Source organism: Phodopus roborovskii, unplaced genomic scaffold, assembly GCF_943737965.1.
Source record: "Phodopus roborovskii unplaced genomic scaffold, PHOROB, whole genome shotgun sequence".
Taxonomy (NCBI): Eukaryota; Metazoa; Chordata; class Mammalia; order Rodentia; family Cricetidae; genus Phodopus; species Phodopus roborovskii.
The window spans coordinates 10,037,425-10,154,821 of record NW_026126598.1 but is presented as its reverse complement, the minus strand read 5'-3'; the positions used below and the strand labels follow the sequence as shown (position 1 = coordinate 10,154,821).

The 117,397-nt window shown below is 44.5% G+C and overlaps 3 protein-coding genes and 1 pseudogene across 3 annotated transcripts; 1 reads left to right on the top strand and 3 right to left on the bottom strand.

The window, feature by feature from the left end:
- The first annotated feature begins 19,541 nt into the window (after nt 1-19,541).
- Nucleotides 19,542-21,661, top strand: Fzd9 (frizzled class receptor 9). Its single transcript, XM_051205010.1, has one exon. The coding sequence runs from the start codon at nt 19,757-19,759 to the stop codon at nt 21,533-21,535; it is 1,779 nt and encodes a 592-aa protein (XP_051060967.1). The 5' UTR covers nt 19,542-19,756; the 3' UTR covers nt 21,536-21,661.
- A 3,528-nt stretch (nt 21,662-25,189) lies between these two features.
- On the bottom strand, nt 25,190-86,503 carry Baz1b (bromodomain adjacent to zinc finger domain 1B). The gene is made up of 19 exons (XM_051205025.1): nt 85,987-86,503; nt 76,323-76,439; nt 73,926-74,070; nt 67,383-67,584; nt 64,263-64,384; nt 61,751-61,948; nt 53,871-55,569; nt 49,768-49,906; nt 48,633-48,766; nt 44,262-44,367; nt 42,741-42,839; nt 41,374-41,551; nt 39,610-39,792; nt 34,749-34,896; nt 33,062-33,209; nt 30,923-31,038; nt 28,526-28,668; nt 27,371-27,474; nt 25,190-27,216 (listed from the first exon to the last, which is right to left on the bottom strand). Exons 1-19 carry the CDS (start codon nt 86,091-86,093, stop codon nt 26,859-26,861), a joined length of 4,446 nt encoding a protein of 1,481 aa, XP_051060982.1. The 5' UTR covers nt 86,094-86,503; the 3' UTR covers nt 25,190-26,858.
- Nucleotides 86,504-93,543: 7,040 nt separating this feature from the next.
- On the bottom strand, nt 93,544-111,996 carry Bcl7b (BAF chromatin remodeling complex subunit BCL7B). The gene is made up of 6 exons (XM_051204879.1): nt 111,784-111,996; nt 108,771-108,846; nt 98,179-98,275; nt 95,309-95,479; nt 94,778-94,857; nt 93,544-94,542 (listed from the first exon to the last, which is right to left on the bottom strand). The coding sequence occupies exons 1-6, from the start codon at nt 111,873-111,875 to the stop codon at nt 94,450-94,452; spliced, it is 609 nt and encodes a 202-aa protein (XP_051060836.1). The 5' UTR covers nt 111,876-111,996; the 3' UTR covers nt 93,544-94,449.
- On the bottom strand, nt 110,445-110,543 carry LOC127237058 (uncharacterized; annotated as a pseudogene).
- Nucleotides 111,997-117,397: the final 5,401 nt, after the last annotated feature.

Sequence of the window (117,397 nt, the reverse complement as noted above, 5' to 3'; positions counted from 1 at the left end):
GGTGCGTATTTCCGGTTCTTCAGCATATACCACCCATTGTCACCTTGCTGTCACACTTCCTTCAAGAGATAGGATCGAGGACAGTTTGGAAAAGTTCAGGCAAAAGTGGCAGACCATGTAGGCTGCCTGGCTCCCACTTCCCTCCATCAGACTCTGTGCTGTCCTTTGCCCCTCTCGGAGCAGGCCGGAGCCAGCCCAACTTACAAGTGTCTTAGCCAGGTTCCCCAAATGAGCCTTCCAGCCCTGTGGGGGGGGGGCACTCGTGTCTTGGGAGATGAGCGCAGTCAGCAAGCGGGTGCCACGGGAGGAATGGAAAGCTGGCCCCGACCGACCGTCAAAGCAGGCGTGATGGGGCTGAGTCTGGGGGGTGGTGGGTTGGCTAGGCCAACGCTGTCCCATGTTGCAGGCCCGCCTCAGCAGCCTGCCACAGGCTATTTTTACTCACACTAGGAAACAGTGTGATTTATGTGCGGCCTGGTCCCCTTCAAGGCCAGATTATAAATACACCAGCCCCACACTCTGGTTCACTTGAAGAGAAAGCCCAGTGCTTCCCACCTCAAATGCTCACCTCCATCCTTCAGGCTTTGGCTCATGAACAGTTGTTGGGGGTGGGGGTGGGGGCAACGAAACAGCTCTGCTCACAGAGGGGAGAGACACAGAGACAGGCTTTGGGTTAGGACAATGGAAAGGACCCAGGCGCCAGGCGGGAGGGAAACTTTGCCTTCTCTAAAATGAACAGCAGCAAGCCCCTCCCACAAATTATTTCAAGAGGTTTTTAGGCCCCAAATTGTCCTTACCCAGACCCTGTCCCTTCCTTCAGTCTGGTCTTAGAGGCCCTTCCATTTGCCAGCTGTGGGAACTCAGGCAGGACCTATTCATCCTGATCCTTGGGGCTGGCAAGACCGCTTAAAGGGTTAATACACTTGCCACCAAGCCTGATCACCTGAGTTCAATCCCCAGAGCCTTCATGGTAGAAGGGAGAGCCAATCCAGTCCTTCAAGTTGTCCTCTGACCTCCACACCGGTTTTGGCAAGTGTGTGCCTACACATACACAAAATAAAGATGTAACAACAACAACAACAAAACATTAAAACTTAAAATTTATCTTCTCTTGTTTCTTTCTGAAAATGGATGTTCAGATGCCTTCCAGGAGGGCTGGAGAGATGGCACTGCTGGTAAGGGCATTCAGATCCAAGTCTGAAGACCTGAGTTTGGTCACAGACCACCTACATGGTAGAAGGAGAGAACCGATTCCCCCAACGTTGTCCTCTGACCTCCACATGTGTAGGGGTGTGTACACACCCCTACACCCGTACACAAAATAAATGAATAAAATACTTTTTTGTTTTGTTTTGGGCCTGTCCTGGCACTCACTCTGTAGACAAGGCTGGCCTCGGCCTCACACTTGGCCTAAAATACTATTTTTTAAAAGGTATATTTCTTGTGGGTTGATATGCATGCCATTTAAGGAGGTCTGGATTGAACAAGGACAGGGCCAGTGACCATGGCTGACATCACTGGTTTCTTTTGATCCTCCATTCCTTAAGTGGAGACAGTCACCCTAACATCTCTCTACCTCCCTGCTTTCCCACCAGGAAGGCAGGCCTGGCTACAGGGTTTCTCTGTGGCTTTGGAAGCTGTCCTGGAATTAGCTCTTACAGACCAGGCTGGCCTTGAACATAGAAAGATCTGCCTGCCTATGCCTCCCGAGTGCTGGGATTAAAAGCATGCGCCACCACTGCCCGGCTTTTTTTTGGGGGGGGGTGGGGAATATTACTTTAACTAGGCAAAGATGTGTCACATTTGTTTATGCTGTGGAATATTAGTTGAACTGTGTAAAGATGTGTTGCATTTGTTTATGCTGCATTTCTTTAACAGCATAAGGATGTGTGTTTAACTATGTAAAGATGTGTTGCATCTGTTTCACCTTGCCTGCCTAAGGCACCTGATTGGTCTAATAAAGAGCTAAACAACCAATAGCTGGGCAGAGAAAGGAGAGGCAGGACTAGCAAGCAGAAAGGATAAGTAGGAGAGAATGAGGGACCTTCCTGGGAAAGAAGCTAGGCAGCTATTACCCAGTTAGACACATGAGAAGCAGTGAAAGTTTTAAGCTATAGAAGGAGAAAAAGTCAAAAGCCCTGAGGCAAGTGGGCAATGATGGTTGACACCTTTAATCCCAGCACTTGGGAGGCTGAAGCAGGAAGATCTCTGTGAGTTCTCGGCCATCCTGGTCTACAGAGTGAGTTCCAGGACAGCTGGAGCTATTACACAGAGAAACCCTGTCTTGAAAAACAAAACAAAAAGCCCCAAGGCAAAAGGCAGATAAAGAGAAACAGGTTAATTTAAGTTAAAATAACTAGCCAGAAATGAACCTAACCTAGGCCAAGCATTCATAACTGATAAGTCTCGTGCTTTGGGAGCCCGATGGTGGCCCAAAAGGGAAACTGTGGTATGAAGGCCCACTGGCAAGACAGCTCATTCTGTTCTGTATGCGGTTCAAAGGCGTAGATACTCAAATCTTGCTGATCATCAACTATTCTCAGGGCTGGAGCGAAGGTTCAGTCTGTAATATGTTTTCCTGTGCAAGCATGAGGATCCTAGTCCAGTCTCCAGAATCCATGTAAAAAGCTGGGTTGTGGGCACTGAGAAGATGGCTCAGTAAAAGCACATCTTTTATAAGAATGAGGACCCAAGTTCAAATCCCCTAACACTCATGTAAAAAGCTGGGCAAAACTGCATATGCCAGAGAGAGACAGATCCCAAGACCTCATTGGCCAGTCAGCCCAGCTGAAATAGTGAGCTTCTGGCTCAATGAGACACCCCAACCCTCGGATACCCCCCCCCCAGGCAATCAGACTGAGAATGATAGAGAAGACAATTGGCTGACACCTGACCTAGCCTCCACATGGGCACACCATGGACACCAGCACTGTACACTCACATGCATATAACATATGTACATGTGTACCTACCCGCTGTGGGTGGCTCCACCTTGGGCAGGTGGTCCTGGTTGCTACAAAAAAGCAGGTTTTGTGGGGGTGGGGGGTGGCACATGACTTAATCCCAGGACTTGGGAGGAAGAGGCAAGTGGATCTCTGAGTTCAAAGCCGGTCTGGTCTACAGAGTGAATTTCAGGACAGCCAGGGACACACGAAAACCCTGTCTGGAGAGGAGGAGCAGGCTGAAGGGCTGGAAAGATGGCTCAGCAGTTAAGAGCACTGGCTCAATAGTTGCCTGTAACTCCTGTCCTAGGGGATCGGATGCCCTCTTCTGAGCTCCACAGGGACCAGGTGCACACATGCTGAACAGACACATGCAAGGCAGAACATTCATGCACTTAAAGTGAATTAAGATACAAAATTACAAAAGAAAGCAAACAGGCTGAGCAAGCCATGGGGAACGAGCCTGTAAGCAGCACCTCTCAACGGGTCCTTCCTTGAATTCCTGCTTGGGTTTTCCCTATAAGCCAAAAAAAAAAAAAAAAAAAAAACAAAACAAAAAACCCAAAAACAAAAACAAACAAAACAAAACAAAAAAACCCTTTCCTTCCTAAATTGCTTATCTTTATCTCAGAAATAGAAAACAAGCTGAGATGTACCCCCAGCACCAATGAAGCTGAACATATAATTCTCAACACATACAGAAAGTCTTCAAACACTTCCTCCGGTCTCTATCTTTTCATCTACACACAGTTAGACCTCCCACCACAGGCATGGACCACTTCTGTGTTCAGAGCTCAGTACTAAGTAAGCACTTGCCAAATGCCAGCAGATAGAAGAAAGATGGGAGGACATTGAGGGGGTGAGGGTGAATGCAAAATGTTGGTGCAGAATAGCCTCTTTCTAAGTGTGTGCAGTGGCCGCAAGCAGGTGGTGGGTGGATAAAATGGGTAAACAATGGTGGATAATGGAAGGGCAATGAAGGCTGGCTAAGTAGGCAATGGAGTATGGAAGGATGATAGGCGACGGATGATGAATGGATGGTCCACAGAAGAATGAGGGATGGGTGATGGAGTATGGTGGATGATGTATTGATGATGTCTACAGAATGGGAGGATGATGAATGGATGATGGTCCATAGAAGAATAAGGGGTGGGTGATGTAGTATGGTGGATGATGTATTGATGATGGTCTACAGAAAGATGATAGAAGTGTGATGGATTATAGAAGGATGGTGGATGAAGGATGGACTATGGGAGGATGATAAATGGATGATGGACCACAGAAGGATGGTGGATGAAGGATGGGCTATGGGAGGATGATGAATGGATGATGGACCACAGAAGGATGGTGGATGAAGGATGGGCTATGGGAGGATGATGAATGGATGATGGACCACAGAAGGATGGTGGATGAAGGATGGGCTATGGGAGGATGATGAGTGGATGAAGATGGACCACAGAAGGATGGTGGATGAAGGATGGGCTATGGGAGGATGATGAGTGGATGAAGATGGACCACAGAAGGATGGTGGATGAAGGATGGACTATGGGAGGATGATGAGTGGATGAAGATGGACCACAGAAGGATGGTGGATGAAGGATGGGCTATGGGAGGATGATGAGTGGATGATGATGGACCACAGAAGGATGGTGGATGAAGGATGGGCTATGGGAGGATGATGAGTGGATGATGATGGATCACAGAAGGATGGTGGATGGATGAGTAATAGTGGATGTGTCATCTCCATGAGAGGAACATGTGGGGGTCTGGGAGTTAAAAAGAGGGAGAAGGACAAGTATGAGCAGTGCTTTTTCTGCTCTTGTACTCTCTCCGTCTTCCTCTCACACTCACAAGACCATGGCAGGCCAAGCTGAGACCTGGAAGGTGGAGACGACACGGGGCAGAAGTGAGGTGGGGTCACCTGAGTCCTAGAGGGAGCGGAGGGACTGCTCTTTACTCACTATTATTATTGTTGTGATTTTATCTGACACAGAGCCTCATGTGGTCCAGGCTGACCTCAAACTTCCTGTTAGACAAGAATGACCCTGAATTCTCAATCCTCCTGCCTCCATCTCTGAGCAGCTAGGATTATAGGTGTCTGTCATGCCCAGTTTATGTAGTGATGGGATTCAAACCCAGGGCTTTGTGCATGCTGGGCAAGCACTCTATCAACTGAGCTACAGCCCCAGCTCTCTCACTTTTTTTCTCTGTCTTTCTTTTGGTCAGAATCCTTCTGTGTAGCCCAGGCTGGCCTTGAACTGTCAACCTTCTTTTCTCAGTCTCTCAAAGGCTGGGTGACAGATACCTGCCCATGTGGGTTCTCCCTCCCATTTTGAACAAGAAAATCAAGCCCCACTTGGACGTTTCTTATGAAAAAGTGTAGGGTCTCCCACTCCCAAAGCCAGGGAGCCTGCTGAGTGCCTGCATTATGTAACCAACCAACCATTCTAAAGGCGGAAATGCCCCCATTTTGAAGCCATGGAAACCAAAGCCAGAGGACAGCAAGCAACTGATGAACGTCAGAGCTGGGGACCAGGTGTTGTGGCTCTCCAGGAAGTGGCGTCCCATGGGAGGAACCCGTGTCCAAAGCTGGATGGCAGTCATTTCCTTCCTGAAATCAACGCCAAGCAGGCACAACAACCCAGGGCTTGCCATGCACCCCAGATCCCCTTTCCAGAAAGCTTGTCAGCTGGTTTAGCCCCCTGCCCTAGCCCAGGCTTCCTCTTTGGGGGTACACCTGGAAGGAGGCAGGGTAGGGTGCCCAGGGCAAAGCACCCACACCTTCAAGATCTTGTCTTTCCTGAGGTAAAAAAAAAAAAAAAAAATCTCAGAGAGTAAGGGCCCAGCCCATGGGGTACCGGGGAAGGAAAACCCCAACACTCCCTTCTCCACCCCAGGCCCCAACTTCTCTGTATTTATTTATTTACCTTGGAAAAGGCCCCAAGGCCTAGGCAGGAAATGGGCCAATTCCAGCAGGCTGAGCTGGGGAACAAGGAGCCACATTGTGTTCCCTGACTGCGTTCCCCACCCTGGGCCAGCCACAGAATCCCTGGGACAGGAGGCAGCATGGGAGCCCAGGCAGGAAGGAGGCGTGGCCCCGAGCTGCCAGTGCTCAGAGCCAGCCCTGTGAACGGGCTTCTGTGTGGGGTGGGACGGAGGGCTGCAGCTTATGGTATCACTTGGGATGGACCAAGGCTGAGCAAGGGGCAAGGAAGGATGAAGGGATCCCTTCAAGGATCCCTCCAAGGCTAAGGGTGACCTGTGAGCCCAGGGTGGAGGGAAGAAGCCTCCAGAGGCAGCCAACAGGGCCCTTATCATACTTATCCTGGGCCCAGGGTACTGCCTAACCTTGCCCACCTCTCACCAATCTCTGGTAGTCCTATCCATCCACTTCAGGGGCCTGAGGCTGGACAATGCTGTGGTCAGAACTAGCTAGGGCCTTCGGGCCTGATGTCATGTGGAGAAGCTTGGAGAACAGTGACCTACTCCAACTCTAGATTCTGCTTCCCTAACAAGCCAGTGCTCGTGACCTATTCATCCATTCATCCATGCATGCATTCATTCATATAATCATTTGTTCACGTATGCACACATTTGTTAATTCATGCATTCATTCCTATTACACAGTCATTCATTTTTATGCATTTGTTCATATATTTATTTATAGTCATTCACTCATACATACATTCATTAATTCATAATTCATTCCTTCATTCATTCATTTGGACATGCATGTAATTCAGGTCTTCCTGTCCACTGGACCACAGTCACCTCTTCACTCTTGTCAAGCCATGCACCTCCGTTGACTGACAGCAACCTCGCTCACGCCTACTCTTTCTGTAGTCTGTGCTCTTTTATTTCGTATGTCTTTGGAGCGAGCTCAGGCTGTCCTCCAGCTTGCTATGTGGTCAAAGATGACATTGAAATTCTAATCCCCTTGCCTCTGTCTCTTGAGTTGTTGACATTACAGGCCTGAACCACCACCCTTGGTTTATGCGGCACTGAAGATGGAACCCAGGCTTCATGCGTGCCAGGCAAGCAAGCACCACCAACCAGGCTACGTCCCCAGCCTTAAACATGCCTCTGATAATGTCATCTTGACTTTTGTTTTTCATTTTGGCTTGGTTTTTTGTGTTTTTTTTGTTTTGTTTTTAGTGTTTTCTGTTTGTTTGTTTGGTTGGTTGGTTGGTTTTTTGTTTTTTTGAGACAGGGTTTCCTCTCTGTGTAGCCTTGGCTATCCTGGAACTGCTCTTTAGACCAGGCTGGCCTCAAACTCAGATCCACCTTCCTCTGCCTCCCAAGTGCTGAGATTAAAAACATGTGCAACTACTGCTCAGGTCTGATGTCATCTTTTTAAAATTTAATTGATTTTCTATTTTTATTTTATGTGCATTGATGTTTTGCCTGCGCATTTGTGTGTGAGGGCATCAGATCCCCTGGAACTGGAGTTACAAACAGCTGTGAGCTGCCATGTGGGAGCTGGGAATTGAACCCAGGTCCTCCAGGATAGCAGCCAGTGCTCTTAACCTCTGAGTCATCTCTCCAGCCCTGATAATGTCATCTTAACCTCAAAAGATCAACAAAAGGATAGGCAGTAGAGCGCCTTTAATCCCAGCATTCGAAGACAGAGGCAGGCAATCTGTGAGTTCGAGGCCAGCCTGGTCAACAAAGCTACACAGACAAACCCTGTCTGGAAAAACCAAAAAACCAAGCCAAAACAAACAACAACAACAAAATGGAAGCTTGTGAGTCAGAGGACCCAGGTTTGGTTCCCAGCATCACATGATGGTTCACAACCATCTGTAACTTCAGTTCTGTGGGATCCAATGCCCTCTTCTAACCTGAGGGTGACCAGACATTCATGGGCTATGCATACACACAGGCATGTGCTATGTATATACACACAGGAAGGTAAATACTCATACACATTGTAGTGGTTTGAAAGAAAAAATGGCTCCCAAAGGGATTGACACGACTAGAAGGTTTGGCTTCGTAGGAATAGCTGTGGCCTTGTCGGAGTGAGCTTTGAGGTCTCAGATACCCTGAAGCCACACCCAGTATCACAGTTCACTTCCTGTTGCCTGCACAAGATGTAGAATTCTCAGTTCCATCTCCAGCACCATGTCTGCCTGTACCCTGCTGTGTCCCACCATGATGATAATGGACCAAAGTTCTGAAAATGTAAGCCACCCCAATGAAATGTTTTTCCTTTATAAGAGTTGCCATGGTCATGGCGTCTCTTCACAGCAACAGAAACCCTAACTTATATACACACAAAATAAACCTAATTTTTTAAAGTTTCTATGTAGTGTCTACAACACTAGCCCCCAAGAATCCCTTCCTTCCATCTGGGCCTTCAAGCCCCAGTCTACAGGGAATTTAAGCTCGTTGGGGCTCTCAGGGACTGAGGATGGAGGAAGGAGTCTCTGCTCCTAACCCAGGGACCAGGGAGGACTAGCGATAGATGATTCTATCCAGCTGGAAGGACCTCAGGAATGGAACTGGGATCCAGGCCTTATGATGGCACATGCTTGTTCCTCATTGAAGCAGCCTGGACTCAAGGTCAGCCGGGCCTATAAAGTAAAGGCCAGTCTCAAAACACCAAACAAATAAATAAACTGTGCTCGGGGCCTAGCTCAGTTAGTAAAATACTTTCTGGTTTTCCCAAAGTCCTGAGTTTGAATCCCTTTCGCATAGAAACCGAGTGTGGTGGTGCATGCCTGTAGTCCCAGCATCCAGGAGATAGAGGCAGGAGGGTCAACAGTCCAAGTCATGCTTAGCTTCACAGTAAGGTCCAGCCTGGGCTGCGTGATACCCTGTCTTTAAAAAAAAAAAAAAACAGATGAGACATGGGTGCCAGTTAATGTACAGCGAGCACGTGGACCTGTGTGGGCCTGTGGGAACCAGAAACAGGAATGAAGTCAGAGCCATAGACCCATCTCTCAGGACCTTGGCACCAAGATGACACACTTCTAGTGATTTCCAAAATGCTTCTACTCGTTTTAAAATCAGAAGGAAAGCTCAGCAATGGTGGCACATGCCTTTAGCCCAGCACTCGGGAGGCAGAAGCAGGTGGATCTCTGTGAGTTCAATGCCAGCCTGGTCTACAAAGCAAGTTCCAGGACACTCTCCAAAGCTACACAGAGAAGCCCTGTCTTGAAAAAAAAAAAAAATCAGAAGGAAAAAATTATCATGTGAATTAATGCTTTGATCAAAAATGTTGTTGCATATTTTGTGTGTGTGTGTGTGTGTGTGTATGTGGGGGGACATGTATGTGTTGGGGTGTGTGTGTGTGCATGTGTGTCTGTGAGGTGGGGCGTGGGGTATATTTGTGTGTGAGTGTATGTGCATGTGTGTATGTGGTGTGTGTGTGTGTGTGTGTGTGTATGGGGGGTAGGTAGGTGGGTGTGTATGTGTGTGGGAGGTGGGAATGTGTGTGTGTGCGTGAGTATGGGGTGTGCGCGTGTGCATTAGCATGTATGTGCCTTTGGATGTGCGCTCGTGCCCTCAAACAAGCCCTGTGCGTGCTCGTGGAGGCAGAAGGAATACATGAAGTGTCTTTTTCTATTGTTCTTCAATTTTTCAAGGATTTGTTGATGTTTTGAAGATAACATTTATTCATTCGGGAGGGGTGTGGAGCATGCCACAGCACACACATGAAGTTGATTCTCTTTCCATCGTGTGGGTCCTAATGATTGTCTTCAAGTTGCAGTAAGCACCCTTATCTGCTAAGCTGTTTTGCCAGCCCATCTCCACCTTGCTTTGAGACTGAGGCTCACCATTGTGGCTAGGCTGCCTGGTTTTCAAACTCTTAGTATCTGATTGTCCCCACCCCGTGATGCTGGCTAGGGTTAGAGATATATGCAAACATGCCTCTCTTGTTGGTGCTGGAGATTTGAACTCAGGTAAATGCATTTACCCACTGATCATTTCCCCAGCCTCCAGAATACTTATCTTTTACCAATACAGTCTCTTTTCTATTTTTTTTTCCTGTTTACATTTCTCCTTATATTTTTCATTGTGGGAGGGGGAGACACATGCATGCCAGAGCATGTATTTGGAGGTCAGGGGACAGCTCTTTCTACCATGTGGGTCTCAGGCTTGGCAGCAAGTGCTTCTATCCACTTTTATCTCTTTTCATGCCCTTATGCTTATAGAGATCATTACACACGAGAAACCATTCTTAGTGCATTTCCTGCATCCCACCGTTCAGAGACTGAAGATGCAGGGTCCCATTGAGTTCAAGGCCAGCCGTAACTGCATACAGAGACCCTGTCTTAGAGAAACGAACACATTATCATCACTAATGCTCTTGCAACTGAGCTGTATTCCAGCTCTTGGGTTTTAAAAAAAGCTTTGTCTCATTATTTTAATTAGACATGTAGGGTGAGGGTAGGTGCACTGGAGGGGAGGCGACCTCAGATTTCAGAGGCGTTGGATTCCCCTGGTGTTAGAGCTGTAGACGGATGTGAGGGACCTGGCACGAGTGCTGGAACTGAACTCGGTTCTCTGCAGCGGGACCTCTGTGGAACCCCCAGACCTTCACGGGATCTAGACAAGTACTGAATGTGTCCCGCTAAGCTACATCACCAGCCCCAAACCCTTTTGTGAGGCAGGGTCTCACTATATTGCCCTAACTGGCCTGCAACTCACTATGAAGACCAGGCTGGCCTCCAACTCAGACATGGACCTGCTTCTGCCTCCCAGGTGCTTGGATTAAAAGCGTGTGCCACCGTGTCAGGCTGATCCCTTTTATTTATACTTTTGAGACGATGACTCTGAGGAAATTAAGGTCCCTCCTTGGACTCATTAATAAAATATTTTAAGGCAGACTCAAGAAAACCCCAGGGCTGGAGGGTTGATTCAATGGCTAAGAGCACTTGTTGCTCCTGTAGAGAACACCCACATAGGGGTTCGTGAACACCTGTACCTCCAGTGCCAGAGGATCCCACACTTTCTTCTGAGCCCAGGAGGCATCGGACACACAGATGGCACACAGACACACACATCCGTGATGGCAAAACACTCAGACACATAAATAAATCTGAAAGAAAGGGACAGCAAGGCAGGTGAGCTGCAGCCCTTGGCAGCTGTCTTGGACAAGGACATATTGTTTAACCAGCAAGGAGGTCAGCCACATGCTGGACAGGCAACTGCATGGCAGGAACGGAAGCGTTTGAGAGAGAATGAAAAGAAGCCCAGAGAGCCAGGAAAATACAGTTAGGATCTGGGGCCAGCATCCGAAAAAACAGGCAGACAAACTACGGGAGAAATACCCCTGTCTGTGAGTCATGGTAGCTCTGAGGGACTGTTAGGGGTAGGAATTCTGGGAAGAAAAAGTAAATAATCTCATTAAAGGAGTAGGTATTCCTCCTACCTCTTCAGTATGGCTTTGGGTGAAGCTACCATCCTGAGAAGTGGTCCCTTGGCCAGATGATTGCCGGTCCAGGTGGATCAACTCTTAAGGGGAGACAGTAGCGGGTCAGCATCCAGGACTAGGTTCTTCTCTTCCTCTAAATCAAGGGCACTACCAGAGATTCACCGAGTTGTGCCATCCGGTCTTGAATTCACTTTGTAACCCAGACAGGCTTTGAAGGTTCTATCTCAGTGGTTCTCAACCTGTGGGTCACAACCCCTTCCACAGGAGTCACCTAAGAGCATCAGAAAACACAGAATTTACATTATGATTCACAACAGGAGCAATATTACAGTTATGAAGTAGTAACGGAAATAATTTTATGGTGGGGGGGGGTCACCACAACATGAGGGACCGTATTAAAAGGTCTCAGCCTAGGAAGGTTTTGCCTCTGCCTCCTGAGTACCCTGTCTCTTGAGAAGCTCACATTCACCACTCGAGTGTATATCTTTGTCTTATAGCCAGCGTCCTCCCAATTCTTTACATGTTTGTCTCTGAATTCTTTCTTTGACAACAACGAGGCCCTGGACACACTGGACAAGGCCCGCCACACCTCAGGGCCCTCCCTACTCTCTCTCAGCAGGCCCTCATACTGCTCCCCAAACCATTACTCCCCATTACATCCTGCCCCTCCAGAATCCTCACACAATTTGCTAACGTCATCATGGCGGCCCCACACGGATGGCCACCTTCGTTTGTGTAAGCATTGCAGCTCAGAAGGAAAGGGATTATGGCAGTGGGGGTGGGGGGGCAAGGAATACTAAATGTTTCAGCTGAAAGTAATCTGGCACTTGGGAGCCAAAGAATACCACAGGTGACAGTAAACATAGCAGTTTACAACCCTGCTCCAGGGAAAGGCTTCCACCGCTGAGGTTCCGAGTGTAACAACTATGATCCCCTGGGGGAAGGTTCTGGTTCCAGCCAAAAGGCCTCACTCAAGAGGTTGGCAGAAAAGAACCCAGGAAAGCGCCAATGCTTGGCCAAGATAGAACTCAGCAGCAAGCTCAACAGTGTTTATATAGGTCTTCTTAGGGGCGGAGTTTTTTTCAGGATAGGGATTGGTCAGATTTCAGTCCATCCCTGAGCTCAGATTGGCTAGATCTCATGCTCAGGGATTGGTTGGTTTTCTGCTCAGGGTCAGGAGCAGATTTAGCTCTGGTTTCAGGGCTAAAATGTGTTCCTTTCACTGGTCCCTTTTAACCTTTTGGCTCTAATTTTGGGGCCAGAGCGTATTTCATTCACCAGCTCTAATTCCAGGGCCAAAGTGTGTTTCTTTGGCTGGCCCTTTTCCCCTACAGTTTGAGTATATACCCCCTATCCTGGAAATCCTTATGTAGACCAGGCTGGCCTCAAACTCACAGAGATACTCCTTGCCTCTGCCTACTGAACGCTGGGACTGAAGGCGTGCGCCACCGCGCCTGGCTCTTTTCCCCCCACATTTATTTATTGGGGCGGGGGAGAGGTTGCCACACATGCCTACATGCCTCAGCAGGTGAGAGGCAGTCAGAGGACAGCGACAACTTTACAGCATATGTTCTCTTCTACTACTACGTGGATTGAACTCAGGTCCTCAGCTTGGTGACAAGCCCCTTTACCCAGTGACACACACAGACACAGACACACACGTTTGCAAGCACTTACCCAATAAGCCATGACACACAAGTGCATGCAGGCACCACACTATTTTTTTTTTTTTTTTTTTTTTTTTTTTGGAGACAGGATGTTGCTACGCACTGTAGTTAGTCCTGAAATCATGCTAGTCCTCCTGCCTCAGCCTCAGGAGTGCTGGGATTACAGGTATATGCTGCCACATCCTGGTTATTTAAGTGCTATCTGCCTCCTATCACTGACACCTCCACAGTTCTCGGTGAATTTAATCACTAAATTTCCAACTTAGATCCAAACCGGAGCCGCCCTAATTGCTCAGACTAGATGGGAAAGTTCTCGGATGCGGCTTGGGATAGCAAAGTTCGTCCATCCTGGGGGTGAACTCCTGCAGCTAGCCAGTCAAAGTGAAGGACTCTTTGGTAAAGCCAGGAAGTCCAGCCAGGCCCTGGCAAATGTTACTGGGACAAGATGAGGCCCTGGCAAAGACTGGATGCCCCTCCCACCAGGCCGATTCCCACCCTGGGCCGTCTGCCACCCCAGAGGAGGGCTGGTGTCCTTCAGGGAGAGGCTTGCTAGTGGATTACAGGCCTAGGGCATTAGCCACAGCCTCAAAGAGCGTGGGCATCCCTAGTGCAGCTCTCTGCCTGGCTTTTTGAGGCCCCTCCGGGCTGGGAAGGGCTGTGGAAGTTGGCAGGGCCTCTTTCCTCCCAGCTAACTCAGCAGCTGAGGCTTTTTTTTTTTTTTTTTTTTTTTTTTTTTTTTTCCTTCACCCGCCTGGCCGCTGCTGAACTGGATAAATAAGCAGGAGAGTCCAACGTCAACGAAACAGGAGCTCGCTGAGGCCTCAGCTGCACAAAAGCCGCTTTGAGCAGACGCAGGCGGGAGGCGCCCGGGGCCGTCGGGGCTCCCCCAGCCCAGCCAGGCTGCACTTGGCCTGCGTGCTCACCCACGCCTTTTCCCAGCAGCGCCCCTGGCCTGCTCGCTGGGAATCCCGCCTGCCTGCCTCAGAGTCTGGTTCTTGCTCCTGGTGTTAGAAGGCACTCACCCCTTTATAAGGCTTCCCTTGGCTCTCTATTGCCTCGGAGGGGTCCTCTGCTTTACTCCACCAATACTTCCCTCCCTCCCTCCTTCCCTCGCTTCTCCTCTCCTTCCTCCTTCTTCTCTTCCTTCCTTCCTCCCCTCTTCTTTTCCTGCCTCCCTCCTAGTTTCTCTTCTTTTTGGTATTTTAAGACCTCAAATTCCCTGTGTAGCTGAGAATTACTTAAATTCATGATCCTCCTGCCTCAGCCTCTCAAGTGCTGGAATTAGTTGTGCACCCATGCTGTTCATGGGAGTTAAATAGAATGTGAATTAATTCTTAATAAATGATGGTTATATTTAAGCTCAATACACCCCATCTCTGATGTGTAACATTGATACGTTGGTTAGTTCTGGTTATTAACAATTTAATTTTGTAGTATGACATTTGCATTTTAGCTTCAAGACATTCATTATTTGGACCCAACATGGTAATGACTTCATAAGTATATTATATTCATATGCCGGAACTTAGTTACATACTTTTTTTTTTTTTTTTTTTTTTTTTTTTGAGACAGGGTTTTTCTGTGACAGTCCCGGCTGTCATGGAACTCACTCTGTAGACCAGCTGGTCTAACACTCACAGAGATCCACGTGCTTCTGCCTCCTGAGTACTGCGATTAAAGGCCCGTGCCACCACCACCTGGTCCAGCTATATTCTTAAAATGTGTGCACCGTGGGGCTGGAGAGAGGCTCAGTGGTTAAGTGCACATTCTGCTCCTCCACAGGACTGCAGTTGGGCTGCTCAAGACCACCTGTAACTCTGGCTTCAGGGTCATCTCATGCCCTCTTCTGGCCTTCAAGGGCACCTACACTCATGTGCACACACAGTGATACATAAATAAAAATAAATCCTAAGGCCAGACATGGTAGTACACACCTTTAATCCCAGCGCACAGGAGGCAGAGGCAGGCAGATCTCTGTGAGTTCAAGTCGAATTCCAGGACAACCAGGCTACACGAAGAAACCCTATCTTGAAAAAAGACAAAGAAAAAATGAGCAGGTGGCACCTTAAACTCCGGATGCTCTATCTTTCTGTTGTAGAAGACTTCAGCGGCAGGCTTATGAGACCATACCTGGCTTTGGATTATGGCCTCTTATTCACTTTGTAACCTAGCCTGGCTTTAAACTTGTGACAGTTCTTCTACCCCACACTCAGAAATGCTGTGATTACAAGTATGTGCCGCCTTGCCTGGCTTTTATTAGACTTTGAGATGGGGTCTCACTGTGTAGCCCTGGCTGTCCTGGAACCCACTCTGTAGACCAGGCTAGCTTCAGTTTAGATTGACCCACCTTCCTCTGCCTCTGAATGCTGGGATTGAAGGTGTGCCTCACCACAGTCAGCATGACCAGTTTTTAAGAACATGCTTCTTGGAGCTTCAGAGATGGCTCAGTGGCTAAGAAAAGACACTGCTCCTTTGTAGGATCTGAGTTCGCTTCCCAGCACCCAAGTGAAGCAGCTCACAGCCCTTACACACTGGCGCAAACACACATAATTAAAATGTTTAAGTCGTCTGCCGGGTGGTGGTGGTGCATGTCTGTAAACAGAAGTTTCTGTTCAGCCCTGTCCTGCAGCCGTTCAGTCCCAACTAAGCACACAGAGGCTCATATCAATTATAAACAGTTTGGCCTTATTGCTCAGGCTTATTACTAACACACTCTTACAGCTTTAATTAACCCATAATTCTTTTCTGTGTTTAGCCCCATGGTTTGGTACCTTTTCTCAGTGAGATATTCTTATCTTGCTTCCTCTGCATCTGGCTGGCAATTCACTCTTTGTCCTATTCCCAGAATTCTCTTTGTTCCTATACTTCCTGCCTGGATACTGGTCAAAAGCATTTTATTAAACCAATATGAGTGACAAATCTTTACAGTGTACAAGAGCATTATTCCACATCACTTACACACACAGAGACAGGCAGATCTCAGTGAGTTCGAGGCCAGCCTGGTCTACAGAGTGAGTTCCAGGACAGCCAGACTACACAGAGAAACCTTGTCTCAAAATATCATTAAAGAAAGGATTTTTTTTTTTAAAGAGTTTAAGATGGTTTCCTGGTGAATGTGCCTGCTGCCAAGCTGTTGACCTGAGTTCTATTCCCAAGAGTCACACAGTGGAGGAAAGAGCCATCTCCTGCAAGGTGCCCTTTGACCTGTATATGTGCATTGTGGCACACATGCTGTGGCAGGTATGCGCCCCCTCCCAATAATAAATAAAAACGTGGAACAAATTTTAAAAATACTTTTAGCATTTTTTTTTTTTTTTAGACAGTTTCACTATGTAGAGCAGGCTGGTCTCAAACTCACAGGAGTCCACTTCTTCTGCCTCCTAAATGCTGGGATTAAAGTTGTGTGCCATGTAACTCCACTAACATTTTTTCTTAAAGTGTGTGTGTGTTGGGAGGGGTGGTGTTTGTGTTCATCAAAGTAGCCATACATGTATATAGAGGTCATAGGTCAACATGGGTTTGAGTCATGACGTTGTTTGCTGCCATGTTCACCAGGCTAACCGGTCTGACAGTTTATGGGAATTCTCCTGGCTCCACCTTCCCATCTCCCTGCAGAAGGATTGGGATTACAAGGGCTGCCTGCCACACTGGAGATTTGAACTCAGGTCCTCGCACTTATACAGCTAGTGTTTCGCCCATCAAGCTGCCTCCCCCACCCTTTTGAAGCAGTTTTAATGGTCCCCTCTCATTCAGACATTCTTTTTTACACAATGGACATTTATAGGCGCCAACTCCAGGCCAGGTGCCAAAGCCTTGTGGGGCATGGCACAGTGCCTTCCTCCTGAAGCTCCCAGGTTTTATAGAGGACCGGCTTGGGAGCAGCTGGCTGTACTCTCCAGTGGGGTAGACTTATCCGGACAGAGGCTATACCAGAGCTAACATGGGGTCTGGCGGAGTGGGTATGGGCTTACCCTTGAAGGGAGGGTGATTGGTGGTTACACTGTAAGAAAGGCTGCTGGGAAGGTTGGAGGCAGGCAGTGGTGAGGGTGGGAATTTAGGACAGAAGGCTGTCCCTTCCCAGAGTGGGCCCCTGGCCAGGGCCCGTAGGAAGCCTGCCATCTTCAAGGGAGGTGGAGCTGGGGTCTCCCGGTGGGGGTGGGCATTGATGGTGACCTCCCTCCATCCCTGTCCTTCTCATCATCTCCCTTTCAGTGTATGCCTGAGGTATTGTTCCTCTTTTGTAAAGCGGGGGATCGGGTAACAAAGCCGGGTGGGTGGGCAGGCAGCCCGAGGGGCCTCTTCTCTCTCCAGACAGCATCTACACTGAGGGGTAGGCGGTTCAGCAATGTCCCATACTCACAGGCACACCTCTGACTTCCCAGGAGCTGGCTGTTGCCATAGTGACAGGCAGGCCTTGCCTCCCACTGGCCCCTGGAATACCCTCCCCACTAAGGCTGCCAGAGTTAGGGCCCCCAACTCTTTTGCATCCTGGAGTGGGAGGCAGGGACATACAAAATAGGGCTCCCAGGCCAGGCTCTGCCTCCTCGCTGGCTGTGAGGAAAAGGACAACTCCAGAAGAGAGCCCTAGTCATTCTGACAGGTGTTCAGGAGGCAGGGCTAAACCTTGCGATCAGAAATAAATGCACACTGACCCTGGTGCCTGGGGTGGATGTTGGTACTCTGCAAAAAGAGAAGGGAAAGATGGATAGAGGGCCCATGGGGTGGGTAAGGACACCGGAGGGGTGAAGATAGGCCCTGGGGTAGGGACTGGAGGGAGGAATGTGAAGGGAGGGAGGGTCTCTGAGGATGGCACACCCAGGGATCTTCCTGACTCCCCCTCCACAGCAGGATGATCACATGTGTGTCACACTGCCTGGTTTTGTGCGTAGGTGCTGGGGAGCCGAACTCAGGTGCTCATACTTGCCTGCAAAGTTCTTGACTGCTAAAGCCATCTCCCCAGGCCCACGTTTAGGGTCTTGCAGCAGTGCCTCTGGGGACTTCCAGGACTGAGTGTGGTGCACAAGGGCTGGCAGCATCTTCACAAAGCCCCTTCTCTTCAGTCCTTTCAGAAGTAGAGGGGCTGGGTACATGCCAGTGACAGCATATGCTCGTCTTTGTCCCTGCCAAGCTCCAGCTCAGCTCTCAGGGAGTTGAGAGACAGTGGGAAATGACTGTTCCATTTTCTCACTGTGGCCATCAGCATTGTCCCATCTCCTTCATGAATCCCAGCTCTAAATATAGCGGCCGGGTATTGGTCAAGCCGGAACACTTGGGCATCTGACTTTCCGTGAGTGTGTGTGTGTAATAGGGAGACAGGCAGACAGGCAACTTCAAGCAGGGAAACAGAGTGCCTGCCAGCCCTGATCCCTAGGAGGCATGTGAGTCTGAGTAAATACTTTCACCTTCAAACTTGTGCAGTGGCCACCGGCTTTCCTGGAGGACCATCATGAGGCTGAAAATACCACTATGCAATGCCTGGCTCGGGCAGAAAGTGGTGCATGCCTGTCATCTCAGCACTTGGGAGGTGGAAGCCTCCGGGTGAGAAGTTCAAGGTCAGCCTTTGATGCTAGCTTGGACTACACCAAAAAGTCTCAGAAAGAAACATACCAGGAATTGAGATAGACCAGGGGTTAAAAGCACTGGCTGCTCTTCCAGAGGACCTGGGTTTAATTCCCTGCACCCACATTCCAGTTCCAAAGCACTCTCCTGGCCTCACGAGGCACCAGGCACACACATGAGACACAGACATACACATAGGTAATAAATACACCTACACACATAAGTAAGAAAATTTAAAAATTAAAAACAAACCAAAACAACAGCAAAACAAACAAGAGGAGGGTCCAGAGATGGCTCAGCAAAAAGGTCACGATGACCTAAGATCAGTGGGCAGGTTTCATATGGTGGACGGAGAGAACTGAGTCCCTCAAACTGTTCTCATGAGCATGCACATTTGTGAGTGTGCAAACCTGTGCTTGCATGAGATACACACACACACGGTTGTGTATGTGTGTAATTAAATTTAATGAAAAGAAAACCAGACCACCAAAGCTTGGTCTGGGCAAGTGGATTAGTTGGTAGAATGCTCCTCTAGTATACACGAGGCTCTCCGGGTCATTAGCTCCCTAGAACAAATGGCATAAAACTCATGTGGTGGTAGCCCTTGGGAAGCAGGAGGATCAGGAGTTCAAGGTCAGCTTGAGGCCAGCCTGGGTTATATGAGACCTTGTCTCAAAAACAACACAATCAACAACAAGAAATATCCTGAAAAGGAAGAGGAGGTAGAAGAGGAGAAGAGCCTTGCTAGGGCTTGCCTGGGGCTTGGAGACCTTAATTCCCTTCCACCTAGGGAGAAAAGAACACACCTGACATAAGGAAGGTATGAATGGGTATGCCCGGGGACAGTTGAGACTGCTAAGGAATGGAAAGGAGATGTTGCCCACACATCTCCAGCGTGGCAGAGAGGCGCGGCACCTTTAAAGCGCGGCGAGGGCGGGCCCAGCGACACTGCCCCGCCCCTGGGCGTGTCTTCCCCATGACCACGCCCTCGGGCTTCGGAGCTGCGGCGGCCGGTAGCGGAGACCGCGCCGGCTCTGGCTGGAGTGGCGGCGGCAGCGGCAGCAGCGGCAGTTCTTCCAAAGGCGCCGCGCGCTCCGGGACACACGTGGGCGGTTGGGAGATGGCGCGCGGTTCGCGACGTGGCGCGCAGATCCCGGGACGCGGGATGGAGCGGCGCGAGTGAGCCCGGGCGGCCGCGCCGCGGGGCGATGGCCGTGCCACCGCTGCTCCGCGGGGTTCTGCTGCTGTGGCAGCTGCTGGCGACGGGCGGCGCGGCGCTGGAGATCGGCCGCTTCGATCCGGAGCGCGGCCGTGGTCCTGCACCGTGCCAAGCGGTGGAGATCCCCATGTGCCGGGGCATCGGCTACAACTTGACCCGCATGCCCAACCTACTGGGCCACACGTCCCAGGGCGAGGCGGCTGCGCAGCTGGCCGAGTTCGCGCCTCTCGTGCAGTACGGCTGCCACAGTCACCTGCGCTTTTTCCTCTGCTCGCTCTACGCCCCCATGTGCACCGACCAGGTCTCCACTCCCATTCCTGCCTGCCGGCCCATGTGCGAGCAGGCTCGCCTGCGCTGCGCCCCCATCATGGAGCAATTCAATTTCGGCTGGCCAGACTCTCTCGACTGCGCCCGGCTCCCCACGCGCAACGACCCGCACGCGCTCTGCATGGAGGCACCCGAGAACGCTACCACAGGCCCTACAGAAACCCACAAGGGCCTGGGCATGTTACCTGTGGCACCTCGGCCCGCGAGACCACCGGGAGATTCAGCTCCAGGTCCCGGCAGCGGTGGCACCTGTGACAACCCTGAGAAGTTCCAGTATGTGGAGAAGAGTCGCTCGTGCGCTCCGCGCTGCGGGCCAGGCGTCGAGGTGTTCTGGTCTCGCCGTGACAAGGACTTCGCGCTTGTCTGGATGGCTGTGTGGTCTGCGTTGTGTTTCTTTTCCACAGCCTTCACCGTCTTCACCTTTTTGCTGGAACCTCACCGATTCCAGTACCCCGAGCGCCCCATTATCTTCCTTTCCATGTGCTACAACGTCTACTCCTTGGCTTTCCTGATCCGAGCCGTGGCAGGTGCACAGAGTGTGGCCTGCGACCAGGAGGCAGGGGCTCTGTATGTGATCCAGGAGGGCCTGGAAAACACAGGCTGCACCCTGGTCTTCCTATTACTCTATTACTTTGGTATGGCCAGCTCACTTTGGTGGGTGGTTTTGACTCTCACCTGGTTCCTGGCTGCAGGCAAAAAATGGGGCCACGAGGCCATTGAGGCCCACGGCAGCTACTTCCACATGGCAGCGTGGGGCCTGCCAGCTCTCAAGACCATCGTGGTCCTGACACTGCGCAAGGTGGCTGGAGATGAGCTGACTGGGCTCTGCTATGTAGCCAATATGGACCCGGCAGCCCTCACTGGCTTTGTGTTGGTACCTCTCTCTTGCTACCTGGTACTCGGCACCAGTTTCCTCTTGACAGGTTTTGTGGCTCTCTTCCATATCCGCAAAATCATGAAGACGGGTGGCACCAACACGGAGAAGCTGGAGAAGTTGATGGTCAAGATCGGAGTCTTCTCTATCCTTTACACAGTACCGGCCACCTGCGTCATTGTCTGCTATGTTTACGAGCGCCTCAACATGGACTACTGGCGCCTTCGGGCCACCGAGCAACCATGTACTGCTGCCACTGTGCCTGGAGGCCGAAGAGACTGCTCGCTGCCAGGGGGCTCGGTGCCCACTGTGGCTGTCTTCATGCTCAAAATCTTCATGTCCTTGGTGGTAGGCATCACCAGTGGAGTCTGGGTATGGAGTTCCAAGACTTTCCAGACATGGCAGAGCCTGTGCTACCGAAAAATGGCAGCTGGCCGAGCCCGGGCCAAGGCCTGCCGGGCCCCAGGGGGCTATGGCCGTGGTACCCACTGCCACTACAAGGCCCCCACGGTGGTCTTGCACATGACTAAAACAGATCCCTCTCTGGAGAACCCCACACACCTCTAGAAACATAGGCTTGGCTATGGGCTATGTCTGCTCCTTCCTTGCCCTCCCCTCCCCCTTCAGAGACAGCTGAGTAACAGCTGCCCAGCTGTCAAGGTCAGGAAAGTGAGACACAGGGGCTAGGGACTAGGGTGGGAACCCAGTAAAGCTCATAGCCTTGTTCTTCCTCTCGCAGGGAGCGGGCCTAGTTGAGGCCCCAGAGGGTCCTAGGATAAGGAGGGGCAGAAAAGGGCAGGGTCCAGTGTGAAGTTTATTTAATGATGTAATTTATTGTGGCATTTCTCTGGAAGCTGTGACTGGAATAAACCCTCGTGTGGCACTGCTGTGTCCTATCTGGGCTGGAAGGAGGGAAGACAAGACAGAAGGGAGAGAAACTATATAAACAGAGGTGGAGGTGAGGGCCATGAGGTTCATCCCCCTGAACCGATTCCTGGCTCCCTGCGGAGAGGAGGGAGCCATGGGTATCTGCATTATAGGAGCACTAGACTGTGTGTGTGTGTGTGTGTGTGTGCACAAGCGCGTGTGCCCATGCTTGTGCATGTGTGTTTTCCTCTCACCTGTCTCAAGACTGAGACCCATGCCACTAAGTGTAACAAGGACACCTTCGCGAGTACCCAGGAATCCCTGGGTGTGACATGGCTATCTCTAGCCCTAGCAGCAGCATCCAGCGTGTCTGGGGAAACAGGTAAGCTGCCTTTTCAGACTTTGCTTTAGAAGATAAGGGGGTCAGGGCTGTGAAGATAGCTTGGCGGGTAAAGGTGCTTGCTGCCAAGGGTGAGGAACTCACATAGTGGAAGGGACCTCACACAAATGGATTTTAGACAACCACACGTGCACTGTGGCACAACTCCCTTCTAACACACAAATAAAGAAATGCAATGTCTTTTAAAAAGAAAGTGAGGGAGTTGGATTGTTTCCAAGTCATCCCCTCTACTACTGAGTCCAGAGGACGGCTATCCTCTTTATCCATGAAGATTGCTGGGAGCTAAGGATGTAGCTCAGTTGGTAGAGTGCTTGCCTAGCATGCATGAAGCTCTGGGCTCCATCTCCAGCATGCCTTAAAAGAGGCGTGGCTGAGCATGTTTGTAATCCAAATACTTGGGAGGTATAGGCAGTAGGATCAAGACTCAAGGGCATCCCCGAGCTACATGAGGCTCTATTTGGAAGAAAAAAATAAAAAAGGGAAGGGGCAGGCCAGATGGCTCAGCAGGTCAAGTTGCTTGCCACCAAGCCTAATCAGAGTTCAATTCCTTGAACCCCCTTGGTAGGATAGAACCAACTCCCACAAACCTCTGAACGCCCCCATAAATAGAAAATATTTTTCAAAGAATTGTTGTTTTGTAAGTTAGAAAGAAGCCTTAAAAAGAAAAAAAAACAGCATTAACATCAACAACTCTTCAATAACAGCAACAAAACAACAAAAACCAATCTGTGGTTGGAGGCTCAAGCCTCCTATTTTTGGGTGGATGGAAGGATGGGGCTCAACTGTGTATGCATCTTGGAGGTTAAGAAGCTACTGAGGTCAGTGAGAACTGTGTCTCTGGCTCCAGAACATGTGGAAAGTTTGGGTGCTGACAGTAGCTGTGAAAATAAAGGTCCACACTCAGGGGTGTGCATACCTGTGCTGGGCCAGGTGGCACATGTGTGCGGGAGGTTGGGAAAGCAGCATGTATACCTGTCTGCTAAGGAAGCTCAGGGACCTGCCCCATCCCTGTCCCGTGTGGTAGGTCTGCTCATCCCGGGGACCTCGGTCTAGGCTGTTGATGTCAACCAGTTCAATGTTTTCTGGTGTGTGTGTGTGTGTGTGTGTGTGTGTGTGTGTGAGAGAGAGAGAGAGAGAGAGAGAGAGAGAGAGAGAGAGAGGTTGTGATTTGACCTCAGGTCCTTACACTTGCACAGCATGTACCCAGTGAGCTATCTTCCCAGTCCCTAGACAAAGATCTTGATCACTGTGCTTGGATGTATTCTACACATAGGCAGCCACCCTCAAAGTTTTTTTGTTTAGTTTTTGAGAAGGTCTCTCTACACAGCTCTGGCTGTCCTGGAATTACGTAGTCTAGGCTGGCTGCCTGCCTCTGCTTCCTGCATGCTGGAACTAAGGCATGCATTACCACACCTGGCTAAGTAAAGTTTTAGAAATTGTTTTATTGAACCTCAGCCCTCCCTTCATGACTTTTTGTTATCTTGTTAGCTGAAGTGGGAGTAAGAAACACAAGACACCTCAATTACATGGGGTTATCTTTGGGAGTAGGAGATGTATGCAACTGAACCGTGATATAACTAGATATGGTTGCACACAATACTTTACTTTTGCTTTGCTGGGGATGAACCCAGGACTTGAAGCATGCTAGACAGGTGGTCTAGCATTGAGTCACACCCTCAGGCTTTCCTAGTAAATTCTTTATACTGTTTACTGCATGTATGTAAGGAGCATTCATTCATCCCATGTCTTTGAACTTGCCTTGTATCTCATGCAAGGGTTCTTACATAAGAGCTTTGACAGCCCACACTGGGAGTGGGAAGGTAGTGGTTATGCAGGAGTTGCTCATGGACCTGTAGCAGGAACTTGGCAGCTAGATACCTGGAAAGGGAAAGGCAGGGGGTTGCACTGAGGGAAGAGGGAAGCATTTAATGGACAACCGGTGTACCCCTCTGCTCTTGACAGTCTGTGGGTAAGGGAGGTTCGTACTTGGCCATCAGGGCAACAGAAACAAGACTATTGGCTTCTAGAGAAACCAGGAGGGAAGATGGGAAACATGGATGGGCAGTGAAGGGCACGTCTCAAGACTTCTCATTGGTCAGAATTTGGGAGGGGAAGCAGGCCATGCCAGCACAGGCTTCCCAGCCACAGAGTATGCTGGGAGCCCAGACTCTGGAGGCAGGGGAGGCACTGCCTGGAGTTTTAGACCCTGTTTTCCCTGTTCTATAGCAGGGGTATGTTTGGAGAGGGCCACAGCCTCTCACCGGGCTGGGGTGTTTGCTCCAGGTAGGTGCTATGCCATTGTCACTTTCTGAAACAAGGTCTACATTTCCTGGGCCAGCTTTGAACTTGTGATCTTTGCTCAGCCTCTGTACAGGCATGGCTTTCAGTAGCTACTTTAACATTCAGATGCCACTTCGGTGCCACTAACCATACCCTGTGGCAAAAAAGGACTTATAGAGGAAGGGTGGAGGATGCAGAACAGGGCCAGTATCATTGCTGGAGGACGGCATGGCTCCACACACATGTACCTGTGACATCCAGCTGAGGAGCAGCAGATGTGGGCTGGGAGCCACTGAGGAGTAAGGACACTGAGGGTGACTGAACTGGTGAGGTAGTGGTGGTGTCTGAGGCTGTTTTCTCCCTTGTGCTCACTGCAGGCCAGGCTGGTGGAAGTCAGTAACAGACCTTAGGCAGGCCTGTGTCTCTCTGATTCCCTTCCTGACAGCTTCCCTGGGGTAAGAGGCCAGCAAAACCTTCCAATTCCATAGGCAGACTACCACCGCCCAGCAACAAACTGCTCAAATCCACTGACTTTAAAAATCGAAGCACAACTAGAACAAGGAGCTGCAGGACAGAGTTGCAGCAGCCACGTGCATGCCAGCTCAGTGCACTGTTCCCAGGGCTGTGCTGCCCACCACTGCCCCAAGAGAAACAGAGGTCGTCAGAGCTGTCTCTTCTTTATAAACACAAGTACATAATGTTTATTTGAAATCCAATTTATTACAAGTCTACCCTTAACCCGGCCCTTCCTCCTTTAAGACAATTTAAAAAGCCACCATGCAGATGCCACTGCAGTGGAAATACCAGCTTTCTGCTAAAACCCAGTTAGAAGCAGGGAGGCAGTGGTGGCAGGGTTCACGGCGGCAAAGTTAGTGCTTACCCCAACCAAGCCTACAGAAGACAGGAGGGAACCCTCCTCAGCCACTGGACTGAGCTACATAGACGCCACAGCCAGGCCTTCCCTCAGCCTCCCGAGTGGTGAGTCTCCTTATGTGGTGAGCTTCCTTTCCTTCTTTTAAGTAAAGAGAGCTGAGGGACTCACATTTTACAAATTCAAAATCGATAGAAAAGAAAACCCTGTCTTGTACTTTTATCAAAATCTGTCATAAAAGGGAAAGCAGACTACAAACTTTTGCCTAAATACAACACGAGGCTAGACTGGCTGGGAAGGGCAGAGCTGGCCCTCCCCAGCTGCTCCTGTTGCTGACACCAACTACCATCCACTGAGGAGATTCGGAAGGAGCACTAGTCTGCAGGTGAGCCCTGGAGGAACAGGCGCACAGGAAAGTAGAGTACCACCAGGGCAGAGAGAGGGCTCCGTCCCCAGATCCCGCTGCCTGCTGGCCTCTCTGAGGAGTAAAGCAAACACATATCATAGAAACTGTACTATACATGTGCCAAAGCAAGATGACAAGTATTTTTTACAAGATGTTCTTTATACAATATCACTGCGGAAACAAGCAACTTTAGTAACTACAAAAGTCAATTTAAAAAATTAAACATTTTAACTTCTTCCTGCTCTTTTTCGGCTCCCTAGGGGCTTGTCTGGTTTGTGGGTGGGCTGGGCTCCAACACCCTTCTGGCCAGACCCATCAAAGCCAAGGTCATAGCATGATTGAAAGCAGGACTCCAGTCTCTATGGGAAGTGCCTTCGTTTGCTTGGTTTGTTATGAGGTGGTGAGCTGGGTGAGGGGTAAGGGCTGCCACAATGGGGAGGGTGCTTAGGAGCAGCTCCAGAAAATGTCCCTCTACTCTGCCATGATCAACTCAAAGCCCACACTGTCCCAAGATGCTGGTGAACACACAACTCTGTATGGCACTAGCTGATACTGTCACCTGAGAGGGAGGAGGAAGAGACAGTGTGGACATAAGAAATAGGACTGTATATAAATATAAATTCAAAAAGATCCACACCTCGACCAGCATGGCCAGATGATGCTCCTTCCTACTGTGGGGTACAGTACCCTCTCTGGAGACCAGGGGGCTTGGCACTGCTGTAAAGACGAGGCGGGCAGGAGGAGGAAGAGGAGGAGTAGGGCAGAGCTCACAGAAGCCATAACAAGGCTTCTCCCAGCTCTCAGAACTCAGGTGAGGAGGCCCACTTTGCTGCTAGCTTTTCTGGGCAGGGTTCACCAGGCCAGTATCATACTCCCCAAGAGCTTGGCTTTGCTTGAAAAAAGCCCTATGGGGAGTTGCAGAAAAAGCCCAAGCATGGCATGACAGGCATTTCTGGATGCTACAGTCACTTCCCCTTTAAGCCCTCCCAGCTTTTCTTGCCTCTCCCACACCCCTTGGTGTTCTCCTATTCCCCCTCCATGGCTGCCTCACTAGGGCCCTGCCTCTTTACTTCTTCTGTCTTCGTCCCCTGGACTGTCCAACAGACTCTGAATCACTGTCCCCTTCATCATCAGCGATTCTATCAGGAAACTTCCTGCGTTTCCTGCGGACATAGGGGTGGCCGGGGAGGTGTTTATGCAGCAGAGCCAGCAGACACTGCTCTGTCTTCCCCATACAGCTCAGAACATGGCTGCCACGGCAGTTGTAGAGCTCAGCATTGGTAAACACTTGTTTCATGTCGGTGAGGAACTCTTGCACAGATCGGTAGTCCCCACACGAACATTTATTCTGCATGGTCTGGAAGTCCATGGGGTGATCAATCACATCGTAGTAGTCCTCAGCCTCATCTCTGGTCACAGGCTCCCTGTAGAAAAACACCAAATGAGAAACATGCATAGGATGGAGGGCCACTAAAAACAAGGGCAACCAGCCCCAGGATGCTTACAGTCATGACTCAGTCAGAGATCAGCCAACCCAGAGGACAAGGGACTAGAGCAGCCTGAGTGGTGGGCACTCACCGGAAGGGCCAGCTGAAGCGGTACTTCACCAGTTTGTGGAGGATTTCTTCACACTTTTGTAGCTCCAGACTCTGCCTCCTCGAGCTCCGCTTGGTCTGAAGTACCTAGCACCAGAGGAAGCAGAGTGCCAGTCATTATAGGAAATACAGGGCAGACAGCACGGGGAAAGAAAAAACGAAAATCCCATCTGCTAAAACAAAAGGAAAAAGCGTTTCATCACTTCTTTGAGCATCAAAGTTGAGTGATAGTCAAGATGGGTGGTGCTCTCAAGTCAGGGATAGTGATCAAAGCAGCAGAGAGCAGGCAGCAGGTGCTCCGAACAGATAGAGGGTGGCTGGAGAGGGCCGCTGCAACTGGACACTAACCCCGTGAGAGATGGATCCAGGATTGTGGGTATAAACAATGACAGAGAACCAGGCAGCAGCTGACCCCAGCAGCCAGCTTTGTGTGGCAGGGTATGCTTAAGAAGAAAAGCAGGAGGTGTAGCTCCCTCCCCCAGCTTTTCCAGACTGTGAGAGGAGGTGGCTACGGAGATAAAGGGTGGGACACCCTTCTAGGCAGCCACAACCAGCTGGGATCCCCAGTAGTAGGAACCACACACAAGGCACTAGCAACTTTAAGGACTGTTCCTGTCCCTAATGGCTTCCTTTATGTCCTCGTGTCCTCAAGTCCAACTGATCTGTAATGACAAGGCAGTTCCTGAGAGTGTCCTTCTAGTCTTCAAGCTCAAGTGAAATCTAAGACTAAACTACAAAAATGGTATGGTTGTAACAGAGGGGTGGAGGCAATGTCCTAACAACTGTGGCTGCAGGCTAGCAGTTAGTGGATCAGGCATTGCTGGCATTCCCACAGACAGGCCCACCCCTCTGGGCCCACCAGAGACACATGCATACTATTTTAAAGTCCCTAACAAGCTGCAGGCTGTTGCTAACTGGGGGGTGGGGGGGGCGCTGTCTAAAGACTAGGCAGGATGCCGGGCATAGCTGCCCCTGGAGGGCCCACTTCATAGTCTGCCCAGAGGCCCATCCATCTGCTTTCTCAGCCCCCAACCCAGGGGGAGGGGAGCCTCCTTTCCACCTGTTGCCTTGTGAATTCCTCATGGTGGACCAGAGCAGACAGAATACAAAGACTAGAGGGAGGCTAAGCAATTCTTACCAGTTCATCAACTTCTGTGTCATCCACAGGTGGGGCCTTTGGCCGTGACCTCCTGGCAGAATGTGACTTCTTACCGGGTGGTCGGCCTGGCCTTGCTGCAGGGATGGTACTCTGCTTGCCTCGGATAGTCTTTCGAGGTCTCACTGAAATGAAACACGGGTTCAGAGCAGGGCAGAGAGTTGCACCGTGTGTGTATGCTGGGAGAGGGGCAAGACTACACAATCAAAGTAGGCAGTGATGTTCTGCAGTTGCAGAAGGCTAGGTCCCAGCATTCTCACCTGTCCCCATTTGGTTCAGTTACATTCAGACAAGGCCTTTGCAGGAGTCAACTGTCAAGTAACTCGGCATGAAAATGTTTCCTAACGTGGCAGCATAGCTCTCTTGCAGCTCAGACTTAGCTCAAGAAAATTTATGTATTTGTGTGTACAAGGGAATCTGCCCTTGCCTTTAATTTCCAGTTACCCTGTGCTCATGACCCAGTGTTTTCAGCAAAAATCTTACTCACACAAGGAGCCAGAGCATTATGCAAATTGAGATTTGCTTTCTCACACTATCAAGATGGTAGTTGAGACCATTTCCCCAAGCGTCCCGCCTGGCATCTCTATAGAGAATAAACATGAAGGCACTTAAGACTACTTGTGTCTCTGGTTGATGACAGGTGCTCAGGGGCAGGCAAACCAACATTCCTTGGGATGCCCTTGGGAGCATTCTCTGTGAGGATTAGCTTAAGGCTTCTCCTCCACTAAAACATTTTCCACGACATTTTCTTGCTAATACATGGGGTGGGGGGAGATGACATTTGGGTAGAGAATGTGTTTAGCCAGGCAGCCAGGTGGAGAACCAATGAATGATGCTTCTCATTCTATTTCTGGACCATGCTAACCCTTCAGTGGCTATTTTAAGGCTTCTTGTTCCAGACAAGGTTCATGAGGAAGGGGAAGAAGCCGACGCTCAGGTGCTAGGGCTTGAAATTATACCAACGAACCAACATTGGTGGCCTGGAAGGTTGAGGACATCAAGGGCTCTAAAATACCAAATACTTTCTAAATTCTTTTGGTAGGAATAGCCCTAGAACCCCAGAGAAAACAACTTCCTCCACGGAGTAGAGGGGGAAGCAATCACTAGTATGGAAATAACAGACTCAACACACTGCTGCATTTGGCTATCTTCAGACAATGTGCATCCATGCCATACGTCTCTTCATAACATAGAACAGCTGGCCCCAGCATACCTGAAGTCATACATAGTGAACCAACAGTTCTGTGTGGTAGCACATGCCTATAATTCCACCAATGGGGAGGCATTTCATGACATCTTTGGAAATATATCTTCAATCAGAGCATTTAGAAGGCAGAGGCAGGCAGATCTCTTTGAGTCTGAGGCAAACAAACCTGGCCTACACAGTAAGTTCCTGTCTCAAAAAAGAGACTGAGATGGGAAAGATCATTCAATAGCTATCAACTGTGAGGGAGGAAGGTAAGTTAGGACGGGCATGGAGGCCAGAGCAAACATGCACACTGAAGTACAAAATGGCCACACCAAACACCTGCTTCTCTCACACAGCATGCACAGTTCTTTAGACCACACTGCTCTTGAGACCTGTAGTCCATTTTCTACCAGCCTATTACACGGCTGCTGAAGGGCTGGCTAGAGCCACTGGCTTCATCAAGGACAATACCTACAGCCATGAGGAACAAGCACAAGAGGACGCGTCAATGCTGTGAGTATCACTGATGAGGTCTTTTTTGCTGATGACCATACCAGAGAGCAGACTGGGCCTCCCCAACATCCCTATGACTGAACCACAAAAAACTAGCCTTCTCTTTCCAAAGTAGCAAAGCACGAGCCTTGCATACTACAGGGAACATCCATCAGCATGTGATGTATGAAAGTAGCCCCGCACCCGAGACCACCAACCTTGTCACAAACATGCTTGAGAACCTCAGTTCCACTCAATCTTAGAACAAGTGCTTTGCCTTTGGTTGATGCTCTGGAGATCAACCCATCCTTTCCCTGACAGTTTACAGGAAGATTCTATTTTCAATTATATGTGTATGTGTGAGCTTACATGTGCATATACATATGTGCACATGAACAAAGGTGCCCAGATACCCTGGAATTGGAGCTATAGACAGTTGTGAGCTGCACAACATGGACACTGGGAACCCAACACTGGTCATCTGGAAGAACAGTATACTTACTCTTAACTGCTGAGCCACTGGTCCATCACATCTGTGCACCCCTCTCCCCTGAGGCTTTGAAAACCAATACAGATTCATGGCAGCCCAGTCACCCACAGCCACAAGAGAGACTGGCAATGCTGAATTTCTCTCGAAAGTCAGGCTACTCTGGTCAGGTTGAAAGACTAAGGGCAACTATGCCACAGAAGACACTTACGCCTCAAGCCAGCCACTTCATAATCCTCCTCCTCTTCCTCCTCCTCTTCCTCCTCCTCTTCATCACCACTCTCGTCACCTTCACTGTCCTCAGAGGTAGACTCTTCCGTGTAATTCCTGCGAGAAGGAAAGGCCAAGTAGAGACACAGTTCTATTTTATTCCTGAGCGGATTAAGAGGTCTGAAACTGCACAGGATCCCTGCAGCAGGTCCATTCAGGACAGGTGGGGCTGACAGCTGGGGGACCCTCTGAATGTGGCCAGTGGTTTCTGCTGTGCTTCGGCACTGAGCCTCCCCCTCTCAGCCTAAAAGGGTTTAGGGGACACCAATGGGTTGGGGGATCCAGAACAAATACAACCTCTTCTCTCCATAAACAGTCTAAGACACTACTGTCTCTCAAAATGCCTGATAAAGTAACATTCCAGAAACTAAAGCTGCCCCCGACTCCAGGATGAACTGAGAGGACTTAAAGCCCAGGCAGGTGTTTACTGCACCTTGACAGTTTTCTTCCAGGAGCTGGGACAGCTTGCAGATGATCACACAACAAAGCAACCAATCCCAACTAAGAATAGCTGATCCAAAGCACGTTTTTAGAGCAGCGAGTCTTGTGTCCCTACTCTTGGTGGGGGGGGGGGGGTGAGAAGGTGGAGGGGGGGGTGGACGGAGGGAGAGGGAGAACTAACCAGCAAGGCTGTTGAAGCATGGCTAAGATCAGCTCTGCCTTTTATAGGAAGGATAACCTAGTGGCTGTAAAAATGCCCTTTCACAACTTCAAATGTCAATGTAGAAAGCAACAGCAGCAACTGGGTAAACATCAGGTGCCTTCAAAGGTGCTGGTCTGGCCCAGAACAAAGCAGCACCTCTCCTTGCAGGGCACCACACTGCTTTGAGGACTGAAAGCTGGGCTGCTCAAGAGGAGCCGTCCATTCTAAGGGTATAAGGAATTCTCAAAGAAGCAAAGCAATTTCAGCTTGGCCACAGGCAGTTTACCCAGTGGACAGTGCTGTACAGAGGGTGTTAGATGCTGGGAAGCCCCAGGGACAGCAAGAACAATGCAGTCTGTAACAAGCATACAAACAGGAGAACAGGGCCTCAAAAATCTAATGAGTCAAGAGCCTCAAAAGTAAGGTTGAGGAGTCTGAACTTAGTTTTAGAACAGTTTTGTTTTCTGCATACCGTTCTGATCTCTACCAGTGAGAGGTCACAGACGGTAGGGAGGACAGGAGCTGAAAGTCACCTTAGAAGCCAAACTGAGAGATAGGTGGGAAGAACAGTAGGGAGCCATAGAGAATGATGTGCAAGAGACTGATTCAAAGATGGCTAAGTAACACTAGGCTGATAATATTTGGATAATTAATAAAGGGAGGGAAATTCATGTCCAAATAGATCCCAGGGAAAGGAAACTAACCATGTATTTGGAAAGCACTGATTTGCTGCAGATCATCAGCAGTGACTACCTGTAGAAGCAGCTATGATGTAAGCAAGGAGGAAACAGCAGGAGATGGTAAATGGCTGAGTAGATAAGAGCACTTGTTGCTCTTATAGGACCCATGCTCATTTCCCATCACCCACATGGTAGCCTACAACTATCACAACTCTAGTTTCAGGGGAGCCAATGCACTCTTCTGACCTCCACGGATAACAGACACACACATTATTTATTTACATACATGCAGGCAAAATACTCATATATAAAAAAGTAAAACTAAAATGCACGTGTGCACACACGCACACGCACACGCACACACACACACACACCACCCCAAACCAAAGTGAGATAACAACAGCTAAGCTCCTGCTTCTGTACCACAAATGACCAAGCTTTGTACCCTAATAAGCGTCAAGCTCCTTGGAAAAACTCAGTTTGAGTAACTGAAGCTATCTTACTATCAACTTACTTGATGGTCTCATATATTATGGAATGGCCTTGAACTTGCTTTGTAGCCCAAGATGACCCAGAATTCCTGATCCTCCTGTTTCCACTTTCCTAGTGTTTGGGATTACAGGCATGTGCCACCATGCTTGACTTATGTAGTAGCAGTAGGGATCAAAGCCAGGGCTTGTGCAAGTTAAATGAGCATTCTACCAAGTGAGCTATCTCCCCAGCGCTCTACTTATTTTTGAAAGAAAAAAATTCTCACCTGCCACGGGAATTTCGCCTGGCAGTAGGAGGCTGGCAAGCTGGACACTGCCACTCACCATCTGGTACTTCATAGAGGGCCGGCCTCAGACAAAACAGGTGGAAGGCTTTATTACACTCATCACACAGGATCAGCTTGTCGTCCTCACCTGCAAAGACAGAGGCCACATAGCACTATTGGCAGCACAACAAACACTGCAGCACACCGCTTCTCTCTTTTCTTTGTAAAGCTTTATTTTTATTTATGTCCATGTATGTCTGTAGGAGCGTAGGCCATGTGTGTTCGAGAGCCTGTGAAACCAGGACAGCACATTGGTTGGGCCCCTGAAGCTGGAGTCCCAATGACTCGCCTGAAGTCCCTGACTCCTCCTGAAAAGCAGCATTTGTGAGGGTTGAGCCATCTCTTCAGCTCCTTTTTCATTCTTTCAAGACAGGTTTCACTGTGTAGCCCACCCTGGCCTGGAAATTATAAAGGGCCTCCTGACTGGTTCCTAAATGATGGGATTACAGGTACACACCATCCAATTCAGCTGCCTCTTTGCTATGTGCACGCATGTGGAGCCTGGAGGCTGACGTTAGATATCTCATTTAACCTTATATACTGAGGCAGCTTTTTACTTGAATCCAGAACTGGACAGCAGTTCTGTGAAAACCCTTGTCTCTATCTCCCAAGAGCCAGGACAGGTGTGCACCATGCCCAATCAACATGTATATGGGTGCACCAATGAAACTATGGTCCTCAGGCTTACGTGCAAACTTTTTACCAACTGACTTAAGTTTCTGGCCTACTTTTTTTTTTTTTTTTTTTTTTTTTAATGCATTTGTTTTCTGACAATAGGGCAATTTGGGGAGAGTTCCTAACTTATCTCCTCAGAATTACCAATTACCAGCGCAGGATCAATTATTATTTTCTAAGAGGTAGCAGGGCTCTCAAGAGGCAGAAGCACATGGATATTTTTGAGTTCCAGGACAGCCGGAAGTATACAATAAAACTCTAACCCAAAATAAGTAAACAAATAAAATAAAACTGTTAAATTGCATGTGTGTGTGTTTTAACTAAAAGGTGGCAATAATTTAGCAATGGCTGGAGACTGTTTGGCATGGATCCTGAGTGATCTGGTTTCTTCACATTTGAAAGTATGCTATATAAACTTCATGATTAATTCCATTTGCCAACTTTCATCTTAGGTCAGTTTTACAACTGAGTTTATCTACATAGTGCTTCACTTTGGAACCTGAGCAGTAAGTTAGTTCATAAGGTAGCATTAGCCAAGGAGAGGAAGTAAGTCATGTGGACATAAAACATTTCCAAATGCTCTGCATTCAGGGCTAAAGGATGCAGTCTGTGTGCAATGTGCAAAGACTGCCCCCTGCTGGAAGAACCTACCTCACTTCACATGTGGCGAATTCGCAAGATATCTAAAAGACTATAAATTTAGATCAACTAATTTGCTCCTGTAGAAACTCTCAAGACTGAAACAGCAGCTGCTCCAGGAATAGACCGCAGATGCGAACACACGCTGACTCACCAGCAAGATTGTGAAGGGAAAATCTGCCCTACTACACTTCAAATGTGCATAAACAAGGAGGGGTGAAATTGTGCACCAAACATTACTTCGGAGGAAAGATTTTGAGAATGGAAAGGTTAGTCCCAAACACTCAGTTGAGCAACTCTCCTCAATATATACCTTTTTTTCGACAAACTTTGCATCTAGCGTTTTCTGCAGACATATCCCACTTGATACAAGCATCAAGCATCCCAAGTAGTACGTGCATTCTGGAAAAGGTCTGTGCTTCACGGATTGCTGTCTTCCATTTTTCCAAAGCAGAGGCAACCTAAGCAGCAAGTGAAACAGCCTACCATTACGACTATGACCTCAAAGCAATGAGCCAGCCCAACACTACAAAGTATTAAAAAAAAAAAAAAAACTTGGCAAAGATCACACCAATATTAAATATGGAGTGGGGATGAGAAGCAACAGGTCTCTTCCAGTGAAATCATGTAAGAATGCGATATCATTTAGGAGTAGGAATAAACACCAGCATATGCATCAATGTATGGCCTACAAAACTCTGAGATGGATCAGAAGGCACCTTACTTTGCTAGAAGTCCCCCACCTTGGAATGCTTACAGTGGGCCTCAGGTTAGGAAATGGATAGTATTTAGGAAGGAGCTTACATGTCAAATCATACCACCAACCAATTTCCATCACCACAAAGACAGCTATCCTGACTTGGAAGGGATGGAAGGCCACACAGTCTTTCACAAAACACCATTCAATATGGAAAACTTTGCCCACCATCACAGAACTGTTTCACGAAATATCTATGAGGTCCTCATATCAGAAAGACAAGCAAATTCGTGAACGAGTATATACTTTTTTGTTTTGTTTTTTTGAGATAGGATTTCTCTGTGTATAACACTGGCTTTCCTCAAAGTCATAGAAATTAGTCTGCCTCTGCCTTCTAATTGCTGGGATTAAAGGTGTGTACCACCACTGCCCAGCTGTGAGTTCACTTTTAAATATTACACAGTACCTCATAAATTTGCACAGTTTATTAGGTATTAATGAGCTTTTAGTGTTTAAATGGGGCTAGATATGGCAAGGTGGTTAAGAGCACTTGCTGCTCTTGCAGAGGACCTGGGTTTAGTTCATAGAACCACATGGTGGTTCACACCAACTTTTACCTCTAGTTCAGGGGATTTAACATCCTCTCTCACCTCTGTGGGCCCCAAAAACATATGTGGTACACACACATATATATATGCATGCAGGTAACCTACTCATGCATTAAAACAACAATAACAACAACAAACCAACATGTGTTTAAAGAGGGAAAATGCTAGCTACTCTGATTTGATCACTATCCACAAAACTATGTGCACATACTTATGATATTATACACTATAAATTTATACAACTAAAATAATAAAGAAAATTTAAGCCAGGTCTGGTATCTTGCAGGAGACATGGAGGTCCTTGTGCTCACAGATAAGCTTTTTTGCTTCAAAGGAAGGGATACGTATGTGTTACCCTCCTAGAAGGCTGAAAGCAGACATGCTTTCTAGTCTGGTGACACTGAATTATCTGTGTGGCTGGAGACCACACCAGACCCTTCCCTAGACCCTTATCCTAAGTTTGCCTCTCAGTCAATCTACAGAACCCAACTTTATGTAGTCACCTCCAGTCTCTACTTATTTTACTTTGTACTTTATTATACATATGGGATTGAGTTAATTATCACCAGAAAAATTTTGGTCAACTATTGTGCTTAAATATGCCTAAAATAAACACTGGCTACTTAGTTGTGAGGAACTGAACGATCTTCTTGCCTCCCTTGGAGCTTTACTCTACTGACTGTGGTGGCTGCAGAGATTCCCTCAGTGGCTCAGATCTGTAACTTTAGTGCTTAGGAGGCTGAGGCAGGAAGGTCACAAAGAGTTCAAAGTAAGCCTGAGCTGGAGGGAAACCTTGTCTCATACAAATAAAATTGAAATAGAAAAATAAAAATTAAAAGACAATAGGGTTATCAGAACATATGCAAGAAAAATGAGAGTCAAACAAAGCTGGGCACAGTGACATACACATCTGTTATATCCCAACACCTAATAGGCTGAGACAGAAGAATTATGAGTCGTCGCCCCCCCCCCCCCCCCCAACCTGGCCTGATTTTTCCGAGACAGGGTTTGTCAGTATTGCTTTGGAGCCTGTCCTGGAACTAGCTCTGTGGACCAGGATGGCCTTGAACTCAGAGATCCACCTGCCTCTGCCTCCTGGGTGCTGGGATTGAAGGCGTGTGGCACCACTACCCAGCCAGAAGAATTATAAGTTTTAAGCCAGCCTGGGCTATATGACAAGACCTAGTCTCAAAAGAGACTAAGGCAAGAAAGAATACACAATAACATCCAGAATTTTCTTAAAGTATACACCATCTTTCTCAATTTAGAAACAAAATAGGTATTAGATACCAGATTAGGACTGGATGGAGAGTTGGCTCAGAGTACTTGCCGCTCTTGAAGAGGACTCCAGTTCAGTCCCCAGCACCCACATCAGGTAGCTGACAATTGCCTAGAACTCTAGCTCCAGGGGAGCTGACGCCTTCTGGTTTCTGAGAGCACTGAATGCACATGGTACAAATACAGACAGGCAAGCATATACATATAAGTATAAGTGAAAAAGAACAAAATTGTTTAAAATTAAAAAAAAAAATACACACCCCAGATCATTTATTACTACAAAAATGACCCGAGAATCAATCTTGCAGAACTAAAGCAACTGTAGCACAGACGAGAGACTAACATAAACTCATATACCAGCCTCATACTAGCCAAGGAATCCCTTGCCCTTGCTAGGTGGAAACTTTTAAAGCAGAGGACAGTGGAAAAATTTGAGCTGTGGCTAGTGCAGAATATAGCAGAGCCACTCAGCAGGCAGCTTGATTTTCTAAGAAATTCTCCATTTCTACACTGCCTACACTCATAAAGGGACCTTATGGGACTTAATTACCTGTTGGTCCTCAGGGAAAAGAATATGCCACAGGAAAAATAAATAGCAAGGAAAGTTGAGGCTCTTTCCAAGAGTCTACCAATAAAAGCCTACACAAAGCTGGGTCAAAGAGCAACATGGCTCATGGGGTAAAGTTGATTGCCACCAAGCCCAACAATCAGAATTCTACCCCCAAGGCCTCCATGATCAAAGAACTGACTCCTGTAAGTTGTTCTCTGACTTCCATATAATAGCTGTGGCACACAAATGCACACAGAGACACACACAGAATAAAACAAAAAAGTTGAGTTAAAAACAAAACCCATGTAGCATTAACAAAACAGTGCCTCACAAATATGTACAATGAACTTGGAGTGTTTAAAGAGAGGGAATGCTAGCTGCTCTGATTTGATTACTATACACACTGTGCATAGACTGAATTATCACACTACTCCAAAATTTATACAACTAAAACAATAAAAAAAAAAAATTTAAGTCAGGTCTGGTGGCTCAGGTCTGTAACCTCAGCACTTGGGAGCCTGAGGCAGAAGCTATCTTAGAGATCTCCTAGGTTGTTTGGATGCTAAAAGCCATTAAAAGCAACTTGGAAGGATTGTTTCAGTTAAAATAATAATAATAATAATAATAATAATAATAATAATAATAATAATAATGATGATGATGATGATGATGATGATGATGACAGGCGGGAGGTATCACTGTGAAGTAAATCAGTCCCTTATCCCAAATGATCTTCCCTGAATCCTGTACAACCTGTAGCCTAAGAAAAATGAGAAACAATTGTTTACAAACTCTAGAGGTGTTTTTGAAAGAGCACTAGAATTTCTTGAACATTTTTGCTTGCAATTACATATGTACATATAAGAGGACTTGTTGGATTCTCTAGAACTGAAGTTAAAGAGAGGTGAAGCTGCCATGTGCTGGAAACAGAATCCAGATCCCCTGGAAGAACAGCCAATGCTCTTAACTGTCTTGCCAGCTCTGTAGGCCTGCGAGTAGATTTATTATTGAACTACCTGGCTGTGGTGATGCTTGCTTGTAATCTCACCACTTGGGAGCTGAGGCTATATAAGATCATGGATTTAAAAAGAAAGAAAAGAAGGGGAAAAAAATTAAATAAATAAAAGCAAAGACCAGGCATGACAGCACACACTTTTCATCACAGCACTTAGGAGGTGAGGCAGAGGCAGGTAGAATCTCTGTGAGTTTAAGGCCAGTCTTGTTTACATAAAGAGTTCTAGGTCTGCTGGGCAGTGGTGGCAAATGCCTTTAATCCCAGCATAGGAAGGTGTATCTCTTTGTAGACCAGGCCGGCCTTGTCTACAAAGCAGTTCCAGGGCAGTCAGAGCTGCTACACAGAGAAACCCTGCCTTAAAAAACAAAACAAAAACAACAAAAAACAAACAAACAAAAAGAGTTCTAGGCCAGCACTGTCTAAAACAAAAACAAAAGAAATCTAGATTTGCCCGTGACAGAGAGACAAATTTCATTTTTAGGTAACCTAAATAAACTTCAGAATCTATCTCTCCTGCCTTCTGCTGGGATGCTCTGACCACCTTGGCACCCTCACAAATCTGCTGAGGCACCACTCCTTCCCATTAGCACAGAAGACCCGGATGCATGATGGCTTGAATTCCTTTTTTTCCTGAGAACTAGGATTAAAGGAGGCCTTTGCCACCACACCACATGTCTTGAGAAGGCATGGAAGGGTCCTCTGTTTAGTAGAAACCCTATGTAAACTTCCATCTCTTCTGAGCTAATGATGAAATGACCACACAAGCAGTCCTCTCTGGTGGGCCGTGGAAAAGAACTGCGGCTTCACAGCTTACCATAATGCTAAGTGATGATGTGCCTGTCATAGGACATGTTCAGTGTACTTTCTACCTTACTATATTTTCATCATGCTGTGATTGGACCATAAATAGGTAACTCAAATAGTTTGTCCTACTACTGTAATTGCCTCCCTACTTACTTCTCATTTCTACACTCAAATAAGTCCCCTAAAGCAAGGATCCAAAGCTCAGATTCAATAACTTAATACCTTTGCTTCCTCAGCCATTTTTTTCTCTTCATCCACTTCCTCAGACTTTGTGGAGTCTTCACTTTGGACTTTCCTTTTCTTCTGTTTGGGAGCCATGAATCCTTGCAGAAATTTCTTTATGACACTGGCCTGAAGGGCAATGACGCATTCACCAAAGTCCTTCAGTTTCTCTAAGGATATGACCTACAGGAAAGTATTTAAAAATGAGCATGAGAGGAGGACAAAAAGAAAAGAAGTCTCTACTCCCTAACATGAATTACCTGCATGGCTTAGGTGAAGGAATATGCACCCAACAGTACCTGACTACCTCCACTTCCCCAGTGAGAAGATCCAGAACACTGAAATTCCATCCAAGGAATCCTTCCACTCAGCAATCATTACACACTACATTGAGAGCAAACTAGAGGGCTAAGGCATAAATGGTGTGCCTAGCATGTGTGAGTCTGTGGGTTTAAATATCAGTACCACAAAACTAAAGCCAGAAATAAAATACAGGCAAAGAAAGCAAAGACAGTTTTGAGAAGGCTCAAGCCTTCATTACTTTCTGGCTGAAGTCAGGCATTGAGCTTGACATTGTTCTATCTCCATCAACCTTTGTTTATTTTATGGATAAAGAGGCAGCCACTAAATCACTAAATCTGAAGCTGCAGAAATGGCTCAGCACTTAACAGTGTGTACTGTTCTTGCAGAAAACCGGATCCCAGAACCTATGTCAGGAGGTTCACAATCACCAGTTACTGCAGCTCCAGTGGGATCCAGCATCTCCAGGCTTCCAAGACAAGAACATATGTGCACAAGTGGTACAAATCTTTAATCCTAGCACTTGGGAGGCAGATCTCTTAAGCTGGAGGACAGGCTGGTCGACATACCAAGTTCCTGACCAGCCTACGCTACATAGTAACACATGGTCCCAAAAGAAAAGGATAAATTAAAACTAAAAAAAAATTTTTTTTTTTTGGATACAGGTCTCAATAAATAATCTTGGCTGGCTTAAAACTCACTGTTTGACCAAGCTAGCCTCCAAATCATAAAGATGTGCTTGCCTCTATCTCCCAAGTCCTGGGATTCCATGCTTAGCTTACATTTTTTTATATAAAGATTTATTTTTAATTATATATATGTTTCTCCTTGGAGTATGTGCACAAGAAAGCAATGCCCAAAGGAGCCAGAGGTATCTGGTCTGCTAGAGCTAACGGTATATGTGGCTGTGAACTGCCTGACATGGATGCTGGAAACTGAATGGTGGGTGCTCTACAAGAGCAGTATGTGCTCTTAATCACTGAGCTACTCGTTTGGCTCGCAAAATTGTATTCTTAACCACTGTGCACTACTATCTTATCAGGTACATAAGGCAAATGATAAAGAGTCAGGCACAGTAGTGTCCACTATTCTCAGCACTTGGGAAGAAGCAGAGTCAAGAGATTACTGTGTTTGAGGCCAGCGTGATCTTACATAATGAGTTCTTGCCAGGGCCACACAGTAAACCCTGTCTAAAGTGAAAGAGCAAGCAAGAAAGAACATTAACCCAATGTCAGCAAGAGAAAGAATTGGTTTTGATCCATTTCTCAGTAAATACTTAGCAAACAAAAGAGATGACCAAAAAATTTTATACATAAATTTTTGCTCCCACATATACTGTGCAAAACAAACCCAAACATAAACATGATCTAAGCTTTATTTTAGCAAGTAAGACAGCAGCTCTGAAAAGTCTCCAAGCTGAGCTTCTAGAGTAGCAGCTTTTATGGGTATTTCTTGCTCTCTTACCCGGGCTTCAAACTCTGACGTTCCCTCCATGTAACCAAGTCCTCCTTTCTGTAGCCTTGTTGCCACTTCAATAAGATCACTCCGCAGGAAGTTCAAGAGCTCCTGGTTGCCGTCACAAGATTTTAAACCCAAATTTGGCTTCCGAGCCAGATAAATGGAGTGAGTAATTTCTTGGTATCTACAGGAGTTGAGATGAGGAAAAACTTTTAGAGGTACTTCTGCATCCCCTGGCAGCTAATAACTGCCTCTCAGTTTCTGTGTTATCCTATACTGGCTGTTGATGCTTCACAGAAACAGAATCATAGGATATGAAGCCTTTCACGTTTGGCTTCCTTTGGTTATCACAATGTTTTAACACCCAGGTGGCAGCATAAGCTAGTGCTTTACTGTTTTTTTTTTAATGTTTATTGGTCTTTTGTCTGTATGTATTCTGTGCAATCGTTTCTCCAGCTTTTACCCCACTTTAAGTAAGTAATATGCTGTTTGGACAAGTCACGTTTTATCTGTCTGTTGATAACTGATAGACATTTATGGTACCTTTGATCTATCAAGAATATTCACAGATCAGTTTTGAATACTAATTTAGATAGGAATACATTTTTGCAATACTACTTAACTAAAATGGCTCACAGCTTGATGCAAGGCACACACTAGTCAAAGACCAATTACATTCCCCTGGATCATGTATGAACTAAATGTGTATTTTTACAAGTAAACACGATGTTCAAAAAGATTACAAGTTATATCAACATCAATATTACAGACTTATTTTTATAACTTCAATAGATATCAACAAAAAACTAGCTATGTGTACACAGCTCTAACCAAGAGCTCCTTGAGACCTACACCATCACATAGAGGTTAGATGCTTTCTTGGCTATATAATGAGTTCAAGGCCACTCTGGGCTTTACTTAAGACCCTGTTTCATGCAAGCTGAAGCTGAAGAAATGGTTCAGCAATTAACAACACTGGCTGCTCTTCCAGAGGACCCAAGTTTTGATTGCTAAACATCTACATGATGGCTAACAACCATCTGAAACTCCAATCCCAGGAGATTCCCCACCCCCACCCTCTTCTGGCTTTCTATGACACTGCACACAGGGTACATACATACATACATGCACACAAAACATTCATTCACTAGTCTCAGAAAAAAAAAAACTCGAAAGAGAAAACATGTAAACAAGCCCAAACCAAAAAACATCTTGCTACTGGACATCATGATATACACGTTCAGTTCCAGCACTAGGGAGGCAGGTATCTAGAGTTTGAGGCCAGTCTGGTCTACATAGGGAACCTATTTCAAAACCGCTCAGATATTGATATTTACACTGAGAAAATGTGAGCAACAAGAGGAATCCCTTACCTTTTCTCCAATCTCTCTTTAAGTTGACTTTCTCTTATTCCCTGAGGATGAAGGCAATTTAGCAACTCATCCAGTTCTTTCTGACTATCACATAGGAACCTGCAAAAGCAAAATAAACCTTACAAGTTGTAAAAGCAATTAAAATCAAAATGTACGAAGTCTCAAGCTGACAGTGAGTGAAAGATTGTTTTCAGTCTAAATCTACTATGAGAACACCTAATTTACTATTCCCATGGGCCTAATGTTAACTTTATTGTAGTTTATGGGAGGAGCCAAGGTCTCCAGCTCAATACAGACCTTTGTTTGTTTTTTTGTGAGATAAGGCTTCTCTTTGTAGCCCTGGGTGTCCTGGAATCTGCTCAGTAGACCAAGCTAGCCTCTAACTCAGAGATCCACCTGCCTCTGCCCTTGCATGCTGGGATTAAGGCGTGCATCACCACCACTAGGCTAAGAGACAGACTTTATAAAATCAACAAAACACCTGTCCATACAACTTAAAAGAAAAATTTAAACCTCAAATTAAAGCAGCTAAGATACATGATTGTACCAAACCTATTTTATATACTAAAAAGTAGTCTAAAGAATTATATATATACAGAGATAGCTATTTAAAAACTTTTTATGAGTAAAAATGTACTTAATGACTTATGTGTCTTAATTTTACTTTTACATGGTTTGCAAAGCATAATTACCAAATTCAAAATACTTCATATTTCTGACCTGAAACAGGAGCATGTGGCAATGTTACATAAGATATATTGCAGTTTGTCAGTGGCAGCACACGCCTTTAATCCCAGCACTTGGGAAGCAGAGGCAGGTGGATCTCTATGAGCTCGAGGCCAGCCTCATCTATAAGAGCTAGTTCCAGGACAGCTAAGGCTACATAGAGAAATCCTGTCTTGAAAAACCAAAGAGATGTATTGCACAGCAGACTTGGTGGTGCATGCTTATAATCCTAGCACTTGGGACTCCTGCTACCTCAGTAAAATCAGAGTAAGTTCAAAGTCAGCCTGGGTTAGAGTGAGTTCCAGGCTGGCTTGAGTTACAGTGTGAGACTCTGTGTCTCAAGAACCTGGCTCATAATATACAAAATTATATTATAAAAGGAACCTATAAGCTAAAATAAGCCTCTTCCTCCCCAAACTGTTTTAGGTCACGATGTTTAATCTCAGCAATAGAAACAAAACAAGAACAAGCAGAGAATCACATTCTAAACTTTGAGAAAAACAGCTGGTTACCAAAAGATAATAGCTGGCTATCACAACTGGATTTAAAACAGTGAGAATTTTTGATGTTTCTTATGAGACAGGTTGGCCAGGCTGGCCTTAAACTCCTGATCTTCCTGCTTCCATCTGAGTGCTGGGATTACAGGAATGTACCACCATTCATCACAGTTTATGAGCTACCTAACAGAAAGCTTTGATATACAAAAACCAAGCAACACAAATATCCTTAATGTCACTGTTTTAAACACTTTTGGAAAGGAATACAAATGAGCAAGTCAATGGGTCTTCCTGTTACCAAAGGTTCTGTCCTTGCTTGGGCACCGTGGTCTCCACAGCAGCTTCTAGTGCTGATCCATGATGTGCATTCACACTTGCATTTTTGCCTAAGTTTGCTTTCTTACCTAAGGAAAACACAAATATTAAGTTTAATACATTAAGATCCAACTCCACATTAAATAACCTAAGCAGAGGGGCTGGAGAGATAGCTCAGCAGCTAAGAGCACTGGCTACTATTCTTCCAGAGGACATGGATTCAATTCCAAGCACCCACATGGCACCTTACAGCTGTCTAACTCTTGTTTTAGGAGATCATACACCCTTACACAGACATATATGCAGGCAAAATACCAATATAAATAAATAAATAAATAAATAAATAAAGCACCTAAAAAACAAAACAAAATCTAAACAGACTCCATGCCCAACCCAACCCAATATACAGATGTTGTGTATCAATCACAGAACATGTTAATAATTACTAAACTGTTGAATTTTAATTAATAAAATTTAAGATCTAAAATATTCCTATTCCTAGATTCATGAGTATTCAAGTTATGTAAGATCATTATATAAGATGCAAAGAGTGAAAATGAAATTCTAAATCTCAAGAAAGTATCTGCCTGTTTAAAAAAAAAAAAAACAAATGTTTTAAAAATTAAGCATGGTCTCTAACTCTTTTGTTTTGTAGATATAGTGACACCCAGTTCCTACTGGAAACTGCATTCCCAAGTTTTGTTGTTTTTTTTTTTCTGGGACAGGCATTTCAGCACAGTAGTCTTGTACTTTCACAATGCTAGGCAGCCATGCCTCTGTCATGATAAACAGCTGGTACTCTACACTGCACGTAGCAGCTATGGAGCTATATTGCACATCTGGTAGGGTAGGTATATTATATACATTCTCAATACATAGTACATTAAAGTTTTAATGGGATCATCAGACACAACTGTCATAAGTCAAGAGCATCTATATTTATTTTCTACAGTTGAATAACTGCACAGTTTAAACCTTAAGCAAACTGATCTTTCAGGGCAGCGGGGCACATGCCTTTAAATTCCAGCACTCAAGAGAGTTCCAAGATAGCTTGAATTACATAGAGACTACATACATACACACACACACACACACACACACACATATATATGAATGAATGGATGGAAATGATTAAATAATTTGTATCAAAGCAAATAAAGAAATCACTCCTTTTGTAGGATGTGGTGGCTCAGCCTTTAATTCCAGCACTTGGAAGGCAGAAGCAGGGAGATCTCTATGAGCTCCAGGCCAGCAACTTCTAGCTTATATATTGAGACCCAGTCTCAAAAAAAAAAGTCATTAATTAAATTAAGATAAACTGAAAAATCCACTAGAGGCCAAAGATATGGCCGAGCAGGTAAAGGTGCCTGCCACCAGACCTGCAATCCTGAGTACAATTCCCAAGACCAACAAGGTAAAGAAAACCTACTCCTACAAGGTGTCCTTTTAGCTCTATATTAACTCACACATATAAATATAAATGTAATATAGAAAAAACCCACTAGAATGCTCTCCATAAGTTTTTGAAATACACTTGTATCAAACATCCCCACACTCTGTTGGAATCACTTCCAAATCTGAAGATTCTGACTTCATAGTCAACTGTTCTCTAGTTTGACTGCCTCACAGAGTTCCTCACATATTTGTAAAACGACACCAAAACCAGAAATTTCTACAAGGTGATAAAATCTACAATTAAAGTAATTTACAGGCCAGCAGTGGTGACACACACCTTTAATCCCAGCACTTGGGAGACAGAAGCAAGTGGATCTCTGTGAGTTCAAGGGCAGACTGGTCTACAGAGAGAGTTCCAGAACAGTCAGGGATACACAAAGAAACTCTGTCTTGAAAACCAAAAAATAAATAAAAATTTACCATGAAAAGGCCTTCATGTTTTTTAGCTGTATAAAGAAATTAGTTTTCTTATTAATAAGTCTGTGAGTATTAAGTTTCTATTAAGAGTGTCTCTAAAATCAAATGCTATTTTAAAATAAAAACAACTTCTTAGAGAAACACAACAGTTGAGAAGCAAGCTTCATTAGGTTATCATAATTCAATGGTTCTTAACCATGATGGGAGCTGCCTGCCAGACTACAAGTGCTGGGTTTGGAGACATTTATACATGGCTACTGACATCTTGTGGGCAGAAGTGGAGATGCTCCCAAACTTTCTATTAAAGCCCATAGGAAGTTTTCTAACTACAAAGAAATCACCTAACTCAAGCATCTTCTGATAAGAAAAAGTTTCTTTTCTTTTGAATACCTTTAACACATATGCACACTTAAGAAAGACTATATCTATCCAGAAGATTATAGTCACATTTATCAATATACCTCATAACCAGCATTCAGATGAAAAATATTATCAGTGACCCTCTTTAAAATTTATTTTACTTTATTTTATGAGCACTGGTGTAAAGGTTATCAGATTTGGAGTTGCAGACAGTTGGAAGAAGCCATGTGGGTGCTGGGAATTGAACCAGGGTCCTCTGGAAGAAGAGCCAGTGCTCTTAATCACTGAACCATCTGTCCAGCATAACGCTTCTAAATCATCTATTTACTTATTTATTAAAGACAGGGTTCCTCACAAGTGCCTGGGCCTCAGAGGATACCAGGCCTTGCATATATGGTGCACAAATACACACAGACATAAACAAATAAACAAACAAACACATGTCCACTTTGAAACCATGTATTTTTATTTCAAAAAGGGAATAAAAATCAGGCAAGGGGCTGGAAAGATGGCTCAGCCGTTAAGAGCTAGACTCACAACCAAAAATCAGACAAGACATTGCATGCCTACAACCCCAGAAAATTGAGAGGTAGAGGCAAGAGAACCAAGATTTCAAGGTTGTCCTAGACTACATTTAAAAAGTACAAAGGCGGGACTCTGGGGCCAGGAGCACTCATTGGCTACTTTTCTATAGGACCATGGTTTAATTTCCAGAACTGACAAGTCAGCTAACATATCTATAACTCTAGTTCCAGAGAATCTGATATCCTCTTCTGATTTCCACCAGAACTAAATGCACACAGTACCACCTTGTACATACATGCAAGCAAAACATACACACTCATAAAGTCTTTTGTTGTTGTTTTATATTTTTTAGAGACAGGATTTCCCTATGTGGCCCTGGCTGTCCTTGAACTTTATCTGTAGACCAGGCTGGCCTCAAACTCACAGATTCACCTGTCTCTGCCTCCCCAATGCTAGAATTTAAGGTATGGGTCACTACTACCTGGCATACTTATAAAATCTTTCTTAAAAGACTTCAAAACCTTCCTGATTATATGAATTCACAATCAGGTGGTGGTCTCCCACTGGGTGATTGTCCTGTTCACCTCCTAGGTTCAAGCTATACTTCTGTTTCAGTCTTCCAAGGAACTGTGTGTCTTTTGTTCCTCAGTCCTGGTCAACCTTCTGTGCCCACACACAAGATTTTGAGACAGGCTGTCACTATGAAGACCACCCTGGGCTCAAATTCACAACCCTCTTGCCTCAGGGTCCTAAGTGCTGAGATTACCTAAGCAGCCACTGACTTAAAATTAAATATTGCTTATTTCCTCTTTACTAGAACTATAGTGAAGTGACATTCAGAACTTGGTCTTTTTTGCTGTCAAATCCTCAGCAACCAAAATTTGCTTTGCACAATACATGTTTCAAAATTAATTTTACAAGCAGAAAATGAGGGTAAGTAACTGTTTCCTGAGCCTCCTACATCAATTCTAGGCTTGACACCTTTATAAACATTTCTTAGGTACAAAATCTGAACATTATGTCTGTAAAATCTATATCCACATGCATCAGCTCTTCTCTGATGGTTCTTTCCTGTCTACACACTGATCTTCAAGCTGAGTCAAAAGCTGGGATGGTAATAAAGAAAGCAAGCACCTGGGACAGGTGACAGAGTAAAGGCAGTCAGTCCTCAGTCTGGCATGATTGAGTTAAAACTATAGGCAGTCCCTACTTAAGACATCTCAGAGCCTGGGAGAAGGTACACATCTGCAATCCTGGTACTCAAGAGGCTGAGGCCAGAAGGCGGAACTATAGAGCAAGACACTGCTTCAAACAAAAAGGTTTCACTTTTACAAAAGAGGAAGGTCAAAATACATTCCACAGAAACAGTATTTCAAATTTAATCTTTTTCCAAGATAGCAACGTGCAGCACTGTTTCTTGAGCTTAGGAATAGCCCCAGCTCCCAGGAAGTCTAACACTCAAAGGAAAACCAGCACTCCAGTGCTTTGTGCTGCTCCACACTCCAGACTTACTCAATGCATTCTGCACATAAACACCTCCCACCTGTGACAGGCTGACACCATACTCAACACCAGCCTCTGAATCAGATATACTTACTGCGGGGACAGTAATCCTCGTCAGGTGAATTGTTGTGCTCTTTTCGGTGATGTTTGAACCGGTAATCAATGCTGTTATGTACCCAGCCCTTTTCAATGAATAACCCTGGGACTTCATTTGAGAAGAGCCAGTATCTACAAAGCACAAGCAGAACTTAATTAATAACATCCATGATAAGTGGTAAGACAGTGGGTAGGGAGAAGGTGAGTCACTTTACTGCTGGAGTAGTCGGCTAACAAGGAGGAGGAGCACCAATGACAGCTGACAGTGGCTTCTCACAATCTGACTCACAGAAGTTGTAAAGAAAGAAAGATAACAAAGATGCCTTGGCATCTGGAACTCATCTAATGCCTGTGCCATTTCTGTAACGTTTATTCCGTACCTTTAGATTTGACACAATGCATGAGTTTAAAATACTTTAAAAATGATTTATGTGTGTCAGCTGTTTTGCCTTCACCTATATGTGACTGGTGCCACACTGAGATCAGAGAGTGTCAGATCTCCTGGAACTAGAGTTACAAATGGCTGTGAACCAGGTAGTGGTGGCATACACCTTTAATCCCCAAAAATCTCCCTGAGTTCGAGGCCAGCCTGGTTTACAGTGTGAGTGCCAGGAGAGGTTCCAAAGATAGACAGAGAAACCCTGTCTCAAAAAAAAAAAAAAAAAACCAGAAAAAAGGCTGTGAGTCACAATGCGTGTACTGAGATCCAAACCCAGGTCCTCTACAAGAGCAATAAGTGATCTAAATCACTTAACTATCTCTGCAGCCCCAAAATATTGAACCATTTTAAAAGAACTATTTGGATCACAGTTCATCTGTCTGTTATTTAAATTTCCTATCTATGGTACCTTCAAAGACTAGAGCAGACTTTTTTTTTCCTTCCACAGCACTGGAACCCAAGGTTTATGCAAGAACTCTGCCACAAGCTACCAATGAGCCTGGGAGATTTTCTTACCTAACTTTGAAAAGCTAGCAACTGGCACCAATAATAGTCAATAAAGGAACAAGAAGCAACCATGCCTAACACAGAAGTGGAAAACTGAACAAAACAGTTCATCTCTAGCACCCTAGCTAGCTTCCTAAGTAAAACTATAACCACCCACAAGACTCAGAAATTAAGTCAAGAAACTTACCTGTTATGGTTGCGGTCTGTACCAATAGGCGTCCTGCGGAGGACAAGTTTTGCCTTGGCAATCCCTTCCTGGAAAGCCTTCTCAGCAGCTGCCTTGTGCTTCCGCATTCGTTCCTCTTCAGCTTCCCGTTCCAATCTCACTGGTAACAATTAAAAAACAAAGAAAGTATTTGAAAGAAGTACATGTTTACAGGACCTTCCTTTCTCCCTTTGCCATCTAAGGTGGGACTCTCATCTATGACCCCTATAGTCATTACATCTTCATAACGCCAAACCCCTCACTGCCACAGGATCTCTAACCAGACCACGATGAATTAAAATGTTTCAGTCAAGCTGGATGTGGTGGCACACGCCTTTAATCCCAGTGGAGGCAAGTGATCTCTGTGAACTCAAGACTATCCTGGTCTATAGAGGGAGTTCCAGGACAGCCAGGGCTACATAGAGAAACCCTGTCCCAAACCCATGTCCCCCTCCTCAAGAAATATTTTGGTCAAGAAGAACCTGACAGCAGTCTGTCTTCAATATGTATGTCTTTATTTTACTTAATTATTTATAGATATATAGCTCTAGCGGACCTGAAACTTACATATGGAGCAGGTTGGCAACTCAGAGGTCTGCCTGTCTTTGTTTCCCCAGTGCTGGGATTAAAGATGTATGCCTCCATACCCCATTGCCTTAATGTGACTGACAGAATAAGAAAAAAAGTCAAAACAGGAAAGACACTTGGGGCGTTGGGTGTGTATGCCTTTTAATACCAGCACCCTGGTCTAGAGAGCAAATCCATGACAGGCTCCAAAGTAATACAGAGAAATCCTGTCTTGAAAAACTGGGGGTAGGGATGGGGTTGGTGGGGGTGGACAGGGAAAGGGAGGCAATAATTATTATAAAACTGGGAGTGTGGTTCAGTGGTAGTATTTGCCTAGCACTCAGATCCAAACTATACACATAATATTGTCCCAACTAACAATTGGTTAATCAGAAAGCTAATGCTTCTTTCCATTTTTCAGACAGGATCTGAACTCATGGAGATCTTACACTGAGTGTGGAAATTAAATGTGTGTGCTACTGTGCCTGTTTCCCACACACCCCTGTCTCCCCATTTGGTTTCTCCAGGCAGGGTTTCTCTGTGTAGCTCTGGCTATTCTGGAACTCAATAAGTAGTCCAGGCTGGCCTGAAACTCACAGAAACAAACTTTATTACTTGGGGCTGAAGAAAAGATTCAGAGGTTGGGAGAACTTCCTGCCCTTCCAGAAGATGTTGGTTTACTTCTCAGCACACCCACACGGCAGCTCACAACCATTAGTAACTCAAGTTCTAGGGGCACCAGGCAGACATATGGTACACATAAACACATAATGACAAAACCCTTATAAACATATAGTAAATAGTAATGCAAGAACTAATGTTATTACTTCACATATGGGGGGAAAAAAATCATGGGGTTGAGAGAGTTAAGACAGATTCCCATGTAGCCCAGGTAGGCCTCCAACTTGACTGACATGTAGAATTTTGCTCAATAAAAACAGTTCATTGTCCAGGCAGTGGTGATGGACGCCTTTAATCTGAGCACTTGGGAGGCAAAGGCAGGTAGATCTCTATGGGTTCGAGGTCAACAAAGCAAGTTCCCAGATAGAGAAACCCTGTCCTGAAAAAAACCAAGAATAAATAAACCAAAACAATAAAAAAAAAGTTCAATCTAGCCTTTTAAGTTTTTCCCTGTCAAATTCTACTACTGTAATGTTGAAAAGAATGCTATTTTACAATGTCACAATGCTTACATTAGACCCTCTCTGATGATCATATCTACAATATGGGGAGAATATAGAAAATGCATCTGGCAATAGATTTTTTTTTTTTTTTTTTTTTTTTTTGTATCTCGAGCTTCTTTATGATGGTTTCTTTACTCCACAAATAGTGAGCCAACAGACACATCGATCAGATTAGGAATAGACCAGCTACAGGGAGGTTGATATTTCCCTCAATGCTGAATTTACAGTAGGAAGGACATGTCTTGTTCTGAGGTCTTGATTCTATAGTGGAGAATGTTATGGGTTCTGGTTGTCTGTGGTTTCCTTCGGCCTCCTAAGTTCCCTGAAAGGGTGCTGTGAGAGAAGGAAAGGCAATCAGATCCAAAAGCAGTCTTGTAATAGATTTTTTTTTTTAATGAAGTAAAAATCTATTTATTTAAAATTTAATATATATTGATTTAATTAGCTCAGTATGGTAGCACATGCATTTAATCCCAGCATTTGGGAGGCAGAGCCTAGAAGATGTCTGAGTTCCAGGCAAGCCAAAGGAACACAGTGAGATACTGCCTCAAAAAACTAAACAACATAGAAAAGCTGGGGCTGGTGGTTAGTGGTAGAGTGCTTGCCTAGCACACTGAAAACCCTCAGTTTAATCTCTGGAACCACAAAAATACAATCAAGTATAAAATTTGTGGCTTTTCTAGACTGGGTAACTGTATAATTACAGCAGTTACAGAAGATAAGTACAAAAGTAAATGTTAAAAACAGCTGGTGAAGACATGAAAAAATCAGAACCCTCATCCAGGTGATAGCAATGTACAAAAGTACAGATGATTTGTAAATGGCTGGAACACCTCCAATGGCTAAGCATGGTTACAGAACTCAGTAATTCCTAGGCATGTACCTCAAGGCACTATATCTAGACAAATTTTTTGCAAAGATGCTTACAATGGCATCACTAGGAACAGCCAAATGATGCAGGCAACCTAACTGTTCACTCACTGGTCAACAGTGAACAAATACCTTGTTCTTGAAACCATTCCAAATAAAAGAAATACAACATTAAAGGCTGTGGATTATATGATTTATTTATTTGTTTGTTTATTTTGGTTTTTCAAGGCAGGGTTTCTCTATATTGCTTTGGAGCCTGTCCTGGAACTCATTTTGTAAACCTGTCTGGCCTTGAACTCAGAGATCCACCTGCCTTTGCCTCCCAATTACTGGTAATAAAGGTGTGCACCACCAATGTCTAGCTGACTTTATTATTTTCAAAGGTTTATTTTTCTTCTATGTGTATACTTGTGTCTGTGTGACGTTATATACACATGCATGCAATTATCCAAGGAGGGCAGAAAATGGAGATATCCTGGAGCTAGAATTCCAGGCAGTTTGTGTTCCCTGATGTGGGGGCTGGTGACAACACTGGTATGTTCTCAAAGAGCAGTACACTCTCTTAGCCACTGAACAATTTTCTCTAGCCCCATATGTTCTGTTTTAAAAAAAAAAAAAAAAATTTTTTTTTTTTTTTTTTTTTTTAAATATTTATCCTCTGTGTGTGAAGGTCAGAGGACAACTTCTGGGAATAAGTTCTTTCTACTATGTGGGTCCCAGGATCAAACTCAGGTTGCTAGTTGTGGCAGCAATTGGCACTGAGTTATTTTATTGGCCCATATGAGACTATTTAAATGCAATGCACAGAATACATAAATCCAGAAGATCAGTAGTTGTCAGAGGCTCAGAACAAAGAATGACTTTCAAGGTTCCTTCTAAGATTATCTTTTATGTCCTGGCTTTTTCCAAGTAATGTACTGTTTTACACACTACAGCACCGATGAACCTCTCAGAAAAAGGCTCTTATGCACATATGCAATCCCAGGGTGGAGGGATTTCTTTGAGTTCAAGGCCAACTTGCCATAAACACTACTGATATATCGAACAAAGGTCCTCTGGAAGAATATCCAGTGCTCTTAAATGCTGAACCATCACTCGCTCAAGTGCGCATAGGCATGCGCGCGCGCACACACACACACACACACAAAATCATATGCAAGTGCACAAAGACATTCAGCTAAGCATGGAGGCTCTTGCCTATAATCCTAACACTTTGGATGATGAGGCAGAAGGATAAATGTAAGGTCGAACTAAGGCAACATAGTAAGTTTCAGGAAAGTCTGAGCTAATAATAAGAGATTATCTCAGAATTATGAGAAAACAAAAACATCTTAGGGAGTGCTAGGTTACTCCACACAGAACAAGTTAATAGTTAAGACAGATACTCTACCATTATTCTAGTATTTTCTTTGTTCTTCCCCTACCCACAAAAGGGCTTTCCCGAACCTCTCAGGACAGTTTTACCTTTAGTCTCTCTCTCCTGGATCTCCCGCTTCCTCTTGGCTTGCATACTAAGCAGCCTTCTGCTCTTAACAGCACTAATCATGTCATCTGCTTCCATTTCAACTTGGTGCTCAATCTTCACAATCTCTTTTTTCCTGTCCATTTTGGCGAGCCCATTCTCCTCTTTGCCATTTTCTTTATTTCTGGCTTCCATCTCTTTCCGCTTTTGTTTCTCGGCTCTCTTCTTATCATTTTCCTCCTTCAGCACAGCAAGCCGCTCCTTCCACAACTCTGCAGACATTTGCTGTCTTGTTTCCATGTGGTCTTGCACAGAGTACGTCATAAGGATCCGGTGGCACAGAGCTGTCAATATCCGTAGCTTCTCCTCTGAGGTCAGCTCAAAGAATTCTGAGGTCTCGAGCTTCTCTAGGAACTCATCTTGTACCTCATTGTCCTCAAAAGATGAGGAATCTTTATTGTCATCTGTTTCTGAGCCCTCACTGTCCTCCTGAATATCACACCTGCGCAAGCAGAGCCGGACCAGCTCTGAGACAGAATGCAGAGTGAGGGGGATTTCCGACAGCTTCATCCCCAGTTCACCATAGTCTTCCGCAATTTCATCCTGAAGTAAGGTCTGTAGCAGAATGACCAGCACTCTGTTCAAGTATAAAAAACCACCTTTATCTGCACTCAAAGCTTCCATTAGGGACACAGCAGTGATGGGGTACTGAGCATCAGGCAACAGCAACCCAGAGTAACAGCTCAGGAACTCTACCACCAGAGCCACATCCCCAAAGAGGGTATTCGGGAGCCCTTCAGGGGTATCTACCAGCCTGAATGCTGGGAGGTTTCTGCCACTTAACTCCTGGTCCTCATATCGCTTCTGCTTTTCTAACTTCTCTAGCATTTCTTTCTCTCTCCGTTCTTTGGCTTTTTCACGCAACCTCTCCTTTAGCTCCTGTCGTTTCTTTTTCAAATATTCTTTCCGTTGCTCTTCAGACATAGAGGCCCACCTCTTTTTATGTTCCAGGAGCTCATAGCGTTTCTGCACGAGAGTTCGCAGCTCTTCTGGAAGACGAGCTCTATCTTCATTGGAGAGGATACGTGCTGTTTTGGAGATAACGCAGGAGAGGGCACTCTTCTTGTCCTCTTTGTCTTTATTTTCTTTGTAATAGGCAATCAGGTGCAGGGCGGCAGGAGGCAGATGTTTATGAGGTTTTCCAGAGGACCTTTGCACACCCCCAGAACTCCGGGGGGCTCGAGTCATCTTCTGAGTCCCTTTGGCCATATCTAACAAAGTCATCTGCTTCATTTTGGTCTTGGGAGTCTTCACACACTTGTTGGGTGATTTGGAACTGCCTGTGGACTTCTGTCCATTCAGGATGCCTTTGCTTCTGCCCCTGGCCTTCAAAGGTTTGTCACTGTGCTTCCCTGGCTTCTTGGTGGATGGGCCTTTCTTAGGAATGTGGAAGCTGTGTAGCTTGTTGGGGGACATAATTTTCATCACCTCTTCCAGATGCTCTTCTGGGGACTTGGAATTCTTTGAATTCTTCACTTTGAGTGGTGGGCCATTTAACGACTTCTCCAAGTGCACATGGCACCACAGCTTAGGGTTGAGTGGGGAACTCAGAGAAGGATTGTCTCTTTTAGGTTTCTTTGAGGGTTTCCTGTCTGGAGATCCAGTGTTCCTCCTCTTGGTAGAGGGGTTTAGAGTCATGTACTAAAATTTAAGAATAGGAGCAAAATTACTTTTAAAAACTAAGTGTAGCAAGCAATATTTAAGCACTGTAACGGTGCTCTTCTCCACTATACAAGAAAAGCTACACATCCAGGGCAACAACATAGTGAGACCGGGTCTCAAAACGAAACTACATTCTGCTGATGTGGTAGAAGCATATCTGTAATCTCAAAACTTAGGCAGTGGAAACAAGAGAATCAGAAGTTCCAGATCTATCTTTGCTAAACACTACTACAAGGTCAGTTGACTCACATTTGACTCTTTCTCAATATCCCCACAACTCAAAATGTGCATTGTGGAGCTGTACAGTTCGGTGATAGGATACTTTCTAGTTTATGTGAGAATTTGGGGTTCACCTTCAGCTCTACAACAAATGTTCATCATCCTTTGACATTAGAGGCGTTACACAGCTAGCTCTATGTTTACATATGCATTAGTGGTTCTCATATATTTTACTGAAATTTTTGAACACTTTCTCCAGCAACAACACATAAAAACTATGCATAGAATTTCCAAAGTCTATCCATTAGGCCCATATTTGGAAATAAAATGATTCAGAAAACAGCAGCATCTTTATACTTTAAGAAGTACTGAGGGGAGGGCGGGGGCTGAAGTTGAGATGTAATATATAAGAGAATTAAAAAACAAAAATACTACTTTCAACCTAGGAGTATGGTTCACCTGCCTAGAATCCCCCAGTGAGGGGTTGGGAGTGTGACTCAGTGATAGAACACCGTCTAGAATCCTCCAGTGAAGAGCAGGGGGTGTACCTCAATGTAGTTTACTGGCCTAACATGTCAAAGCCTGTATTCCATCCCTGAAAATGAGGGGTTAGATGGAGTAGTCGTCCTGTTCTTGAAATAAAGTTAGATATTCACTCTTTAATTTTATGCTTCAGCTTCAATAGTTTGTGCTTTATGTAGAATATACTATCTAAGAAAACTCACTTCTATGAATACATGCACTACAAACACTATAATTTCTCATTTATTTTATACAGTTCTTTAAAATGCTTTCATTACATTTCATTATTCATGCTGTGTACTAGGAGTGGTATGCATATGCCACAGTGTGGAGGTCAGAGGGAAATACAAAGGAGTTGGATTCAGATGGTCAGCCTTGGCCACGAGTATCTACCTACTGAGTTCTATTGCCAGTCCTAATTGCTTATAATGTTTCAATGCTCCCATTCATTCTCTCTGGGCACCCTTGTCCATAATCCTCCAATCTCACAAGACTTTGAATCCATTAATTTTATCTCATTTTCAACATCCTAACCTGTTGGCTTTTTTTTTTTTTTTTTTTTTTTTTTTTAGAAATGGAGTGTCAGAGCCAGGCATGGTGGCTCACACCTATGATCCCAGCACTCAGGATAGAGAAGCATAAGGATTCCCAAGTTTCAGTTCAGCTAGGACTACACAGTGAGACCCTGCCTGAAAAAACAAAACAAATACCTCAAAAATAAATAAAAAGATAGGACCTCATTATAGTGCCCAAGATGGCCTCAAGACTCTGCACTCAAAAACCATGCTCCTAAGCAAGCCTGAGGAGTAGATGGGATTCAGGGCATGGACCACCATGACTGGCTTCCATCCGTCTTCATCTTAATTCTAGGCAATCTTACAATCCATTTCTTATAAACCTATAATTTCCTTCATATTCTGTATTTACTTGGAAAATCCCAGCTTGCTCTGTCTCAGGCTGTACATGTTCATCATGAACATGGTTAGAACAGAAAGTACAACAAATCCATTGCTGGCACACCAAGAGACCCTAGCTGGCCCCACACTTACAGTCCATTCCCTTCCCCACTACTACACTCACCTCTTCTGCCTACTCAAGCCTCTATACCTCATTTCTCTCATGCAGAATTAATTAAGTGGTAGCCTTACATGGTTGTTCATACCTATAATCCAAGCACTCTAGAGGCTGAGGTCAGCTTGGACTGCAATGTGAGACACTATATGAGAAAATAAAACAAAAAGGTAGGGTAGAGGGGTAGTGTGACACCACACACCTGAAATTCCAACAGTTGAAAAACTGGGAAGATTTCCTTATGTTCAAAGTCACACTACACTATAGTGTCAGACCCAGTTTCAAACAAAACCAAAAAGTTTCTGTTTAGGCTGGGCAGTGGTGGCACATTCTTTTAATCCCAGGACTAGGGAGGCAGAGGCAGACAGATCTCTGTGAGTTCAAGAGCCTGGTCTACAGAGTAAGTGCCAGGAAAGGCTCCAAAGCTACACAGAGAAACCCTGCCTTGAAAAACAAAACAAAGTTTGTTTAAATATGCATTAAATAATCTTAATTGATTTTAATAGTTTAAAGAATATAATTATAAGCGAGGTGTGAGTTGTACAAGCCTACAATGCCAGCACTTGAAAGACAGGGACAGGGCATTAGTTAGAAGTTCAAAGTCAGCCTGAGCTACATAAATCCGTGTCTCAAAACAAACAAAAACAACAACAACAACAACAAAAACAAAACAGGGGGGAAAAAAAACCAAGCCAAAATAGTAAAGTTGACAGTTAAAATACAAACTAAATGAAATAATTAAATAAATAACAGTTCGTTTTAGCTAACAGGAAAAAGATTAATAACTTTAATAACTGGGAAGCAGCTACACATGAGGGCAACCCAAGACTTTCAATTTTTTGAATAGACAGAAAGAACTGGAGAAAAAACGTGGGAATAGATTGCCATAGGCCAGGGGACAGATACAGACTACAAAACATGATCTTGAGGGGCCCTAAGATGGACACAGGAATAGCTAAGGTGACAGAAACCTAAGAACCGAGAGTTTGTAAAAATATGATGCTCTCGATAGTGACAGGGAAGCCAGGGTTAGAAACTTTTACTACTAGGATGTCCAGAATGTCAGCTGAGATTTAGCCAGGCATGGTGGTGCACAGCTGTTATCCTGGCATTCAGGAGGAGGAGGAAAAACAGTTCAAAGAGGACAACCTGAGCTATACAAAATTTTGTCCCAAAAAAAGATTAAGGGGAAAAAAATTAAGCATTAAGGACAGAATCAAAGAAAGAAGCCCATGGTACCACAATAAAACAGAAAGTTAAACAGTCTGAATTGAGAGGCTAGGCCACAATTTAACTCTTCTGGCTATTGACTAAACTCCCCAACTTTAAAGCCCAAGCTGACTCTTCAGAAGTATAGGGTATACTGGCACATGCCTACCAATCAGTCCCTCAGGGGGCCTAGAGGCAGGATTGGATACATAAAGAGACACTGTCACAAAATAGGAAGAGGTAGAAAGGGGGAGGGGAAATGGGAGAGGGGGGAGAGGGAGAGAAAATGCCCTATCAACTATAGGGCAGCCCCCCCCCCCCACTGGGTTTCTCTGTGTTAACAATCTTGGCTGTCCTGGAACTTGCTCTGTAGACCAGGCTGGCGTTGCTCACTGAGATCCTCCTGCAGGGATTAAAGGTATGCCAGTACCGAATGGCAGTCTTTTATCTGGCTGCTTTAGTGCCTAATTAAAACTGAATGTTTTGCTCCCCAAAAAGCCTTCTCAGGACAGAAGTTTTACTGTCTTACAGAACATGAACTCTAACCATGACTCCTGGGATACCTTCCCCCATGTAGTTTCCTAGTTGTAGCTCCCCAGAACTAAGTATCAAAGTGTTAGAGAGGAATAAGCAAAAATTGGTTAACTTATTCAAGGTTACATCCAATTCATAAATAATACTATGAGTACTTCAAAGAGCAGAGTATTTCTGAGACAGTCTTGCAAACCCCAGAAGCAAGTGAAAGCAAGTATGCCTTCAAGCTGGCCTCCTCTTCAAGCAGACCAAGCAACGGCACAGCAGGACAGACACCCACACTCTAGCTGATATTCAGGTACATGCTTAAAGTCTCAGGGAAAAAAGGACTACACAGAGAAACCCTGTCTCAAAAGGAAAAAAAAGTGACACTAGCTGGGCGCAGTGGCACATGCCTTTAGTCCCAGCACCTGGAAGGCAGAGGTAACTGATCTCTGAGTTTGAGGTTAGCCTGGTCTACAAAGTGAGTTCCAAGATAGTCAGGGCTACACAGAGAAACCCTGTCTTGAAAATTAAAGAGAGAGAGACCAATCAAGACACACAAGTTTGCTACCTTTAATAGGTATCATTAGAACTAGGACATCAACCTAATGATTCTGTTTTTTAAAATAAGGTGCTTTCGCTTCTTCTCAGTATACTGTTAAGAAGGAGAAATAATGTGGACAATTGAGTGAGAAGAGTTCCAGCCACTATTTTCATCAAGCCACACCACATTTAAAAGAAAAAAAACTTTTTCTAAAAAAGTGAAGAAATGAACTCACCCAACCCCCTCCCAACAGGCCGGCTCCCGGCGTGAGCAGTCCTTCAGTAGTTGGATAATCTCAGCATGGAGCATGCTGGGTAGTCACAGCCAAATGGGAGCCGGCATGGCTGAACTCAGGGGGATCTGAAAAAGTATGAAACCACTTATGTGGTAAGGGTCTCCCCTGTCTTCCACTCAGCACAATTCTACAAGACTAATACAGAAGGGAAAAAAGAATGGGGGGAAAAAATTAAAATTTTTTGGTGAAGGCCCTTTCTCTCTGCTAAATAATTATGACAGCAACATGAAAGACCAAAAGAAAAACCGTATTCTACTTTGTTCCCATCACAAAGAACAGTACCACCAGGAGTGTGGCAAAGAAAATGTTTCTTGGTCTATAACAATGGGGAAATAATCTGCAGCAATTCAATCTAAAACTGAATTTAATAAGAACAGTATATCTAAGTAGTCAGACCAATTAGAAAACCCTGTCAATGACTACCTAGTATCTTGGTATGTATGTTTCTGTCTTTATGTGATTATATACACATGAGTGCAGGTGAGCACTGGTCAGGTGTCAAATTTGTAGGAGTGAAGTCTCAGTTATGAACTGCCTGATGTGGTGTACTGAAGGTGAGAAGCAAGTGCTCCTAACTATTCAGCCATCTCTCCAGGCTACTGATCCTTAGTTTGGGATTTTTGTTTGTTTTGAGACAAGGGTCTCTCTTAGCAGTCGTGTCTGTCTTAGCACTTACTATATAGACCAGACTACATAGTTGAATTTAGAGATCCACTTACTTCTCCAGTACTGGGATTGAAGTCAGACGCTACCACATGCACACAGCTCCGGTCTCTTTTTTCATTCATCACACAGGAGATGGAACCCAACACCTCATGATAGACAAGTATTCAATCACAAGAGACAACCCCAACCTTTCTTACTTACTCTTCTCATTCACTTAAGACAACACAGCAGGAGTTTGAGGGCAATATTCATATAGAGTTTATCTCAATCTCTGTTTACTTTAAGTAAGTTAGTTGGGAAGCTTTGACTTTGTTTTGTTTTGATGTAGTGATGGATATTGGGCTCAGAACTTCACACACAGAGGGACAGAGGAATGGAGACAAAACGAAGGGGGGGGGGGAGGAAATCCTATGCCAAAATCTTGGGTCATCAGCCATTTTTATTTGGTTCTAATTAGCACTGGCTGTCCTCAAACTCAGATATCTGTCTGCCTCTGTATCCCAAGTGCTGGGATTAAAAAAGTGTGCATCACTACACTTTTTAAAATTTTAGTAACATTCTGGTTAGTATTATGTTAACCTGGCACTAGCTTGAGTATCTGGATAGAGAACCTCAAATGAGAAAATGCAACAATCAGATTGCCCACAGGCAAGACTATAAAGCATTTTCTTGATTGATGATTGCTATAGGAAAGCCCAGCTTCCTGTAGTGGTGCCACCCCATGGCTGGACAGGTGGTTATTTGTATAAGAAAGCAGGCAAGCAAGTCACTGGGAACAAGCCAATAAGCATCATCCCTCCAAGCATCATCCCTCCAAGGTCTCTGCTTCAGGTCCTGAAGGCATTATCAGCTGTTAATAGTTCAAAAATCTATCCAGGCAGTGGTGGCACATGACTTAAATACTAGCACTCAGGAGGCAAAGGTAGCCCTATCTCTGTGAGTTCAAGGACAGTCTGGTCTAGTGAGCTAGTTCCAGGACAGTTGAAGCTACACAAAGAAACCCTGTCTTGAAAAGAGAGCAAATCTGCCATAAATCTAATTCTACTACCAGTTACGAGAGAAAAGGAACTTATCTAGCAATGTTTTATTTAGGTGTACAACAGTAACAGTGACCTTACCTTATATGGGTCAAGTAAAAAGTCACTGAATTTGCTAGGCAGGGAATATTTCTTCACCAGTTCATCTTCTACCACCCAAGGTGCATTTTCACCAGTGCCAGCACGTAAAGCATTATGCCGAATAAAGTACCGAAGTATCTCCTTATTTGGTGGTCTCTCTGTTCGAATCAAGCTGTCTGCTGGCACATTGCTGATGATCTAGGTGAAAAGGTAGCAAAGAACTCAGAACTGGGACCAGAAGCTATTAAACAATGAGAACAAACAAATCTTCTCCAAAAGAGAAAGAATGAATCCAAATTCAATTGGGAGGGGGGAAACCTGTAAATTAGAAAAGGCAGACTTTTAAAATAGAATTTCAACTTAAACAATCCCTAGGTAATTTGCCAATAAAATGTCAATTAAAGTGAGTATACACTTTCCAACTTCACATCAGCAGCTTCTCTAGCTACAATTTTATCCTAGGAAATAAATGGGAAGTCTTTTAGTAGAAAAAGAGGATGAGGAGGATTACCTAAAGATCCATCCTTCCCATAGGGGCAATACCAGCACTAGGAAAGCAAAAGCAGGTGGATCTCGAGTTTTGAGGCCAGCCTGTTCTACAGAGTAAGCTCCAGTACAGGTCCCAATGCTACACAAAAGAAACCCTGTCTCAAAAAACCAAATATCTAACAAACAAACAAACAAAAAAACAAAAACCCCACCCTTCCAGGACTCATGCTTGGTGCATACCTATAATCTCAGCACTGAGAGGCTGAGGGAAGAAGACAGTGAGTTTGTGGCTACTCTGGGTAACATACAGCCAGACCTTGTCTCAAAAATACACAAGAAAATTGAGTGGCACTGGCAGCATACACCTTTAGTCCCAGCACTCAGGAGGCAGAGGCAGGTGGATTTCTGAGGCCAGCCTGATCTACAGAAGGAGTTCCAGGACAGCCAGAGCTACATGGAGAAACCTATTCTTGAAAACCAAACAACAATAAAAACACACGCATACACACACACACACACACACACACAAAAAAAAAAAAAAAAAAAAAAAAAAAAAAAAAAAAAAAAAAAAAGAAAAGAAAACACAGCTGGCTGGTGGTTCTTCCTACAGATCTTTCCCAGGGTTAAACCTCACAGACCTAAGCTGCTTCTTGTATGAAGGGGTTATCTATTAAAACAAACATACATTTGTCTTCAACATCCTAGTCCTATTGCTAATTAAACTTAAAATTCTATTCATGTATGTATAGAAACACCAGAAACAATATGTCAATATTTCTTAAATCTAAGAATATAATCAAGGAAACATATTTTATTTACAATTTAAAAACTTTTGTTTTCTGACTCAAGGTCTCATGTAGCCCAGGCTGTCCTCAAATTCACTGTGTATGACAAAGGATGACCTTCAACTCCCGATCTTCCTGCTTCCATCTCCCAATTATCAGGATTAGAGCTAGGAAATGAATTCTTGCCAACTGCTTTTAAATACATCCTGATTCTGAACATGTTAAAGGATATATAAAAAAAATAGGACTGGAAACAGCTCAGTGATAGAGTTAGTACTTGTCTAACATGTAGGAAGGGCTGGGATTGAGTCTTAGGTCCACATGAAAAATTAAAAATGTAAAACTCTTATATCTCAGGAAAAAGGGCTAGGGATAACTCAGTGTAAAAATATTTGCCTACCATAGCAAGGCCTGAGTTCAATACCTAGCATGGAAGTAGGAAGGGTCTAAAAAAAAAAATAAAGTAAAAAAGTATTACTAAGCATTTTTAGGATACTGTGACAGGCTATTAGCCTGAAATTTTTACAAGATTTCTTATAAAAGCACTGTACGAGTTCACTGACTTGTAACTTCATTTATGTTACAAATACTTCTACTTTTACTTTGAAAAAAGCAAAAGAAAATTCCTTAGCAATGACATAACTAATAGCAACAGTTTCTAGTTTTCAAACTGAGATGCTCAAATGCAGTTATTCTTTTAAACCTACTAATTCCTACAATGAAAGGCATGCCCGGAGGTGGTGACACAAACTTTAATCCCAGCACCCTGGAGGCAGAGGTAGATGGATCTGTGAGTTTAAGACCAGCCTGGTCTAGAAGAGCTAGTTCAAGGACAGCCTCCAAAGCCATAGAGAAACTCTCTCGAAAGAAAGGAAGGAAGGAAGGAAGGAAGGAAGGAAGGAAGGAAGGAAGGAAGGAAGGAAGGCAGGCAGGCAGGCAAGAAAAGGCATACTACCTTCTAAAGAAAAAAGTCAGGCTGGGAATTCATGGAGCATGCCTTTAATCCCAGCACTTAGGAGGCAGAGGCAGGCAGATCTCTATGAGTTTGAGACCAGCCTGGTCTACAGAGTGAGTGCCAGGACAATCTCCAAAACAATACAGAGAAAAAAGAAAAAAGTCAGAAAACACTCCAAATTTCTGTGACAAAGACATCTCTTTACCTTTTTGCTTGGCACATTTTCTCCAAGAAAACCACCCCTATAGTATTAAAATCTATTAATGTAAGAGGTTTAACCAACCTTATCTTCATTTTGTAACTTCACATCATATTTGTGAGGCAGAAATTTTGGAGGAGCCCATTTCCTTTCTCCTTTTTTTAATGAAGTAGGAAGTTTTCGTGGAGACCTACGTGCTCTGTCATCTAGTCAAAATCAACAGAAAATTAGCAAACAATAATAATGTTATTTTAATTCAACTTATTCACACTCACAACTAATAACTTTGCTCAGTTCCTCACTTACACCAGGTACCGGGTAATGTGACCCAAAGATGAGATATAATACCTGTAACTTCAAGGAGCTAGTCTACGAAGAAAGCCAGGTGGGTAAATGATTACAATGCCACAGTAGAGTCTGACAAACATGAATATTCTGAGAGTACAGAAAAGGAATACTCTGGAAGATGAGCATGAAACACCTAAAAAGAATATGACTTACGGGCTAGAAACAAGGCTTGGACCTGGGTTAGATTCCCAGCACCCACATGGTGGTTCACAACTGTCTGTGACTCCGGAGGAGCCAATGCCTTTTTCTGGCCTCTGTAGACGCTAGGCACCCATATGGTAGAAACATACATGTGGGCAAAACATATCAGGATAATCACCAGTTTAAATCTAACAACAACAAAAAATTAAAACTGGGGCTAGTGAGAAGGTTCAGAGGTTCAAAGGCTGCTCTTTCAAAGAATCAAGGTTTGGCGTCCAGCACTCACACAATGACTCACAAATATATTTGATCCCAGCTCCAGGAGAGTCTAATTGTCCTCCTGTGCATGTGGTGCACAGACATACATGCAGGCAAAATACCCATAAATAGAAAATAAAGTTAAAAACAAAAACCCCAAACTGGGTATCTTCTCAGAGGACCTGGGCTTGATTCCAAGCACCCACATGGCAGCTCACAACCATCTAAAATTCCAATTCCATAGAATCTGACTCCTTCCAGCCTCCAAGGGCACCAGGCATGCAAGTGGTGCAGACATACATGCAGGCAAAACACTTATACACATAAAACTTTTAAAAATTCAAAAAAACAAGTCTTAAAAAAAAAAAATCTCTGTACCTGGAAAGTAAGAGGTCATCTGCAACCTGATTAAAAACTGTATCATAAGTCATTAAAAGGCAGGAATTAATATAGGCATGGTGGCAAACATTTGATACACCTGTAACCCCAGAACTCAAGAGAGTAACACAAGTACAGGTCACAGAGCAAATTATACTCCTAGGCCATCAGAGGAGCTGGTGAAGAAAAGTTGAAAAGTGCCAAGTACCGGCACAAGCCTAAATCCCCAGTTCTTTCAGGTAGAGGCAGAAAGGTCAGGAGTTGAACTTCTTCCTCAGCTACACAGTGAGCCTAAGGCTAGCCTAGGCTACCCGAGTCCTTGTCCCAAAGCAAGTTTAAAAAAAAAAAAAAAAAAAAAAAAAAATGTTAAAAGGAAGACAGAAGTTATATCATAATAGCACAAAGGAATCAGCTACTGGTCAGTCGGAAGAGAAGACATATTCTCAATCATCTTGGAATAAACAGGACCTAAGAGTTTCATTGGGTGTGGTAGTACACACCTATCTATAATCCCAACTACTGGGAAGCACAAACAGGAAGATCAGAAATTCAAGGATAGTCTTTGTCATAAAGAGACTCAGTGTTAAAAAAAAAAAAAAGAATAAAACATCAAGCCAAGTAAGAACACATAGCAAACACATTATGTTCCCATCCATATATTAACCCTTTTTTCCCACCTCACATAAACAATTTTCAATCTCAAGTAATCAGAATCACTACATTTTGAGGGCTGGCAAGATGGCATAACAATTAAGAGAGCACTTGCTATTCTCCTCCAGAGGACCAAAGTTCGGTTCTCAGCACCCACACTGGATGACTCACAACCACCTTTAACTGTGGATCCAGAGGTTCTTTCTCTTGGGTCTCTGTGCACCTACACACATGGCATACACTACAGACTCACACACATACACAAATAAAACTTCAGAAGAGAAACTAGAAATGGTAGGCATATGCATTCACACAGAACAGAATAGCTGAAATAACAACACTAAAAGGGCAGCTACAACTAATCTCAGAATTTTCCTTCAGATTACTAACTCTAAGGCCTTCTAAAATAATCAGCATGGATCCAAAACATCTAGACACAATAGAATGGATGGCAGACAAAGTAGCAATTGAAACAGTGAAGTGAAATTATTTGATCAACAGTTATAGATCATATGTAACAAACACTGTATAATAATTTTGAAACAAAAGGATTCTACTGCAGTTAATACCTTATCTAAACAGTCGAAATTAAATAAATGATAAAGGATTAGGATGTGGTGCATCTCAGAGCACTTTTCCTAATGAGCAATGTTTTTAGTTCTTCTAACTGCAAAACATGATTTTAGTCTCCAGGTCAACAAAAATTTTCTTCAATGTTTCCAAAATCTAGTGGCTCCTACCCAAGAGTCAGATAAGATAGAAGGAGACAAACAGAAAAACAAAGTGTCTGAAAGCAACCACACTAGCTTGCACTGACTGTAAAGAACAGGAGGGGTTAGAATGTGCTTTGTCTACCTGGGTCACTGCCTACTTGACACACACAGACACACAGACACACACACACACATGTTTTCAGCTTTAAGAGTAAAGGAAAGAGGGAAAGGCATGGTGGCACACATCTTTAATTCCAGCACGAGGGAGTCAGAGGCAGCCAGAGTCAGACTACTCCAGCTTGGTCTACCTAGTAAGCTCTAAGACAGCCAGGGCCATTGTAAGACCTTCTTTCAAGAACACCAACAAACAACAATCAAAAAGTAGGAAAGAGTCCTAAGTAGATGTTGGTGAATACCTATAATCCTAGAATTTAGGAGACAGGGACATTAGGACCTCTCCATATTTGAGGCCAACCTAGACTACATATTCAGACTTTGACTCAAAAGAAGTTTTAAAAAAAAAAAAAAAAGATTAAAGGAAATCCGATTTTCTTTACCATCTCCATTAGGATATTTTAGTGACTTTCTGAATCATAATGAATACAATCACACTTATAAAAACCCACTTATGCATGTGGTTGCTAAAGAATGCTAGATTTCTGTATAACAAATGTGCATAGTCTTGACTCAGGAGCAAGGCTAGCATCATACATACTAATACTCTCTCTCCTGCCTTCATCCTCTTTGACTATTGTCTCCTTCTTCTGATGGTCCTGAGCCATTTGACTGGAATTTTCTTTGTCACTTGATGGAGAATCACAGGCCCCATCAGATTTCTTCTCAGCAGCCTCTTCATCAGCTTTTTCCAAAGGATGAATCTTCACAATCATTACTTTGAGCATTTTCTCCTTTCCAACCTATACAGGCAAGAGAGAAAATAAAGAGATACTTAATAAATAGAACTAGAAATCTAAAGAAATAAAAAAACATAACCCAGTATACATGCTCAATAAGGCGATTGAATAAGAATGACCTCTATAAGCTCCTATATTTGAATGCTTAGTTACCAGAAAGTGGCACTATTTGAAAGCATTAGAAGGTAGTAGAGCCCTTGTTGGAAGAAGTGTCACTGGGGGACAGTATGGGCTTTGAGGTTTCAAAAATCTATGCTAGCCTCTGTCTGTCTCTTGCTGCCTGTGGATTAGGATTTAACTCTCAGCTATGTATGCCTCCATGCTCCCCGCCATGAAGACAATGAACTAAGCCCCTAAAACTATAAGCAAGTCCTCAATTAAATGCTTTCTTTTATGAGAGTTACTTTAGGCTGGGTAAAGCTATACACCGCTTTAGTTCCAGCAGTGGGAAGGCAGAGACAGTGGGATCTCTGTGAGTTAGAGACCAGCCTAGTCTACAAAGTGAGTTCCCTGACATCCAAAGCTACACAGTGAAACTGTCTTGAAAAACAAACAAACAAAAAAAACAACCCCCCTCCCCGCAGAAAGTTACTTTAATCATGATGTCTCTAAATGAAGCATCTTAACAAATAAAATGGCCCTGATACATTATCCTATGTCTTGGAAGGGTGGGGAAAGATTGCTTTGAGTTCAAAGCCAGTAAGTCAACAATACATAGTAAACTCCAGGCCAACCTGGCTTCAAAGACACGGCTTCAACAATCAACTAAACAAGTGGTTCTCAACCTTCCCAATGCTTTGACACCTCATGCTGTGGTGACCCCCAACCATAAAATTATTTCATTGCTACTTCGTAACTGTAATTTTGCTGCTGTTATGAATTGTAATTTAAATCTGATATGCAGGGTATTTAGTTGTGACCCACAGGAACCACTGAACTAAACAAACAACCTGGTACAAAAGTACCAAGCTAAGCTATAATGTGCAGGAGTCTGAGACAGGGAAGATCAGGGCCTAGCTAGCATCTCCTACATAGTGAGTTCAAGGTCAACTTGAGTACACAGTAAGACCCTTTCAATAACAAAAGAAAGTTTTTAATAGAATAAAATGGGGAATGATGAAAGGCTCAGCAGTTAAATATACTTGCTCTTGGCAGAGGATAGGGGTTTGCTTCCTAGTACCGATATGGTACTCACAACTATCTGTAATTCCAGTTCTATGGGATCCAACAGGCACACATTTGATAACATACATTCATGCAGATAAAACATTCATACACAAAGTAAAGTAAATCTTAAATAAATTGTAATGTTTTGTTGCATAATTCATGTAGCACAGCAATTGCTGTGCTAACCTAAAAGGAATGCCAAGTACAGTTCAAGAACTTGTGTGTTTGGTTTACTTTCTGAGAGAGGGTCTCAATGTAGACCTGTGCAACCTGAAACTCACCAAATAGAGCAGACTCACCTAACCCTTATGATAACCCTCCTATCCTTTTCTCTCAAGCACTAGGATTACAAGTGTGTTTCGCCATACCCAGATAAGAATTTTCATTTTTCAAAACTAAACATTATAAATCAATATTCAATCCTTATAGAACCCATCTGCTAAAGAGCTGTCTTTTCTCCACTAATTACCCTTCAGTGCCTATTACAATTCAGTTGTGTGGATCTATTTTTGGATGTTAGTCTACTGCACTATCTAATTGTCTTACCACAGAAACTAAATTAGCTGGGCATGGAGGCATATGACTGTAATCCCTGAACTCTAGAGGAAGTTGAAGGAAAACTGACAAATAAAAGGCAAGCCTAGTCCTATGGATTTTCAGAACAGCCTGAGCTACAATAAAACCCCATCTCAAAAAGACATTAAAAAAAGAACTGGAGAGAGTTCAGTGATTAAAGAGTGTTGAGGACCTGAATGGTTCAAAGTACCTATATCAAATTGTTCACAATCCTCCAAATCAAGGAGGATCAGACACCTCTGGTATCCATGAACACCTGTATTCACATATGCATACCCACACAGGTAATTAAAAAGAAATCCTAAACACACACAGACACACAGAATCTCAAAACCAAAACACATACAATAAACCAAGTACTTGGGCTAAGCAATTGTGGAATTACAACATTATAGCACCTACATCTACCATATATATATATATATATATATATATATATATATATATATATATTTTTTTTTTTTTTTTTTTTTTTTTCTTCCTGAGACAAGGTTTCTCTGTACCTTTTGCAGGCTGTCCTGGAACTTGCTCTGTAGACCAGGCTGGCCTCAAACACAAGAGAGATCCGCCTGGCTCTGCCTCCAGATTGCTGGGATTAAAAGCATGTGCCACCATCACCCAGCTGCATAAACACTATTTTTTAATCACATATAAGGCAATAAACATAGCAGCACATACCTTTGATCTTAGCACTTAGGAGATGAAGGTGGGAAGATCAAGAGTTGAAAGCCAGTCTTAATCACACTAAATCACACTCCATCTCAAAAAACAAAACAACAACAGAACACAAGGAAATGGAGAACAGTGTGTATACCACCCATGCAAATAACAGGTCTTAAAGTAACCCAACTTTCTCACAGAACCTGACAACCATTGTGGGGTTTCTTTTGTTTTGACTTCAGTATTTCTTTCTACTATTGAGTATTCCAGGTCCCAACAAATTATTCACTCAAATGCTGATGGATCTTCAGGTTATTTCCTCTTTATATTATTATGAATAATATTAAAATGTTTTGTTTTCTTTTTTAAAATATGCATTAGTGTTTTGCAGTACTGGGTCCCTTAAAACCGTAGTTACAGACAGTTGTGAGCTACCATGTGGGCACTGGGAGCTGAACCCGGGAACTCTGAAAGCACTGAGCCAACTCTCCAGTCCCCTAAGATGGTTCTTACACAAGTGTCCTGGGGCAAGTATTATGAGAATAAATGTTCAAGATTGAAAGCCCAGTCAAGGGTATATGTATATTAAATTGAATTGGCCATTCCAAATCATTCACCAAAAGAGCTTTAGTGTTCACAATATTAGGTGAATGAAAGCTGGCAATATAGCCCAGAGGTAAAGCACCTGCCCAGCATGTGCAAGATCCTGAGTGCCAGACACAGTACAGCAACAAGGGAGAAAAAAGCATGGGCAAAAAGCAATGCATGAGCCGTTTTATTTTCTTAGCAACCTTTGGCAGTGGCTCATATTTACCTATCTCATATGTATAAAATAATTTTGACTATGGTTTTGATTTTATTTCTGAAGTAAAAATGAGTTTGAACAATTTTTCATGGTTAGAAGAACACATATTCCTATATTTCATCCTTTCCATCAAATATTTCTTGTTCCATCTTAGTTTTGTTTTATTTATTCTCTAACTTTGAATATTTTATTTTCAGTGCTGGGGATGGAGTCTAGGGCTTTGTTCATACTAGGCAAGTATTGCACAGACCCTTGGTGGCAGATTCTAAGCCAGCAGCTATAACTAAACTACATCTCCAGTCCTTTTTCATCTTGCAGATATGTCCAATGCTTTTCCTTTTGCTTTTTTCTTCCTTTTGCTGCTTTAAGTCTAGTCTCTTTCTTTTCTACCTGGCTCAGTGTTTACAAGGGCTTACTGTTTTGCCTTCTAGAGCTTGATGAGGTCAGTCACAAAAAGCACAGAGGTAATCAGACAAGGGAGAAGTGGGGTGGATTTATTGCTGGTGTACTCCCCAAACAAATTCTGAGAAAGTTAGCTAGATCAGATCACTAAATTAGTCTAACAACTATAACTGCTTTCTACTTTTTATTTTGAGACAGGGTTTCTCTGTAGACCAGGCTGGCCTTGAACTTGAAGGGATCTACCTACCTCTTACTTTCAAGTACTGGGATTAAAGGTGTGAACCATCACTGACCAACTCATTTTTACTTTTTGGACCCAAAAAGTTTGTTTCCCCTTGAGGTTGAGGTTTGTTTAGAAATAGCAATCTCCCTGCTGCTTATAGCAACCAGGACTTCTCCTTGTAAAGCGTTCTTTGTGCTAGATCAGACTGCTGTCAAAAGTCTCTTTACTAAACTCAACTCAATTAATACCATTCAAGTCCACCATCTGTTTTTTCGTCAAGATGTGACTGATACCAGGAATGTGATTAAAACTCACCAGCATCACAGCACTTAAAGGTAGAAGCAGGTGGATCTCTTTGAGTTGGAAGCCAGTCTGGTCTACACAGTGTGAGTTCCAGAACTAGTAAGACTATGCAGAGAGACACTGTCTCAAAAACAACTATAAAGAAACCAAGGCAAGAGAACTGCTTAAACTTTAAGGCCCTCCTAGCATATAAAGAGAGATTGTGTCAAAACCAAACCAACCAATAAACAAAACCACAGATAACCTCAGACATTACAAATAAAAAGAAATTCATTAAATACATTAATGAAATAAAATGCAAACAGTGAGGAATCAGACAGACATGTATGTACTGAATGTTGATCTAATCACTTATTGGCTACATTCTGAGCAGGCAGTCTGCCACTATTTAAAAAAAAAAAAAAATCACATTCTCAGTTTGCAAAGACAAATAGCTATTTAAGACAACATCTAGGCAATAGCATGCAAAGTAAGGGGTTGCTTTATTTTTGTTTCTTGACACATTTTATTCTACTTAGAAAAACATTTCCTGGATATTCCTCCCTTTGGACCACTTCTACTTACTGAAGTTCTTTCTTACTTTTTCTTAATAAATCTATGCTGGCAAGATGGTTCAATGATAAAGGCACATGCCAACAAACCTGAGTTATGCAAATTGAAAATCAATTCCCACAGGCTGTTTTCTGAATTCTACATATGTACTGTGGTACAAGAGAGCCCATACATATATAAACATCAATATACAAATAAATAAATAAATATAATGAAAAGTTGTGTTAATAAATCTGTCAAACTGCTTAAAGCAAGAAGGGAAAGAAGAGAACACAAGAAAGCACATGTGCATGAACTTCTTCACCTATAATTCCAATACTAGGGAGACTGAGGCAAGAAGATGCCCACAACTTAGAGGGCAGTCTGGGCTGCATAGTAAATTCTGGGCCAGTATGGTATGTAGAGCAACATCCTAAGTCAAAACAACAAAAAATTAATAAAATGAAATTCTTTTAAAAAAATATTACTTCATTGGGTGGTGGTGGCGCATGCATTTTACCCCAGCATTCAGCAGGCAAAAGCATGTGGATCTTTGAGTTCATGGCCAGCCTGGCCTATAGAGTAAATTCCAGGAGAGCCAGGGCTACACAGAGATACCCTGTCTCCAAAAACAAAGCAAAACAAAACAACACAATTTCCTCACTCTGCATACAGTAATAATTTCAGAACCAAGATACAACAAAAAGTTTAGAGATATGATAGAGCATTTCCCAAGCACTCCAAAGCCCTGGGGGTTCCATTCATTAACACAGAGAGGAAAAAACAATCAAATTATTACTGCCAGGCATTGTGATGCACGTGAGAGGCTGAGGAAGGACTATGAGCTCCAGGTCAGCCTGGACCCCATATCCAGACCATAACTCAAAAAGCCACAAACAAACATTGGGTAACCAAGCTAATCAGCATACTACAAAGAACAGGGCATCCTAATTTGCCCAACTTTCAGGGCATGAACCCAAGAATGCATTTTCTTTCTTTTTAATTAATTAATTAATTAATTAATTAATGTATTTATGTTTTGCCTGCATGAATGTCTGTGTGAGGATGCTGGATCCCCCCGGAACTACAGACAGGTGTGAGCTGCCATGTGATACAGTGAGATATCCACCCCACCCGCACCTGTCCCCACCCCCAATGGGCTGCAGATATCTCACTACAATGTGCTGGAATTGAACCGGGGTCCCCTGGAAATGCAGCCAGTGCTCTTAACTGCTGAACCACCTCTTCAGCGCCAACAACAAATTTTCTTTTTCAGGTAAAAGTGAGAAATAGGTATTTTCATATCCATAATTCATCTCTGATACATATCAACATGAATACCTATGGAAATGTTAGCTTGTGATTTCCCTTCGGATTCATCGTTTTATGTAAAGTGACACTATTATCACAAATGGACAGTGTGCTACACTGACATTAATGCCAGCAGAGGCAGGCAAATCGCTGTGAGTTTAAGGCTAGCTGGTCAGTCCACATACAAGTTCCAGGGCAGACAGAGCTACTCAGTGAGACCTAGTCAGAAGAAAAACACAACAAAGCCAGGCATGGTAGCACACACCTGTAATCCCAGCAGAGGCAGGTGGATCTCTGAGTTCCAAGACAGCTAGGGCTACACAGAGAAACCCCCTCAGGAAAATAAACAAAAATGGAAGCACTTACCTCAAAGTCACACTCCTCTCCCACGGCATACTTGGTCATGATCTCCAGCCAGGCAGAGTCTACTAATTTCTCTAAAGAGGCTGTGTTATGGTGAACCATTTCCAGAACGAGCTTCTCATACCAGCTTGGGAACTCCTCCTTCAAACTAAATAAATGGCAAGTTAGCAAGGAAACACAGAAAACTTTACCCAAAGATTCAAACTTTTTTTTTTAAGTCTAAACATTTTACACCAATTTTCGGGTAACAGCAAAACAAATACTGGGTTTTTTTTTTTTTTAAACAAATACTTTTTAAGAAAAAATTTTAAGCCAGGCAGTTGTGGGTGCATGCCTTTAATCCCAGCACTCGGGAGGCAGAGGCAGGTGGATCTCTGTGAGTTCAAGGTCTACAAATACATGCAGAGCACTGGAAAATAAATGAAGATAAAAAGCACAGGAGTGGGGCTAGAGAGAGGGCTCAACAGGGAAAAGAGCATTTGCTATTCTTAGAGGACCCAAGTTGAGTTTGCAGCGCCCACATAACAACTCACAACTGTCTGTAACACCAGTTTTAGGGGATCTGATGCCTCTTCAGACCTTATGAGCCAAGCAAGTTTGTGCTGCACATACAAGCATGCAGGCAAAATACTCATATCTAAATCTAAAATAAATAAATTAAAAAACAGCAAAAACCTGTGCAACTGGCACTGAACTCAGACCTGTGTTTCTCTGCCTCCTGGAGTGCTGGAGTAACAGCTGTGCAACATAACACCTGGCTCCATTACTTTGTTTTTGCAGTGCACTTCTTTTCAAGTGCAAATTTAGCCCATTCCTTGAGCATGCATGTTTCAAATGCATTCTCTCATGTCTCACAATATCCTATGAGATGTAGAGCATTTTTACTTTACAGATAAAAGCTTCAGGAAGAGTTACATGGTCAGTTCCTGACTTTAATCCAAAGACCTAGCAAAGTCAAACAATGAGCACTTATTTATCTAGCAAACAGAAAGTATAAATGACACCCAGGACCAACTACAAAGTGGTCCTCAAACACTGATAACAGCCTGTTTCAATCTTTTTGAAAAGCAACTGGAAGGATAAAGAGATGGCTCAGTGGTTAAGAACACTGGCTGCTCTTCCAGAGGACATAGGGTCAATTCCCAGAACCCACATTACAGCTCATAGTATGTGAAATTCCAGTTCAAGCTTCTGAAGACACTGCACTCACATAGTGTATAGACATACAATGCAAGCGAAACATCTACACACAGAAAATAATGTAAAGATATTCACAGTTGGATTCCTTTAACAGAAAATAAAAAGCAAACTAAACAATAACTAAACATGCAATTTCAACCATACTATTTTATACTTATTTGAAGCACTGAAGAGAAATGAATCAAGTATGGGAACAATCATAGAAATGCCAGTGTTAAGTGTGCTCACTAATGTACTAGAGGCTGAACCCAGGGGCATGCCAAGCAAGTCTTCCAAAGAGCTGCACCTTCAGCCTTGTGTTAGGTTTTGTATTATCTTGTTTTACTCTGTGCTATCCATAGCTACCTATATTCCTCCAAATGACTACTGAACCAAGTCAGTCTCCTCTCTCTTCTCCTCTCCTCTCTTCCTCTTCCACCACTGCCTGGCCTAGATCATGTATCTTTTAAAAATAAAATTGGACATTACTTTTTCTTAACAATGCTAGGGGTAAAACCAGGAACCCTGAGCATGCTAGGTGTTATATCATTGAATCACATTCCCCAGAATACTTCCATAATCAGAATCTTCTACCTTGACTAAAAACCTCCCTGTCTTTTTTTTAAAAAATTATTTTTAGATTTTTTTTTTTACGTTATGTTTTGCCTACATGTATACGCAGAAAGGGCATCAGATCCCCTAGAACTGGAGTTATGGATAGTTGTGAGCCACCATGTGGGTGCTGGGAATTGAACACAGGTTCTCTGCAAGAGCCACAAGTACTCTTAACACTGAGCATCTCATCAGTCCCCTTCTCTCTTTTTCAAGATCCCCCATCTCTTCTTACATTCTTAGTTACCAAATCATATAGAATATTTCCCAAGTGTATTTTGCAGAACTTCTGGCCGATAAAGGTTTAGTCTGCTTTTTTGCTGCTTTTGATATTATGTCTAGTTTTTATCAGCCCTTTACTTAGAATTATATTTCCAAAGTACTTACAAGATAAAGGCCTAGTAAAATACCCAGTAAGTGAGCATATATAAACTCCAGCAAAATGCTAAGCAAGAGCACCTGGACACTAATACAGTATACTAATTCAATGTATTCCATTCATGCTCCAAACATTTAAATACAAACACTGCCTTAGGGGTCAGTATTACCCCCACCCAACTTTCCTGACACAGTGAGATGGTGCCAAAGGGCAAGGCTTGTGCTACTCACAGTTCAGCAACTTCCTGTTCCTCCTCCCAGGCCTCCTTGTGCGTTAGCTGACTGCTTCCAGTGCTCTTACATGTCCAAATGCGCTCACTGTATCTTTCCAAGCGGGCTTCATACTCTCTGTCAGCAATGGCTCAGGAAAACAATAGTCAAGCAACAAAGAACCAACAGATACTCAGAAAAGTCATATCTACAGGAAAAAAAAAATCCAAGTATCCTTTATATAATGTAGAGCAAGATAAAATCAGAATGGAATCTGTTTATATCATAAATCCGAAGTGTAATCATAACTGAAGCATAATAACAGCTGGCCACATTTTCCAACAAAATAATAATAATGGGGCCTCTTAGTTGGCTCAATGACTGAAGACACTGCTACCAAGCCTGATGATCTGAGTCTGGCCCCCAGAATCCATATGGTAGAAAGAAAGAATTGATCCCAACAAGCTGTCCTTTGCCTCCACATGAACCTTGTACAACAAAATGTCATAAGAAATTTTAATATTTTGATACAAATGAACTCACCAAGGTTTCATTTCACTGTTTTTACTAGAAATTTTAAAAAGAAAATTATAAAAAGCCAGTCATGGTGGCACATGGCAAAAGGTAAATTAAAATACAAGTCATGCCAGACATTGGTGGTACACGCCTTTAATCCCAGCACTCGGGAGGCAGAGGCAGGATCTCTGAGTTCCAGGCCAGCCTGGTCTACAGAGCTATTTCCAGGACAGATCCCAAAACCACAGAGAAACCCTGTCTCAAAAAACCAAAAAAATAAAAAATAAAATACAAGTCATGGGGTTGAAGAGATGACTCAGCCTGCTGCTCTTCCAGAGGACTCCGGTTCAATTCCCAGCACCCATGTGGCAGCTCACAACTGTCTGTAACTCCAGTTCCAGGGGATCTAACACCCTCATACAGATATACATACATGCAGGTAAAACACCAATGCACATAAAAGTAAACCATTTAAAAATGAAAATAAAATATAAGTCACAAAGAATAAGACTTTTTAGACAAGGGTCTTTTACTTGTAACTAGCTGGCTGATAGTGAGTTCCTGCTGGAACGGTGGGAAAGTTGCCATAGTGTATGTATGACATTATTCTATTCTCTTCTCCCCCTCACTCAGGAAGTAAGTAAAGCCATAAATCCAAAGCAAACCTACATGCCTCTCCTTCCAAGTGCTAAGGCATGCACCCCACCATATCCAGCAGTAATAAGGACTTAAGATTAAGTGAAATTGTAACACAACTCAGATAGAGGTTAAGAGCACCGACTGCTTTTCTAGAGGACCTGGGTTCAATTTCCAGCACCCACATGGTAGTTCACAACTGTCTGTAACTCCAGTTCCAGGGGACCTGATACCCATAGCAAAACACCAATGCACATAAAATAAAAGTAAAGATAAAAAGTTTATTTCACAGGTGCTGGAGTGATGGGTCATCAGTTAAGAATACCTACCGCTCTTGCAGAGGGCTTGGATTAGGTCCCCGCACTCACAGTGGCTCACAACCATCTATAACAACTGTGACCTCCTTCTGACCTCAGACACCAAGGACGTATGTGGTACAAACACACACATGCAAATGAAACACTTATAAATAAATCTAAAAACAGACTTTAAAACATTAGTCTACAGTAAGATGACAACACCACACAGGCAGTTTGGGGTAAATGCAGACTAGTGTGACTCATTTGCCACCAGCCCTGATATCTACCTTGGAAACACCTGTTCCTTTGTAAGGCTTGAAAAACAAATTTCAGGCTGGAACTATCACTCAGTAGGCATCTGACTAGGCATACTCCTGACTGTCTATTCAATTCTAGTATCATGAGACAAAATTAGTAAGCCAACTACATGAACTTCTCCTAAACATGGCTTTGATATACTATTTATTCCAGTCTTCTGATAACACTAACTTCATCAAACCATTAACTAGTTGTTCTGTGACTTTCCCACCATCCCAACTGGAACTCACGATCAGCCAACCATACTCAAATTCAGACAGCAAGTAACTACTTTACTTCTGTGCTCCAATAGTAACAGATGCTATACAAGAAAACAAACTGAGCTGCAACTAGAGTCAGCTGCCAATCCTAATGCAACATGCTTTATCTTGGCTCCAAAGTTTTAAAGCCAATAGTGGCACTCGGTTGTAATCCCAGCACTGAGGAGGAAGGGGCAGGAAGATCAGGAGCTCCAGGTCACCCTCAGTTACTCAAGGAGTTTAACACCAACTTGAGCCATATAAGCCCTATATGGCTATGGAGTCAGTAGCCTCTAAACTCTATTTTAGATTTTAGGTCACCAAAAGAAGTCACTCATTCCCTAGTAACCACTCACAGAAAATGTCAATTGAGGTTTTTGTTTCAGCAAACTGCTGTATATGTAATTGAGACAAAATGTCAAAGTAATTCTCAAAAGGTTAAGCAATCTATAACTGATAAGATTATTTTTCAAATCCTAGACTATTCATTATGCATTTACTTTTCATGACTTCAAGAACTACTCTCACCACAATACGCTGCTTTATTCTCTTTAGCCTAGTAATGTTTATTTCTTTCTAAAGTACCTGACTTTGATGGCTTAAATGAGAATGGACCCCATTAGGCTCATATATTTGAATGCTTGCTCATTAGGAAGTGATGCTACTTGAAAAGGATTAGGAAGTGTGACCTTGTTGGAGAAAGAACTGTCATTGGGGGTGGGCTTTGGGGTTTCAAAACCCAAAGCTAGTCCCAGTGTCTTGCTCTTGCTGCTGCCTGTGGATCTAGATATGGAAATCTCACCTTCTCTGTCATTATGTTCCTGCCATCCTCCCCATCATGACAATAACGGACTAAACCTCTGAAACTGTAAGCGAGCCCTAATTAAATCCTTTCTGTTGTTAAGAGCTGCTGTAGTCATGGTGTCTCTTTACAGCAATAGAACACTGATAGTCTGAAAGAAGTGGCCCAACAGCCGGGCACACTTTTTATCACAGCACTCCAGAGGCAGGCGGATCTCAGTGAGTTGGAGGCCAGCCTGGCCTACAGAGTTAGTTCCAGGATACTCAAGGCTGTTTGTTATACAGAGAAACCCAGTCTCGGGAAGGAAAAAAGCAAGTAGCCCAACAACATATGAAGGTTTAAATAGCATAACTAAAGGGGCTGGATAGAAGACTCTGTGGTTCAGAGCACCTGTTGCTCTCGTAGAGGACCTAGGTTCAGCTCCCAGAATCCAAATTCACAACCATCTACAGTTCCAGGAAACCCAACACTCTTCTGATCACCAGACACTAGACATGCAGGTGGTGCCTATACACACATGCAGTAAAAACACCCATACACATAAATTAAAAAACAAAGAAACAAGAAACCATGTAACTAAAGATGGACATGGTGGTATACACTTATAATTCCAACATTCTAGAGGTTTCAGCCTATCACACACACACAAGTATAGTCCTAAGAGTGCTAATAAAGCCAACTTTTTTAATTTTAGATTTATTTTATATATCTGGATGTACACCTGCATGCCCTGTGGTTGCTGGGAATTGAACTCAACACCTCTTGAAGAACAGCCAGTACTCCTAACCACTGAACCATCTCTCCAGCCCCCTAAAGCCAACTCTTAGATTTGCTTCTTAATGATATCTTCTCTCTTTGGATCATACTGCCAATCAATTAACTCTAATATGGCATAATCAATTATATTGAATTAACTGGGCATTGTCATACATTTGTAATCTCAATACTTGAGGGGTTGAGGCAAGGAAGACTGCCCCAATTTCAAAGCCAGCCTATCTATATGAAAACTTTGAAACCAGCATGGACTATAATTAAACAGAAAAATAAACTCCATCAAAACTACAACTTTGGGAGCTGAAGAAATGACTCAGTGGTTGAGAGTACAGGCTGCTCTTCCAGAGGACCTGGGTTTTATTCCCAGCACCCACATGGTGGCTCATAACCATCCCTACCTAACTCTAGTTTCCAGGGGTCTGTCCCCCTCTTCTGGGTTCTGAGGGTACCAAGCATATACATGGCGCACAGACATACATACAGGCAAAACATTCATAAAAATATACATAATAACTTTTTTTATTTTAAAGATTTATTTAGAGCTGGGCCTGGTGCATGCCTTTAAACCCCAGCACTCAGGAGGCAGAGGTAGGCTGATCTCTGTGAGTTTGAGGCCAGCCTGGTCTACAAAGTGAATTTCAGGATAGCCCTGTCTCAAAAAACCAAAATCAGCCAGGTGGTGATGGCACACGTCTTTACAGAGAAAGGCTGTCTCAAAAACAAAACAAAACACCAAAACCAAGAGAAAATATTTATTCAAAGCTATAACCTAATTCCATTTACAGTTACCCAACTCTTCAAACATGCTCAGCTTAATCTAAGGGCCAAATATACTATACAAATAACAGTCCCTCGTTAAGGCATCTAAGAGTTCTTGTAGCATACCAGATAACTCCAAAGACAGTTGTTTCTAAAATACAGAGAATATGACAACTAATACACACAACAAAAATATGAATCTACAGCAGGTTGTTGGTAGCTCCAGTTCCTGCTTGAATCCCAGTTTTACTTAACAGATCATCCTATGGCCAGCCAAATAATACCAAAAGCTGTTAGCTGGGTATGGTGCGGCACACCTGCAGTTCCACCAGTCCGGAGGCTAAGGCTGGAGGGGCCACCTAAAGTTCCCGGGCAACTTAGGCAACAGAGCTGAGCTCCAGGCCAACCAGAGCTAAATAAGACATATACTAAGTGTCTCAAAACCAAGTAAGAACCAACCTGTATTTCATTAAGCCAGACTATAACTCAAAACATAAAACAGGGTTGGCAGCCGTTGGCATATGCCTTTAATCCCAGCACTCAGGAGGCAAAGGCAGGAGGATCTCTGTGAGTTCAAGGCCAGCCTGGTCCACAGAGTGAGTTCCAGGACAGGCTCCAAAGCAATACAAAGAAACCCTGTCTCAAAACAAACAAACAAAAAAACCCAAAACAGGGTTGGATTGGACATGGGGGCATATGCCTTTAGTCCTAGCACTCAGGATGCAGAGACAGGCTGATCTCTGAAATTTGAGGCCAGCCTGGTCCACATAGTGAATTCTAGGACAGTTAGGGCTGCATAATAAGACCCTATCTCTATTAAAAAACAAAACAAAAACCAAACAAACAGGGCTAGAGAAATAACTCAATGATTAAGAGAACACCAATTGCTCTTCCAGAGGACCCAGGTTCAATTCCTAGCACCCACACAGCATCTCATAATTGTCAGGAACTACATTCCCAGGGGATCCCACCCTTTCTTCAGACCTCCACAGGTACCATGCACACACTTAGTGTAATTCATTCATGCAGATAAACACTCAGACACATAAAATATAATAAATCAAAAGCAGCAAAGGCAAACACTATATATACCAAACCTGATTCTAATAAACTAATGTTCTAGCAAGAGTGCCTTGCCTATGGAACTCCCATATCAAATACCCCAGATTCAAAGGTATAGTGTAATTGATACGATAATGATAATTCAATCATTAAATGCATGTGTTATCTGCAACTTCCAGTTTTCTTTAAGATTAAAAAAAATTGTGTGTGGGGATGTCTGTGAACATGAAAGCATGAATGAAAGCATGCTATGTATGTGTAGTACCTACAAAAGCCAGAAGAGGGTATTATATTCCCTCAGAGCTGGATTTATACTCGATTGTGAGCCTGCAATCTGGAGTCCTCTGGTAGGGCCTCAAGTACTCTTAACACTGAGCCATCTCTCCAGTCCTTTTGTTTTTGAGACAGGGTCTCCTTGTACCCAGGCTGGCCTAAAACCCCCTTTCCTCCTGCCTCCGTTTCAGAATGCTGGCATTATAGCCATGAACCACGAATCAGCTTCCACTGTATTCAATGAAGAGTACAAAGTACCTTCAAGAACACACTGACTCACTGCTTTAAGTTAAAATAGAAAAATGTGCTGTAACTATATATGCAATCAAAATAAAGAGGAAATTAATCTTGTTAAAAATATAACCATAAATATAAATTGAGGAGTGGAAATACTTCAAATACAGCTATTGCTCAACCATACATCTGCTCTCCTCTACGGAACCACTAATAGCCTCATAAAGAAACATGCCAACCAGCAAGCCGGTCTCTAAACCACCCTCAAAGTATTCCCACTTCTGGAATTTTCCGGGAGAGGTATTCACTCTAAATATGATCCATTTTAAAGAATTCCTCTGTTAAAATGTTCTAAATACTGGCATAGGAAATTCTAAAAGAAAGAATGTTTATTGAATACATATCATATAAAGTAATTCAGGTTTCAGTTTTCATTAAGAAAATGTCCACAGGACTAGGAAAATGGTACTTTGATGCCTGCCTAGCATGCTCCACAGTGTACACCATGGCATACACATGACCACATACTCACTCCCACCAGACAATAAATAAATAATATATAAAGCCTTTGTTAATAGTTCTAAATTAGGAGGCTATGGCCATTTTTTTGAATGGCTCAGTATACCCCTTACACCTGGAATTTATGTCTTTTATAAGTATTTATTATACTGCACTAGAATCAGACTGAAAAACAAAATCCACCTCTGATAATATTAGTATTACCATCAATAGTTCAAAAACAACCAATAGCTAGGTGTAGTTCCATACAATTTTAATCCTATGATTCAGGAGGCAGACACAGGCAAATTTGTGAGTTTAAGAACAACCTGGACTACATATGAATTCCAGGCCAACCAGTCCTACATACATAGTGAGAACCCTGCATCAATAAAAAAATAAATAGATAAATGAATAAATGACATATAGAGAGACTATATTAGAGTTCCAGAAGTAAACTTTTACTCTACTGGTATCATGGAAATTGCTTTTAAAAATATTGTACCTTTGAAATAATGTACTTAGTAGACCTAAACACACCTTACATCATCTAATTACATCTTATATCACAAACTGATGGAGCAGACTAATACTTCAATAAATTGGGAGGGGGATGCTGGAGAGATAGATGGCTCAGCAGTTAAGAGCACTTGCTGTCTTTGCAAAGGATCTAGGATTAGTTCTCAGCTAATAACCATCTATAGACATACATGTGGTACATATACGTACACGCAGACAAAACACTCATGCACATAAAATACATACATCTTAAAAACAATTAATTCAAATTTTTATCAAAGGAGGAGTTGGGGCATGGTGGCACAAGACTATGATCATAGCACCCAGAAATCCTTCACTTGGAAGGCTGAAGCAGGATTAAAGAGCTCAAGGACAACATGGGCTGTGTCAGACACTGTAGATCAGTACAGCACGTACTCAGCACATGCAAGGCCCTGGTTTCCATCCCTAGTATCACAATTCCTTGTTCTCCCCTTAAATTTACAGTGGCATGCCTGAAGGAACACTGGATTGTAATACCAACTCTCATCATTTATACTCAGTGTATGACCTTAAACACACCAACTTCAATTCTCTTGGGCCCCTCGGCAAGCAGACAGGAGATCTAGACACCTCTAAGCTCAGAGAATAGGCATGCATCATCAAAAATACCTACATAGAGGCCAGGCATGGCAGTGCACACCTTCAATCCCAACACTTAAGAGGTAGAGGCAGGCAGATCTACATGAGTTTCAAGCCAGGTTGGTCTACAAAATGAATTCCAGGCCTGACAGGTCTATACTGTGTGAGAAAGGAAAAAAAAGCCTACACCAGCTATAGTCAACAGTGACTTAAACGCAGAGGACCTGGGTTCAATTCCCAGCATCTACAGATCAGCTCACAATCATCCGTAACTCCAGTTCCAAGGGATCAAATCCTTTCATTTGGCTGCCAGAGGAACCAAAAACACAAGTGGTACACAGATACACATAAAGGCAAAACATTCATACAGATAACATTAAAAGGGAGGGGAAAAGCTCCTTTTCCAAGACTCACTGCAAGTGAACACTGGGATTCAGAACTGATGCTAACAAAAATGGAGTTCTCTGGCTGCTGCCGGGGTTAAGGCCTACAAGCCATGCTACAGGGGAGGCTGAAGCAGGAGAACCAAAAGTTCAGAGCCAGACTCAGCAATTTTAATGATGCCCTGACTCAGAATAAAAAAACAGAGGGCTATGGATGTAGGTGCAAGACCCTAGGTGCAATCCCCTAACATGGAGGGGAAGGGGAGTGAAATTATCCTAATTATTCAAAACACTGTATTAAAGTCATGATGAAGCTGAGCAGGTGGACATCTGCAATCCCAACACTTGGGAGGTTGAAGCAGGAGAAACAGGCATTCAAGGCCAGCTTCCAACACGTAAGTCAGAAGTCATTCTGGGCTACAAGAAAATTAAACATGAATGAAGCAAAGGCCAAGAGTAAATTAAAATAGCTCACCAGAACCTTTTCTGATCTACAGGTACAGCAGAAATCACACAAAATCTAGTCTTTTCAAAGGAATCAGAATGATAAAAGTAGCAGTACATGTAAGTTTGATATAGAAACCTATCTTTTTTTTTTTAAACAAAAGCCTTAAAAGATTTATCTGATAGCCCCCCCAATCCACGCCCCCCCCAAAAAAGTGACACAACTTTTAACTATGCTTGGTCAAAAAACCATAAAGCAAAGATTAGAAATACAGAGACTTCCTATTTTAAAGCACCAGATTCACATTCCTAAAACAAAAACGTTAGGGATGTCTCAGTATTTTTTCTACTTTTAACTGTACTGAATGACGGCACAGGCTTGTAAGGTTGACCAAGCTGAGTAAGGCAGGTTTACTGCCGGCTATGTAATTGGTTTAAAGACAGCATGAACATAGTAAGAACTGGTCTCAATCAATCAACAAATGAAAAAGTGAATAAATAAATAAAAATATTGGAAAAAGAAAGAAACGGAAATAAAGCAAGGAAGCAGGAGATCAGGAATTCAAGTCCAGTCTTGAGTGCATACCGAGTTCGAGGCCAGTCTGATTACACAAAGCATTCTCTCAAAAAGGAAAGAAAAATGAAACTTCTAAATGTCAAACCTGTTTGTTCCCTGGGGGGGGAAAAAGGCCACTAGTATCATCAAGGTACCTTTCTGCTCCCTCCCATATTCAGCGGATGAGAAGTAAACGCCAGGTTTTGCGATTTACGGTTCTGTCAGTTCATCGCTGGCCTAAAGTCCACTTCGCAGGAGAAAAACAAAACCCACAACCATCACCAGTGTCCCCGCACGGCCCAGACAAGACGCCGTGGAGGCTTGTGCTAGCCGGATCACGCGGCCGCGCAGGTACAATTTCAAAAACTTAGACCGTTTCATTTATATGAAAGGAGAGAAAGAAAATGCGCATCGGAAACCCGGCTGCCCTCCCCTAGTCACTTAGGGCCCGAGGCCAAGTTGGGGAGGAGGGAATTGGTGCTGCGATCGTCACCGAGGCCCCGGGGACAAAGTAAGAGGGAAAGGATGGGGGCGCGCAGTTCCGGGAAGGAAGGCTGGAGACGGCCGGATGGATTCCGGCGCGGCGATCCCAGCCCGGCGAGACAGGGCCCACGCGTCGCGGCCCGCGGATGGCCCGGTGCCGTGACAGCTGCCCCGCGAGCCGCGCGCGGCCCATTCGCATCTCGCCATCTCCATCTCTCGCCCTGCGCAGCCGCGGCCGGGCGTCCACATCGCGCACAGAAAAAGGATACTCCCGGGTGCGGAAGGCCTCCTGAGTGTGCGGGATGGTGAAGAGCGGCTCCTCTCCCGGCAGCGGTTTCACCAGCGGGAAGGGCTTGCGGCCCAGCAGCGGCGCCATCGCGGCAGCGGAGGAGACGGAGCTTCCGCCGGAGGCCTGGCCGCTCCGCCGCGCAGCGCTAGGCCCCGGCGGCTCGGAGCGAGCGAGCGAGCGAAGCGCCTGGCTCCCGGGGCGATGGGGGAGGGGAGGGGTGAGAGGGCGGCGCGAACTCCGGCTTCCCTCAGAGCTGGCGGGACCGCGCCACGGCCATGGAAGCAAGGGGAACGCCGCGAGGGGAAGAAACCGGGAGGTTCTCCTCGCTCCTTCCGGCGGCTTTCACCTCACGCCGATCTCCGCCGCGGCGGCCGCTAGTCACGACTCCTCTCCAGCGGGCACGGGAGGAAATTATTGAAAAATGGCGGGAGATTCCCTTCCTCCCCCCGCTACCGGGCCAGCACACAGACTAACTTGCTCCTCCGTGGCGCCCTGGGGCGGATGCTCCGATAGGCGGAGGGCTGGTCGGCGTTCATAGTCTATTGGCTCAGAGCGACTGCCGCTCCGCGCTCCAGTCCCGCCCCCTGGGCCCCAGCCACGTAGTTTGGTTGCGACGCACTAGAGGGCAGTCTGGAAAGGTGAAAGGTCACGTTATGTAAGAGCCGGTGACTGGCGTGCGGGCCTCCAGTGGCGGACTTAAAAAGTAATGGCACAGTGAGGAAGAGGGGGAGGACGAAAGGTGGAGGACTCAAAGAGGTCAGAGCAGAAAGCCCTGTCATAGATACAGACATTGCGCCATCTGTCACTGACGGCGACACCGACATCCGGGCACCCACTGTCCGTGTGGTGCGCCGGAAGGGGGAGGGGGAGCGCGCGGCCAGGGGCTTTGTCTTTCCACTCGAGCTCCGCCCCCTTCTTAAAGGGGCCGTGCTCGGCCACGCCCGGGAATACGCGGGTGGAGCTGTGCTGGGCGGGAAGTAACTGAGGCCCTCCCCAAACATTAGGCTTTAGGGCCACTGAGCTCGACCATCCCATTTGGTCGCGGAACGGTTATTAGCAGTTGGCATGTTTCTAAGAACTTACAAGGAAGGATAATGTAGAAGATTCTTTTAAACAGGAGCTGCAGGGCTGGCTCGGATTAAGATCGTGTACTCTTCTTTCGGAGGACCCAAGTTCAAATCCCAGCATCCACATTAGGTAGCGCGAAACTGCCTGTGACAACAGCTCCAGGAGTTCCCATTCATTCCTCTTGCATCCTGGGGCAACAGTACTCAAGTGCACATTACACCCATACCAAGCGCGCGCACATGCACAATTAAAAATAAATCTTTACAAAAAGTAAAGTAGCCGGGCGTTGGTAGCGCACATCTGTAGTCCCAGAATTTGGGAGGCAGAGACAGGCAGAGGGATCTCTGTGAGTTCAAGGTCAGCATGGTCTACCGAGCTAGTTCCAGGACAGGCTGCAAAGCAATACAGAGAAACCCTGTCTCGAAAAACAAAACAAAACAAAAATAATGTTGAAGGATAATGTAAAAGTTTCTTATATGTAATATATGTTATATGTATACATATATATTATATATACATGAGGGTACATGCTTCTGAAGCTGGAAGATTCTGAGTTTCTACAAAGAGTCTTACAGGCCAGCTGGCTGAATATCAAGACCCTGGCACAAGAAGTAAATAAGTAAAATTATATTAAAGAACATATAAAGATATTGGGGCTGGAGAGGTGGCTCAGTAATTAAGAGCACTTCTTATTCTGATGTACAGCATTCACATTGAGGGCCCATAGCTGCCTGGAACATATACAAAGCCCCCATGTGCATAATTTAAAATAAAATTAAAGAGGTCTAAAGAGATGGTTTACTGGCAGGGCATTGGTGGCATATGCCTTTAATCATAGCACTTTGGGGTTGAAGACAAGCCAGGCTCTGAGTCTGAAGACAGCCTGGTCTATAAACAACGTTCCAGGATGGCCAGGGCTACAAAGAAAAGCCCTGTCTTGAATTAGAAACAAACAAACAAACAAGAAAACAGACTGCTCTTGCAGAGGGTCTGACTTGAGTTCCAGTGTCCACATAGGATGTTCACAACTGCTTGTTACTCCAAAGGGAATCTAGTGTCCTCTTTTGGACTCTGAAGGCACACACACACACACACACACACACACACACACACACACACACTGCACATAATTAAAAACTAAGTGCATAGTGAGAGTCTAAAATCAATAATAACAATAATAAATTTAAAATTACAGAACTGGAGAGATGGCTCAAGATTAAGTTTGCTCTTTCAGGGGACCAGAATTTGGGTCCCAGCACCCACATGGAGGCTTACAAATGTCTGTAACTTCAATCCCAGGGCATATGACGCCCTCTTTTGGTCTCCACGGGCATTGCACACGTACTGAGCATAGACAGACAAAACATACATACACATAAAATAAAATAATAGAGCTGGAGAGATGTGGATTTGACACCTAATGCTCATGAAGATCAGAATCCCAGCACTGGGGAGGAGAGGCCAGTAGATTTGTGAGTTCAAAGCCAGTCAGGACTATGGCCTGTCTTAAAAGTGGGGACAGGGAACAGGGAAAGAGATGGAAAGGGGAAATAAAAACAAAAAAAGGAAAAGTAAAGAAAAAGGTCATTACTTTTACTGGGTTTCCTGGGACTCACAGGCATGCTGCCTCAGTCTCCCCAGCTGCAACGGCTTGATTGCTTCAGCGCCTTCTGAAGTCCTTTCTCCCCTTGTCCCAAGCACGTCCCCTTTCAGTCGATTGTCAGGCCTTTTTATCAATGCTTACTATAGCATATATTATTTACCTGTAATTACATAATAACAGGTTTCATCGTAACATTTTACCGCTTGTCTGTCATGTTTTTATGTTTATCGTTTCCTTATTTGGGGTGGGGCATGGGTGCTACTGTGCACATGGGAAAGTCAGAGGACAATTCAGCAGGAGTCAGTCCTCTCCAGCCATGTGGATCCTGGGGATTGAACTCAGGCCCTCAGGTTTGCCAGCAAGCACCCCACTGAGCCATCTTTGCAGGCTCATGGTATATATTTTGATCATACTCACTCCCATTACCATCTCTGGTAAAAGGTGTGTGCCCCAACGCCCAGCTCCCTGTGAGTCTTCATTCTGAACTAAAACCACCCAGCAACCATTGATTCTTATAGATCCCCAGGGAGGGGCAGAGCCTTTGAATCCCTCCCCAACTATGACAAAATCCTGATGGGTCCAGTCTTTTTAAAGTTCTTATGCAGTCACAACTCAAGGCTTTTGTTTTATTTTTGAGACAGGCTTCCTTTTAAGCTAGGCTGGCCTCTAATTTACTGTGTAACTGAGACAATGACCTTGAACCTCTGGTCACCACCACCCAGAGCTGGGCTCCCAGGTGTGCTATGCTCAGTTTCTGCTGTTCAGCTGTTCAGATGCAAGGCTTCATGCATGCTAGGCAAGCTCTCCACCAGCTGAGCTACACCCCCGTGCAAGAATTTTTTTAAATTATAATTTTAGCATGATTACTCATTCAATGTATCCTCTCTCCCATTTGAATAAACAAATTAATACTAAAGGACAGAGATTAAAGTTGGCAGTTCCAAGACATCCTCTACAGACCTCCTCCTGTGTCTGTTCCCAGTCAGCAGTCCCTGTTTTCCTGCTGGGAAAAGCACCATTTAGAGATGCCCATCTGTTGGCTTCCTCATGCAGTCCCTCACAGGACATGGACCCAGCCTAGGGCTTGCCTTGTGCTCTGCCCTCATTCTGCATGGACCCCTTCACAGAAAGCAGTTCAACTTCCACCTGGTCCCTTCCTGTCCTATTGGTCTCTCAAAACATCTCAAACCTGGGGCATGGTGGTGAGACCCTATACTCTGAGAACTTGAGAAATGGAGCTATATAGCAAGTTGGCAGCTAGCCTGAGCTAGCTGAGGCTCTGTCTTAAAAACAAACAGCCAGGTGAAATGGCACACACCTTTCACCCAGCACTCAGGAAGCACAGGCAGACAGATGTCTGAGAGTTCCAGGCCAGCCTGGTCTATATAGTAACTAGACCAGCCAGGACTATATATCGAGACCTTGCCTCAGAAAAACAAGCTAAACCAAATAGGACAAAAAGAACAAAACTAGGGTTGGTAAGGTAGCAGAGGTAAGGTACTTTCTGCAAGCCCAAGGTCTTCTATTCACTTCAGTCCCTAGGACCCTCATATTAGGAGGGGGACCAGCTCTTCAAGTTGTCCTCTAACTGTCACACACAAAGAATAAATGGATAATGAAACAAACCCCTTCCTATACTCTGCAATCCTAATTCTATGGGCACAACTTGAACCTCTTTCTTATGTAGTGGTTAGCAGCCAGGGGGCAACCAGATGATGTCCAATCTATAGCCTTAACATTTTATAGCTAGCTAGCTCCCTTTCTTGCCTTCCCAACAGTCTCCTACTTGGGGGTTTTATTTCTGGCTTAAACCATATTAGAATGACTTCCTGCTTTAAGTTTTCTCTGGTGAGAGGGCAGCAAAATGACACAGCTGGTAAGGGGACTTGCTATGGAGTCAGAGGACCTGAGCTTGATTCCTGGACCCACAAGGCAGAAAGTGAACTGACTGGAGGTTGTCCCTGGCTTCCACTGACACACTATAGTGAGATATTCACTCTGTGTGAACCTGTTGCACTGACTATGCGCTCCACCTCGTCCTACGGGAGCTCTCCAGCCCTCTTGGTGAGGTCAATGTCCACTTTCCTCAACACCACATGAGCATATCTCTGCCCCACACCCTTAATGGTGGTGATGGCAAAGGCTGTTTTCTGCCTCCCATCGATGTTGGTGTTGAGTACTGGCAGGATGTGCTGGAACTTCTAAGGGATCACTAGAGACATGGCGGTAGCACAATAGGCGGCATGTAGGCCTCCCGTGGAAGCCAATTGGGTAAGGCAGAAACTTTAATCGTAAATTTAATTGTAACAACGTGCTTAAATTTAAAGAAAGAAAACCAGATCCAACTCCAAAGCCAGCATTGGTCCACATGAACTGGGACTAACTAGATAGTAAAGAGAAATAGATTTCTGTATAGAAATGGTTCACTAGAATTAAATATTTTTACCATAACACTATATTCCATGCACACACATGCACAGACAAAAAAGTTATTATTACTGCTGTTTGTTTTTCAAGACAGGATTTCTCTGTGTAACAGCCTTAGACCAGTCTGGCCTCTAACTCACAGATTCTCCTCCTGCTTCTGCCTCCTGAATGCTGGGATTAAAGGTGTGATGGGAGATGCCATTCTGTAAATATGTTTCTCGTATTGGTTAATGAATAAAGCACTGTTGGCCAACAGGAAAGCAAGATAGGCAGGACTAGGAGACAAGGAGGATTCTGGAAGTAGTAAGGAGGAGTCGAGATGTAGAGACCTGAGAGAACAGAGGTCTGGGCCCTCTCTCCGGTAAGATCAGATCACATGAAAGTACTTAGAATAATAGAAATGGGTTAATAATTAAGACAGAGCTAGCCGATAAGAAGTTAGTAACTGGCCAACAGAATTATATCTAATACAGTGTCTCTGTGTGTTCTTAGGGGATGGTGCGGCAGTGGGCCCAAACCGGCAGGGGAAAAACAACTCATAATGGCGCCCAAGGAAAAAGCCACTCTTAACAAAGGTATGCACCACCACCAGGCCAAAAAAAAATTGTTTTGAGACAGCCTCATGTAGCCTAGACTGGCCGATCTGATTCTGTAGCCAAAATGATCTTGAATTTCTGATCCTCCTGCCTCCACCTCTGAAGTGTGCTTGTTCACTTGTGTACATGTGTGTGTGGAGGCCCAAGGCTGACTTCAAAATTCTCACTTAATCTCCATCTCATTCATTGAGGCAGAATCTCTGACTTGAACTCAGAGCTCACCAATATGGCTACACAGCTTGCACCAGGCATCTTCTGCCTCTGCCTAAGTGCTTTTGAAAGAGTCTCTCTGTGTAGTCCTGGCTGTCCTAGAACTATGTAGACCAGGCCAGCCTTGAATTCAGAAATCCTCTTGCCTCTACCTCCATAGCACTGAGATTAAAGGTGTGTGCCACTTGCTTCCTTTAAGCCCAGTACTTGGGAGGCAGAGGCAGGCCTGGTCTACTGTGTGAGTTCCAGGACAGCCAGGACTATTACACAGAGAAACTGTCTCAAAAAAAAAAAAAAAAAAAAAAAAAAAAGGAAGAAAAGGAAGAAAAGGAAAAGGTGTGTGCCACCATGCTAAGGCTGACCCTGAATGTCTGGTTTTCCTGCCTACCTATCTCCAGGGCTGTGAGTTCCCTAGTGTGCCTCATTTTACTTAGTACAGAAGATAGAATAGAAGCCCCTAGTTGTTGAGCTGCTACGAGGGTGCTGGTAACTAAACTCAGGTCCTCTGCAAGAGCAATACACACTGCCCTTAACTAGCCGTTCATGTGGCGGTAGGAGATCACCTGAAATCTGGTCTTCACCTTCCACCTTGTTTCTTGTCCACCTATGTAGTCCAGGCTAGCTGGCCCTTGAGCTTCCAGAAGTCTCCTGTTTCTGTTTGTCTCCCATCTCGAATAGGAATAGTAACACTGGATCATGGACAGCACTTCTACTCTTACATAGGGAGGGGCTAGAACTCAGGTCCCTACACTTTCCAAGTAAGCGCTTTACCCACTGAGCCATTTCCTCAACCTTAATTAATGTTCTCCTATTTTCCTGAGGTAGTCTTCCCATGAAGACTAACCAGGCCTTGAAAACACTCAGTAGCCCAGGCTGACCCAAAACTCAAGCTCCTCCTGCCTTAGCCTCCTGGGCACTAACATCCCAGGCTGCTATCATACTCACCACACCCACTAATTTCAAAGGGGCAGTCTTTATTTATTTACTTATAAAAAATTATTTGTTATGTATACAGTGTTCTGCCTACATGTATGCTTTTGGGCCAGAAGAGAGCACCCAATCTCATTGTAGATGGCTGTGAGCCACGTGGTTGCTAGGAATTGAACTCAGGACCTCTAGAAGAGCAGCTGGTGTGGTGTTTAACCACTGAGCCATCTCTCCAGCCCCTTATTTATTTATTTACTTACTTACTGGTTTTTCAAGACAAGGTTTCTCTGTGTAGCCCTGGCTCTCCTAGAACTCACTCTGTAGACCAGGCTGGAGTCCAACTCACAGAAATCTGCCTTCCCCACCACCCGGCTAAATGGCCAGTCTTCAAACCATTCTTATCAGAAAGGGCATTCAATGGACTGGACAGGTGCAGGTGAATCTCTGTGAGTTCAAGGCCAGCTTGGTCTACAGAATGAGTGCCAGGACAGGTTCCAAAGCTACACAGAAAAACCCTATCTAAAAAACCAGAGAGAGGAAGGGAGAGGGCGGAAGAGAGGGAGGGAGGGAGGGAGAGAGAAAAGTGAATTCTATAGGAGTAAGACAGTGGACAAGGTCAGGGTCAGCCCATGACTTCACAAGCATACACCCACCCTAAGTCCGCTATCACAACCTTGTAGAAAGAAGCAACCAAACACTAACAAGACATATTTCAAATACTTTAATTTTAAAAATACTCTATTCAGTGCTAAAATAGGTCTTCACTTGCTGTTGCCCATTTCCATTTTTTCTTAAACTTCTCTTTTTCCAGACAAAAAATAAAATCATAAAGTTTAATTAAACATGCAGATTTCAAAAAAAAGGGAACTCTCTAGAAAGTCTGAGCTGAAGCAGGTACTGTGGTCAGAACCTCCAATCCTGGCAAGGGTTTATGCAGCTAGAGGCAGGGATACTGGAATGCAATGGACAGTGAAAACCGGAAGCTGCGTGTGTGCGTGGTGAGTGGGGAAGTGGAAGGTTCTGGCAGGCACAGGGCTGGGAGCAGCTGGGGCATCCACCAGAGGCTGGCCTGCCTCAGGGACAGGATGCAATCCCTCATGGGTGGCCTGCCCACAGGTGCAGAGAGCCGTTCCCCCCGGGAAAGCATCTCCCCACTGCTCTCCACATCTCTACCGATCAGCCCCTCTTCCAGCAGCAGCCTGCAGGGCCCTGGCCCTGTGGCTAAGTCCATGACTTTATAGTCTCCATTCAAGTTCAAGTAATCCTAGGCACTCTTCTTAGGGCACCTTCCACACCTTTCTCCTCGTGGCAGCGCCAGCAGCTCCATGCAGTGGTTCTGGAGGTGGCAAATGAACCCTGATGCTCTGGCCTACTTGGGATGCAGAAAGGACGTGAGTGCTCCTCTGCTCAAGAGCAAGCAGACACAGGTGTCAGGGACAGGAAGATGATGCAACGACCCCACGCCCTCCCCTCCGTCAGCCTTCTAGCCCAAAGGGCTCCCACACACAGGCTCTGGACCCTAGTGCTTGCCTGGACCCCAGCATCAGAGCTCGGCCAGACCAGAATGCAATAAATAGAGGCAGGGGCCAGGAGGCGAGGGGCCTGGATGGTGCTAGCTTTCCAACGTGGTCTGCGGCACTGCAGGTTGGTCCACACAGAATCGCTTCAAGGGTGGGGCACCAGAGTCCTCCTCTTCCTCAGTGGTCTAGAAATAGCAAGACAGAGCTTGATGAACCACCCCTGAGTAGCCCTGCCCATTCACCATAGCATGAAGCCTACCCTCTGCCTGCTCACAGGTGACCAAACCCTGACCCTACTTTAAAACCAGGTGACTATTTCCCCAGCAAACTCTACACCCTACCACTGCACAGCTGTGCTATCCACCAAATTCCTACGGTCTTTCCTTCTCTTGGAAATGGGGAGAGCTAGGGACCTCTTACCTGTGTCTCTAGTGGGACTGGTTCTTCCTTCGTGAGGGTGGGAGGTTCATCTGCAACTTCAGATGCAGGCAGTGATGGCTCTGTAATAGCAGTAAGGTTAGTCCAAAGGAAGTCTTGTCTGGCTTTGGTCTGTGGAGAGTTCCTGAGAATCATGTCAAGAGGACGTAGATCTTGGAAGCATACACATGTGCAGGCCTCGCTGACGAGCCACTGTCCCTCATGGAAGATGGATAAAGTGTGACTGACTAGACCACAGAGGACCATGATTCCAGGCTGGGTGGCAGACATGGAACCAAAACTCACCTGCCATTCCAAATATCACCATTCCTACTAGGCCTCCCTGTCCTATGAGAGGGCTGCTACAACATTGGATAAAACAGATGGAAGGAGCTAGAACAGTGCATGGCTAACAGCAGGCACACATTATCCACACCAAAACAAGTTCAATTTTGTGGCTTATGGGCAACAGGTCAAAAAAAACAGAAGCTAACAAGGGCCAAAGATGTTATGTAAGACACCTCCAGAACTCACCCTCAAGGATCTCCTGGCCCAGTGTGGGAGGCTGGGAGTCATCAGTGCGGAAGTCTGAGGTGTGTGCAGGGCTCAGGGACTCGCTCTGCTGGGGGCTGGGGCTTGAGTTGGTGCTGCTGTCTACTTTGAGTTGATAGACATCCGACATGGAGCTCTGGTTGCTGTTCTCATCTGAAACCAAACATAGTAAAGAAACAGCTGGGGTGGCCACCAATAGTTACCACTGACGCAGATGCTTCTAAAAAGGAAGCCTGAGTAGGGTTCCTGGTGCCTGGGAATCATCTACAGAGTCAAAGCTGATTGTTTTGAGACAGGTGTCACTATACAGACCAAGCTGGCTCAGTGTTACATTGATCCTCATAGCTCTGCTTCCCCAGTACTAATTACAGGTGTGACTCACCACATTCGCCAAGAATCACATGTGTGGAGCTGAACTCACTATGAACTCTGATCTTCCTGCCTTCACCTCTTGAGGGTGAGCTCAGAGGCAAGTACCTGTTTTGTGTGGTGTTGAGGATGAAACCCAGGCTTCCTGTGTACTGACTGAGCGAGCACTCTACCAACTGAGCCATATTCCCAACCCAAGCATTTCTACTTGACAATAAACAGTAAATGCAGCCAAAACATGAACACACCATTTCTACCCCAGGGATATAAAACTCTGCTTATATAACCGTGTTTTTTATTGCCTCCCAATTACAGTACAGCTCTGGCCTGGTAGCTTCTCACAGCAGTGGGAGGTAGTGGTGCCATCTGTGACTTCCCAGAGCACACAGGATGGTAGCACCACATATCTGGCCTCCTGAAGGAGGCTGTGGCATCTGAAGGTGGCCACCTCAGGCTCCCAGCCACTCAACTGCCCCAAGGGCAAGAGATTACCAGCTGGGGCTCTGTCTGGAGGGAATTAAAAGCTGAGGCTTCCACAGTCCCTCTCCAGCATCACCTCCAGCGGTCACAGTCCTTCCCTGAACATTCCTCCGTTCAGACTTAACACTGGCCTAGCCCGATGTGACAGCCTTGAACCTCGTGGCCTCATACTACAGAGTGAACACTCCAACCATGCAAGGTGGAGAGTGTTCCGTGTCCCTGAACTTCTGAGAGCAGACAGAAGGCGATTTTGCCCCCAGGCCTCACTGTCTGCCAGTCTTTAACCTGTAGCCTGGCTCCAGCAGCTGGAAGCTGACCAAGTGTTGCTCCATAAACCATATCTCTGCCGACCTTCTGCTGCTGGCTGGTATGACTTTTCTGCCCAGACTCCCTGGAAAGCTCCTATACATTTGCAGCATTCTGTGACAGTATCACTTGCTCTGTGGAGCCCCAGTGTTCACAAGGGTGGAAAAGCCCATCCCATGCTTCCATTGGTCACCTACTCTCACCGTATGGGCAGTTCCTGGAGTTGCCTTGTCCCCAACACTCCAGTGCCAGGCACAGGAAGTACAAACAAAGGGGTGACGTGGTGACCAGGAGGCCTCCTGGCTCTTGGAGTGCTCTGATCACTGAATACCCGTGTTCGCCTTCCTCTGTGACACTGACCTTAAGAGGTAAGGAAGGAGAACAGAGCAACTGCGTGCTCCAAAGAGACAGCCCGAGTCTTCCCTGTTTCCAAGACCACTGTCCTGCACACTAAAATGGAAGTGGCATTTTTTTTTTTTCTTTTTTTGGTGAAAAAGCTAAATTCAGATCCTGGTCTGAATGCACAAACCTATTAATACCAGCCACTTGGGAGGCTGAGACAGAAGAATTCAAGTTCAAGGCTAGCCTGGGAAACCTACAGAGATCCTATTTCAAAAATAAAATTTAAAAGGGGGTATAGGTCATACAGTGGTGGCACACACCTTTAATCCCAGCACTTGGGAAGCAGTGGCAGGCAGATCTTTGTGAGTTTGAGGCCAGCTGGGTCTACAGAGCTGAGTCCTAGGATGGGGGAGATGGGATAGGATGGGACAGCCACTGGTTACAGAACTATAGATCCCTGGTATCCTCAGCTCCAAGCCTCACCTCACAACAGTGGACAATGAGAATGTTACCATCTACCTTGCAGGATTATCATTAGGATTAACGGAGAAGCTCTCTGAACTGAAAGCCAAGCTTATGCACAGTACCTGAATGCTATGTGGTAGTTTCCCAGAGAAAAGAACTCACCGTGTGGGGAATAGATCCCAAGTCGTGAAAAAGTAGGCAAGCACTGCTTCTAGAACACACTGCCAGCCCAGGCACATTCTTTCTTTCTTAATATATACATTTTTATTTTTCATTATATGTATATGTGTCTGTGTGTGTGAGTACAGGTACCCAAGAAGACTAAGGTCAGATGCCCTGGGGCTGAACTTACAGGCAGTTAGTTGTGAGCTGACTGCTTTGGGTACTGGGAACTGAACTCATATCCTCTGCAAGAGCAGTTCATACTCTTTACCACTGAACCAACCATTGCTCCAACCCAGTTTTTAGTTTTTTAAGACAGGGTTTTTTCTTTATGTAAGCCTGACTATACTGGAACTTGAGATCTACCAGCCTCTGCCTCCAATTGCTGGGACTAAAGGTGTGCACCAGCACACCCAGCTCCCAGGTATGTGCTTATTCCCATGACTTGACATTTTCTGACTATTTTTTTGGATTTATTTTTATTTTATGTGTGTGAATGTTTCACCTGTGTGTTTGTATGTGTATCACTTGTGTGCCTGGTGCTTGTGTAACTCAGAAGACATCAGATCCCCTGGAACTGAGGTTATGGATGGTTGTGAGCAACCATGTGGGTGCTGAACACTGATCCTGGGACCCTGCAAGAGCAACAAGTGCTCTTAACCACTGAGCTATCTCTGCAGCCCCACATTTTCTATTCTCTGAAAAGAAGAGACATAGAATCAACTCACCCTGGAGTTCAAGAAGGAGAGAGGAATTGGCTGAGGCATCAGAGGGAAAGCCATTGGTTTCCCGGGTTGCTGAACTGTTCGATTTGGACTTTTCTTTCTATAAAAGGAAAAAGAAGGATATGACAGAGCTAAGGAGACTTCTCAAAAGGAGGGACCAGAGCACTTGCTATCTGAAAGCCCTCAGAGATACGTGAACAGAAGTAATGGGGAAGCTGGAGACCCAGGAGGTGGAGCATGAGCAAACAGCTCTGCAGCAGGGGCGCTGAGCAACAGCAGGCGGCAGGGAACTCGGCCACCTACAGCTCCATTAGTTCTCTTCTGCCGGACTGCAGTGCTCAGCCAGCCCTTCCTTCCCTGTGTGGAGGAGTGAGGAACAAAAATATGTGCATTTGAGAAGGACCCTTCATTTTTTTTTTCTTTTTGTTTTTCAAAACAGGGTTTCTCTGAGTAGCCCTAGATGGCTTGAAACTCGCTGTAGACCAAGCTAGCCTGAATCTCACTGAGATCCATCTGCTTCTGCCGCCTGAGTGCTGGACTTATTTATTTTGATCCCTAATTAGGGAAAAGGAAACAGGAGAAATTGATAGCATCCCTTCAGGATGATCATTTAATCTCAGCTTTCCCTGAACAGCACTTCCTTCAGACAGAATGAACGAGGCTGTCCATGAGGGGCCACAGTGAGAAGGCATTTTGCTGACTCCACCCACAGCACAGGTTGCACCAAAAGCCAACACTGAAATCTGTAGTCTTGGCTATATCAACTCATGCTCTTCAGACCTAATCACTGTGGATGTACCAGTGATACAAAGTAGCAGTCAGTAACCTCAAACCTAGCCCTATAAAGACATCACTTATGTTTATTTTTTCCCTTCATTTTTCATATGCAGACCTATTTCTCTTCTTCCTTCCTCCTTCCCTCCCTTCAGTCTTCCTATTTTGAGGGCTTCTCTGTGTAGCTGTTTGCCCTGTAACTCACTCTGTAGACCAGGCTGGACTCAAACTCTGCCTCTGAGTGTTGGGATTAAAGGTGTTAGAACTGTTTCTTTAACTGAGTTAAGTTACATATAATTGTTTATTTTGTATGTGTACATATATGAACTTGTGTGTTGGTTAGACAACAACTTGGGGGAGTCAGTTTTTTTCTTCCCTGGGAATTGAACCTGGGTCATCAGGCTTGATGGCCTTTATCCACCCCACCTGTCCATGCAATCCTAAATTTAATTAATGCGGCTATAAACATTTCACCACTTGTTTATATAAACATACTTTTAGAAGTTACACAGTATTCTATATGCCACTATTCACCCAACTGCTCCCCAGCTACTGGGCAGTGAGATTTAAGCTAGTTACAATTATGTTTATTCCCACAAAGAACAAGATAATAACTTCACTTTTTATGAATTATTTTTTACTCATATGATTTTGAAAAAACATAACAAAACAACCTTATTCATTTTAGTTCAAAACATAGAACCATATTATTACTATTTCTAGAATGTCTATGCCTTGGTCTTACTTTAGTTTTAGCACTTTTGCAGTCATGGGGATCAAACCCAGGATCTCATGTATGCTAAGGCCTCAAGCACTTACCATGGAGGCAGTACACCATTAAAAAAAAAAAAAAAAAAAAAAAAAATCACCTCAAAATCATTGCAATAAATAAGCACTTGTGTTAAAGAGAAAAATCAATGAAAAACTTAAGAAAAACTTGTAACCACAACTCAGTCATAGACATTTTAACAATCACGTATGCCAAAATTTATGAGACAACTGTACTAGGCAACAAAGAAATCAAGTGAATTTTTAAAAAAGTACAACAAAGAAAAACTATCTTTAAAAAATGGCTGGAAAGCCAGGTATTGGTGGTGCACGCCTTTAGTCCCAGCACTTGGGAGGCAGAGGCAGGTGGATCTCTGTGAGTTAGAGGCCAACCTGGTTTATAGAACTAGTTCCAGGACAGTTTCCAAAGCAATACAGAGAAACCATCTCCAAAACAAAACAAACAAACAAACAAACAAAAAAAAACAACAACAAAAAATGGCTGGAGATGGCTCAGTGGTTAAGAGCACTGGGTCTTCTTCCAGAGGACTGGGGTTCAATTCCCAGCACCCACATGGCAGCTCACAACTGTCTGTAACTCCTGTTCCAGGGGATCCAATACCCTTATACAGACATACATGCAGGTAAAACACCACTGTACATAAAACACAAATAAATTATAAGAAAACAAAATATGGCTGGAGACTGGGGAAATGGCTCAGTCATATCATGCTTTCCACACAAGCATAAGGGTCTCAGGTCATGTCCCCAGTACACACCTAAAAGCCAGGTGTGGAGGCATGAGGTGTTCACAGGCATACTCTCTAACACACACACACACTCAGAGACGTTCTATATTTCAGTGGCAGAGGGCTAGCGTAGCATTTGTGATGCCCTGAGCTCCATCCCCAGCACGGCATGAAGTCAGGCATGATTTCCAGCACCTGGGAGGCAAAAGGACCAGAAGTTCAAGGTTGTCCTTGGATGTATATGTATATACATCAAGTCTGAGACCAGCCTAGGCTACATGAGACTATTTCAACAAAACAAAACATTCAAACAAACAAACAAAACCACAAACAGGCTGGAGAGATGGGCCAGCAGTTAAGAACACTGGCGTCTCTTCCACAGGACCTGGGTTCAGTACCCACCCTGCAGCTCACAACCATCTGTAACTACATTTCTAGAGGATCTGATGCCCTCTTCTAGCCTCAGCTTGGCACCAGGCATCATACTGGCCAGTGGTGCATTTTTCTGATTGATGATGGGGCAACCCTTGGGCTGGTGGTCCTGTGTGCTGCGGTTAGTATTTGGCATTTTACTGGCCTGTTTTTGGAGTTCTGACAAGCTACAACCATAGCTGCTGCCACTAAGAGCACCACCTGTGTCTACTCAAGATGTTCTCTTTAAAGCCCCCCCCCCCCCCGTCCCCTCTCCCCTGCCTCTCTTTCCTCTTTCCCACTGCTCTGCCCCTAGAGGGTGGTCTCCCCCTCCCTTTTCCTTTTTCCTTAATAAAAAACCAGTCCGCTTGAACTCTGTTGCATGATGTCACTCTCTCTCTCTATCCGCTTTTTTTAAAAAATTACCACAGCTATGAGAAAGCAGACTGGGCCAGGGAAAAGTAGCATTCCTTCATGGCCTCCGTTTCAGTCCCTGACATCACTGATGAGTGACTGTGACCTGAGAATGCCTGAGTGACCTGAGAGCTGTAAGCGAGAATAAACCCTTTCTTCCCCGTGAAAACGCTGCAGAGAAGGTGTGTCAGTGGGGGTGGGCTTTCATTTCTCAAAAGACTCACACTATGTTCAGTGTACTCTCTGCCTCCTTCTTGAGTGAGCTCTCAGCTGTCCTGGCCATTATTCCTTAGTTCTAGCATAGACTCTAACCAACCCTCAGGAACCATAAACCCAATTAAATGCTTCCTTTTATAAATTGCTTTGAAGCTGGGTGGTGGTGGCACATGCCTTTAACCCCAGCACTTGGGAGGCAGGGGCAGGTGGAGCTCTGAGTTCAAGGCCAACCTGGTCTACAGATCAAGTTCCAGGTCAGACTCCAAAGCTACAGAGAAATCCTGTCTACAAAAACCAAAAACAAACAAAAAGTTGCTTTGGTCACAGTATATGATCACAGCAACAGAAAAATAAGACATGATATAAACAAGGATGGCCTAGATGCCTCTGCCTCCTGAGCACTGAGGTTAATGGTGTACACTGTCATGCCCAGCCCATGTAACAGGTTTTAAGACACAAAAGAATCTTTCACCAAGCAGGGTAGGAATGATGCACACCTTTAACCCCAGCACTCAGGAGGCAGAGGCAGGCAGATCTCTGTGAGTTCAAGTCCAGCTTGGTTGAGAATGTGAGTTCCAGGACAACCAGTACTGTTTCACACAGAAATCCTGTCTTGGGGTGGGGAAGTGGGGACACCAGCCCATTTGAAAACTATGCACAGGGTACTGCACATATTTCAGATACAAGATAGCCAAGTCTCCCATGTATGACTGAAAGCAAACAACTATAGGAAGCTGAGCATCAGTGGCAGCCAGAATGTGCTGGTCACACCAATAAATGCTTCTGAGGACTGAGAAGGGGACCTTGGCACTGTCCCCAGTCAGCAGCCAGGATAAATGTCCATCTACACGGAAATGATGGAAGTGGACCCTACTTCATACACATGTGCGCTGCCTCAGCTGTCTTATCAACGCAAAGAGAACAGCCAGCCCATAGTTCACATAGCAGCGTATCTCTGTAGCCTCTAAGGACAGAATCCCTCTGTTTCCTTTGGTATTAGGACACGTGTCCTCCCATCGATCTTCATCACCAACCTGCATTTTACTAAGATGTCCAGACTGGGTCAGACTCACTCTGTAGACCAGGCAGGCCATGACACTATGACCTTCCTGCTTCTGCCTCCTGAGAGGCTGGGGTTAACTGGGATTACAGGCCTGTGGCACTAGTCCCAGTGTGATGGTTTGAATAGGAATGGCCCTCAGAGACTCATACATTTGACTCCATAGGGAGTGGCACTATTAGGTGGTCTTGATGGAGTAGGTGTGGCTTTTGTTGGAGGAAGTTTGTCACTGGGAGCAGGCTTTGAGGTCTCAGATGGTCAAGCCAGGCCCAGTGTGGCACTCTCTTCCTGCTGCCTGTGGATCCAGGTGTAGAACTCTTAGCTCTCTCTTCAACACCATGATGACAATGGAGTAAACCTCTGAACTGTAAGCCAGTCCCAATTAAATGTTTTCATTTGTAGGAGCTGCTGTAGTCATGGTGTTTCTTTACAGCAATAGAAACACTAAGATACACACTAATTGTTTTGCTTTTTTAGAGCAGCTATGAAGTTCAGGCTCATGAGACTCCTACTTCAGTCTCCCAAAGTTTCAAATCAAGTGTTGGCTACCACACCCAGCAGGAAAAATTTCTTTTTCTTTCTTTTTTGGTTTTTCGAGACAGGATTTCCCTGTGTAACAGACTGGCTGTCCTGAAAGCCTCTTTGTAGACCAGGTTGGCCTCAAACTCACTTGAGATCCACCTGCCTCTGCCTCCCAAGTACTGGGATCAAAGGTGTGTGCCACCACCACCAGGCCCAGAAAAAATTTCTTAAGGCTTAATTTAAATGCATTAACTATATTTTAAAAGATTATTTTTATCTATGTTAAATTTGAACACTTTACCATGGCATTGTGGCTCATACCTTGAACTCTAGAGGTTAGGAGAGGAGAAATGTACTTTCAAGGCCAGCCTGAGCTACATAGTGAGATTCTGTTGCAAAAATCCCCAAAATGAATAAATAAAATTAAATACTTCTATTATTCGGGATAGTAGAGGATATTTTTTTAAAAAATATTACAAATTTAATATATATGATAGTATCATAGACAATAAGCAGAATTATCACAATTCATAAGAAAAAGACTATGATGGTTAAGAGCTCTTCCAAAGGTCCTGAGTTCAATTCCCAGCAATCACATGGTAGCGCACAACCATCTATAATGGGATCTGATGCCCTCTTTTGTCATGCAGGCATGCATGCAAATACAGCACTCACATGTATAAATAAGTAAATGTTTAAAAAAAAAAAGAAAAAAGAAAAAAAAGGGGGAAGAAAAGACTACATAAGGAAATTGCCAAGTACACCTATAATCTCAGCACTCAGAAGGATGATCAGAAATTCAAAGCTATCCTCCGTGCATTTGGGCCAGTCTTAAACCCTGCCTCAAAAAAAAAAAAAAAAAAGAAAGAAAAGGAAAAAGACTCTGTGAGCAAACATAAAAGCCTAAGACCTACAAAGGCCCTTCCCTAAAGGATGTCGAGATGGTGCTCCAGAGGAAAGTCACCAGTGAATATATGCTGAGGTCTGGCAATGCTGAACCCAGCCTAGGGTATACAGCTATGTTTCCACTGCAGTGTGGTCCTGGTGGAAACAGAAACTGGGATCGTCACTCTGAAAAACAGTTCAGCATTAGTTACAACATCCAAAATACACATTGGAGATACATCCATCATCTGGAATGCTAGGAATGCTGCTGACCACACACTAAACCCAAATGCTCTAGGGGCACTGTGCTACGACACTCAAGCCAGAAGTGATGCAGACATCCACATACAAGACATAAGAGAAGAATGGGAAGATGGTTTTTGGTGGATAGCATGCTTGCTATGTAAGCATGAGGAGTTTAGACACCCAGCTCCCATGGGAAAGCAGGGCAGATGAGGCTGCCATTCTTGCTACCCTAGTGCTAGGAGGGAGGGACCAGGATTCGTGAAGCAATTTGGCCAGCTAGACTAGCTGGGTTTAATTCAGAGAGCCTATCTTAGTAAATCAGGTGGAGAGTGATAGAGAGAGACACCTGTCATCAACCTCTGGCCTCCTCATGTGCAAACACATACATGCATACTACACACATAAGGAAGAAGGGAGTAATTATAGTCAGACCTGATGGAGTGTGCCTGTAATCCCAGCACTCTATAGAGGTACAGACAGGATATCAAATGTCAGCCTACAATTCAGAGGGAACGCCTTTATCAATAAAACAAAACACAGCCAGGCACAATGGCACACACCTTTAATCTCAGCACTCAGGAGGCAAAGGCAGCAGATCTCTGTGAGTTCAAGACCAGCCAGATCTACATAGAAAATTCCAAAATATCTATCCAGGGCTACACAGAAACCTTGTCTCACCTCTTACACCCACAAAGAAAAACTGTAAACAAAGAATAGAAAAAGAGAAAAAAGAAAGTTAAGCTCTATACTGAAAGGAAAAGAAAACAGGACCAAAGACTACATGAATTGACAACATAAATATAGTGATAGGCAAAACAAGAAACAAACAAAAAACAACAAAGAAAAATCAAGACACACAAAAATAGACATTTTATGATTCTTGTTTTTTAAATGTCTATGAGTACACTGTCTGCATTTATGTCTGTGCAGTTCATGGGTATTTGGTGTCAGCAGAGGCCAGAACAAGGTATCAGAGTTCCTGGAAAGTGGAGTAACAGAGGGTTGTGAGCGACCATGTGGGTGCTGGGAACCGAATTCAGGTCCTCCAGAACAGCATCCAGGGCTCAAAATTGCTGAGCCATCTCTCCAGCCCCACGATTCCTTTGTATAAAATTCAAAATCCCTAAAAATGACCAGAGTGATAGTAAGAAATACACAAGAGAATGGTCACTCCTAGAGGAGAAGGCAGAATAGGCACAGGGTTTTCTCAGTCAGCAATGCTCTATTCTTGGACACAGAGTTTTTATTTATTCACTTGAGACAGGGATTCACTTTGCAGCACAGGGCAGTTTAGAATTACCATGCCCTGCTGGGAGGGAGCGGCGAAAGCCTTTAATCAGAAAAAAAAGAAAAGAAAGCAGAGAGAGAATTCACTTCCACTTCTGTCTCCTGAGTGCTGGGATTATACGTGCATCACCCACCCAGCTGTATCTAGATGTATACTGTAGTATACTTCAGTAGACTGAAGAGTTCTGCTCAAAATATGCTTCTACACACACATACCCACACACACACATTTTTTCAGTGCTAGAGAAGGAATCTAGAACCTCAAGACTGACCACAGAGGTATAGCCCAAACATTATATATATATATATATATATATATATATATATATATATATATTTGTTGTTGTTGTTTTTTGTTTATTTTTTGTTTTTCGAGACAGGGTTTCTCTGTACTGCTTTGGAGTCTCCCTGGAACTCGCTCTGTTGACCAAGCTGGCTTTGAACTCACAGAGATCCTCCTGCCTCTGCCTTCCTAGTGCTGGGATTAAAGGTGTGTGCCACCAATGCCCGGCACATTATCTATATATTTTAAAAGGGCTTATTTACATGAGTGCTTTGCCTGCATATATGTCTGTATACCATGTACATACCTGACATTAGATCCCTTGAAGTGAAGTTACAGGCAGTCTGTGAGTCACCAAGTGGATGCTGAACCAGGTCCTCTAAAGAGCAGTACGTGCTTTTTTAACCATGAGCCATTTCTCCAGCCCTTTTATTTTTAAAAATTAACTATTATGTGTGCACAATGGGACAATACATGTCATGGCACGTATGTGGAGGTTAAAAGACAATCCTATGGAGTTGGCTCTCTTCCTCCACCTTTACATGGATTGCCAGGCATATGCAACAAGCATCAACACGTTTTTTTACTTTTTGGTTTTTTTTTTTTTTCTTTTATAGCCTTGACTATTCTAGAACTAGATCTTTAGATCTACCTGCTTCTAACCCCTGAGTGCTAAGATTAAAGGTGTGTGCCACCACTGCACAGCCTAGATTTATTTTATGTGCCCGTATGTATGAACCCATCTATGGGGACAGGAAGAGAGAATCAAGTCTCTTGGAGCTGGAGTTACAGGCATTTATAAGTTGCCTGATGTAAGTTCTTGTATCTGAACTCTGGTCCTCTAATAGGGTAGTTAGCCACTGAGCCATCTAGACCACTCTATATGGTTTTCTGAGACAAGGTTTCATGTAGCCTAGGCTGGCCTTGAGCTAACTGCTGTGGCTGAATCTGGCTTTGAATCTCTGATTCTCCTGCCTGTGGAAGGATCACAGATGTACACTAACATGTCCAGTTTGAGTTTTATATTTGAATCTTAGAATAAAGATTAGGAAAAAGGCTATTGACGATATGGGTATCTTATTACCCTGAGGATTGTTTGACTAACTATGGTCAATGGAAATAGAAAACAATGTGAGACTCAAAAGCAAGAGCAATGCATGCATGTGTAGTCCTCTGATGGGAGATGTCATTATGTATATGTTTCTCATACTGGTTAATGAATAAAGCACTGTTGGCCAATAGGAAAGGAAGATAGGAGGGACTAGGAGACAAGGAGGAAAGAGGAAGTGGTAAGGAAGAGTCAAGATGGAGAGTCTGGAGAAAGCAGTATGCCGGCCGGCTCCCCGGTAAGAGAAATAACATAGATCAACAGAAATGGGTTAATACTTAAGACAGCACTAGCCGATAAGAAACTAGTACCTGACCAACAGATTATATCAAATACAGAGTTTCTGTGCATTATTTGGGGCTGGCGCGGCGGGGGGACCAGACCCGGCGGCGGGCAGAAAAACCAAACTCCCAACAGTCCTCAGAATGAAGGCTGAGAGAAAAAGAATGAGAAGGGGCTCAGAGTCCCACGCTGTGTGTATTTTCCCCCAAACTAAGAATGGACCCCCAGGCCTTGCACCCTCAGCAAACGTTCTACCTCTGACTCATACATCCCATCCCCAGACATAGGTTTTGCAGACAGTCTCCACATAAACAAGACACTTTTCATGAAAACATGGACACCCAAATGAACACGGGGCAATGACTCAGATGGATGTATAAATATACTGTTTACACACTGGGGGGGAGGGGCTAACTGATCTTTCATTTGTAGGACAGGGTCTTGCAAAGTGGCCATGACTTCAAACACTCCTCCTGTCTCTGTCCCTCAAGTGTGGAAAATAAAAGTGTATGCTACCACAAATGGCTGCAAATTCTTTCTTCAATGGTCTGATAATAAATGTGTAGGTTCTTTGGGCCCGTGAATCTTAAAGCAACTAGCTGTTACTGTAACTAAAAAACAGCCACTGACAGAAAGGAAACCAGTGTCCACAAAACTAGACTGACAGCTGGGAATCAGCTGGAATCCCAGCACTCAGGAGGATGATGAGTTCAAAACCAGCCTAGGCTCCATACCACTTTTTTTAGTCCACGATGAGCTACACAGAAAGACCTGGTCTAAAATGCAAAATATAGGACCAGAGTGATAGCTCATTGGCTAAGCACATTTGATACTTTTCCAGAGGACTCAAGTTTGAGTCCCAGCACCCATATGGTAGCTCACAAGTGTCTGTAATCCCAGCTCCAGAAGATCTGACGCCCTCTTTGGGCCTCTGCAGGCATTGCACACATGTGATATGCAGGGAAAACACACATACATGTAAAATAAAAATAAATAATAAATATTTTTAAAAAATGTGGAGGAGCTGGAGAGAAGGCTAAGCAGTTAAATAGTGCTTTCTGCTCTTGCAGAGGACACTGGTTTTATTTCCATGACTTAGACAGTGACTCACAGCCATCCAGTTCCAAAGCACTGATGCCCTCTTCTGACCTTCCCGGCAGTCAGGCATAGATATGGTTCATTTGTATACATGGCAGGCAGAACACCCATATTGGAAAACAACAAAAACTATGCTGCCAGGCATTGGTGGCACACACCATTAATCCCAGCACTCAGGAAGCAAAGGCAGGCGGATCTCTGAGAGTTCGAGGCCAGCCTGGTTTACAGAGCGAGTTCCAGGACAGGCTCCAAAACAAACAAGCTATGCTTAAAAAAAAAAAAAAAAAAAATACAGGAATGGGACTTAAGCTACGGTCTGGCTAAAGAGAGAATAAAGGAGTGAAAGAATAAAGGAAGGCCTACACAGACCATGACAAGACAGTTGGAGGTATTTTCAACTGGGTTCCATTAAAATAAATTTCTTTATGATTAACAGGGGCAATCAATGAAAATAAGAAAATGGTGTCTTTTGTTGATGTTTCCCCCACTTACCTCCTTGCTATCTGTCACAGGCACCCATTTGAATATCCTCAGGGATGTGTCACCCACAGTCACCCATTTCTTCTCCCTAGAAGAGCATTAATTAGAATAAAGCACATTTGTTGTTGTTAACTACACTTTCTGCCTTTGATCTGGAATGCCTTCTGCCCTTCTCTATCAAAGTACACCTGAAGATAGATTCGTGCAGCAGGATGTAAAGTGGGGGTGAAAGCTAGGAATGGCGGTACACGCTTTTAATCTTAGCACTTGGGAGGCTGAGCCAGGAAGACTGCCACAAATTGGGGGTAGGGGAATGTAAAGCTAAAGAGTTTTTATTCTTTTGCTCTTCTTGAGGGGCCTATCACCCAGCTCCCAAGTAATCCCACTCAGAGGCTTATTCTTTGTTATAAATGCCTGGCCTTATCTTGGCTTGTTTCTTGCCAGCTTTCCTTAATTTAAATTATCCCATATACCTTTTGCCTCTGGCTTTTCCTGTTCTTGTCTGTGATTCTTACTCTTACTCCATGAACTGCTGAATAGCAGGCTGCCTAGGTAGCTAGGAGGCCCGAATGGCCTCCTCTCCTTACCCCCTTGCTGCTCCCCCTCCTCATTTCTCCTTCTATTTATCTATTGATACCCTGTCTGCCTGCCCCACCTATCTTTGCTCCTGCCTCAATACTGGCCGTTCAGCTCTTTATTAGGACCACCAGCATTTTTAGACAGTCACAGTAACACAGCTTCGCAGAGTTAAACAAATGCAGCATAAACAAAAGTCACGCACCTGAAAATATTATTCTACCACAGGAGGAGGCTTTGAAAGGCAGTGAGTGTGGCTCATTCTTAAAGGACTCCCTTAGCATGCACAAATCCTAATTTTGATCCCCAGCAAATAAAAATCAATGAGGACTGTGGAGATAATTCCTACACTTCTCAAAACTGGCTTTGTTTATCTTCCACTTAAGCGTCTCCTCAAAGGATGAACAATTACAGGAAAGAAACAGGTAGCATTTGCATGCTGGGTAATCCAGACTGCCAAAAACTTCATTGAGGAAATTTGCATTTTCATCTTTAATTTCAAAGCTTTGTAGCTACCCTCATGAATCTGGACTGAGACTACAACACAGTGGGAGGCACCAGTCTAGCATGGCCAAGGCTATGGGCTCCATCCCCAGCATAAAAGCAAAACCAATCCCATATCCCAACATTCTTCTGGTCTAGTAGAGTAGAAAGGGCAAAATTACCACCATTCTAACAAAGCAAGGTCACCCTAAGTTAAACTATTAAGGCCTCACACATCTCTAGATTCAACTGAACCAGATAAAGCAATCAACTTCAGCATTACTCCTGGTTGGAGGTAATGGGAGCACTAGGGATGGAATCTAGGGCCTTGGCTATGCTAGGCAAGTACTCTACCATTAAACAACATCCCTAGTCATTCAAAATGCTTCTTTTGCATTCTTGTTTTGTTTGGTGTGTGTATGTGCATACAGATACATGTGTGAGGCAAGGACTCTCAAACTGCTTAGATTGGTCTTAAACTTGTGATTCTCTTGCCTCAGCTTCCCAACTAGCTGGAATCACATCCCCATTCAAGCTTTTTTTCTTTCTTTCCTCGTTTTGAAGTGCCAAAGGTAGTTAAGGGCTCTACTACAGAGCTCTACCCCAGTCCTCAACCTTTTTTTAAATTTAAGTACAGAATTCTTCATGAATTTGCTTGTCATCCTTGAGCAGGGGCCATGTTAATCTTCTTTGTATTATTCCAATATATATATATGCCTTGATCACTCTTCATTCATATTAGGTCAGGACCTGGGAGGTGGACGGTTAAGAGCACTTGTTCTTACAGAGGACACAGGTTAGATTCCAAGCACCCACACGGTGGCTCACAAGTGTCCGTAACTTTAGTTCCAGGGAATCCGATGCCCTCTTCTGACCTATTCAGGTATCAGGCACACAACATGGTGTACATGCACACACTCATACATAAAATAACTTTTAAATAAAAGAAGCAGGGTCTTTGGCTGAACCCAGAGCTAAGCAACTCTGACTAGTCTAGCCAGCCAGCTTGCTCTGAGATTCCCAGTCTCGGCTTCCTGTGTACCTGATTACAAACAGAAGCCGCAGTGCATGCCCAGCTTGTTGCCTGGGTGTTGGGGAGCTGAATTCCAGTCCCACTTGTCTTGCAATACAAACTTTGTCATCTCCCCAGTCGAAACTTCTCCTTTTGTTTTTGAGACAGGGTCTAAGTAGTCCTGGCTGGCCTAGAACTTACTATATACACCAGGAAGGGCACAAAGTTAGAGTTCATCCAGCCTTTGCCATCTGAGAGATTAAACTTTTTTTTTAAGAGCGCCATTTCACTATGTTGCTTAAGCCTAAAGTCCCAGACTCAAGTAAGTGACCTTCTTCGAGTAGCTTGGCTAGGACAGGTGTGTTTTGTTGCATTTAACTCAGTTATTTCCGAATTAAAAAGTCAAACACAGGGCTGGGGTATAGTTCGGTGCTAGAGAAATCATCTAGCATGAACAAGGTTGTGGGCTCTATCCCCAGAATTAGGGAATGCGGGCTCAAATGTTCCAACAATCACGTGTTTACAAACTCTTACTTAATTTCAACCACTTATCCCATATAAGACTTGGCAACAACCGACATCACCAGGCAGTTCTGACGCGCAAGAGCGGAAGCCTAACCGGGAGCCGCCAGTCAGCCCTTCCGCCAGGTCCTGTAACCCGCAGGAACTGCAGCTCAGCAGCGCCAGGTCCCGCCCAGCTACAGCGGCCGGAAGCGAAAGATGAAAGCCAGTGGGAGGGGCCACGGGGAGACAGTCCTTTTGATTGGCTACTGCAAGCGAGGACTCTGACTTCACGCCGACGCCGGCGCGCCCTCCTTTCGCTTTTTGACTCCGGCCCCCTCCCCCCCAAGGGCCGGCCTCTTGGTTCCCACCCTGCCTGTACGTGTCTGGCGATCCTCCACGCAGGGTTTCCCGCAACCCCACGTCGGCATTCCCTCCGCTCCCGCCCCTCACCATTTCCGCACTTTCTCGATGGCCGCCATCACCTTCTTGATGTCATCTTTGGCCCGGCTACGGGTCTCGGCCCGGACCGAACGGCCCGACATGGCGGCGGCGGGGAGTGGCTTGGGGCCAGGACACTGTTCCCAAGACGCGGGATATCACGCGCCTCACGCGTCGCCGTCCACCCGCCGCCGCCGCCGCCGCCGCCGCCGCACGTCACCGCTACCGTCGCCCCCCTCCGAGCGCGCGTGCGCGAGGGACCGCGCGCACCCGCCCGCCCCTTGGGCCCTTGAAGGTCTCAGCGCGCTTGCGCACCCCGCCCGGGGCGTCCCTGCTGTGCGTCTCGAGAGACCCTTGGGTTCCTCCTCACTAGCAGGCAGAGCTTAATGTAGCCCGCACGTGGTGTGTGCCAGGCGAGGCTGAGGTGGTGGTGGTAGTGGGATGAGATCTTAAAGTTACCACTTTACTATTCTGCTCCTTCAATAAACTTTTTTTTAACACAAGATCATGATCATTATGTAATCCCTTAAACTCAGAGCCACATCCTTAAACCTCCTGAGTGGTGGTATGGACCACCACACCTGAGGGGGGGAAATTAAGTGTATGTGTGGTACCGAGAACCAGAAAAATTTGTGGGAGTTGCCTATCCTGTGGGTGTCAAGTTGTCAGACTTTGTTGCCATTAAGCACATTAACCCACTTGATGCCCACCCCCACGCCCTTCAAGGAATTGTTTTATGCTCTTGACAGAACCGCAGACCTGTGTCATCACTGTCCAGAACATCTTTGCTCCTCAGTTAAAATAGCTGTGTCCCAGAGTCAAGTTCACACCTTTCTTCGTCTTGATTTCCCTTCGTTGTATTCATCTACTGTTACCCATCTGGTGTTTTCTTCTGATTGAATCAACTACTTTTCCAACATCCAGCTCAAACTGCAGCTTTTCCTGAATATTCTGCACCTGGCTCATACTTTGTACTCTATTGTCACTGAATTCTGCAATTCTGGATAAAGCATTGCCTATTTTGTGTTCACTAGACCAACTACTGAGGTCCTGAGTGTTTCTCCTATGGAAGAACTTCTGGACCAGGGATTGTGAAAAACACTTTTAATCCCAGCATTTGGTAGGCAGGAGCAGCCTTTGTGAGCTCAAGGCCAGCCGGATCTGCATAAGGAGTTCCAGGCAAGCCAGAGCTATAGAAAGAACAAACTCCCCTTACAGTAGAAAATTCACGCTGGGAAGTGGTAATGCACACCTTTAATCCTAGCAGTTGGGATACAGAGGCAAGCTAGTGTCTGTGAATTCAAGGACAGCCCACTCTGTAGAGTGAGCGACAGAACAGCCAGGGCTACAGAAGAACACATTTCTGTTATAGTGGAAGATGCTAACTAGCTAACAGGTATGTGAAAGACAGTGCTAACAGAAACAATAAATGGAAATATACACATAAGTACTTGTTCAAATATAGAATTTTACCTCAAGTTCCAGGAAAATCAGGAGTTCAAGCTACATTGAAAGTTTGAGGCCAGTTTGGGCTACATAAGTCCCTGTCAGAGAGGAAGGTGAGAAATATCGTTCAGGGTGCCCCCTCATTAATGTGTAGGTAACCCTGAACTTGACAAACTTCTGATTTATGATTGTCAGCCTCTCAGCTAACGAAAACCATGGCTAAATAGTGTGTGTTGTTTGCTGGTAAGGGATTCCTGAACAGCTCCTGCCTGATAGGTGGGAGAGCTTAGTAGCTAGTGAAGGGAAAGGCTTACTCTGAAATAACTGGGTCAAAGGTGATAAATCTGTTCCCCAACCCCAGTTTGTTCGTGGATACTCACTTCACAATCCAAAGTAAGTATAAAGCCCAATACCTGACAGCTATGTCTAATTTCTCTTTCCCTGAGTCCATGCATTGCCAGCGGGGACTTCCTTCCCTCTGCCTTCATGTTTCTCTGCCAACTTCCTTTAAAAAACTTTGTTTGTTTGGTTGGTTGTTTTGGCTTTTTGAAACAGGGTTTCTCTGTAGCTTTGGAGGCTGTACTGGAACTCCCTCAGTAGACCAGACTGGCCTCAGACCCACAGAGATTGGGCTCTGCCTCCCAAGCAAGTGCTGGGATTAAAGGCATGAGCCACCACCACCTGGCATTAAAAATTTTTGTATGTTTAAGGTAGGGTATCCTCATGTAGCCTGGAACTGTATAATGCCCAACCTGAGCTACCTAGCATGACCTTTTCTCAAATAAATAGAACATAGAGGCATATACCTCTAATCCCGGCACTTCGGAGAAGGATCAGGAATTCAAGGTCAAGGCCAGCCTCAGCTATGTTGTGGTTTCAAGACCAGCCTGGGCTCCTTTAATATCTGGGTTCTGATGAAAGAAGAAAATGGCAGGCTTGGAACCAGAGGAGCATTCAGTGATACAGCACTTGCCCAGAAGTATCCAGTAAAGTATGGAGTGTGGCTCAGTGGTAAAGCACCTGCTAGAATCAGCTGGTGAGGGGCTGGGGACGAGGCTCAGCAATAGAACATGTAGCCTTGGGTTCTATCCCAAGTATCACACATGAACACACATGCACAGGAACACATACAAATGGACTCCTAAGACTTATAAAGCCTCTATCCTTAAGGGATTGATCACCTTGTAGGTGACAAAGTCAATGGATCTATGGAGAAACACTAGGAGCAAGTTTAAGCTCTACACTCAGATTTTAGATAGAATATGTGCTTGCCACTTCAGCTCCAGAAGTCTCCATTTCTTCATCTGCAGTGTGCTCATAGCTATGTGCTACCTCAGAAAAACTAACACAAGTAAAATTGAGTTGACTGGTGGCACATACCTGTACTTTTAAGATTCAGGGGACTGAGGCAGGAGGATCACAAGTTCTAAGCCAGCCTAGCCACACGGAAAAGAGAGAGGCTATAAGAGATTATTTGCTGTGATGGTGCTGAACATGAAACCCAGGGTCTTGCACATATAGACAAGTGCTTATTCACTGACCTATAACCCTAAACTTCAAACATTAGTAGTGACTCTAGTATGTGCTACTGATTTTAGCAGAAGGCATGCTTATTGTAGAAAATACACATAACACAGAAATAAAACTTGACGTGTTATTCCTAAAATGCTAGCGTCTGAAAAGGTGTCTTGGAAAGTGCCTGTATGCAAGTCACTCTCTGGAGCTCTACATAAGCATAAATGTGTATGTCTACTGTGTTAAGCAACAAATATGAAATATCCAGGCATGGAGGATAGCTCAGAAATACAGTGTAAGTTTAGCATGTACAATGACTATCCCCAACACACACACACAAAGACACACACACACACACTCACTCACTCATATATGAAGCATCTTCTGTGTGATCCTGAAGGGCTATTGCAGGTGAACCATTTAAGAATGGCCAATATGCGAGCATGCTGAAAGGAAGAAGGGAAGGCGGGCTGGTGAGATGGCTCAATGGATAAAGGCACTTTCTGTACAAATCTAAGGTCCTGAGTTTGATACCTGGAACCCACAGTGGAAAAAGAGAACCTACTCCTGAAAGTCGTTCTGTCACATCCATGCTATAGGACATGTGTGCCCCCTCACACATATACACACTCTAGAATATGACAGGCCATTGTTACATGGTATTTCTACCTGTGCTCTATAAGTTAAAAGACTGGATATGTTGGATGTGGTGTCTCTTGCCTGTAATCTCAGCTCTCAGCAAGCTGAAGCAGCAGATTGCCAGAAGTTCTAGGCCAGCCTGGGCTATATAAGTTTGGAAGTGGTATTTCACTAAATAGAAATTGATATTAAAAGCCAGGTGGGCACTGTGCCTCATTGTACTTGGGGAAGCTGAGACAGTTCAAAACCTGCCTGGTTACACAAGTCCCTGCCTTAAAACTCTAAAAGAAATTGGCTAGGTGTGGTGGCACATGGTGGTAAATGTCTTTATCTCAGCACTTGGAAGACAGAGGAGACAGATCTCAGAGTTTAAGGCCAGCCAGGGGTACATAGTGAAATACTGTCCTAAAACACAAATAATGCAGTTGTTGGGTGGTGGTGGACATACTTTTAATCTCAGCACTCGTAAAGGTGGGTGGATCTCTGAGTTTGAGGCCAACCTGGTCTACAGAGTTCAGACAGAGACACCCTGTCCCCCCCAAAAAAAAACCCTCAAAAATAAATAAACCCAAAACCACAACAAACAGGAAAAAAAATTAACCCCAAATTAAAAAAAAAAAAAAGTTGCTGCCATCTCTTTTCTTTTTCTAGACAGGGTTTCTTTGTAGCTTTGTAGTTGAACTCTGTAGATCAGGTATGACTCTGCCTCTCCAGTGCTGGGATTAAGGTGCACCGCCACCGCCACCTAGCTTACCATCTCTCTTCAAGCGTTAATACCTACCCTCCTGCTTCTGGTGAAATAAGATCATTGGAAAGAGGACCAAGAAGTCCATCCTGCACCAGTCAGGCCATAATGTCAAAATTAAGTGCAACTGGTGGACACCCAAAAAATATCTGACAGCAAACAGGGTGCCAAGATCCAAGATCCAGATCCTAAGGCCTAACAGTAGTTATGGGAAGAAAACCAAGTACATGCTGCCCTGTGGCTTCCAGAAGTTCCTGGTTCATAGCATTAAGGAGCTGTGGGTGTAGTCTCACTCTTATGCTGAGTGCTTCCAAAGTTAAGGTTAATGCAAGTGCTTTTATTCATTGAGCTGTCTCACCAGCCCAAGTGTTTTCTTCTTTCAGCATGCCCTCACGTTGGCCATTCTCTTTGTTTGTTTTGTTTTTCCAGACAGGGTTTTTCTGTGTAGGTTTGGAAGCTGTCCTGAAACTAGCTCTTGTAGACCAGGCTGGTCTCAAACTCAAGAGATCCACCTGCCTCTGTCTCACAAATGCTGGGATTAAAGGCATGCACCATCACAGGCCAGCATGTTGGCCATTTTTATGTGGTGCACCTGCGCACTCAGGTGCACACAGTATATGAGTGTGAGTGTATGGAAGTGTGAACTGCAAACCAGCTTGGAAAAACGGAAAAAGCACCATCACAGTCACCAATCTAACGCCGGGCTGTGAAGAAAATGGACAGATGCATCACTCACATGTACGATTTATTTATGCTTAAATAAAACCACAAAAACTGCAAGCAGCAGGAACAGATAGATACTTGTGTGCCAAAAGGCAAGTAGAAACCATACTTCTTTTCTAAGCCTAAACTGCCCTGAACTTCAGAAACAGCCTGTGAAACATGAAAAGAGGAAGACTTTGGGGATGGGGCCAACATCAGAAGACAAGCACGTTTCTGATAAATCACATGTTCTTGCAACTGCAGATTATGCCAGTTCTCTGTTCCATGAATCTCAGTCCCAAAAGGTATGACCCAAAAGCAACTTAAGGAAGACCTGTTTCTGTAACTTGGAGAGGACCCAAGTATCCAGATTAAGTTTATAGATGTTGGGAAAAGTGGAGATAATACTGGGTTAATCTAGCCCAAAGAAAGTTGTTCACCAATCATAATACTATGGACTTTGTATCTGTTGTCTCTAAAGACGAGGGCAAGGACAGGGTTTGTGTTGATCAGGCTGTTCTTGAACTTGTGGACTCAAGTGAGCCACCTCAGTCCAGTGCTGAGACTGCATATGTGGAC

What these genes read in the sequence shown, in the direction of transcription:
- Baz1b (XM_051205025.1), bottom strand. Translation starts at nt 86,093, where the DNA reads ATGGCGCCGCTGCTGGGCCGCAAGCCCTTCCCGCTGGTGAAACCGCTG. An exon ending in GAGGCCTTCCGCACCCGGGA is followed by an intron (nt 76,440 to 85,986) that starts GTATCCTTTTTC and finishes CATTGCTGACAG; the next exon opens with AGAGTATGAAGCCCGCTTGG. An exon ending in CGTCAGAGTTTGAAGCCCGG is followed by an intron (nt 39,793 to 41,373) that starts GTAAGAGAGCAA and finishes ACTTTCCTGTAG; the next exon opens with GTCATATCCTTAGAGAAACT.
- Fzd9 (XM_051205010.1), top strand. Translation starts at nt 19,757, where the DNA reads ATGGCCGTGCCACCGCTGCTCCGCGGGGTTCTGCTGCTGTGGCAGCTG.
- Bcl7b (XM_051204879.1), bottom strand. Translation starts at nt 111,875, where the DNA reads ATGTCGGGCCGTTCGGTCCGGGCCGAGACCCGTAGCCGGGCCAAAGAT. An exon ending in ATCGAGAAAGTGCGGAAATG is followed by an intron (nt 108,847 to 111,783) that starts GTGAGGGGCGGG and finishes ATGCTCTTCTAG; the next exon opens with GGAGAAGAAATGGGTGACTG. An exon ending in CAGTCCCACTAGAGACACAG is followed by an intron (nt 94,543 to 94,777) that starts GTAAGAGGTCCC and finishes TGCTATTTCTAG; the next exon opens with ACCACTGAGGAAGAGGAGGA.